Genomic DNA, 124,950 nt, shown 5'->3' with positions numbered 1-124,950 from the left:
ATCCTGTCTTGCTGGAAATGAAAGTTACCTTTTATGGGCTGATGGTGTTACTGCTCGGTGGCCTAGTTTAATTAAAAAATATATACTATTGTGAGAAGCCATAAGTGTATACTTGATCACATGAACCTAACAAATAATGCTGGCCTAAATCGAATGTAGGCCTAATGACGAATCCCTATGGTACGCCATTGGCACAGGTTCATGAGGTGTCCACATATATATGCCTAACTGGCTTTCCCAACATAGGTCTTTAGTTGGGTGATGTTACTACTTATTGCAGATAGAAGACAATTAAAGTGCAACTTTGCATAATAAATAGGCCTACCGTAGGCTACAACATGAAGATAGTGCTCTACACAAGCATTTTCCTGTGAGAAGTGTATGCTCTCTCCTCTCACCTGTGTGTTCAGAACGGTGTGCAACATTGAGTTCAACATAAATGGTACTGTAGTGAACGACCAGTTGAAAAACATTGTAATTTCGGTGGCTAAGGTTGCAAACTTTTGAAGTTAACCAGTAAACTACCAGAATTGTGGTATCTTTCAAGGATTTTATGTAATCTATCACAAGACAACTAGTGCCCTTTTTGGGTTCTTACATTTTACATTTACATTTTAGTCATTTAGCAGACGCTCTTATCCAGAGCGACTTACAGTAGTGAATGCATACATTTCATTTCATGCATTTTTTGTTGTTGTACTTTTGTACCTTTTTCAAATGATCACAGGTGTCTATAATCATGTCTAGCCTACTGTGTGGCCTTATCACATGTAAAATCATTAAATAATACCCGCAAATCACCAGTCTCAACGTCAACAGTGAAGAGGCGACTCCGGGATGCTGGCCTTATAGGGAGAGTTCCTCTGTCCAGTGTCAGTATTCTATTGCCCATCTTAATCTTTTATTTATATGGGCCAGTCTGAGATATGGCTTTTTCTTTGCCCCTCTGCGTAGAAGGCCACCATCCCAGTGTCACCTCTTCACTGTTGACATTGAGACTGGTGTTTTGCGGGTACTATTTAATGAAGCTGCCAGTTGAGGACTTGTGAGGCGTCTATTTCTCAAACTAGACACTCTAATGTACTTGACCTCTTGCTCAGTTGTGCACCGGGGCCTCCCACTCCTCTTTCTATTCTGGTTAGAGCCAGTTTGCGCTGTTCTGTGAAGGGAGTAGTACACAGCGTTGTACGAGATCTTCAGTTTCTTGGCAATTTCTCACAAGGAATAGCCTTCATTTCTCAGAACAAGAATAAACTGACAAGTTTCAGAAGAAAGTTCTTTATTTCTAGCCATTTTGAGCCTGTAATCGAAACCACAAACGCTGATGCTCTAGATACTCAACTAGTCTAAAGAAGGCCAGTTTTATTGCTTCTTTAATCATCACACAGTTTTCAGCTGTGCTAACATAATTGCAAAAGGGTTTTCTAATCATCAAATAGCCTTTTAAAATGATAAACTTGGATTAGCTAACAGAACGTTCCATTGGAACACAGGAGTGTTGGTTGCTGATAATGGGCCTCTGTATGCCTATGTAGATAACCCATTAAAAAAAGCAGCTGTCTCCAGCTACAATAGTCATTTACAACATGAACAATGTCTACACTGTATTTCTGATCAATTTGATGTTATTTTAATGGACCAAAAAAATTGCTTTTCTTTCAGAAACAAGGAAATTTCTAAGTGACCCCAAACTTTTGAACGGTAGTGTGTGTGTATATATATATATATATTATTATTTTTTTTTTTTTTTTTGTCACAAAGCCCTATATACTACCCACCACTGCGACCTGTATGCTCTTGTTGGCTGGTCCTCGCTTCATATTCGTCGCCAAACCCACTGGCTCCAGGTCATCTATAAGTCTCTGCTAGGTAAAGCCCCACCTTATCTCAGCTCACTGGTCACCATAACAACACCCACCTGTAGCACTCGCTCCAGCAGGTATATTTCACTGGTCATCCCCAAAGCCAATTCCTTCTTTGGCTGCCTTTCCTTCCAGTTCTCTGCTGCCAATGACTGGAACAAACTGTAAAAATCATTGAAGCTGGAGACTCATATCTCCCTCACTAACTCTAAGCACCAGCTGTCAGAGCAGCTCACAGATCACTGCACCTGTGCATAGCCCATCTGTAAATAGCCCATCCCACTACATCATCCCCTTACTGTTATTTATTTTGCTCCTTTGCACCCCAGTATCTCTACTTGCGCACTCATCTTCTGCACATCTATCACTCCAGTGTTTAATTGCTAAATTGTAATTATTTCACCACTATGGCCTATTTATTGCCTTACCTCCCTTATCCTACCTCATTTGCACACACTGTATATAGACTTTTTCTATTGTATTATTGACTGTATGTTTGTTTATTCCATGTTTAACTGTGTTGTTTGTGTCGCACTGCTTTGCTTTATCTTGGCCAGGTCACAGTTGTAAATGAGAACTTGTTCTCAACTGGCCTACCTGGTTAAATAAAGGTGAAATAAAATAAAAAATATATAATTGTTATTTATTTTATTATGTCAACAAATGTATTTGTTGTCAATGTTTTGGAGTCAAACTGGTGGTAGTTGTAAAGAAAGTAAATAGTTGGAAAAGTTGCAGAGTTAATTGAATGTTAAAGCCATTGTTGATTAGACAGTTTTTAAAATTAATTATGCTATTTTCTCTTGAACCATATGGTATCTGCTAGAAACTCAGGGACAATATTGACACATAAATTAATACTATATATGAATACATACAGCTTGGGTGAAGGCCTTGTCAGCGTTAGCAATGGACCCAACACAGAACCTTCCACATTGGAAACAAAATGTCTTCTACAGCAACCGAGTATTGCAGCCACTCTCTTCCTATGACCAGTTGTTGTTAAATTAATGTTTTTGGACAGAAGATCTACAGCTAGAGTAGGATTCTAAGCTAACCTGGGCTGGATTCTCTGTTCCAAGATCATCAGGAACAGTCGGAGGTGGAGGGGGCTGTGGAACTATTATCGTGGCGGCGCTTGTGGAAGGCTGGGTAGGCTCTGCACGCGGAGCTAACTGGAGCTCGGCAGCCTCATTATTTTACTGTTAATGTAACTAGCCTGAATATAGAATGTGTTGTTTACTAGGCCTACTTGGTATCACTGTTTTGTTCTGTTTGCATTCATTTGTTCGTATTCACGGTTGTGTCAGTTTCCTAAGCCAAACTGCTATTCAGTATTTTTGTTTGCATGCATGTATAACTAGGCTGCTACTTTCAGCATTTAGTATGCATTATTTTGGTATGTCTTACCAAAATTACGACTGCATTCACATAGGGTAATTCAACTATTACAAACAGTGTATCTATCTTGTTGTCACATCTGTCGGGAGGATTGGACCAAGGCGCAGCGTGTAGAGTGCTCATCTTAATTTATTATAGGAGAACACTTAAACAGAAAAATACAACGACTAACAGTTCCATAAGGTACAAAGACTATAACGGAAAACAACCACCCACAAACCCAAAGGAAAAAACAGGCTGCCTAAGTATGGCTTCCAATCAGAGACAATGAAAGACACCTGCCTCTGATTGGAAACCATACTCGGCCACACATAGAAAATTAACATAGAAAATGAAAACTAGAACAAATCCCCATGAAACAAACCAACCTCAAAACAACACCCCCTGACCATACTACAATGACAAATGACCCCTTTTACTGGTCAGGAGGTGACACTTGTAGCCTATATGCATTACCAAAACCGCCTTGCTTTAGTGTGTAGGGCACGGTCCATTGTGCTGATACAGCAGAGATAGGCAACAGAAATACTGAATAGCAACTGACACAACTGCGAATGAGAACAAATGAATGCAAACAGAACAAAACAGTGGTACCAAGTAGGCCTTGTAAACAACACAATCTATATTTAAGCTAGTTCATTAACAGTAAGAGAACTATACTGCCGAGCTCCAGTTCGCTCCGTGTGCACAGCCTACCCACCCTTCCCCAAGCGCCAACAGGATAATGGCTCCACAGCCCCCTCCGATTGTTCCTGACGACCTTGGAACAGAGAAGCCAGCCCAGGTTAGCTTAGGAGCCTACCCTAGCCACAGGTTTTCTGTCCAAAAATTTTCAAGTAATAACAACTGGTCATAGGAAGAGAGTGGTTGGAATACTTGGTTGCTGCAGATGCAAAAAAACAAAAACATTTCCCATGTCGAAAGTTCTGTGTTGGGTCCAATGTTAACGCAGACAAGGCCTTCACCCAAACTGGGTATTCTAACTGGAAGCATGCGATTGATAGTACCAAAGGATTCGCTCGGCACGCATCAAGCAAGGAGCATTTGAAAGACAAGGAACTAGCCAAGGTGTTTAGAGCCATACCCTATAATGCCACATACAAGTCACACGATATTCAACATGAAATCATAGGGTTCATGAGTAGGGCGTCCACAGCTACATGCAATAACACATTTTCCACCTTGACAAACGTGTTCAGTCAGCGCAGAAGAAGCATGCTACACCCGAGGACAGCTCAACTAATCCAACGAGCATTTGACAGGGATCTTACTAGAAGATTTCGGGGAGATTGAAATGATCAATTACTCAGGAAATTCCACAGTGCGTCAAGGAGGCGCAACACTTCTGAAAAGGTAAGAAACATTAAAATCTTGGCGGTATAGCCAGTGGAGTCATTTCAGCAAAAATCTAGTCTATGGAATGACAAAATTACTTTCTTAGAAAGGCCTAGGTTTTCAACAGTTTTGTGTGTAGGGCGCTGTTCATTGTGCTGATACAGCACAGCGGAGATTGGCACGTAATCTGTAGCCTACCTGTCTCTGCATTTTAACTTTGTTGTGATATAAGCAGAATCCAATAATTCCAATGCAAGAACCCTCCCAGAATTGTGGCCCCTTACCGATTACAACTGCCTCCTTAGTCACTTTATCCTCGAGCCGGGTCTACCTTTCTCTACTTCTCCAGTCAGATGAACTTGTGTGCAGTTTGAAGGAAGTTGCTTACTGGCATTGGCGCAATTGCTAGCATGCTAGTAGATGCTAGCCACCAGGGGTATTTTCACAGTCCCCAAATTCAGAACAAATTCAAGACAGAGTACAGTATTAAATAGAGCCCTTATTGCATGGAACTCCGTTCCATCTCATATTGCTCAAGTGAACAGCAACACCTCACGGCACAACGGCTCTCCCCTATTTGACCTAGATAGTTTGTGTGTATTTATTGATATGTAGGCTACGTGTGCCTTCTGTATTTATTTATGTCCTTGAGCTGTTCTTGTCTATTAATGTTCTGTATTACATCATGTTTTGTGTGGACCCCAGGAAGAGTAGCTGCTGCTTTTGCAACAGCTAATGCAAATCCTAATAAAACACCAAAAGCCTGTTATTATTTAATGAAGTGCACTTTAATATAGAAAATTCAATGCATCTGATTTTTTAAAATATGAATAAAGACTTGCTGAAGTGCCAAAATTCAGCATTTTGACATGTCTCTCTGTGCTCCCTCTCTGACTTCGAGGAAGATTTTAACCCACTTATAATCCCAACATTTCACCATTATTGTAAAGCCCTAGTTATTTTGTTGTTTTGACAAAGTCATTTCTGAAGATTATTTATTTCATGTGATTAATCTAATCACATGAAATGTCTGTCCCTCATTGTAAGGTCAACCCTGTTAAGTGAAAGGAAAGGGGGATACCTAATCAGTTGTACAACTGAATGCCTTCAACTGAACAGTGAACTGAACTCTCGTTTTAATATGGTTCAACTATTCATTTCAAAAGAAACATTGAACATATACTGTAACAGTGAAATCATAGTGTAAAAGCAGGTGAGCTGTTTCTACTCTATTTGGACATTTTCTGGTGTTTTATGGTGGAAAACTGAGCGGGTCGAGCATAACACGCCAACCCTGTTACCCATAGATAGACAGGTTAAAAATGTTTTAACAATTACATTTTTTGGTGAAGCTTGCATTCAATTGTCCCTTCCTGTTGCACAAAGCAAACTTCCCTCCCCCTCATCACAACAGGATTTATGGCTGATTTAAAATGAAATTGTCAACCCAGTTACTTTATCTGGCATTTAATAGGCACTTCCTATAATGTATTTTTCCATTTAATAAGCTAAACTTAGGTGAATATATACAGTACCAGTCAAGTTTGGACACACCTACTCATCCAGGGTTTCTTCTTTATTTTTATATTTTCTACATTAGCAGTGAAGACATCAAAACTATGAAATAACACATATGGAATCACGTAGTAACCAAAAAAAGTGTTAAATAAATCAAAATATATTTGAGATTCTAAATAGCCATCCTTTGCCTTGACAGCTTTGCACACTCTTGGCATTCTCTCAACCAGCTTCACCTGGAATGATTTTCCAACAGTCTTGAAGGAGTTGCCACATATGCTGAGCACTTGTTGGCTCCTTTTCCTTCATTCTGCAGTCCAACTCATCCCAAACCATCTCAATTGGGTTGAGGTCGGGTGACTGTAGAGGCCAGGTCATCTGATGCAGCACTCCATCACTCTCCTTCTTGGTCAAATAGCTTTTATACAGCCTGGAGGTGTGTTGGTCATTGTCCTGTTGAAAAACAAATGATAGTGGGACTAAGTGTAACGACGGTCGTCAGGAATGGACCAAGGCGCAGCGGGTTGAGTGCTCATAATTAACTTTTTAATGAAAACACTTATACAAACAAAACAAAACGATGGACGACGAATACAGACTTGAAGGCAACCGACAGCAATTCAAGTGACAACCTCCCACACCTACAAATACAAACACACCCTAATATATAGGACTCTCAATCAAAGGCAACTAGACAACACCTGCCTTCAATTGAGAGTCCACACCCCAATTAACTAATCATAGAAACAGACTAACTAGAAAGAACATAGAAATAGACTAACAGAGCAGTGACCAAAAAACCCCGGAATACATAAATCAACTACCCTCTACATAATACACACACCCCGAACCACATAAACCAAATACCCTCTGCCACGTCCTGACCAGCCTACACTAACAAAATAACCCTCATACTGGTCAGAACGTGACATTAAACCCCCCAAAGGTGCAGACCCCGGATGCACCTTACACACAAAAACAAAACAACAACAAATAACCCCCAAAACACTAACAAATCCCCAAAAGTACATGGAAGGGAGGGTGGCCACCGTGCTCCTGCAACCCCCCCCCCCCCCCCCCCCCCCAACCCCAATACTCCCCCCTCAGGAGGTGGCTCAGGAGCCGGACGCAGACCCCACTCCACCCCTGGCTCACTCCCCTCAAACTGTCTCTACAGTGATGTCCCTCTCTGTCGACCCCGGACTGTAGGACGACTCTAGGAGCTCTGGACTGTAGGACGACTCTAGGAGCTCTGGACTGTAGGACGACTCTAGGAGCTCTGGACTGTAGGACGACTCTAGGAGCTCTGGACTGTAGGATGACTCTAGGAGCTCTGGACAGACTCACTTGGTTCTGGACTGTAGCTAGACTCACTCGGCTCTGAACAGTGGGCCGTCTCACCTGGTTCCGAACAGTGGGCCGTCTCTCTCCGGGACAATGTCGCCGGAAGTTCTGGATGAGGCACTGTCGCCGGAAGGCCTGGACGAGGCACTGTCGCCGGAAGGCCTGGTGCGTGGGGCTGGCTTAGGACGTGCCAGACTAAGGACACGCACCACATGGCTAGTACGAGGAACATGGACAGGACGTGCTGGACTGGGCTGACGCACTGGAAGCCTAGTGCGTGGTGCTGGTACTGGATATGCCAGACTGGAAACACACACCTTAGGGCTAGTGCGTGGAGCAGGAACAGGCCGAGTCGGACTGGGTTGACGCACTGGAAGCCTGATGCTGGTACTGGAAGTATCAGCCTGGGAACACGCACCACAGGGCTAGTGCGGGGAGCGGGAACAGGACGAGTCGGACTGGGCTAACGCACTGGAAGCCTGGTGCGTGGTACTGGATGTGCCAGACTGGAAACACACACCTTAGGGCTAGTGCGTGGAGCGGGAACAGGACGGGTTGGACTGGGCTGACGCACTGGAAACCTGGTGCGTGGTGCTGGTACTGGATATGCCAGCCTGGAAACACACACCTCACGGCTAGTGCAAGGAGCGGGAACAGGATATATTGGACCGTGAAGGCGCACTGGCGGTCTCAAGCGCAGTACTGGCTCCACCCTTCCTGGCTGGATGCCCGCTTTCCCCTGACAAATGCGGGGCGCAGGTACTGCGCACACCGGCCTGTGAATACTAGGCCTCAACGCCGTGCACCTCACTCCAACGCACGGGACCTGACTAATAATAGGCTGCCCCCAATAAACATGGGGATTTGGCTTGCGGCTCAATCCTGGCCCTGCCAAACTACCCGTGTGCCCCCCCCAAAAAAATTATTGGGGCTGCCTCTCCGGCTTAATAGCCAGTCGTGTTCCCCTGTAGCGTTCCCGGTCTTCGCTCCATTTTCTCCATGGGCCCTCTCCGGCCATAATCTGTTCCCATGTCCATTTCTCCCGTTGGTCCAACTCAAATTCCCTTTGCTCCACTAAGTCCACCTGTTGCTCCTTCCTCCGCTGCTTGGTCCGGATTTGGTGGGAGGTTCTGTAACGACGGTCGTCAGGAATGGACCAAGGCGCAGCGGGTTGAGTGCTCATAATTCACTTTTTAATGAAAACACTTATACAAACAAAACGATGGACGACGAATACAGACTTGAAGGCAACCAACAGCAATTCAAGTGACAACCTCCCACACCTACAAATACAAACACACCCTAATATATAGGACTCTCAATCAAAGGCAACTAGACAACACCTGCCTTCAATTGAGAGTCCACACCCCAATTAACTAAACATAGAAACAGACTAACTAGAAAGAACATAGAAATAGACTAACATAGAGCAGTGACCAACAAAAAAAAACGGAATACATAAATCAACTACCCTCTACATAATACACACACCCCGAACCACATAAACCAAATACCCTCTGCCACGTCCTGACCAGCCTACACTAACAAAATAACCCTCATACTGGTCAGAACGTGACACTAAGCGCAAACCAGATGGAATGGTGTATAGCTGCAGAATGCTGTGGTAGCCATGCTGCTTCATGGTGCCTTGAATTCTAAATAAATCACAGACAATGTCACCAGCAAAGCACCCCCACACCATTACACCTCCTCCTCCATGATTCACGGTGGGAACCACACATGCGGAGATCATCCATTCACCTACTATGCGTCTCACAAAGACGCATTGTAGGTGAATTAGACCAAAGGACAGATTTCCACCGGTTTAATGTCCATTACTCGTGTTTCTTGGCCCAAGCAAGTCTCTTCTTATTATTAGTGTCCTGTAGTAGTAGTTTCTTTGCAGCAAGACATGAAAGTCCATATTGACGGACTTTCATGTCTAAAAGTAATGATGGACTGTCGTTTCTCTTTGCTTATTTGAGCTGTTCTTGCCCTAATATGGACTTGGCTTTTTAACAAATAGGGCTATCTCCTGTATACCACCCCTACCTTGTCACAACACAACAGATTGGCTTAAATGCATTATGGAAAGAAATTCCACAAATTAACTTTTAATGAGGCACACCTGTTAATTGAAATGCATTCCAGGTGACTAGCTCATGAAGCTGGTTGAGAGAATGCCAAGAGTGTGCAAAGCTGTCATCAAGACAAAGGGTGGCTACTTTGAAGAATCTCAAATATAAAAATCTATTTTTATTTGTTTAACACTTTTTTAGTTACTTAATGATTCCATATTTGTTATTTCATAGTTTTGATGTCTTCAGTATTATTTTACAATGTAGAAAATAGTAAAAATAAAGAAAAATCCTTGAATGTGTAGGTGCGTCCCAACTTTTGACTGGTACTGTATATTTATTTTACTAAGTTTCACTACCCAAAAAGCTGTTGAAGAACAGTGCACACCATTTTGGGGAAATGTGTCATTCAGTACAAACCGTCAAGCAATGTAGTGTAGTGACCTTAATCAAACACCTAGCAACCTCATCAAGAGGTTCTGTCTTCTTGGGGGTTGGCTTCAGTCGCTGGACGCGGAAATGTGTTCAGTATAAATAAATATACACAATATGTAGAAACCAGCTCCTCCTTCACCAGGGACCGACTAGCCAGCAGATCTGACCCATTGCTTAAAGCTTTACTCGGGTCGGACAGGCTTCCTGTGTAGATTATGAGACAATTTATGCTTAATCCAGAAATGTGGTCGTAGACTCCGTATGGATGGTGTGACGCAATTCCTGAGCCTCCGGAGGCACGCAGAGGCCAAATTGAGCCCCGTACCGCATCGCTGTGGACCTCCGAAATGTTGTAACAATGCGGAGGGCTCAGTATAGGTTGGTTGACAGTAGATGGGGGCGGGAGGTCCTGTATACACACAAACTCACTTCCTTGGAAACTTCCTTCACAACAGTTCTGCTAACAGCTCTGTGCTGCTCCTCGAAGCGCAATAAGTATGAATGTTCTGACTTCTGCAGAGGCCGTATCACTGTAAATGCTGCACGTCTAATGCAGACATTGGATAGACCATGCAGCGCCTTTAAGACGTGGAGCCGGCGCAAGATATGTCTCGGAAAACGTACCTCAATCCAGGGACGCATTGTACTCCGAATTGTCTCATTATCCAAACTGTTGCACCGAGAAGATTGTCATTCAATCTTCTTGGTGTAACAATTGGAATAATGGGACAATTCAAAAGTACGATGCATTTCTCATCGCTGGATTGAGGTACTTTTTCCAAGACATATTCCGCGCCATGTCCGTGGTGTCTTAATCTACACAGGAAGCTTGTCCAACCCTAATGCAGCTGTAAGCAAGCGGGTTGGATCTGTTGACTAGGGACTGATCTAGAGCAGATAAGATGCTTCGGCCCACCACCGGTAACATCAGAACTCTGGGTGACATTATAAGGTCTTACCGAGATTTGAACTCAGATCACTGGATTCAAAGTCCAAAGTTCTATCCATTACACACTAGGAATGGATGTAAACATGGCAGCTGAATTTAAGTTTATCAAAGATGGTCACAGCAACATTCTATTTCCTGTATTCAGAACAAAACTACTCTACTGTTTGACATTTTGATTCACCTGAGTATTAATCTCTTGAAGTTCAAAGCAATGATGTGCAGTAGCTCAACGACGGTTAGCCATCAGAACCCGCTTGGTTACAGATGCACTCGGGTCGGACAGTCATTTAATCTTCTTGGTGTAACAGTTGGGATAATGGGACAATCCCTGGATTGAGGTACGTTTTCCAAGACTTATCTCTCGCCGGCTCCGAGGTGTCTTAATCTACACAGGAATGCTGTCTGACCCTAGTGCAGCTGTAAGCAAGGGGGTCGGATCTGCTGGCTAAATAGTAGTAAACCATATCAAAGATTATGCATGCAAACAACCTAGATAGCTAGTTTAGCTCTTCCATGCTAAATGTGCACTGCAAATGTGAATAGATGCACAATAGAGTTGCTATACAAATTAAAATTAGTCTGAACTAAAATACTGTTAGCCTGTTTCTATACAAAATATTAATATCATGACGCCAGTGCAGATATGGGTACATGCCAATCATCATGTCTATAATAAATTAATAATGGTTTCTGCAGGCCAGGCATAACCAGTGCATTGACATAAATGCTGTAAACCCAGAGCTCCATGTTTGAAGTGAGGTGTGAAAGTGATTGAATCCATTATTCATCATCCTAGTCCCTCTCTATGGCACTGTAGCAGGCTAGACCTTTAGGCCATTGCAAAACATACACACCAAGAACTTTTCAGAATAGGCCTGCCAGTGATGGTAAGTGCTGTCCCTTTACAACACACCTAAGTGCCATTGCTGCTATATCTGGCGAGTGTTGCCATTGATAATATAAATATTATATCAGCTTTGAAGTGAATGTTAGCAATGGAAGACTAGTCAAACAAATTCAGAGAACACGCCATTTCACAGTTAGATGAGCTCCAAGATGTTTATGAGTGCACACACTCTCTGGCCGTCGGAGAGACAATGGAAATCAAGTCACCTCACTCAATGTTTTTGTCATGACCATAATAGGTAACACAACCTGCAAACCTGCCCTTACACCACCATCACCATGGGATCACTCTCTGCAGGGTTGGATAAACCGGATGTTTCGGTTTTTTAGGGATACAGTACTTTCAAACTAACTTCCGTTTCCCCTAAAAAACAGATATGGGGACTCCGCTCAGGTGTCTTTTTATGCATGCTACGCTAGGTTACCATGGGATTGACCAGTACTCAAAGACAACATTTGATGAGTCCCATTTGGGTAGCTTTAGATTAGCTGGTTTGACCAGACAGATAGGCTCTTGCTGCAATTGGATCACTATCTGTCTGGTCAACCAGGCCAGGGCAGCTTATCATAGGGCCCATGCTTCAGCCCAACTGAAAATATTGTCTGGATGCTCATCAGTCAGCATTAAGAAATTAGGTACACAGAACCCTTTCAAAATCTATGTTGCCCTAGATCAGCGTTTCCCAAACTCTGTCCTCAGGACCTCAAGGGGTGCACATTTTGTTTTTTTGTCCTAACACTACCCAGCTGAATCAAATGATTAAAGCTTGATGATAAGTTGATTAATTGAATCAGCTGTGTGGTGCTAGGGTAAAAACTAAAACGTGCACCCCTTGGGTTTGCGAGGACCGAGTTTGGGAAACCCTGCCCTAGATAATCAGGTTGGTGTTGTCTTGTTTAGAAATATCTCAATCATATCAGCTGGTTTCGCTATGACTATAAACATAAGTCTGAGTCTAGGTTACTACCACCAGAGAGCGCTAGAGCCTACAGATTTACTCAGCGTCCATCCGGCATGTTCTTGTTTTGACATGATGATCTTCATCTCTGTCTTGTGTCATACTAGAAAACACTAACAGTTTTGTCAGTTTAGAGGGTTATAATAGCGTAATCTTATGTCACTCCAGCCACATAAATTAGAAGAGGAACATTTTGTCTTATGGAAAAATTAGACCGAGACTAGAAGATGAGCATGGATCTATTAATAAGGCTACATTACCTTGATCGCCGAAGGTTTACCATGTACACCGTCATGACAATCCTCCTATACTAGTGTGCGTTTGGTGTGCGTGTCCATACCACCCAAATGTATTTGACCTCTTCACAATTCACCATTAAGGTCAACCACATGGGCTGTGTTTACACAGGCAGCCCAATTCTGATCTTTTTTTTTCACTAATTATTCTTTTGACCAGTCAGATCAGCTAATCTAATGTGAAAAGATCTGATGTGATTGGTCAAAAGTCAAATAAGTGGAAAAATATCAGAATTGGGCTGCCTATGTAAATGCAGCCATGGAAGTAGCAACATGTGGCCAGAAATCAATTACTGCATGTCCCTGTCAATTTGAATCTTTACAGGGGACATCTACAGTCTTCAAAATGTGTAGTTCTTTACTATCTCCTGTGCATCAGAGGCAGGGGCGCAACTTTGGTTTTAGAAGTGGGGAGGACATAACTATTTCTTATTAAAAAAGAAAATGTATCCTATACGATAAACACTCCAAACAGCCTACCCGACCGCTCGGCGGCACCTGCATGGTCCTAAAGCACACCGTTGCCTCGTTTTATATCACATTCCAATATATTTATTTTATTTTATAAAAAGGTTTTTCCCCTTTTCCTCCACAATTTCATGATATCCAATTGGTAGTTACAGTCTTGTCCCATCGCTGCAACTCCTGTACGTGTCCTCCGAAACACAACCCTGCCAAGCCGCACTGCTTCTTGACACACTGCTTGCTTAACACCATCCAACTGGCGACCATGTCAGCTTGCATGTGCCCGGCCCGCCACAGGAGTTACAACAGCACGATGGGACAAGAACATCCCGGCAGGCCAAACCCTCCCCTAACCCAGACGACGCTTGGCCAATTGTGCGCCGCCTCATGTGTCTCCCAGTAGCGGCCGACTGCGACACAGCCCAGGATCAAACCCAGATTTGTAGTGAAGCCTCTAGCACTGCGATGCAGTGCCTTAGACCACTGCGCCACTTAGGAGGTCCTCACATTCCAATTATAAAATTGGGGGGGACAAAAATGCAATTTCAAAATGTGGGGGGGACAGAATGTATCTGAGACAATCCTTAATCCGATTTCAGCTAAGACCCTGATGAGTGTTAATCAACATTTTTGCCTAATAGGCACCTCCTACTAGACCCTTTGCTAATCTGCATTTCCAACCCGTCACTGGGATGCTGGACATGTTAAGTATGTATTGGTACTGTCTCCTCGCATCCATTTAATTAACCAGAACAGAGCTGTCTTGACCTGCCTCCACAGCCGACACCTTGGAATCCCAGGGCTCTTACAAAGCCCTCAGACTCACAATAAGACATTCAGACAAGGGCAGACCAATTCCACAATGGACCATAAGCAGACGACATAGGCTGCGTTTAGACAGGAAGACCAATTCTGATATTTTCTCCACTAATTGGTATTTTGACCAATCACATCAGGTATTTTCATATCAGCTCTTTTCCAGAGATGATCTGGTTGATCAAAAGACCAATTATTGAAAAAAGATCAGAATTAGGCTGCCTGTCTAAACGCAGCTACAGAAACACAATGTATACATTTGTAGGATGAATGGCTTTGTGAGAAACCTTCAGGTCTATTCCCAATGTATACATGCATTTGTAGTGAAGACTTCTATATCTATTGAATGTACTTAGACATACACTTACTATAGATTAATCACACGTCAGTGAACTAACTGCCAGCGACTAAAAATATCCTTAGAAAAAGCCATGGAACTGTATTTGCTGTCCAGAGAATCTCAAATTGGGATGGAGCTACATAAAGAGTTCATATTCAAATTGTGGATGGTAAAGAATGATGGACTTTCTCATTCCCCCTCTCTCCATCTCGCTCTCTATCTCTCTCTCTCTCTCTCTGGACACACCTCAATAGAGCAAACAAAAACAATCCTTTTTGTGGGATTTTGGTACAGGGAACAGTTTGTGGACTTAGAATGTTAGCTGTGTCAAGTCAGGTCGAGAGCAAACACAACAGCTTTAGAGATTTATTGCAAGCCGGGCTTCAGGAATGAATGAGGAGTATTTGTGTTGCATAGTCTCAATAGTGCTCTTGTCAAATGTACCATGCCTATGTGGCCAGCGGGGTGTGAGGACGCATATCTATTTTCATCATGGGTGAATCGGTCATGCTGATGTATACTGTAGCTGGAGGACTTCATAGGCCTATGAGCCCATTCTTGCTTCTTGGGATCAGAGGTGGAGATAATATGGTATCAGTTTCAGCTGGATTTATTGTTTGTTGTTGACATTGTAATCTCATCCTTTGAGTAAGTGGCCATTGTGAATTTGGCTCTTGTTTCATCTAGTCTGTAAATAGTGAATTGTAACAAGAGACAGACAAGTCTCTATTGAGAATCAAACTTGTAGTACAAGAAAGAAAGAGACAACCATTTCACACTCATTTGAACGAATTAAGAGAATTTGCAAACACGATCATGTTTGACAGATATGTCTACCAAGGAACTCAACTATTTAAAAAAAAAAAAATGTATTTCACCTTTATTTAACCAGGTAGGCCAGTTGAGAACAAGTTCTCATTTACAACTGCGACCTGGCCAAGATAAAGCAGAGCAGTTCAACAAAAACAACAACACAGAGTTCACATGGGATAACCAAACGTACAGTCAATAACACAATAGAAAAATCTATATACAGCGTGTGCAAATGTAGTAATAACTATCACAAAACATTGCTACAGTAGCAATAAGTGTAAAGGGGAGGTTGTCAGAAGATGAGATAGACACGGGGAAAAAAAGGCCAGTGGCCTCCTGGGGGAGGAAGGGGGAGGGAAAAGGGACAGCTAATCTGTGACGTCTGTTACATAAGACCTACTACTTGGGCACTGCAAATTATACCAGAACTCTGGTAGGTCGCAGTCATAAGGAGGCCACCTCCAAAGGGCCCCTGTGACATAAATAGCAACGATGGACACACAGTTAGTCAAACATTTACTCATCTCGGGCAAGAAGCTAATAGCGTTGCCTGGAGAGTTTCACAAGGCCTGTTTACTTATTTTACGAACCACCATTTAAAGATTGGACAAGTCCACATTGCATCACTGGTTTGGCAAAGAGGCCATCGCTCTACTGCGCTGTAAACAACCGGGGTAAATAAGACAGCAGAGTGCTGTTTTATTTACTTGTGTTCCTTTTACCTTTTAGTCATTTAGTAGACGCTCTTATCCAGAGCGACTTACAGTAGTGAATGCATACATTTCATACATTTTTTTTTTCTTTTTCTGTGCTGGCCCCCCGTGGGAATCGAACCCACAACCCTGGCGTTGCAAACACCATGCTCTACCAACTGAGCTACAGGGAAGGCTAAGTTGTGTTCGGTCAAGTTGTGATGGGAACCCTCTTATTTTACCTCTCTGTCTCATCTTCCCTTGTACTTTTCAAGGGCAGTGTCAGCAGGGTTTGGCAGGGAAGTGTGTAATTTTCTAAGTATAACCCTGGTTAAGGGGGTAGTTGGACAGGGGTTGCCAGTTTATGTTTGCTTTTTTAAATTGGATCCAAACAAAGGCTCAGACGGACAACCCAAAGTCCTCCTGTAGCAACTCAACTCTTCCTTCCCACCTCTGTCTATTCTCTCTTTCTCTGCAGGAAGGAAGTCTCAGGAGAAAACAAGACGTGAAGCTGACTACAGTGTTGGGAGGAGTAGGTGACGTGTGAAGGTCCAGCAGGCTGACATTCTGTGATGCCTCATCATAAGTCAATCCTAAGGAGAACATGGATGACTATACCATATAATCTCATCTGCATAAATCAGGGCCTGTCAAAGAGCCGACCATCTACAATAACAAACATAATGGTCTGCATCTAGCTTGGATACCAACTTTGTGTTATTCCACCTGAAGCCTTGATAACTACTGTTCAAACGTTGTTCTGTTCAACTGAGCTACATCAAACCACCTATTCAGGACATATTCAGATGTTCCATGATCACAGTTATGAGAGGCTATGGTGCCATGGTAACTAGAGACCATTCTTCTCAGCTGTTGCAATGTTTCTGAAAGTGCATCTGACAGGGTGATGATATCCCACTTTATTGTCACAAATCTCACTCTGTACTATAAGGGATAAAGGTATTTGGTTTACTAAACATTTGAACATGTACAGAGTATGCACCTGTTGTTTTTAGAAGAAAATAAGACATAACTGCGGTTTGAGTTACAAGGGTGCCCTGGCAGGCAGGGCAATCCCATCAAATCAGGGCACCCCCATGAGATAATGTATGCCCATTTCTTTCCACACGCCCGTTGTCTGTGTGGCAGAGGTCAAATGATTGGGAAATATTAAAAGTTGGTCCAACGTTTTACGCACACTGTCTAGACTCAATGTGCAACAAGTATCCTGCATAAAATAAATGTAAGTCTGTAGCGTTTGCGTAACTGGCTGCAGGAAAGTCAGGCGCAGGAGAGCAGAATTGGGTAGCAAACGGAGCAGTTTATTTCGGTGAACAAAACACACGGCACTAAGAACACTAAACAACTAAGGGTAGACGTACCCCGGCACAAACCAGTCAGACGTGCACATACACAAAACAACAAACAATTCCACACGCAGACATGGGGGGGAACAGAGGGTTATATACATGTCAAATAATGAGGGAATTGAAACCAGGTGTGTAGGAAAACAAGACAAAACAAATGGAAAATGGATCGGCGATGGCTAGAAGACCAGTGACGCCGAACGCCGCCCGAACAAGGAGAGGAACCGACTTCGGCGGAAGTCGTGACAAAGTCTTTATTTATTAACATTTAAACATATCCTGATTACTCTTCATTTCATCTTTCACTCAACAATGTATTTATTTCCTATGGAAAAAAGCTAGTACAAAATTACAGTATATCAACATGTGCTGCATGTGCTGCCAATGCATGTTAATATGAACATGTGCAAACATAAAGTAAATTAACATTTTCAAACATATATCAATATGAACATGTGCAAAAATAGAGTATATATCAACCTCCACACCCAAGTGACAACCCACTGGGCACAAACTGGTTGAATCAATGTTGTTTCCACGTCATTTCAACAAACAAATTCAATTTGATGGATGTTATATCAATGTGGAAATTTGATTGGATTTGCAAAAAATCATCACTGTAAAGACCTTTTTGGGAATGTTTGTCTATTTTTCAATCACTTTTTTTACCTTCATCCAGTGACATTGTTAAATGTTTTGTTGATTTCACATTGAATTCACGTTAGTTGACATCTCGATTAAATGTAAATCAAAACTAGATGTTGAACGGATGTCTGTGTACAGTGGGAAGCGATAATCAATTCAAAACAGAAAACAATTACACACTAGGGTCTATGATTGACATGTCTCTTTCATTTCCGCTCTCTCTTTTGTTCTCTTCGCTATACGTTTTTCCAGGGACGGTCACATGTTCTGTGTGCTCCTTAACCTCTGATCTGGGGTAGTTCTCACATGCATGGTGCTGTGCTGTGTGTCAACCCCTCCCTTATCTCCACACAGAGCCAAGTGGGGCAGAGGTGGAGGAACAGCCAGGGCAATGGGGGTCGGGGACGTTTTTTTTCCCAGGGCCGGTTGTTGTGCAACACTTGACATTGATCTGGGGCTGATGAGCAATGACACTGCAATTTACTGGTGTTAAACAGCCATACAACATGCCTCCTTCCTTTTCACTCTGCTGTGCCTCGATTCTCTAGTAATACACACATTGTTGTTTTCCTCTTTCTCTGGTGCATTGACTCGTCCCACCTCCTCTCTCTCCTCTTTTCCTTTCCTCCTGCTGCTCCTTTTTTCGTCTCTCTCACTTCTCTGTATGTCTTTCACCCAACCAATAATTTTACTGCAGTTAATAAGGAACCTGCATATAGTATGTTGCGTCATTGTACATTCCGGTGTTCTACAAAACAATTACAGAATATTAAAGTTTCTCTGATATGGCCCAATGTGTAGTGGGTTAACAGTTGGAACAAAATATGAATCAACACTCATGAAATGGGCTTTATGTAGCGGCTGGCTGGATATACAGTTGAAGTCGGAAGTTTACATACACTTAGGTTAAAGTCATTAAAACTAGTTTTTCAACCACTCCACAAATTTCTTGTTAACAAACTATAGTTTTGGCAAGTTGGTTAGGACATCTACTTTGCATGACACAAGTAATTTCTCCAACAATTGATTACAGACATTATTTAATTTATAATTCACTGTATCACAATTCCAGTGGGTCAGAGGTTTACATACACTAAGTTGACTGTGCCTTTAAACAGCTTGGAAAATTCCAGAAAATGATGTCATGGCTTTAGAAGCTTCTGATAGACTAATTGACATCATTTGAGTCCATTGGAGGTGTACCTGTGGATGTACTTCAAAGCCTACCTTCAAACTCAGTGCCTCTTTGCTTGACATCATGGGGAAATCAAAAGAAATCAGAAAAAAATATTGTAGACCACCACAGCTCTGGTTCATGCTTGGGAGCAATTTCCAAACGCCTAAAGGTACCACGTTCATCTGTACAAACAATAGTACACAAGTATAAACACCATGGGACCACGCAGCCATCATACCGCTCAGGAAGGAGACGCCTTCTGTCTCCTAGAGATGAACGTACTTTGGTGCGAAAAGTGCAAATCAATCCTAGAACAACAGCAAAGGACCTTGTGAATATGCTGGAGGAAACAGGTACAAAAGTATTTATATCAGCAAGGAAGAAGCCACTGCTCCAAAACGGCCATAACAAAGCCAGACTACGGTGTGCAACTGCACATGGGGACAAAGATCTAACTTTTTGGAGAAATGTCCTCTGGTCTGATGAAACAAAAATAGAACTGTTTGGCCATAATGACCATTGTTATATTTGGAGGAAAAAGGGGGAGACTTGCAAGCCAAAGAACACCATCCCAACTGTGAAGCATGGGGGTGGCAGCATCATGTTGTGGGGGTGCTTTATTAGAGGAGGGACTGGTGCACTTCAGAAAATAGATGGCATCATGAGGAAGAAATTATGTGGATATATTGAAGCAACATCTCAAGCCATATCAGTCAGGAAGTTAAAGCTTGGTCACAAATGGGTCTTCCAAATGGACAATGACCTCAAGCATATTTCCAAAGTTGTGGCAAAATGGCTTAAGGACAACAAAGTCAAGGTATTGGAGTGGCCATCACATAGCCCAGACCTCAATCCTATAGAAGATTTGTGGGCAGAACTGAAAAAGTGTGTGCGAGCAAGGAGGCCTACAAACCTGACTCAGTTACACCAGCTCTTGTCAGGAGGAATGGGCCAAAATTCACCCAACTTATTGTGGGAAGCTTGTGGAAGGCTACCAGAAACGTTTAACCCAAGTTAAACAATTTAAAGGCAATGCTACCAAATACTAATTGAGTGTATGTAAACTTCTGACCCACTGGGAATGTGATGAAAGAAATAAAAGCTGAAATAAATCCTTCTCTCTACTATTATTCTGACATTTCACATTCTTAAAATAAAGTGGTGATCCTAACTGACCTAAGACAGGGACTTTTGGCCCTTCTTTGGAAGGGTGAATATTATATATATAATATGTGGATATTCTAAGTCAGAACCGTCCAGAGTAGTGATGCTGGATGGGCCGGCAGGTGCGGGCAGTGTTCGGTTGAAGAGCATGCATTTAGTTTTACTTGCATTTAAGAGCAGTTGGAGGCCATGGAAGGAGAGTTGTATGGCATTGAAGTTCGTCTGGAGGTTAGTTAACATAGTGTCCAAAGAAGGGCCAGAAGTATACAGAATGGTGTCGTCTGCGTAGAGGTGGATCAGAGAATCCCCAGCAGCAAGAGTGACATCATTGATGTATACAGAGAAGAGTGTCAGCCCGAGAATTGAACCCTGTGGCACCCCCATAGAGACTGCCAGAGGTCCGGACAACAGGCCCTCCGATTTGACACACTGAACTCTGTCTGAGAAGTAGTTGGTGAACTAGGCGAAGCAGTCATTTGAGAAACCAAGGCTGTTGAGTCTGCCGATAAGAATGTGGTGATTGACAGAGTCGAAAACCTTGGCCAGGTTGATGAATACAGCTGCACAGTATTGTCTCTTATCGATGGCGGTTATGATATTGTTTAGGACCTTGAGCGTGGCTGAGGTGCACCCATGACCAGCTCGGAAACCAAATTGCTCAGCGGAGAAGGTACAGTGGGATTCGAAATGGTCCATGATCTGTTTGTGAACTTGGTGTTCGAAGACCTTAGAAAGGCAGGGTAGGATAGATATAGATCTGTAGCAGTTTGGGTCTAGAGTGTCTCCCTCTTTGAAGAGGGGGATGACCGCGGCAGCTTTCCAATCTTTGGGAATCTCAGACGACACGAAAGAGAGGTTGAACAGGCTAGTAATAGGGGTTGCAACAATTTCGGCGGATAATTTTAGAAAGAGAGGGTCCAGATTGTCTAGCCCAGCTGATTTGTAGGGGTCCAGATTTTGCAGCTCTTTCAGAACATCAGCTGTCTGGATTTGTGTGAAGGAGAAATGGGGGAGGCTTGGGCAAGTTGCTGTGGGGGGTGCAGGGCTGTTGACCGAGGTAGGGGTAGCCAGGTGGAAAGCATGGCCAGCCGTAGAAAAATGCTTATTGAAAATCTCAATTATCGTGGATTTATCGGTGGTGACAGTATTTCCTAGCGTCAGTGCAGTGGACAGCTGGGAGGAGGTGCTCTTATTCTACATTGACTTTACAGTGTCCCAGAACTTTTTGGAGTTTGTGCTACAGGATGCAAATTTCTGTTTGAAAAAGCTAGCCTTTGCTTTCCTAACTGCCTGTGTATATTGGTTCCTGACTTCCCTGAAAAGTTGCATATTGCGGGGGCTATTCGATACTAATGTAGTACGCCACAGGATGTTTTTGTGCTGGTCAAGGGCAGTCAGGTCTGGAGTTAACCAAGAGCTATATCTGTTCCTGGTTCTACATTTTTGGAATGGGGCATGCTTATTTAAGATGGTGAGGAAAGCACTTTTAAAGAATAACCAGGCATTCTCTACTGACGGAATGAGGTCAATATCCTTCCAGGATACCCAGGACAGGTTGGTTAGAAAGGCCTGCTCACTGAAGTGTTTTAGGGAGCGTTTGACAGTGATGAGGGGTGGTCGTATGACCGCAGACCCATTACGAACACAGGCAATGAGGCAGTGATCGCTGAGATCCTGGTTGAAGACAGCAGAGGTGTATTTGGAGGGCAGGTTGGTCAGGATGATATCTGAGGGTGCCCGTGTTTACCGATTTGTGGTTGTACCTGGTAGGTTCATTGATAATTTGTGTGAGATTGAGGGCATCAAGCTTAGATTGTAGGATGGCCGGGGTGTTAAGCATGTCCCAGTTAGGTCACCTAACAGCACGAGTTCTGAAGATAGATGGGGGGTAATCAATTCACATAGGGTCCAGGGCCAGCTGGGGGCAGAAGGTGGTCTATAGCAAGCGGCAACAGTGAGAGACTTGTTTCTGGAAAAGTGGATTTTTAAAAGTAGAAGCTCAAATTGTTTGGGTACAGACCTGGATAGTAAGACAGAACTCTGTAGGCTATCTCTGCAATAGATTTCAACTCCGCACCCTTTGGCAGTTCTATCTTGTCGGAAAATGTTATAATTAGGGGTGGAAATTTCAGGGTTTTTGGTGGTCTTCCTTAGCCAGGATTCAGACACGGCTAGGACATCCGGGTTGGCAGAGTGTGCTAAAGCAGTGAATATAACAAACTTACGGAGGAGGCTTCTAATGTTAACATGCATGAAACCAAGGCTTTTACGGTTACAGAAGTCAGCAAATGAGAGCGCCTGGGGAATGGGAGTGGAGCTAGGCACTGCAGGGCCTGGATTAACCTCTACATCACCAGAGGGACAGAGGAGGAGTAGAATAAGGGTACGGCTAAAGGCTATAAGAACTGGTCGTCTAGTACATTCGGAACAGAGTAAAAGGAGCAGGTTTCTGGGCGTGATAGAATAGATTCAAGGCATAATGTACAGACAAGGGTATGTTAGAATGTGAATACAGTGGAGGTAAACATATGCATTGAGTGACGATGAGAGATATTGTCTCTAGAAACATCATTTAAACCAGGTGAGGTCACAGCATGTGTGGGAGGTGGAACTAAAGGGTTAGCTAAGGTGTATTGAGCAGGGCTAGAGGCTCTACAGTGAAATAAGGCGATAATCACTAACCAAAACAGCAATGGACAAGGCATATTGACATAAGGGAGAGGCATGCGTAGCCGAGTGATAATAGGGGTCCAGTGAGTCGCTAGGCGGGCTGGAGACACGGTGATCAGTCGTGATGGATCAGCATCACTTGAGTGACTGAGGGATACAAAGTACATTGAAAGCAGGTGCTTCACATAGGTGTGGTTCCTGAGCAATTCCTTAGTAATTAGTATCCCATCATGCTTAGGGTCATGAATAAAAATGGCTATGCCCCCATATGATGACAATGCCCCCATCCACAGTGCACAAGGGGTCACTGAATGGTTTGATGAGCATGATGGGAGATTCTGGAGAGGCGCCTGAGCAATTTCCACCACCATCAACAAAACACCAAATTATTGAATTTCTCATGGAAGAATGGTGTCGCATCCCTCCAATAGAGTTACAGATACTTGTAAAATGTATGCAAAAGTGCATTGAAGCTGTCCTGGCTTGTGGTGGCCCAACGCCCTATTAAGAAACTTGCAGGCGGTTTCTTGGACAGAAATTAATTGAAATCAGGACCAGGCTAATTCTACTTAAATGAATCCAGATTTTAAAAAATGGCTTTCTGAGACTTTGCTTAACTTCAGACTAATTAGTTCTAGACTAGGGAGTCCCAGACTAAGGTAAATAAGGACAACTCAGTTCATTTTTGTGAAGCCTAATTAGATAAAAAAATGTGGACCTTGTGCTAACCTAAGGATGCTTCTAAACCAGGGATGGGACATTAATACATAATCTTACTGACACTTGTGGCTGCTTTGCGTGATGTATTTGTGGTCTCTACCTTTTGCCCTTTGTGCTGTTGTCTGTGCCTAACAATGTTTGTACCATGTTTGTGCTGCTACCATGTTGCGTTGCTGCTTTGTTGTTGTCATGCTGTGTTGCTACTGTGCTGTGTTATCATGTTTTGCCACCATGTTGTGTTGTCTTAGGTCTCTGTTTTATGTAGTATTGTGGTGTCTTGTCGTGATGTGTGTTTTGCCCAACATTTTTATTTTTTTATCCCAGCCCCCCTCCCCCAGGAGGCCTTTTTCTCCGTGGTAGGCCATCATTGTAAATAACAATTTGATTATTGACTGGAATTGGAGCAAGTCATCTAAACCAAACAATGGACAGAGGTAAAATAAAACTTTGAAATTGAATTGTGTCAAATCACCCAATTATCGAGAACAAACAGAGTGATTCGTCAACAGAAAATAAGAAAAAGAATGCCTGGACTACCATTTGTAATGAATTGAACTCTAATAAAGTAAAAGAAATTAACAAAAGGACGCTACAATAACTTCAGACAAAATGCTATATTTATTGTTGCCTCACTTTTACAAATCACTTTGAAATGTCCGTTTTCTTGTGTAATAACACAGTGGGGCCTAAATGTATTTGTGACAGTAACAAACTCCTGAGTGGCGCAGCGGTGTAAGGCACTGCATTGCAGTGCCAGAGGCGTCACTACAGACCTGGGTTCGATCCCAGGCTGTGTCGCAGCCAACCGGGAGACCCATGAAGTGTCGCACAATTGGCCCAGTGTTGTCCGGGTTAGGGGAGGGTTTGACTGGCTGGGATGTCCTTGTCCCATCGCGCTCTAGCGACCCCTTGTGACGGGCCGGGCGACTTCGGTCGCCAGCTGTACTGTGTTTCTTCTGAAATATTGGTGCGCTGGCTTCCGGGTTAAGCAAGCAGTGTGTCAAAAAGCAGTGCGGCTTGGAGGGGTCATGTTTTGGAGGACGCATGGCCCTCGACCTTTGCCTCTCCCGAGTCCGTACGGGAGTTTCAGCAATGGGACAAGACTAACTACCAATTACATATCGCTAAAAATGTATACAAAAAATATACACTGCTCAAAAAAATAAAGGGAACACTTAAACAACACATCCTAGATCTAAATGAAAGAAATAATCTTATTAAATACTTTTTTCTTTCCATAGTTGAATGTGCTGACAACAAAATCACACAAAAATAATCAATGGAAATCCAATTTATCAACCCATGGAGGTCTGGAATTGGAGTCACACTCAAAATTAAAGTGGAAAACCACACTACAGGCTGATCTAACTTTGATGTAATGTCCTTAAAACAAGTCAAAATGAGGCTCAGTAGTGTGTGTGGCCTCCACGTGCCTGTATGACCTCCCTACAACGCCTGGGCATGCTCCTGATGAGGTGGCGAATGGTCTCCTGAGGGATCTCCTCCCAGACCTGGACTAAAGCATCCGCCAACTCCTGGACAGTCTGTGGTGCAACGTGGCGTTGGTGGATGGAGCGAGACATGATGTCCCAGATGTGCTCAGTTGGATTCAGGTCTGGGGAACGGGCGGGCCAGTCCATAGCATCAATGCCTTCCAATGCCTTCCACACTGGTGGCTGACCCCCTAGTAAGACCACAGACAGTTCAGATTGGGGACCGTTCCAATCCTCATTTGGTAGGACACATTCATTCAACATGTGCCATCCACGGACTGCAGGGAATATGTAATGTTGTAAGTCATCTCTTGCACTCCCATAATAAAACATAATGTAAGGAACTCAACTCTTGATGAAATGTGCTCAATTGGATTCAGGTCTGGGGAACGGGCGGGCCAGTCCATAGCATCAATGCCTTCCTCTTGCAGGAACTGCTGACACACTCCAGCCACATGAGGTCTAGCATTGTCTTGCATTAGGAGGAACCCAGGGCCAACCGCACCAGCATATGGTCTCACAAGGGGTCTGAGGATCTCATCTCGGTACCTAATGGCAGTCAGGCTACCTCTGGCGAGCACATGGAGGGCTGTGCGGCCCCCCAAAGAAATGCCACCCCACACCATGACTGACCCACCGCCAAACCGGTCATGCTGGAGGATGTTGCAGGCAGCAGAACGTTCTCCACGGCGTCTCCAGACTCTGTCACGTCTGTCACATGTGCTCAGTGTGAACCTGCTTTCATCTGTGAAGAGCACAGGGCGCCAGTGGCGAATTTGCCAATCTTGGTGTTCTCTGGCAAATGCCAAACGTCCTGCACGGTGTTGGGCTGTAAGCACAACCCCCACATGTGGACGTCGGGCCCTCATACCACCCTCATGGAGTCTGTTTCTGACCGTTTGAGCAGACACATGCACATTTGTGGCCTGCTGGAGGTCATTTTGCAGGGCTCTGGCAGTGCTCCTCCTGCTCCTCCTTGCACAAAGGCGGAGGTAGCGGTCCTGCTGCTGGGTTGTTGCCCTCCTATGGCCTCCTCCACGTCTCCTGATGTACTGGCCTGTCTCCTGGTAGCGCCTCCATGCTCTGGACACTATGCTGACAGACACAGCAAACCTTCTTGCCACAGCTCGCATTGATATGCCATCCTGGATGAGCTGCACTACCTGAGCCACTTGTGTGGGTTGTAGACTCCGTCTCATGCTACCACTAGAGTGAAAGCACCGCCAGCATTCAAAAGTGACCAAAACATCAGCCAGGAAGCATAGGAACTGAGAAGTGGTCTGTGGTCACCACCTGCAGAACCACTCCTTTATTGGGGGTGTATTGCTAATTGCCTATAATTTCCACCTGTTGTCTATTCCATTTGCACAACAGCATGTGAAATGTATTGTCAATCAGTGTTGCTTCCTAAGTGGACAGTTTGATTTCACAGAAATGTGATTGACTTGGAGTTACATTGTGTTGTTTAAGTGTTCCCTTTATTTTTTTGAGCAGTGTATTTAAAAGAAGAGCATGACGTGAAGATGCACATCCTTCATGTTGAGTTGGCTATGAAGGAGTAGGAGAGAAACATGAAGCAGCAGTAGTACCAATCTTCTTCTCAAATCAGCACCAGTTCAGGGTCCAGATATTTCCATTTGTGAAAGAAAATGTTTTGGATATTACTTGTTTCAATCACCTGAGCTATCTTTGTTGGAAGAAGTGCTGCATAGCAAAAGCATCTCTGCAGGCGAGTCCATTTCTGTCATTCTCTGCCTCAACCATGGGAACATGGGGGTCATCCTCATCTTCAATGCGAGGATCTGGACAGCCATGCTGTTAGAGGTAATTGTGAAGCACTGCTGTTGGAATTATGACAATGCAGCATCTTCTTGGTAGAAAGCGCAATGTGTTTCTGAGACACTGGAAAGGACTCTTCCATACACCAAACGTGCGCTCCACTACACCTCAGGTGCCGATATGAGCTTGGTTGTAACGTTGTTGCTCAGGTCCTATTATATGAAGATGAGCCTTCCCCTAAGAGAGTCAGATGAAAGCCTTGGCTCAAGCATACAAATTATGTCAGCAGCATTTTCTTTGTACATACGGAAATTGTCACAGAAATTGATTTCATCAAAATCATTCAGTGGGTTGCTCCTGTCTATAACTGCCTTTCTGCCTGGCCTTGGAGGTGCTCTGTGATCATCATTGAAAGTCCAGGTAATCCATTTTCCTCCATTGCCAAGGTCAACCTGGATACCAACATCCATTCATCTGAAGTTTAACCTGCCTCTGGCCAGGTTTCATTTAAGGCTTCACTTAGATCTAGATTAAGGCCATTTCAGTTAGTCCAGTTTAAAAGCAATTTAGTCTATGATTAGGCTTAATCTGTGTCTGCAAAACTGCCCCTTCATGTTGGTCTTTCCTTTATTTTGGCAGTTACCAGTATTTTTTCACATTGTTGATTATGTGTTTATTACCAGGATGATTTGTGTTGTATTGTTTTTCTCTATACTTTATCTCAGAGGAAGGGTTATACGTAGATGGGTGAGAATCCTTTTCAGACAAAGCTGCTGCTTGTTAATGTTCCTCAAATAAGTGGAAATTGTCTATCAAACATTTCTCTTGGGTTAAGTGGGCTGGGAACTCACCCAAGCCGCCTACAGGGCTGTATAAAATGAAGTCAGTTTTTGTAAATAAGGCATAATGCAGCAAGAGGTCACAATAAGTGTTAGGATTTATGAATATGTCATATCATTGATAATTAAATGGTAAATTATTACTTTTATAGCGGATAGAGCCTCTATTTCAATTCATTTGAAACTTACTACATTCACCATGAGTTCAAGTTCAAGACTGCATTCATAGAGTCATGGGCCTGGTCCGTGAGCTTTTATTTGCTTTTCCAGCTGGACTCACTGTGGCTCTGGGGCTTTTTAAATAGGACAGTCTGGGATATGTGCCCTTGTGGTGAACACAGTAAAAGCAGAACAGTAAACATGATGGACTGAAAATTGCAAACGTCCTTTGTGCATCATCCTTTAATACACATTTCACTCACCATCAAGAGCACTGGGCAAATGGGAATTTCCACCAATGGAGGTGAATCCAGAGAATTTGTGGCTTGTTTATTTTCCAGTGGAGTCTGCATTCGGGAGAGAGGATGCCTAGTGTATGGAGGGGGTGTGAGCATGGGGTGGAATTTGAGAGGGAGAGAGTGTCTCCTGTTCCTCAGTTGCACTGTGTTTACACAGTGGACACACCCCTGACCCAGGCACCACCACACACCCCCATGCCTCACTTCCCCCACATACACTGATCCGCCCCTCAGACACAAAGCCACAGGGATGGCCTAGATTCCTGCACGTGCAGACGCAGGCACATAAAGGCACAGGGAAAATATTACACATGCCTGTTCTGTTGCACATGCAACCCACATACCTTGCCAGATGTTCATTTACATGTACACATAGCACAATGGCGCTCACGCCAGATTCACACACTCCATCATATGCTGTGTGTATGAGCACGTTGAAAGACTAGACCACTAACCATTGCCTACACATTCACACACATGTATACGCCCACACAAGGTACGCAGACAAAGCTTCATGCGGTCACTGTTACACACTGAGCCTCCTCCTCCACACTACACACATCTAGCCATCTGCAAAGTGCTTTGTGAGGAGAGTTCTGGTAGGTTAGATTTGAGAGACACACCCAGGTCGCAGGAAACCGTCTGAGTGGGGCCCATGTGACTCTACAACAACACCACTTTCCAATGAGTGATGAGTGAGCATGTGTCCTGCTGTTCACAATATGGCTTTGGGGAACCACTTGGTGCTATAAAAATTCTAATAGCCTACTGGTCAAAGATGTGGCTCTGGTTTAAAGGTCTGAAATCCTCCATTATTTGTAAGTGAAACCAACCTAGCCAAGCTCAGCTCGCAGCCTTCACACATGATCACTGACAGACAAAGAGGCCTGACAGTTATTCCTTCAGACTACCTCCAGAAAGGCATGTGCCCCAAGTTAAGCTCTAACTCAACAACACTGGGCTGCATACAAAATCAGTTCCCCTAACCTCTTGATTCCCCTCCTCTTCGGGATGTGGCATTCGTTTTCAATGCAGAGAGGAAGAGAGGCTTTGATGCAGCCTTTGACAATGTATAATTCATAACCAGAAACACTTTACATTTTTGTATCCACATTGTTAATGTCTCTTTCTTGCGATAGAATCATAGCTCACTGTAGAAAAACAACAACATTCACCAATTCTCCTTTCAGTCATTATGAGAAATCCCCAAATACACATAATTCCAAACTTCACAACAGCCGAATTGTTGAGCTCTTCGCTGGTTTTCTATGACGTCAGGACACACCCCTATATGGCAGGGGGGGCATCGTCTTCAATAAATTCAGAGGAGTTCTATTCGACCAAAAACATGAGACTGTCATGCTCCTCCTGTCCAATAAAAAGAGAGATTATTCTTACATGTTTGTTATGATTGGTTGCTTGTGGTGATATACTTACAGATATGCCTTTCTGCTGAGCTGTGGGGCGGGACAACGCAGAAGTGGTGGTTGTAGCTATTTATGGATAGATTAAAGATTTGCCTCCGTACGGATTAATGTAAGTATTTTTACTAATAAGCTTACAATTTGGTCTTTATAACATGCACACGTTAAATACATTTGATAATGATGCACTGACTTTCAGTAATATGTGTTTTGATGCGTTTGACACAGAAAAAATTGTTCGCTCGCGCAGCGCTGCACGCTTTTCTGGCGCTTCGCAACTGCGCGGCTAGCTCGCGGCATTTGTAGGCAGCTAGTTTGTTAATATTTGAAGTTGCTGACAATGTAGTTAGCTAATGTAATTTTACTGCGTTTAATTTGGTAATGTTGGTGAATATTATTGTTATATACTTTACGAGCTACTTAATATGGCTACCTAGCTATCTTGCTACAATATTACTTGTTTGCGAGTTATACTCCTAACGTTAGCTATTTTGTTCTGCATAATAAATGTTTTGATTTATCGTCTTTATTTATAGCTAGCCCGTTACGGTTACGTAAGGTTTGTGTGATCCATTGCCATTTCTTTCAGTTTAACACCAGAAAAGTTTCCATTGAACGAAGAATACGTTCACCAGCTACCAAACATTTGGAAAATTCTCGACCTGGCTACAAGTTTAACAGTTCCCGAGACCCTACCCAGCAAAGTAAAGAAACGTGACATGCCACATCAGGTATGAACATAGCTTTTTAGCAAGTTTGCATAATGCTAGTTAACTAACGTTAGTCACAAACTCGATTCATCCACCACAGCAGGGACTGTGATGCAGCTAGCTGAGGAACGCTCAACTCATTTTTCTTATCGAGGCTGAATTGAGTTTTGATATCTGGTCGCGGGATTTGCTAGCAACAACATTCAGTGCGGTTACATGCACACAAAAGCGATTATTTTGTATAGTCGGATTATTATAACAGTTAGATTAAAACGTTTACTTACTTTGCAAGAAGAACCTAATAATACTTTTTACATGAACACATCTGAAATCAGGTTACCTGATGGCAATCTGATAAATGCAGAAAATAGTGCTGAGTGATTAGTGCTTTTTGGTTTGGGTTCGATAATTATTTTTAAACATCGAATGCATTATGCGGGTTGAATGCTGTAACAAGACATAATAAAACGGCCAATAAAAGTCCCATGATGGTAGTGACCGCCCATTACTGCTTATCACTTATTAACCATTTATTCACATTATTTTACTTAATTCAAATATTTCAGTTGCGTATATGATTTGTTTTATTCACTGACTATTTCATTCCAAGTCATCTCATCTCTATAGAAATGCTGCCTATGCTATCTGACAAAATCACTATTTTGTAGTTCTTCAAAGTAAATGAGGCATACTTTTATGACTGCTGAATACCAACTATCAATCCCTTAGATCATGTATTTTCAAGTAGATGCTTCCCAAAGCAACTGTTATTAGTTGTTTGAAAACCAAAAAGTAACTTGCTCGGCACTAGCAGAAAACTGGCAATCAAAATAAACGTTCCACCACAGCGAACATGTTATTTTTGCTAAGCATATTCGATTCTGAGTTCGTACATATAGAGTTTGTATGTGCAAACTCCTTCCAAGATGCATGCATTCAGTTCCGAAAACACTTCACTCACGCTGAAGAGGGAGGCTCGCTCGGCTGGTGCTAGCACATGCGCAGATCAAATGCACCGCTTGTACGCCGATTTAAGGTCATTACGTGTCGTAATCATTTCGAAAGATTGCTCAGAAAACCAGGTGTTTTAATCCGCGAATGCTCTCTTGATTTTGACTTTACGCAGATTAAAGCTGCAATATGTAACTTTTTGGGGACCTGAGCAAATTCATGTAGAAATGTGACTTATCGATCTGTCATTCTCATCGAAAGCAAGTCTAAGAAAGGTATCTGTTCTACCTTCCCATTCTTAAGTTTTGTTTTTGCATCTTTTAGTTTCTGTTTTGTACACCAGCTTCAAAAATCTGAAAAATACATTATTTGGGGTTATTGAAAATATATTTAACAGCGATTTAAATGGTACAATGATTCTTTACACTTGTTTTCTCACAAACTGAAATTAGGCAAACTACTTGAATTTTAGCAACCAGGACAGTGATTTTCTACCTAGTGTACCTTTTTTAAGATGAGCAGAGTATGGTGTTTACATGATTATTGCATAATCGGTTTAATATCATTTTTATTGGGTAAACTTACTAATTGTAAACCTACTTATTGAGTTACTATCAGTCGGTCCTTGTGAAAATGTCAATTCTGAAAATGATTCTGTTTTTCCTTTACAACTGCAGTCCTGCTGAAATTCATATTTTTAATAACTTTTTGCTAATACAACCACCCACTTAAAAAATATCTAACATTTCTAAAATGTACTTTGGCCTTTGCTGCTATAGCCCATAGAAACACATTGAATTACTCATTTGTACATGGCAAAACAGACAGTCAAAAGATAAATCATAAGGTTCTGACAGGTCTGTCCTAAATGGAATCGAATAGGCTTTGTAAAAATGTGGTAGTGTGATTTTCTTTTACGTCCCATCAGGTAGCCTGCTTTTAAATGTGTCCTTGTAAACAAGATTATTAGGGAAATAGTTATTCTTGAAAGCATGTGAATGTTTTTTTAAACTATTATATTAAAGGGAAACTCTGCCACTTCATATTCATTATCTCAGCACCAAGCCAATTGTCTACATATGTGAAAAAGGCACTTTCTATCATTTGTGGTCAAAAAAGATCAGAAAGGTCCTAAAACAATGCAGGGTAGGATTTAAATGTAAGAAAAACAATGATTTTCAAAACCTGCAATTTGTTTCTAGCCATAGGGATGGTATTTCTTTCTCCCCAAATCACTGAATCTGTTTGAAAATCACTACTTTTAAAATGTTTAAACTTTTGATATCATCAGTTATAACTTCTTTACATTCAATTTTTTTCTTTTTTTTCCTGCAACTTAGAAATGTGCCATTTTTTTTCTTATGTAGACACTGGTTTGATGATGGAGATAATGAATATGAGGTTGAAAAGTTTCTGAGTTGCCCTTTTTACTCACTAAAATAGCTATATGGGTCCCAAAAAAAGATACGGGAACTAAAATGTAAAATTCTTTATTTCTACCCTTATTTCAGACACTAAACTATCTCCATATACTTCCATTCATTTTTTAAAAACTGGTTCCAGGTACCTTCATACAAGGCTTGTGGGCATCCTAGATCAAAGTGGAGAACACCATCGTGTTCACGAGAGTCTCTGGTTTCAATAGTGGTCATAATCGGCCAAACTGTTTGGATGCTACAGACGTTTTTGTGAGAAGATCGATTTTTGGGAAGTCTATGATCTGACAAACACCACTGTAGCTCTGCCACCTTTCACCGCAGATGCGGAAGGGCGATATTGGCGGATGTGGTGGATTGAGACGCAGGCCCTGCAACAAAAAAAAAACACATCTCTATCTAGGTTTGCAAACTGTCTGAAACCTTCCACTAAATTACCTGGAATTTCTCTGTAAATTTCTCTGTAAATTTAAGCCCAGGAATTTTGCTTAAATTCATCAAAAAAGTTAACTTGTAACAGTGAACTTTATTGTGGGATATGATACACATAAGGAACTTCTAGGTATTGTGGCCTATTTTGGTTAAACTATCCCCAATTCAATGGAATTGCAACCCTCTGCATGCACAGTGCATTCTTCCATCACATGTGCAGCTGATTCTCAAGATCTTGCACACTAATGAGATGCTATTGAGCCCACACTACTACACTGTCTGAGCCAAGGACTACATGCTTTCTGGTAAGTTTTGATTACAATACTGGGTCAGGTGAATATATATTTTATGACACATGATTTGTTAACTAGTAAATAGTAGCCTACAGCAAAGTGTGTTTAGCAGAAATTGTTAACAAGTTAGAAATGATTTAGTCAGTTTTTGCTACCATGTGGGTTTTAGCTTGGTTGAGCCTGCTAACTGAGTGTTTCATTTTAAAACATTTATCTTATAAAGGAGTTGATTAACTGCTTAACTATTTATCTGTACATGGAATTGTATTTTATTTATTTTTTACTCATTTTTTTTCATCAAATCTTTACAGGGAAAAGCCACGGGCTCTATCTGATTTGTGGAGAAATTTCACTGCAGCTAATGTAGAAGGAAAAGCTGTGTACATTTGCTAATACTGTGAAAAATCATATGTGAAGAATCATCTGGCCAAGTGCATAAAGTTCCCTCCACTCACAAACAAACAAGCTCTGACAAAAGTCCCTCTACTTCTATTCGAGGTGAAAATGATGAATCAGACACCTTATCGATAGCAACAGCTCAGGGTCCTCCTGGAATCCATTTTTTTTTTACTCAATGGAGGAACGTAGTCAGAGATGCTGATGAATGTTTTGCTCGAGCTGTGTATGCAACTGGTTCACCTCAAGCTCACAGGCAATGTGTATTGGAAGAGATTTCTGAATGTTCTTCGCCCAGCATACACCCCTCCAACCAGACATGCTTTATCTACTCATTTGCTGGATGCAGAGTTCAAGTGAAGGTCAAGCAAATCATAGAGAAAGCACACTGTATTGCAATCATCTCTGATGGGTGGTCGAATATTCGTGGGCAAGGAATAAGTAACTACATCTCCACCCCTGAACCAGTATTCTACAAGAGTACAGACATAAGGGACAACAGACACACCAGTCCCTACATTGCAGATGAGCTGAAGGAAGTCATCAATGACCTTGGAACACAGAAGGTATTTGCACTGGTGACAGACAATGCTGCGAACATGAAGGCCGCTTGGTCGAAAGTGGAGGAGACCTACCCTCACATCACACCCATTGGCTGTGCTGCTCATGCATTGATTCTGATTCTCAAGGACATCATGGCACTGAAAACAATGGATACACTCTACAAGAGATCCAAGGAAATGGTTAGGTATGTGAAGGGTCATCAAGTTATAGCAGCAATCTACCTCACCAAGCAAAGTGAGAAGAATAAGAGCACCACATTGAAGCTGCCCAGCAACACCCGTTGGGTTGTGTTGTCATCATGTTTGACAGTCTCCTTGAGGGGAAGGAGTCTCCATGGAATGGCCATATTACAGTCTGCCCATATGGACAGCCCCATCAAGAGGATCCTCCTGGATAATGTATTTTGGGAGAGAGTGGTAAGCAGCCTGAAACTCCTGAAACCTATAGCAGTAGCCATTGCACGGATTGAGGGAGACAATGCCATCCTGTGATGTTCAGACTGCTTGCAGATGTAAGAGAATAAATCTGTACTGCCCTGCCCAGTTCAGTGTTGCTCCAAGCAGAGGATACGGCAGTTCTGAAATGCATCAAAAAGCGTCTGGCGAACTACACTTCCAAGCAAGGGCTTTGGGATGGAGATGCAATATGGGAGTCGTGCCAACATATCTCATCAGCCACCTGGTGGCAGGGACTTTGTTGATCTGAGGCTCTTTTCTCTTTTGCCTCCATCATCCTCCAAATCCCACCAACATCACCCGCCTCAGAGCGCAACTGGTCCTTTTTTGGGAACACACACACCAAAGCACACAACAGTCTGACCAATACTAGTGTTGAAAAATTGGTGGCCATCCGGGCAATTTTGAGGCTTTTTGAGCCTGACAACGAGCCATCCTCAACAAGGTTGGAAGATGAGGCCTCACAGTCTGATGTTCAAGAGGTGGACATTGAGGAGGTCCAGGGAGAAGAGAGGAACACAACCAAAGCTTTAGTTTCTGGACTATAATTTTACAGATGTATGTTAAATGTTTTTGGGAGATGCGATGGATCATTATTCCCTTATCAGTATTCCCTTTTTGTTGTTCAGTGAAATCTTCCCATGTGAAGTGTCAACTCATTTAAAGTTCAGTTTGTAACTAAATGTTTTTTTTTTTTTCTATTGGAATGATTTAATCATTTGCAATTATGTCTACTTATAGTAAGGTAAAAGGTTTCTGTCTCCATATGATATAAAAACCTCTACATTTTAAATGGTATCTTAATATGAATTGCATATATTCTCTGTAAAGTTTCCACTTCTGAATATTCCCCAAAATGTGCAACCTATCTTAAACAGATGGATTTTTAAAATTATGTTAATTATATTTCAAGTCTTTAAAAGTAAGAGAAACAATGATTTTCAAAACCTGCAATTAGGGAGGGTATTTTTTTCCCCCATATCACTGCAAATCTGTTTGAAAATGACTTGACGCACTTGATTTATTTTTTTCTTCCTACAACTTACAAATGTGCCGTTTTCACACACAGACACTGGTTTGATTCTGGAGATACTGAATATTAGATTAAAAAAGGCGACTCAGCAACCTTTCAATCTGACTATCCACAATACTCATTATTGTGTGCATGTAACCCTACTCACTAAAAAACTGTGGGTAACGTTATATCCTCCTGTATGTGACTCGATAGACATTCTCTGTTGCGGACACATTTCTAGTAACATGGCAGTGTTCATAACCTTGCCAGACTATTAGCTTTTTTTGCCTGAGTGGTTCATTTAATTTATTTCCCCCCAAAATTCTGTTCTCTCTGTTTTGTTGCTTCAGGTTTTTTACTGTCAATCACTTGTTTAATAAAAAAAACAACACTTGCTTAAACCAAAGACTACTTTTGAGGTCTGGGAAAAATATAAAATGTTTATTTTGAGTAGTTACTCTTTTAATGGAAGTGTATACCAGCAAGAGACTATTGTTTCAGTAACCCTCATGTGATTGCAGAGTTTGCAAAACAAATGGCCACTGGATTCATAGGCTTGTTTGTAGTTCACATTTAATTGAGAAGGTTTTGGGAAAGCCTTTCCATCTGAATCAGAAGATGGTTATCGTTAGCATTGTCGCTAACAGCTACACATGTTGACATGCGCACGCACCACACACAGACAGGCATTCCTGTGCTTTTGCATTTTGTCTTATGTTTAACTTTGGCAAATGTAATGCATTTTCTAATACGTTAATACATTTAGTTGATTTCAATGAAAGTTAAACACATTAATTTTAATGTCTGGATTCTGTCAGTGTTCTCTGCAGCTCAGACTGTTCCTAAATGTTGTAGTCTGGCCTTATTTGTGGTCTGATGTATGGGTAAATTTGACGTTTTGTTTTTAGCACCATTAACCCATAGGCTAAATCTCGTACCTTTGTGAAAAGAGACTTTGTCTACGGTACTTTTTGTGGCTGATGGCCATATTACGTTGGGAGTCACTGTATTGTTTCAGAAGCCATTACCATGCAGAGATCTTGGCTGGCATGGTTGGGCTATTTGATGTGGTCAGATTGTGAGGTACTCCATGCTTTTCTGAGGCGGTGCTGATAAAACCCTTTACCCCTCACCTCCCCAGAGCAAAACAAGAGGTTCACTTCGATAGGGAAAGAGCCAGAAGATTTAGCACTGCCAATGATCTTTGTTTACCCACAAACTGTAGGCAAGAGTTGTTATCAAAGAGATTTTATGTGATGGTGGAGTTGGCAAATAATCATATCATTCTGCCAAGTAAGCATAGGCTACTTTGTAGTTAACATATAATTGAGAAGGTTTTTGGGAAAGAGTTTCCATCTACCAGAAGACTTTCATTAGCATCATTGCTAATGGCTACACAAAGTGGTAGACTCGCGCACCACACATACCCAAACGGGGAATTCTCAATGTCTCTTTAGAAAGTTGCAGGAGATACAAATCACTGATGCATTCTGTTCATGTCTTATGATAAACTTGGGCAAATTAATACATTTTCAATACATTTTGTTGATTCCTTCAGTGTCAATACATTTTTGAATATTGTTGAATACGATTTTGTCTGTATTCCTTCCGCGTTCTCCGCATTTTATATGGCCTTACATAATAGGCCCCATTCAGGCAAGTGTTCCCAGCTCATCTTGAGTTCTGCCCTAGTAGCTGGTTAGTTCAAAGTGCAGTACAAACTGTCAAGCAGAAATGTTTCCAACACCATAAACAAACACGTCCAAGTATCTTGGCTATTGCTGGTCTACAGCAATTCCCTGGCTTGTGGTGTGAGTGCACGTGTTGCTGTACAGACGGTGGGCTTTCTCTTGACGGCTCCCATATGGGCAAGGCTTGTGAAATTTTGTGTACATGCTTTGAAAACAGAACTAAATGGGTATCATTCGTTGTTCCCCCAACCACACATTGCAAACAAATAACTTGCTGTGCTGAAAGGCCCCTTGCGCATTGCGTAGGACCACCCAGCTATGAGTGACACGAGGGAGATCATTCAACAAGATAAAAATTGTCTTTTTTTTTTTTTATGAGTAGAGACCCATGCAATTATTAATTATTACCCTTTGCCTCACTGTCTTCCACTATTTTCCTTGAAGATGCAGTTTACGCCTAAGTATTTAACTGTTAAATCACTACACTCCAGTAGCCTTGCAGCCTGAGTAGTGGATTACTTTGAAAAAGGGGCTAATGGTTTCCACATGAGTGTAATTGCAATGGAACAAAATAAGTGTAGGTATAATTCAGGCCTTTAGAAAAATCGCTGATGTTATAGTTTTGTGATTAGGCCTTGGCCTTAGGGGCTTTGAGATCCCCAGGGGCGGCCAATGTTTGTAACAGGCAAGCCAGGCGGCTTTCTGTGACTGATCTGTACACCTTGACACTGTTAGTCTCCAAGCACGTTGACAGAAGCCACATGGCTGGTTAATCCTGTGCTAGCATTCAATGCCGACAGAGAAAACGACAAGTTGAAGTACTCCATTGAGAAGAATTTATGTTTTCACAAAACAGCTCTTGGAGAGGACTTTGACTTTTTCAAAAGGTTTTCATAGTGTTCATTTTTTTCTAAGTAGGTGGCTCGATCAATTGTAAAGGCCTTGCACAGTGCATACAACATGGAATTAGAGTTACCAGAGACCAAGGATTACTTCAGATTTTTTACTTTTGGCTACTCGATTACACTAGTTTAACTACCATTACCTTAATGTTTTTACTGCTACAATAACATTTGCTCGTAGTGCTCATTAAGCCTTAATGGGCAGTGTTGATGTGCTGCTGTGTAAAGTGTATCCCTGGGGCTTGCAGTGCAGGAATTCACATGCTTTTGTCCTGTGCAGTGTATGATCCCTGGACTTGGAGAGAGCATAGCAGCAGGGAGGGGCTGTGTTTTGTAAAGGACTCTGGTCTGAGCTCTCGCTCTCTGACCGGTTGTCCTCACAAAGAGGCCCAGCGCAAGGGGGATATCCACTCCTCTCTCTCGCTCCCCTCCTTCCTCTCTCTGCAGCTCATGGGTCGAGTGGATCAGGGAGGGATGGGGTGTAAACTGAGTCCACTGGATAGGATTGGTTGAGAGACAACAAGCCCCCCACTGCAGCCCCCTCCCCTTCCTGTTTGTGTCCTAGTCATGCGCACCCCAGACCCCCCCCCCCCCCCCCCCCCCTCCTCTCATCCTCACCACCGCCACTACTGCACAGAAGAGCTGCTGACTCCTGTGGATCTTCTGTGAATACAGAACACAGGGGTAAGCCCATGGAACAGGACTGAGCATGTTTGGCTTGAAGTGTTCTTCTCCACACTCTTTCCCCTTTCCTTCCACTCCTGTCTCCTCTTCTCTCCTGTTTTTGAATGGTTCTGATTTTCATTTTGGTGTCTGTCTCAGAGGTGTGTAATATGAGGTAGCTTGTTGAAATGTTTTTCTCGCTCTGGGTTTCCATCTTTGTTTTCCTGTTGTTCTTGTCCTTAGTAGCCTCTGTGGTTCTGTGCTATTTTTTTGGGCCACTCTGAGGTCTTCTCGGGTCAGATTTGTTTTGTCTGTGCTTGTAGTTTGCCAGTCATAGTATGCTTTAAACCAACACCCGCTTACCTCTCTCTTAGGAACTCTGTCAGATCAGATGACAGATATTACCCAGTGACGCAGCATGCATTAGAGTGACTTAATGGGGTAGTTAGATATAATTTTTAGTTTGGTTTCCTCTGGCATGATGTATTTGTCTGATTGCTGTATGTGGGGTTCCCTGTATGGAGGTGAAAGCGGACACCACTATGCTTCAGTGACCTTTCTGCCTACACCACAGGCTACAGTTGCGCTCATGCTGCGTTCCTGTGTTCACCTTTCATCACAGGGATGTTATTGACTTAACAAAATGCTGTTGACTATTGAAATTGAGTACCTCTGGAATGCATATGGAAAACCTAAAGAGAACGGATACAATGTGTGATTGCAAATATTGTGAGAACTAAGGACATCTGACATTTATGCTTATTCTTTGATGCTGCTCGTTAACACAGGAAACCATGAAACCTTAGTTCTGTGGGTGGCTATTGTCTCTATTGCATAATGTGTCTGTAATCTCATCTTTATTGCACTGCTGTAGTGCGGGGTGTTAACGTTTAAACGAAATTGGTATCCTTAACGTTATGAAAATCCTAAACTGAAATGTCCCCTCCACAAAATTAAAATCACAGTGCAGTTATCGCAAACATTATTATCCGCGTTATAGCCCAACTAGACAATAGGCTATAAAGGCCTGGGAAAAGTTGTGTAATTTAAATAAAACCAGAGCGGAAAAGGTTAACTTTAGGCAACTTTGGTGAAATTTGCAAAGCATGCAAGACAGATTACCAAGACACATGCACACCCGGCCTGCCCCTCTCTCTCTGTCGCGCTGGCTCGCCTGGGGTGTATTCATTACGCTGATTTATGTTACAAAACGTTTCTTAAATGGGTGCAAATGGGACCTTCCTGAATTTGGCCAATAGAAACTCATTTTAGTTGAACGATTACACCCCTGCTCTTTCTCTTCTGATGCAAGTGTATGTTGTGTGTAGAATATCCTTGCCTATTCATTAATGCTAGGCCCTACTCTACTGAAGTTGCGATACATTGCAAGCTAAGAAATTGTGAGATAAAGCATTACATTGCAAGATACAGCTTTTGATTGCCTATCAATAGGCCTAGTGCACAGCTCTGACTGTCTAGCTGGGGGCCTATACTGTGCCTCTTTCTCTCTCTTATGAAAGATACAAGTGTTTGATTAGCTGCCGTACTTCAGAGAACAGTCTCCTCTGTTCCAAAAATACTGAATCTTAGGTGTCGATTCCTAGCGGAAACTAATCTTTACACTCAGAAATGTGAGTCGACATGCAAGGAGTTGAGGAATCAATTATTTTAGTCAACTCACCACCACTACGTCGTTATCCGTTGGGGAAAAATAGCAGAGGAAAGGCAAGCGACAGCAACAAAGTCCTGTATGGCAGTTTAATGAGAAGGAAATGTAAACTTTGCTTTGTGGAATTGAGAGAGGCCAACAATAATGTTAGTACAGTTGCAATGCTTAACCATCTGAAAGGGACACATCATGAGACCCAAGCCCAGAAAGTCCGTGGCACCTTAATTGGGGAGGATGGGCTTGTGGTAATGGCTGGAGCGGAATAAGTGAAATGGTATCAAACATGTGTTTGATGCAGGGGCGGAGCCAGAATTCTTTGGGGGGGGGGGTAGGCCTAGAAAAATGTGGATAGGCATTTTTTTCCCTACTTGTTTATTACATTTATTTTGCGATGTGCACCGTATATTATTTCATAATACAATCATTTTATACTAGTGCATAGTACTTGGCGCAACCTCGTTGCATATACAAATAATTACATATCCCAGCATATTAAAATAAGACAGTTGCCAATAACATAAAACTGATCTTCAGGCGCACTTTAATCTCGATGGGCAAACGTGCCTATGTTTGATGTTACCATGTATACCACGGCGGGCAGTAGTACTATAAAAAGGTACCTTACCTTTTTAGTAGACGTATCATAAGGCGTGACCTACATCACAAGGTGCAGACAGCGAGGCTTTGAGTTGACTATAGTGATGATTTCATCATAATCCAATGTATGTCAGTTCACGCTCAAAAGACAGCAAACTGAAGTGGTTCAGCCGGGCACTTGTCATTGATGTGCGAAGACTATTTTTTTTAATCCTAGTTGTTGATGAGAAAAGTCTCTCCGCACTGCATGCTGTCATTGGAAGTATGACAGTGATCCTTAACAAAGTTTATATTAGGGAAAATATCTTCAGGGCAGCTGTCAAGTACACTCATTATGGAGGAAATGTCACTCTTGCCCATGTTAGTTTTGCGACTCAACTGCTGAATAAAAACAGTGAATTCAGCATCCTCAATTGATATTGCATAATGATCGCATATGGTCTTCAGCTGCTCTTTAAGGCCGCAGGTTTGGGATTCTTTGGAAAAGGAGACTGCGCTTGCATGATCCCATATGTGTCTTCTTGAAATCTTGAGTTTAACTCAGTAATCTGTCTGTCTAGAATATTGTTCCAAAGTTGCCTCAGGTTACTGTCACTCTTGATGCTGGATGTTTTCCCTAATGAAGTTGTGACTACACTGTCTGCCAATTTTACAGGCAGTTTTCGCTGCTGTGACGCGCTCACATCCCAATTACTAATATCATGCTTAATCATCATCTCTTCAGTTAACTCGGGGGAGACTTAGCTTGAACTTTATCAATCTCTGAACGTTGAAAAGCTGCTTTTGAGGATTTCAATTAAACCAATACAGTCCGTCACAGATAATGTAGAGCTTTGTAATCCCTTCGTTGCAAAATCACTAGTGTGAAACATTTTGCGAAAGGTGACTAACGGGAATAAAAACGTATTGTTCTGGATTTGTTGTAAGAGGGCATCGGCTTCTAATTTGGTTTTTCCACAAGCCTCTGAAAAATCTGCAAGAACCTCTAAAAGCACTTTACTCACAGACCCTGATTTTGAACGCCAACGTACATCTGTGGATCTTTCTAGCTTGATACATGGTCTATCGGGATGCAACTCTTTTTGTACTTCTATGAATAGAGCATGTCAGTGGGATCCACTCATAAATGTGTGTAGCTGGTTTATTGTGTCAAAAAAACTACTGACATGTCCCAACACTTGCCGCGGTGCACAGAACCAAATTCAAACGGTGGGAGTTGCAATGCACATATTCCGCTTGCTTAAATGTTTGCTTTAGTAGGACATGTTCCCTGACATGACTGAAGCACCATCGAAACAAAAACCCACACACAGAGTGGGATCCAACTCCAGGGGTTGAAACACTTCAAGTATTTTCCGAGAAATTCCTTGTGCAGACAAATCAGCGGTTTCCATAAACCCAACAGCTCTTTCTTTAATCATTCCAGCATGAATGTATCAGATGCACACAGCAATAAGTTATCGTTTAGATTGTTCTTTTATATTCATCTGCTTGTATGGCAAAATACGTGGAAGGGGCAGAATGAACTTAATCTTTTATCCTGCACAGTGACAATGATGCTTCACACTCCAGCAACTCATTCTGAATTTCATGGCTCATAACCGTGGCATTGTGAGATGGCTCATTAAGCCTGTTTTTGTATTTCTGAGTCATACTTTGAGATGAAATTGAAGATTTCTAAAAAGTTACCTTTGTTGATTGCCTCTGGTTTCTCTATGCCCTCTGAGTGGAATATCCTTCTTTGCACACATTAGAACAATATCTGTGACCACTTTAACATGTGCACAGTTTTGTTCTATAAAATCCATGTTTGCATCACCATGTATTTGGTTTAACACAGTCCCACGACTTCTAGGCTCATGGGTCGCCTTGTAGGATTCAAATTTTGCAAGGGCACTAGCATGTAATTTGCTATTCTTGTGCTTGCAGCAAGCATTTCTTGGGAGTTTCCAGTTTTTAAATACATCTCGTACAAATCTGAATTTGACATTTGCCCCAGGAAAGTGACTACAAAACTTACAATAAATTGCATCTTTTGCTTTACTATACTCAATCCACACAAACTGGTCATACCACCTTGAAGAGAAGCAGCGTGATTTATCATACTTGAAGGGAACTTTGCTAGCTTTGGTTGACAGGCTGGTTCATCAACGGCAGACAAATTTGTTGGTGGACCTACTGCAGGTTCACCCCCACCTGCAGCATCAAGAACGAGTGGAGACAGTGGGGTAGGCAAGCATGCCTGGCTCAACATGGCATTGGCGGTTGTGATGGCGTTTGCGGTTGTTTCTATCCTGGCGCCACCTGTTAATGTCTCGTTCTGGAAGATATCGGTAGATTGATCCAAATTATTTTCTGGCACACTCTTTTTCCTCCAGGTGTCTTTTTTTGAAAAACCTAGCGATCAACATTTGGTTTGCCATTGCTAGAACCACTAAATGACCTCAGCTGGTGAGTCAATTCGAGTAAGCTAGCGTGGTAGAGCTTGCTAGCTTATGCGCTACAAAGTTTATCCACGTTGTTCAGGTAAACCACTATATGATTTTATTTTAAATGTAACCAATAGTTGGAAGCCAACTTGATTGTCGCGGACTATTACATTTATATTAAAATTACCCATAGAAAATAAATCTCACATGCATTTCTTTTAAAAATGTAATAAAATACCAATATAAATGTATATTGAAGAATAATAACTTTTTTGGAGTAGGCCTGAGATCAAACACCCAGGCCTACCCGTGGCTACGCCGCTGGTTTGATGCCATGCCATTTGCTCCGTTCCTGCCGTTTTATTATGAGCCGTCCTCCCCTCAGCCTCCGCTGGACCCAAGCCATTGCAGGCAGCAGCGCAGCTGCATTGTGAATTTCTGGATTTCTAGGATTTATTTTATTTGCATTTTAATGGACAATCAGGGAAGGTGTCTTAAAGATTGTCCAATTGTCACATCCTTAGTTGTAGTCAAGTCATACTGACTAACAAAAGTGAATTGACTGACTGGTCTAAGATCTGAGGGACTTGCTTCTTTGAGTGGTAGGCATGCACAGTAGTGGAACGGTTCCGTATTTCACTGAAAGAATAAAAGTATTGTTTTCAAGATGATAGTTTCTGGATTCGACCATATTAATGACCAAAGGCTCGTATTTCTGTGTGTTATTATGTTATAATTAAGTCTATGATTTGATAGAGCAGTCTGACTGAGCGATGGTAGGCAGCAGCAGGCTCGTAAGCATTCATTCAAACAGCACTTTTGTGCGTTTGCCAGCAGCTCTTCGCTGTGCTTCATGCATTGAGCTGTTTATGACTTCAAGCCTATCAACTCCCAAGATTAGGCTGGTGTAACCGATGTGAAATGGCTAGCTAGTTATCGGGGTGAGCGCTAATAGCGTTTCAAACGTCACTCGCTCTGAGACTTGGAGTAGTTGTTCCTCTTGCTCTGCAAGGGCCACGGCTTTTGTGGAGCGATGGGTAACGAAGCTTCGAGGGTGGCTGTTGTCGATGTGTTCCTGGTTCGAGCCCAGGTAGGGGCGAGGAGAGTGACAGAAGCTATACTGTTACACTGGCAATACTAAAGTGCGTATATGAAATACAAATTGTATAGAGAGAAACAGTCCTATAATGACTACAACCTAAAACTTCTTACCTGGGGATATTGAAGACTCATGTTAAAAGGAACCACCAGCTTTCTCATGTTCTGAGCAAGGAACTTAAACGTTAGCTTTCTTACATGGCACATATTGCACTTTTACTTTCTTCTCCAACACTTTGTTTTTGCATTATTTAAACCAAATTGAACATGTTTCATTATTTATTTGAGGCTAAATTGATTTTATTGATGTATTATATTAAGTTAAAATAAGTGTTCATTCAGTATTGTTCTAATTGTCATTATTACAAATGCAGAAAAGAATCGGCCGATTTAATCAGTATCGGCTTTTTTTGGGGGGTTCTCCAATAAATCAGTATCGGTGTTGAAAAATCATAATCAGTCGACCTCTAATCTAAACCGCTGTGAAGTATGTTTTCCATAACAAAAAATATTTAGTTTTTTTCAGTGGTTTGAAGCTGGTGTAAAAGATGCAAAAACTAAACTTAAGAACGGGAAGCATAGAAATAGTGCACGTAACAGATCTATAACACTAATTTCTATGTGAATTTGGTCAGGTTGACATATTGAAGCTTTAAAATGGCCAAATCACAATTTTAAGTAACATCAAACCAAATATGAAGTTGATTTCCAGCGATTGTGGTCACAGGTGATATCAGGCCCCCATCACTGCGATTTAGATTTTTAGCTGAATATTGTAGTGGCGGTTTAAAGAACTAAACTATGGAGTAGAATTTCTTCTGGCTCATAGCCTACTTTTAGGGCGAGGAACCATCTAACATTTTGTAAAATAGTAAACTACTCCTTTAATTCCCCTTTGCCAGGAATTTAAATCCTTCAATGGATCTGCACTCATAACTCTGTCCTGTGTGCCAGCTGGGCCTGGTCACCTTTAGGAGATGTAGGCTACAGCAGTAGTGTAATGGTGGTGCAGTAGTAGTGGATGATGTGATGGCAGGCAGCAGCACACTTCCCCCCCCCCCCCCCCCCCCCATTGCAGTACCAGCAAAGAGCCAACAAAACTGTGCCTTTTTCTCCTGTGCACTGCTGCTGCATTAACACAGGCAATCAGTCGTTTCCCTGAGTGAGGGCGGGAGGGAGAAACAAACTAAGCCAACACCAAATAAGAGTGAGGTAATGATTTTCGGAACTGCCTCTCCTGCTCTCTCTCATTATTTTCCCCATATGGACTTGGTTGTTTTTTTTCCTCCCTCACGTAGGTTTCATGTGGGAGCGACTCATGCCTGGCTGAGGAATATAGGAGCTGGATGTTTCTCTATCTGGACTGGAGGGACAATGTAGCTGTGTGCTGCTGTGCCCATTTTGTCAAAAGGCCTTGTTTACACTTCTGTTGGATAGAGGTGGTGTACCAGATTTTGCAATCAGATATTCACTGTTCAAACAAATGTTTTACTGTGACCTGATTTATGATTTTTTTTTAAAATTATGATTGATCAATCTGATTTTAATTCCTTTGTGATGGAGAACTATTTGTCTCCATGGCAGGCAGCAGTGGTCGGATCCACCACTGTGTATGTGTAGTCTGGGGCTTGTCTGGGGGGAGCAGAGTAGCTTTTCCTGCAGGTACCTCCCACACTGTACAGTAATGAACTCTGACTCTTGCTGTGTGTGAGGTCTTTTTCTGCTGTCCTAGTCAAGTGTGGTAAGTGCAGCAAGTGGGTCTTGAATTAGTGGCATCTATGTGCTTTCCCCACTTGCCCTCTTCTATGTTTTGCTATAAATATCCTCCCCTGACTTCAGCTGTGGGCTGCATTTGAGCTGGCATGATTGTCTACTCACCCGCTCACTCACGCTCTTCCTCGCTGTCAGTTTCTTGAACAGCCTGTATTTTTTTTTTTTTTTTTCTTAAACGGATGAGTCATTTTCTTTGTTGCATGTAAACCTTTTTTCCAATTCTATTTTTTTTTTTATCATTAATTGATGCCAGGGTTGCGTGAATCCCTGAGCAGATGGAGTGGTGGTGTCTGTCTGCTGAAGATGTGGGTTTGGACACGTGACTCCAGGAAGGGTTAATATTAGGTGAACTCTACAAAGTGAGACATACTGCAAATCATCTATTTTCTAAGAATTAAAAAAAGATTTAAATAGGGTTTATTAGAAATATTTTCATAGTTTCTTATACTCATGATGGTTAATTTGTGTAGTCCTTTAACACTAGAACCGCTAAAGCAGTCATTCTGACTGCTCATGATTATAAACATTTTCTCTGCAATTTTTAAAGTCATGACCCCCTCTGTCCTTGACTTTTCCTAAATATTTCAACATGCTGTTTAAATGTTAATATCACAAACAGAACTGGAGTTATAACAAGTTTTAGGAGGGTATGTTTTTTTTTTTTTATGGTTTCCCCTCGTTGCCCCGCTTCCCGACAGTAGGGCCGATCTGCGCCTTCTCCCAAATTGCCTCAACTGAACCTAAACTATACCGTCACTAATTTAATTTATGTATCTCAACAGATGAAATGAATGAAGTAAAGTATGATGGGTGAGTTGATGAGCGAGGGGATGTGAAAAATGCATAGTTATGTAATCACCAATTGTGAATAAAGAACATGGCGGGCCATTGTTGTATTTTCATTTTCTAATTATAATCTCAAAATGGTATGTACCCTATATCAGTCCACCAAATCCAAGCAGTCTTATCAGTCTACTCTGGCCTACTTGGAGTACACAGTGAGAGCGTGCGCAATTTACCATGTCAAGAAGACCAAGACGAATGGATGCACATGCTAGGTTAGCGCTGCTACAAGATCTGAATGAAACGACTCGGTTATTTGGAAAGAAATGAATCATGACATCGCTGATTTATTCTTCTGATTCTGGGCTTCAGCTTGAAGCACAAAAAAGCCAGAATGGTGCACACTGAGCAGGGGCCCGCTCCACCACCCAAATGAAACGGTGAGAGGGGAAGGGACGGCACCATTTGGATAGAACAAGCCGGTGACAATGCTACGGGACAATTATCAGCACAAAATGTCAGGCCCTACACTTCTTAAGCAAAAAACCATCAGCAATGCATTCACCAGCTTTCATTGTTTATGTGAGATGGACAATGCTACAGCACATCAGGAACTACTGTGGCTGAGACACTGCCTGGGATCTGTCTATTGATGAGCTGGAAGCATTCATTTCAATCCTGTGTGTATGTGGAGCATTCGGTGGAAAGAGCGTGTATATGGAGAGCTGATCAGATGTATGGGATACCTTTCTTTGGAGAAACCATGTCATGGTAATGCTTCATCGATCATGTGTTACACCATCATTTTGATGACTAAGAAACGTGACCATGACGCCGCCTGGAAACAGACATTCGTCGTGGTATCCAACAAATAAATAATTGACAATTGGTGGCTGCTGTCATATCCCCACTATTCTTTATTATGCCATTATTTCTTTTGTGCTGAAAATGTAGCTCCAGTAAAATGGGTATTTTTTTTTTGTTTTGAATGGCTTGAGCTACAGACGAGTGGTTTTCTGTATTGTGAAGGTGCAACCACAGGCAGAGGCTGTGGTATACCTAATCAGACTTGCCTGTGCTAATGATTTTCAGACAAAGTAAAATTTCGCAGATATAAACGTGTGCCGTTTTTTTTATTTTTATAATGTATTATCTGTGCGGCGCTAGTGCTCCCAAGTAGGGATGATAACCGATAATCGGTTAGCCGCCGAAATTACATTTGACTGGTTATGCTTATCGTCTATAGGTTAATTTGCGTAATTTAGTTTAAATTGGTGCGTATATTTTCATTACCTGTCAGCTGGTACTGGAGTGAAACATGCTTTTATAAGCACAATCTTTGTGCAACATAGCAATTCTAAATGCAACCGTGTGTTAAACTGTAATGGCTTACTTTTTATTTCTCAACTCGTAATTAAAGCTCACCTCCCATTCTCCATTAGAGTGCATAGGCTATCAGTGCGTCACCCAATGTCAGTTCCTTGTATGCATGCATAGTATTTTCTGTTGGTCTCGTCATTTTACTGTTTGGGAAAAATGTAACCATTTGTTGACTGGTTAATGAGGGTCGGTTAGTTGGCTGAACATTTTACTGACGTACGTCCCAAGTCAAAATTCCACAGGCATTCCTGTGGAGTAAAAAAATATATAGCAAGATTAGGAAGGGATTGGTGGCACACCCGAGTTCCTCAAGGTTTAGAGCCACTTAGATCACAGGACTTTATAGATCCTTGGTTTGTAGGCTGTCTTGTTTTTCCCCTCTCCTCGGAGACCGGCGCTTAGCTTTTTGTCTCTGAAGTTCCCTGTCCCACTTCAACCCTTTACATTTTTCCCTCAAGGCTACAGTAGGGCTGTGAATCTGTGTTTTAAATAAAGTTGAATCTTTTCTCCCGCAATTAAAATCAGTGTAATTAGTACTGGTTTGTGATAACGGGTACCAATCATCATAAATGAAAAAAATAAAATAAAAACATTGTCCTGCCAATTCCCCCAAGCATACAGCCAAAGCAACGCTGGAATCGCTTCAGAACTAGAATGTGAAAGTCCTTGAGTGGCCCAGCCAAAGCCCGGACTTGAATCCCATTTGATAATCTGTGGAAAGACTTGAAGATTGCGGTTCACTGCCACTCCTCATCTAACTTACCAGAGCTTGAGAAAATCTGCAAGAAAGAATGGGAGAAAATTCCCAAATCCAGATGTGCAAAGCTGATACAGACCTACCCAATACGACTCAACGCTGTAATCACCGCCAAACGTGCTTCTATAAAGTATTGACTCGGGTGTGAATACTTGTAAATTAGATTTCTTTCATTTTCAATACATTTGCAAACATTTCTAAAAATATGTTTTCACTTTGTGTGGAGATGGGTGACAATACCCATAATGACAATCTATTTTTTCCATTTTGAATTCAAGCTGTAACATGTGGAATAAGAATAATTTCTAAAGGCTCTCTGTGTGTGCACGTTACATCCTTGTTACGTTACAGCTTTATTCTAAAATTGATTAAATAACAATTCAATCTACACACAATACCCCATAATGACAGGGAGACTAGTCAGGATCGAGGGGAAAGATGGAGAAAAGTCCTTGATGAAAACCTGCTCCAGAGAACTCTGACTGGGGGGGGGCGATGGTTTACTTTCCAACAGGACAAGGACCCTAAGCACACAGCCAAAACAACGCAGGAGTGGCTTTGGGACAAGTCTGTGAATGTCCTAGTGGCCCAGCCAGAGCCCGGACTTGAACCTGATCGAACATCTGTGGACAAGCCAGAAAATAGCTGTGAAGCGAAGCTCCCGATCCAACCTGACAGACCTTGAGAAGATCTGCAGAGAAGCATGGGAGAAACTCTCCAAATACAGGTGTGCCAAGCTTGTAGCGTCATACCCAAGAAGACTCAGGGTTGTAATTGCTGCCTAAGGTGCTTCAAAAAAGTACTTAGTTCAGGGTATGAATATTTATGTAAATGTGATATTAGTAAATTTTTATACATTACATTTTACATTTACGTCATTTAGCAGACGCTCTTATCCAGAGCGACTTACAAATTGGGCTACATTTATACATTTTCAAACATTTGTAAACACCTGTTTTTGCTTTGTGATGATGTGGTATTGTGTGTAAATGTGTTCAATTTTAGAGTAAGGCTGTAACATAGCAATGTAGAAAAAGTCAAGAGGTCTGAATACTTTCTGAATGCACTGTAACTGCTGAGTATACCAAACATTAGGAACACCTTCCTAATATTCAGTTCCACCCCCCTTTGCCTGCAGAATATCTTCAATTCGTTGTGGCTTGGATTCTACAAGGTGTTTAAAGCATTCCACAGGCAGGCTGGCCCATGTTGACTCCATTTGCCTGGATGTCCTTTGGGTTGTGGACTGTTCTTGATACACATGGGAAACTGGGGAGTGTCAAACCCAGCAGCGTTGCAGTTCTTGACACAAATCGGTGCCCGTGGCACCTACTACCATACTATGTTCAAAGGCACTTAAATCTTTTGTCTTGCCCATTCACCTGCTGAATGGCACACGTTACACAATCCATGTCACAATTGTCACAAGGCTTATAAAGATTTTAGCAGCTCGCTGTTGCTAAATGAAATATGGGAAACACTGAAGATGCCTTGTCCTGTTCATAAAAAGATTGCGTTCAGCTCAAATGTCTGTTGTGACAAAAGATCTTCAGGTGCTGGGTTCTAAAGGAATATACATGAAAAAGGGAAAAACCTGGGCTCACAAATATTATTTAGATTTTAATTAATTTTTTTTAGCAGCAGAGGTAAGACAAAATTGAGAGGTTTTGGCAGTATCCTTCACCAGCGTTTACGAAGGCTGCCGCCTAAATGCGCCAGTTTCTTCTCACCTCTGCTGCTAAAAAAATACATTTAAAACAAATATTTCAGCGAGTGCAGGTTTTTCCTTTAAAGTTGTCCTGCCGTTCATCTCAGTGCGTTCAGATCGAAGGTCAAGGGGTGTCAAATTGGCGATGGTGGGGACTGAGGCTCGGCGGGGAGCCTGTATACATTTTGTCTCCCTGGGCCTCGAGGAGCTCTCTGCCTCTAGGGTGCTACTTTTCACCATTTTTAAACTGCCCGGAACAGCTTTTTATCTGGACTACCAATCACAACCATTTCCTTCCAAAAAGTACATGAAGAAAGAGTGTGGCCTTTTTGCCCCTTTACCAAACCTACTGTACACTGCCAGTACGACATGGCTAGACACTCTGATATGCATAGCCTAAACATTGATCGCAATTTGGATTAACAAAAGTTTCTGATTAGTTAGCTGATTGGCTATAAATCATACTACTCTCACGCTTGAAGTTTTCTGGTGTGTGATACCATAGGGCAATTCCACCGTTATAGAGTGACACTGAGACTCAGATTGTTCACTTTAAAATCTGTCAAACAAAAACCAATGATTGCAAAGTCAAAGAACCTGTAACTCTATGCACAATGCTTAATTTTTACAATTTCCATTGAGTTGTATGGCTTAACTTGGCAATCATTGGATTTTGTTAGACAAACATTTTAAAGTGAAAGATCTGAGTCTGTCAATCTTACTGTGGAATTGCCCCATAATTACCCAGCATACCACTCACTGACCTGAATCGCTCCCTGTCGTAACGTTTTCCAAGCTGTTTGATATATAGGCTAATGCCTGCTGGCTTTATCTGATAGAAACGCTATGAAGTAAGTAAAGCGATCGGTGCTCTGATATGTACAGTGCGTTCGGAAAGTATTCAGACCCTTTGACTTTTTCCAAATTGTGTTACCTTACAGCCTTATTCTAAAATGGATGAAATCGTTTTTTCACCTCAATCTACACATTACCCCATAATACATTTTCTAAAAAACAGTTTTTTGCTTTGTCATTAAAATAAAACTGAACTCACGTTTACATAAGTATTCTGACCCTTTACTCAGTACTTTGTTGACGTACCATTGGCAGTGAATACAGACGCGAGTCTTTGGTAAGACGCTACAAGCGTGGCACACCTGTATTTGGGGAGTTTCTCCCATGCTTCTCTGCAGATCCTCTCAAGCTGTCAGGTTGGATGAGGAGCATCACTGCACAGCAATTGCAGGTTTCTCCAGAGATGTTAGATTGGGTTTAAGTCAGGGCTGTGGCTGGGCCACTCAAGGACATTCAGAGACTTGTCCTGAAGCCACTCCTGTGTTGTTTTGGCTGTATGCTTAGGGTCGTTGTCCTGTTAGGAAGGTGAACCTTCACCCCGGTCTAAGAACCTGCTCCAGAGCTCTCAGGACTTCATCAATGATCTCTCTGTACTTTGCTCTGTTCATCTTTCCCTCGATCCTGACTAGTCTCCTTGTCCCTGCTGCTGAAAAACATCCCTAGAGCATGATGCCGCCACCACCATGCTTCACCCTAGGGATGGTGCCAGGTTTCCTCCAGACTAGAGGTCGACCAAATTTTATTTTTTTTGTTGTATTTTTTTTTTTTTTTGTATTATTATTTTTATTTTTTTTCCCCAACGCCGATACCGATTTCATTGGAGGACCAAAAAAAGGCGTTTCATTTTTTTATATATATATATATAAGAAAGTAAGTGCAATACGTGTCATGTAAAAAAGCTAACGTTTATGTTCCTTGCTCAGAACATGAGAGCATTTGAAAGCTGGTTGTTCCTTTGAACATGAGTCTAAAATATTCCCAGTTAATAAGGTTTTAGGTTGTAGTTATTAAAGGATTTTCTCTCTATACCATTTTGTATTTCATATAGCTTTTGACTATTGGATGTTTATTTATTTATTTTATTTTTCTCCCTATTTCGTGGTATCCAATTGGTAGTGTCTACTGTCTTGTCTCATCGCTGCAACTTCTGTACGGACTTGGGAGAGGCAAAGGTCGAGAGCGTCCTCCAAATCACAACCCAACCTAGCCGCACTGCTTCTTGACACAACGCACATCAAACCCGGAAGCCAGCCGCACCAATGTGTCGGAGGAAACAACACCGTGCACTGCGCCCGGCCCGCCCCAGGAGTCGCTAGTGTGCGATGAGACAAGGATATCCCTGCCGGCCAAACCATCCCTCACCCGGAAGACGCTGGGCCAATTGTGCGCCGCCCCATGGGCCTCCCGGTCGCGGCCGGCTGCGGCAGAGCTTCAGTCCCAACCAGAATCTCTGGTGGCACAGCTAGCACTGCGATACAGTGCCTTAGGCCACTGAGCCACCCGGGAGGCCCCGACTATTTGGATATTCTTATAGGCACTGTAGTATTGCCAGCCTAATCTCGGGAGTTGATGGGCTTGAAGTCATAAACAGCGCTGTGCTTCAAGCATTGCGAAGAGCTGCTGGCAAACGCAGGGAAGTGCTGTTTGAATGAATGCTTATGAGCCTGCTGCTGCCTACCACCGCTCAGACTGCTATATCAAATCAGACTTAATTATAATATAATAAACACAGCAATACGAGCCTTAGGTCATTAATGTGGTCAAATCCGGAAACGATCATTTTGAAAACAAAACGTTTATTCTTTCAGTGAAATATGGAACCGTTCCGTATTTTATCGAACTGGTGGCAACCCTAAGTCTAAATATTGCTGTTACATTGCACAACCTTCAATGTTATGTCAGAATTATGTAAAATTCTGGCAAATGATTTACTGTCTTTGTTAGGAAGAAATGTTCTTCACACAGTGTAGTTAACTAGTGATTATGTTAAGATTTTTGTAATTTTTTTTATAAGGTAAGTTTAATGCTAGCTAGCAACTTACCATGGCTCCTTGCTGCCTGCATTTGCCTACCAGGTGGTCAACCTGCCACGCAGTCTCCTTGTGGATTGCAATATAATCGGCATCCAAAAATGCAGATTACCGACTTATGAAAACTTGAAATCGGCCATTCCGATTAATCGGTCAACCTCTACTCCAGACGTGAGGCTTGGCATTCAGGCCAAATCTTGGTTTCATCAGACCAGAGAATGTTGTTTCATGGTCAGTCCTTTAGGTGCCTTTTGGCAAACTCCAAGTGGTCTGTCATGCGCCTTTTACTGAGGAGTGGCTTCCGTCTGGCCACTTTACTATAATGGTCTGATTGGAACCACCAAACTTCTTCCATTTAAGAATGATGGAGGCCACTGTGTTCTTGGGGACCTTCAATGCTGCAGACATTTTTTGGTACCCTTCCCCTGATCTGTGCCTCTACAAAATCCTGTCTCGGAGCTCTGTGGACAATTCCTTCGACCTTGTGGCTTAGTTTTTGCTCTGACATGCACTGTCAACTGTGGGACCTTATCTAGACGTGTTTGTGTGTGTGTGCCTTTCCAAATCATGTCCAGTCAATTGAATTTACCACAGGTGGACTCCAATCAAGTTGTAGAAACTCTATGTAAACCAGATGCACCTGAGCACAATTTCGAGTATTATAATAAAGGGTCTGAATACTTGTAAATAAGGTGTTTGTTTTTATTTTTAATACATTTGCAAAAATGTCTAAACCTGTTTTCGCTTTGTCATTATGGGGTATTGTGTGTAGGTTGTAGACTATTTAGTCCATTTTTTTGAATAAGGCTGTAATGTAACAAAATGTGAAAAAAGTCAAGGGTCTGAATGTTTTCTGAAGGCATTGTAAATGTCATGTGATCTGTGGATATGGTGCATAAGGAGTAGAGGATGGAGAGTAGGAAGGAGGGGCTTTGGATGACTAAGGTGACCCGCTCTGCCCTGATACCTATTCCTATGCTAGCCTGTATGCTAGTGAGGTATGGTACACTTAGTACTACCATTTGCATGACCACTTAACTTTTTTCTACACTTTCTTCCAAGATCTTTTTTTTCTTCCACATTTTCCTATCCCTACTCTTGTTTCTATTTCATCCTTTTAGGAAAATTAATGAGTTGCTAATGAAATTCCTTCAAGTGAGCTGCACTGGCAAATCTGAGATCATTTCGATGAGAGCTTCATATCGATCTTTGTTTTGATTGTTATCAGACTGATTTCATCATTTAGCTAGGCAATCTCCTAGCACACCACTCCTTCAGTCAATGGCACAAGGCAGAGAGAAACAGTTTTCTTGGTTGATCGTCACCCTTGCCTGGGGGGAGGGTCTACATGCTTGGCTGCGTAGACCGGAGCACTCATCACAGTGCTCCCATGATCATTAGTGGTGATACTTAAGGTAATGTTGCCATCATTACTTTCAACAACAGCATTTGCAGCAATTACGATGGAATTAATTAGCCGTCCTTCACACTTTGTCTACGAGACAACGAGTCAGGTGAATGAGTCGGGAGGCAAGAATCTGCATGACTCAATGAAGGTATAGGCTGGCCTAGCTTATGCATTTGTGTGGGCGTTATTTGGATGTGCTGATTTGTTGTTTTGTAGTCTAGCATGCCTACTTTGTGGGTGCACTCTGCTGATACGTTTCTTGTGTTTAGGTACCCACATATGACTGTCTAAGCCTGAAACTGCTTTCCTCAATTTCATTGCCAGTATCTGTTCATTCAGATGTGGACAAAATGGAGGATAAACATGTTGCCTTCTGACTGTTCCTGGTCGGAACAGAAGATGGGATAGAGTTGCATAGGCCTACCTGTTGAGGTTATCCTGTGCTTTTGGCCTCCCCACCACACAAAAATACCAGCTCACCTTAGCTCACAAAATGCTATCTAAATAGGTCACATTTTCTGCCTAACAGTAGTCTGATGTGGATGGTTTAAGTTTAAAGCTTAATCTTTTGGGATGGATTGTGTTAAGTATGTTTTGGAGGCCAGTGTTCATGAGATCAGTATGGTTGCAATCAATGACAACATGGAGATATTGAGGGTGATTTGACAGTTGGAACTAAGGGGTTCGGGGGGCCTGATGGTGGTAAAGCATTAGAGGCATGACCGTTTGGTTTGCTCCATGGGGGCAGCATCTGTTGTAGACTGCTGAGTGCAGCCACAACTTTGTTTGGTTAAACCCACATTTATTTGATTAACTTTCCCTTGTTTGTTTTTGTAACCACCTCTGATGTCTTGGCCCAGACGGTTACTAAAGTGCAACAAACTCTACCCCTGTCTGCCTAGGGCTGTGACAGTCATGGAATTTTGGATGACGGTGATTTGTCAGTCAAATGACCACGGTCACTGGCGGCTGGTTAGTGTTGGGCCAGTAACCGAAAGGTTGCAAGATTGAATCCCTGAGCTGACGAGGTAAAAATCTGTCGTTCTGCCCCTGAACAAGGCAGTTAACCCACTGTTCCTAGGCTGTCATAGTAAATGAGAATTTGTTCTTAACTCACTTGCCTAGTTAAATAAAAATAATGAAAATAGCCCCCCCCCCCCCAAAAACACACATTTTCACTCTTGCTCCTGACTGTCAGTGTGCCCTGTTTTTGGTGCATGAATTTCATGATACTCGTTTGCTACAAAACGTTGCTGAACAAGGAGCAACACTACATATTCGTCGCCAAACCCACTGGCTCCAGGTCACCTAAGTCTTTGCTAGGTAAAGCCCCGCCTTATCTCAGCTCACTGGTCACCATAGCAACACCCATCCGTAGCACACGCTCCAGCAGGTATATTTCACTGGTCATCCCCAAAGCCAACACTTCCTTTGGCTGCCTTTCCTTCCAGTTCTCTGCTGCCAATGACTGGAATGAATTGTAAAAATCTCCCTCTCTAAGTTTAAGCATCAGCTGTCAGAGCAGCTTACAGATCACTACCTGTACACAGCCAATCTCCATATTGTTACTTCTCCTCTTGCCCTTTTGCACCCCAGTATCTCTACCTGCACATCATCAACTGCACATCTATCACTCCAGTGTTAATGCTAAATTGTAATTATTTCGCCTCTTTAGTTCACTTGCTTTCTCCCCAATACAGTCTTGTCCCATTACTGAAACTCCCCTACGGGCTCGGGCAAGGCAAAGTTCAAGAGCCATGAATCCTACAAAACACAATGCTGCCAAGCCGCTCTGCTTCTTGACACACTGCTCGCTTAATCCGAAAGCCAGACGCATCAATGTGTTGGAGGAAACTCAGTCCAACTGGCGACCGAAGTTAGCTTGCAGGCACCTGGACCACCATGAGTCGCTAGAGTGTGAATGGGCAAGGAATTCCCAGCCGGCCTAACCCAGACAACCCTGGGCCATTTGTGACACAGCCTGGGATCGAACCCGGGTCTGTAGTGATTCCTTAACCTCTCTAGGGTAGGTGGCACCAAATTGTCCCACCTACGTAACAGCCAGTGTAATCCCGTGGCGCGTTATTCAAAAACCTCAAATGCAAAAAATGTTCAAACATATGACTATTTTACACCATTTTAAAGACAAGACTCTCGTTAATCTAACCACACTGTCCGATTTCAAAAAGGCTTTACAATGAAAGCAAAACATTAGATTATGTCAGCAGAGTACCCAGCCAGAAATAATCAGACACCCATTTTTCAAGCTAGCATATAATGTCACATAAACCCAAACCACAGCTAAATGCAGCACTAACCTTTGATCTTCATCAGATGACAACCCTAGGACATTATGTTATACAATACATGCATGTTTTGTTCAATCAAGTTCATATTTAAATCAAAAACCAGCTTTTTACATTAGCATGTGACTAGCATTCCCACCGAACACTGCCGGTGAATTTACTAAATTACTCACGATAAACGTTCACAAAAAGCATAACAATTATTTGAAGAATTATAGATACAGAACTCCTCTATGCACTCGATATGTCCGATTTTAAAATAGCTTTTCGGTGAAAGCACATTTTGCAATATTCTCAGTAGATAGCCCGGCATCACAGGGCTAGCTATTTAGACACCCAGCAGGTTTAGCACTCAAAGTCAGATTTACTATAAGAAAAATGTTATTACCTTTGCTGTCTTTGTCAGAATGCACTCCCAGGACTTCTACTTCAATAACAAATGTTGGTTTGGTTCAAAATAATCCATAGTTATATCCAAACAGCGGCGTTTTGTTCGTGCGTTCAAGACACTATCCGAAAGGGTAAATAAGGGTGACGAGCATGGCGCAATTCGTGACAAAAATTTCTAAATATTCCATTACCGTACTTCGAAGCATGTCAACCGCTGTTTAAAATCAATTTTATGCCATTTTTCTCATAAAAAAGCGATAATATTCCAACCGGGAATCTGCGTTTAGGTAAACGGACGAATGAAAATAAAGCATTCGGTCGACTCGGGCACGCGCCTAAGCCCATAGTACTCTGAGCGGCCACTTGCCAAAAGCGATAATGTCTTTCAGCCAGAGGCTGCCTCGATATCGTTCAGCTTTTTCCCGGGCTCTGAGAGCCTATGGGAGCCGTAGGAAGTGTCACGTTAGAGCAAAGATCCTCAGTCTTCAATAAAAAGAGCCCAGATGAAACACAACTTCTCAGACAGGCCACTTCCTGCATGGAATCTTCTCAGGTTTTGGCCTGCCATAGGAGTTCTGTTATACTCACAGACACCATTCAAACAGTTTTAGAAACTTTAGGGTGTTTTCTATCCAAAGCCAATAATTATATGCACATTCTAGTTACTGGGCAGGAGTAGTAACCAGATTAAATCGGGTACGTTTTTTATCCGGCTGTGTCAATACTGCCCCCTAGCCCTAACAGGTTAAGCACTGCAATGCGGTGCCTGAGACAGCTGCGCCACTCTGGAGGCCCCTACCTTTGCTTTCTTGGGTACAGGAATAATGGTGGGCATCTTGAAGCAAGTGGGGACAGCAGACTGGGATAGGGAGACATTGAATATGTCTAAACACTCCAGCCAACTGGTCTGCACCTGCTCTGAGGATGCGGCTTGGGATGCTGTCTGGGCTGGCAGCCATGCAAGGGTTATTGCACTTTTAATGTCTTACTCGCATTGGCCACGGAGAACGAGAGCTCACAGTTTTCGTGAGCAGTGGCCTTTTTATTCTTTTGAAGCGGGCAAAGATGTTAAGCTTGTCTGGTAACGAGGCGTCGGCGTCCGCAACTTGGCTTGCTTTTCCATTTTAATCCGTGATTGTATGGAGTCTGTCACATACTTTTCGTATCTGAGCCGATGAATTACAACTCCACTACTGTTTTGCCTTTTTGATTGCCTTATGGGGGTCACAGCTGGTCTGGTCTGTACACGCCCACGTTCCCAGTCACTTTGTCGTGGTTGAATACGGTGGTTCGCGCTTTCAGTTTTGTGCAAATGCTACCATATATCCATGGTTTGGCTAACTTGGTCACCGAGTCATTGTATGTGTGTACTGTTCTGCAGCAACCCGGAACATTTTTCAGTTGATGTGATCAAAACAGTTTTTTTGAAGCATATGTTCCAATTTTTATTTTTGTTCCAAAGGAATGCTTTTTGTCTCACCACCTCTCCGCTCAATCACTGAATTTCTTGGTCTCTTATGCATTTGTAGTCAGTCTGATGCATATTCAAACCTCTGCACTTCAACTTCTGATTCCATGACTCTCTAGTCTCCAAATCTAAAATGCATTCTGCAGACCATCCCATAGGTGTGGTGTTTGGGTCTGTGGGACCTATATCCAGTTATTACTAAAAGAAAAATGATACAATTAATTATTTTTTCAATCTGAGACACATTGGCCTTGGCTCATTTTCTGTGACGAACATGCAAAATAACACATTTTCATTGAGAGCACACTGTTTACCTCCCTACACATTTATATTACATATGTGGTGTTCAGGTCCAATGCATCTGAGGGTAATAAAAATGTGTGTTTTGTGTAGGTGAAAACAAGTAAAAATTAAACAAAGGTTTGCCTTCACGGTCTTCCTCCTTCCTGTGCCTGCTGTTTCAACATAGGCAGGTTTTTGGTGCTGTCTCCCGCTTTTCTCAAACTCTTTACCCTTTCTAGTGTGTGAAACTACACAATGTCTTGCGGGAACCTGCACAATGTTATTACAATACATTATTTTGATACATTGTAAAAAATGCAGTACATTCCTGCTCTACCCCAGCCAGGTGCACATTGAGGGAGGGACAACAAATAAATAGCTTAGCATGTGTGGCTCCTTACCACAATCAGTATGGCAAAAATAATCTCTGCCTTAGAAAACATTTTTTTGCAGAGAGAAGCTAGTGTGGAAGGAGCATCTTCCACTTTGGAAGATTAAGAATTTTCTAAATATGAGGATCATGTCTCTGTCACTTTGGAGTCTGACAGTGAGTTGGAAGAGGATGAGATTGACTCTGAGCCAGCCCCAGGACCAGCCCGTCAGCAGCCAGCCCCAGGACCAGCTCGACAGTAACCAGCTCATCAACAGCCTGCAGGAGGAGAAATATGGATGTCAAAAAATTGTTAAATTGAATGGTCTTCTTGCTGAAGGAATGAGCCACCCCGCATGGCTACCAATGTGATAAGGATACAACCAGGGCCAACACGGATGGCGGTTACACATGTGCAGGACATAAAGTCTTCTTTTGAACTGTTCATCCCAGACACCATCCCAAAAATGATTCTGGACTGCACTAATTTGGAGGGAAGGTGTGTTTTTGGAGAGCGATGGATGGACGGAGATGGGCCCAACTCATTTACATGCATACTTTGGGGTTCTTATCCTTGCTGGTGTCTTCAAATCCAGTGGGGAATCCACGTAATTCTTGTGGGATGCAGAAACTGGCAGAGAACGTTTCTGTTTAATAATGTCTCTGGAAAACTTCCACATTTATTTCCAGGATTATCCGCTTCGATAACCGACACACCAGCTCGGCGGCAGAGAGACCAGCTAGCTGCAATCAGGTCAGTGTGGGACAAGTGGGTGGACCGCCTTCCCCTTTTTAATAACCCTGGGCCCAACGTTACAGTTGATGAGCAGCTTATGCCATTTAGGAGCCGCTGCCCCTTCAGGCAGTACATTCTGTCTAAACCCGCAAAATATGGAATCAAGATCTGGGCTGCCTGTGATGCTGCTTCATCATATGCGTGGAACTTGCAACTGTATACGGGGAAGCCAGATGGAGGAGCCCCTGAGAAGAACCAAAGAATGCAAGTTGTCCTGGATGTGACACAGGGACTCCGTGGCCACAACATCACATGCAATAACTTTTTTACTTAGCACAAGTTGGGACAGGAGCTCCTCAAGAAGAAGCTGATGATGGTAGGAAGAGTACGAAAAAACAAGCTAGAGCTCCCACCTCAGCTGTTAAATACACGGAACAGGCTTATCAATTCCTCTAAGTTTGTGTTCACGGTCGACACGTCCCTAGTGTCCTACGTGCCAAAGAAAGGCAGAATGTGGTACTCGTGAGTACTCTGCATAGTGATGGGAATCTGTGGCCAGGAACATCAAAAAACAGAAATCATAATGGTTTACAATGCCACAAAAGGAGCGGTGGACAATTTAGACAAGCTGGTGACTGGCTACAGCTGCAAAAGAAGGAACACCCTGCACTGGCCACCTGTGATATTCTTCAACATCTCGGCATACAACACGTTTGTCATCTGGAAGGCGTTGAACCCAGATTGGAACAGAGGGAAGCTCCGAAGGAAACGTCTCTTTCTCGAGAAGCTGGGCAAGGCATTGGTAAGACCTCAAATCCAGAGGAGGCAACATATCCCAAGGACCACAGCTTCTGCAGCCATCGTGAGGAGGGTGCTGGTGACCCATCTGCCCGACCCACAAAACCAACATCTCCAATACTGGAAGGAAGTGTGAGTGATGTTGCGTGTGTGTGTGTCTGACTCTCCTACCCTGGTGTGTGTGTGTGTGTGTGTGTGTGTGTGTGTGTGTGTGTGTGTGTGTGTGTGTGAGAGAGAGTAAAATTCCTGAACTAAGTGTTCATTATTCTAGATTGCTGCCGGTAGTAACAAGAAGAAGCGCTGTGACGTGTGTTTGGACCCAAGAAGGACAGGAAGACACAGTAAAATTCTGTCCCTCGTGGTGTGTAGCCCGGCCTTAATTTGTGATCAATGGGACTTTTTAAAATCATTTCCATAAATACTGTATGTACAGTTTGAACTTCCAATTTGTTCATTTCAAAGCAGTAAACATCAATAGTGATAAACCTTGTTTAATTTATATTTGTTCATGATAACATGATTTATTCCACCAATGTTTTTTCAAATAGCGCTTTTATTGATAAATGTTATCTAGCAGAGGTAAATGGCAAATATTAACCATTGTATGCTGTCTGTCTTGCTTGTAATTGAAGTCATCTAAAGTTAAGTATTTTTACGTAAATTGTTATGGCTGTATTTTTTTTTAAACCCAATGTTGTGGGTCTGTCAGGCCTGTGAACATTGGGTGAATAACAAAAACATGAACACCACACAAGGGTTAATAGGTACGCTTACCCTAACTCTCAACCAATTTAGTAATTGTTCAACAATCTACAGATCTAAAATGAAGGGATTTTCTTAAATGAGTTTATTTTGAGTGGCTGAAGTGAAGATGAATGTGTTCCTAATCATAAATCTCCTCATGTTGCCTGTAGGGCTATTACTGCCATATTAGGCACCTTTTTGTTCAACAGGCTAATATGTTACGCTTGGCACCTTTTTTTGCCTAACATGAAGATTTGGCAGTGGACAAAGCTCAGATCTTAATCTGTTCCCCTTCTGAACCAAGTTGATGAAATCTCAATGTTCTTGAGTCCGCCCCTATTAGCTGAGGAGAACTTAATGTATAGTTTCCTCAACCCCCTCACAAACTTGAGGTCTCAGTGCTGTACAGACAATGTGGCGTTTCCGAAGGTCATATGTCGCTACCAGTATGTTTAATAGAGATGCGTAGCCGGATGATTCTCTTCTCAAGGGCTCATCTGCCATGTCTTGTCTTGAGGTTAAGTGCACTCCCCTACACTTTCCATCACCTGTTTGTTTTTGTAATGCAGTACTGTAATAAAATCCAAACTTTTTTTATGTAGGCCTTACTCCCATTGGTCAGGTGATGTAAAAACATACTGGTCGGTGGCTCAGTGCACACGACAAGCAGAGCTAAACTCTTCAGACATTTCAGAACATGGTTCTGCTAACCTACAACATTCCAATGTCATGTGGGCTGTTCCAGCTTATAGCCAATACCATAGAAAAAATCTAAATCAAAGGGGCTTATTCAGCTAGAATGTAAGTTTTACTTTGCCAAATATTGGTTTAAAAGCAACCTCACTGTAACTATCGGAGCACCATAATACCGTTACGCTGCATTATGTTAATATAATGCTAACTTTGATCTGTCCACACATCCTACTTACTGTGTTTATGTAATTATGTCCCCACTTAAGTGAATGTCAAGTACATACTCTTGTTTTAAAGGCTGGTCTGTTAACTGTTGCGGTTTCACTACCTAGCCTTTCCTTGCTCATGGTCCTTTTTATTTTGATTAATGGAATTGCATGTCAGGATGTTATGAGAACATTTGTACTGCGTCTCCCTATGTTATGAGCACATTTGTGGGCCACATCTCATATGTTGGTGGACCTCTCTCCTTTGCCCACGCCAGTCCTGGAGTTTGCACTGCTGACCCCATGACTATGTTAAACATTAGCTAGCACCACTCGCCTCTTTTGCATCACTACCGAACCGGTACAAAGAGAGACATTACTGCACCTGAGGGGTTGAAAGAATAAGAGAGCCACCTAAAGGAGTGTTAGGCAGAGGAGAGAGGAGAATACTCGTTTTCTCGCAGACCTTGGGGATTTTGTCTGGAACTGTATTTTCTAATTCAGAGGAAATGGATCCACAGACCCCTCTCTGAGTCACTCAGGTCAGTGCTCCTGTGTTTTACCTAGTTTGACGAAGTCTGACTTATCAATTCTATGTTTATAGTCATTTAAGAATTGCTTGTAGCTTCTGCCTAATGGTGCCCACTGTATGTAAGGTATTCTAGCTTTTATTTTAGGAGGTGAACACTTTTCGAGCAGTTTCTTTGGGAGCTTATCTTTGTGCATTGGACTATTAAATTAGCCTGTGTTCAATGCCCGGGCCAATGAATGTGTGAACACAAGCTGTCGACAGAAAAAGACCACACGGTGAGCACTGAGCACTCATTGACAGCTCCACTCGGTGAATGCTTAGTGAGCCCATCTAATACTTGAATGTGAGTACCTAGCCTCTTGGGTTTTAATGGGCAAGTTTTAATGTGATTCTTCAGGGAAAAGAGATGGTGGCCATAGTAAAATCTAGCCTAGTCGGACTTTGCTGCCCCACATTAGCTATAAGTGTGTCAGTTCAGTTAATTTTTCATGCACTGCAGCTGTCTGCTGGGCGTTTCATTGACGCTTTGGTTCTATACTGCAATTCTGTAATTGACAGAATTCCATTGCTGAGTTGTCACACTGGTGTTGAAATCTGACTTGAAGAGACCCCACGTGGCTTTCCAGCAGAGGGGCATTGTTCCCCATAGGAGGATCACTTTATTACAACAGGCCTATATTGATCATGCGCAGCTATTTTGTTTATTAACAGTCTTAACATATGTTAACAAAAACAAAAGTCAAAGAGATTTGCAAAAACAGCAAAATATGAATATACTAGTCCCTTGTATTTTGCTGTTTTGGTAAATCTCTTTCAGGTGTTTTTGAAATTCCTTTCTTAACAAAATTGGCTACTTTCTTAGTTCTGCTCTAAATGAGGAGTTCAGAAATGCTGTCATTTGTAGAGCCCAACAGATAAATCGATTGGCTGATATTATCGGCTGATTATTAGCCTTTCACCGAAATATTTGTACAAGTCTTTTTTCCGCCGATAAAGCACAAATTGTATATACATAGAATGAACAAATGTGCTCGTTTGCTGCTCATTGAACATCATCATTCAGCCCGTAAGTCCCAACGTGACTAAGTGGGCATGGTGGTTTGACGGTGGTGCATGGTGGTTATAATCAAAAGTACACTTTACCAAACAAGTAGCCCTGTCATCACATGCTCACTTGGTTAACATTAGCTGACTAGCTAACCAGCAAGTTAGTTAGGCACTATCTAGCCAGCAAGGTAGTTAGCCAGGCTAGCTTGCAATCTGTGCTACTTATGTGCAAACACTAGACTGGTGCCCAAGTCAATCAACGCTGACTCATCCTTCATACAATAATAACACTGTTACCATCTGGGCCTGTTATGTTAATGGCATTATTTAGATGGTGCAGATAAATCATTCAGCCCATTTGCATCATTAGTGATGAGAATGTTAGCTAGCTAGCTAAATTAAGACTAAATTAAAACCAGTGCGGCAGGCAAGCGTTTTACTGCATTAACGTTTTCAGTCATCAGTGCATGCCATTTGCAGTTGAAATAGATAGCCAGTACATTTTGTATTGAATAACAGTGTAATTTATGGTTTCAGTAAGAATAATTTTTTGTAATGAACAGCTTGTCATAACACAGTACATTGTGATAACAAGCCAGAGAGAGAGAAAAGAGGAGATAGGAATTCCATTGGGCAATGAATGGAGGAACGTATAACGCCTCACAGCACTTTCGATCAGTCGCGTTCACGTTGTCATGCTGTGTTGCGTGGTTGCAGAGCTATTCACCAGGCAATTGCTTCTCAGTCAGGGTGAGTCAAGAAACCTGTATTTTCCTCAAGTACGTAATATCACAATTCCAAAACTCTGCGATATTAGAGAACAAGTTAATTAACTCACATCTCTGAAAAATATTTGTAATGTTGTACTTCTTGTTAACAATTTATGCTAATGTTTTTTTGTTTGTTTTTCAGCTAGTTCCCAATTGACTCCCATACAGTCATGGCAAGCTCTCCTTGTCCCAGAATGCACTGCGCGTTTCATTGACGATGCATGGGAAACATACACAATGGCTGTTAATACAATGGAGTTTCCCATCTCTCGAAAGTATCTCTGAACAAGCTCTCATTGCGAGGTTGCCGTAAAGTGTTTATTTACATGACCTTTGACTGTTTTAAAGCACTAGTAAATGTACTCAATGCAAAGTGGTGGCATTATGAACTGCATGTTACAGGATTTTACTGCATAGTTTGATCTTATGAAAAGTGCAGTTTCAGGTTTATTTTGAGACCAAGTTCAATTAATTCAGCCCTTGTTTATTAGTGTGCCTGTGGTTCTTCAGCACAAACACTTCTACATTCTTATCTACTCCCATAGATAGGTACAACTTAAAGATGTCTAAGAAGGTAAACTGAAGAAGTGTTTTGTATTTACTTTCATATTTATAGAGGATAAAGTAGCTTTTTGGTGGTTATCATGTAAACCACAAAATGTTCTTTAAGCAATGTACTTGTAATGTTAAGAAAACATAATTTAAAATATCTGCGACTCCTTTGGAGCACAATTTTTTTTAAATATTTTAAAGTATTTTTTTCTTTCCACACTATCGGCAGATGTAATTGGGGATTTTTGCCTCCCTAAAATCAGTATCTGACCCAAAAATCACATTTCGGTCGGGCTCTAGTCATTTGCCTTATTTGGTTTTTGCTTGTTATTTTACACATTAACAATATCCTGTTTCCCAGCTGTTTAAAAGTACACTACTTTTCTTTGCATTACACAGGGCTGTAGTACATGCTTGTGCTCTCGTGCAGTTATTTGACTAGTTGTTTCCGCAAGGTAGGAGGATTTGCCACATCTAAACCTTTGACCATGTATGTTATTACTGCCCTGTGGGGAACATACAAGTCATCTCTCCTTTTACCTTATCGGTCTGCCCTCCATTCTCTCTAATTGTCAGTCAAAGCTGCCTGAGTAAGATGGCTGACATATCAGTCTTACTAGGAGTAACAAATGGCTTGCTGCTCTATAAGGAAGTTCATCTCCCTCCAGCTCATCACGTACTGTGATAACCTCTCAGCCCGATAGGCTACACCGTTGGACGTGTCTCACACTAGTTTACATCCCAAAGGTTACAAGCCAGTCTGTTTTTGTTAACTGCTTTATGCACTTATCAGGGATATCAGAGTTCAGGCAATCATTCCCACAGAGAGGGATTTCTTTGCTGTGGTAATCTGATTTGTGTTTCTGTCTGTGTGCATCCTCTGACAGTTGCGCCTCTGAACTTTGAACTACAGCCCTCTCTTGATTAAGTCAAGGCAAATGGAGGATGGGCTGAAAGCATATTTTTGAGAAGGGACGGGGTGAGAGGTTTAGATTTTGTGTGGTCACAAGATGACACACCTTGACCCCAGTCAGAGATACCATACTTCATCCTGTCCAGTTTCGGAGACCATAAGCACTACAGTTCTCTTTTTAGTTTGCTCTTAAATGTATCTATTAATGTAATGACAGTCTCTTACTGTTGAAGTAAATAAAAGATTGATCAAAGAGAAAGTTGGCTTAGTTACTAATAATACATAGCTAGTAGAATTCAGATATACATTCCACCATGGTTGCGAGAGAGGTGTGTGGACAGTCGGCATCGTAAAGCTCAGCACTGCTCAGCTCAGTTATGCTGCAATGCAAGTTTATGTTCCTGTTATTCATCCCTACGAGGCCTTGCCGAAGGGATTTGGGGCCCCCCATACCACTCCAAACCACAAGTTGTTTTTTTTTCTCTCTCCCTTCACTTTTGTCAGCCTGCCAACAACACGGCGGCCTATTCATTTCCAGCCAATGCCGAAAACAAGGTCCAAAGTTCAGAGTCGCTGCAGCAGTGTGGACCTGGGGACAGGGATAATGTTATTTGTTTATTTTATTCTATTGCTTTGATGAGCAAGAGAATAATATTAGTTATCCAGTTTCGGATGCCCATATCCAGGGATGCTTAGGGAAGCCTGGTGATTTCATTAGCATATTATCCGTTTGTACAGTCATGGACAAAAGTTTTGAGAATGACACAAATATTAATTTCCACAAAGTTTGCTGCTTCAGTGTCTTTAGATATTTTTGTCAGATGTTACTATGGCATACTGAAGTATAATTACAAGCATTTCATAAGTGTTAATGGCCTTTATTGACAATTACATGAAGTTGATGCAAAGAGTCAATATTTGCAGTGTTGACCCTTTTTTCAAGACCTCTGCAATCAGCCCTGGCATGCTATCAATTAACTTCTGGGCCACATCCTGACTGATGGCAGCCCATTCTTGCATAATCAATGCTTGGAGTTTGTCAGAATTTGTGGGTTTTTGTTTGTCCACCCGCCTCTTGAGGATTGACCCCAAGTTCTCAATGGGATTAAGGTCTGGGGAGTTTCCTGGCCATGGACCCAAAATATCGATGTTTTGTTCCCCGAGCCACTTAGTTATCACTTTTGCCTCATGGCAAGGTGCTCCATCATGCTGCAAAAGGCATTGTTCGTCACCCAACTGTTCCTGGATGGTTGGGAGAAGTTGCTCTCAGAGGATGTTTTGGTACCATTTGTTATTCATGGCTGTGTTCTTACGCAAAATTGTGAGTGAGCCCACTCCCTTGGATGAGAAGCAACCCCACACATGAATGGTCTCAGGATGCTTTACTGTTGGCATAACACAGGACTGACGGTAACGCTCACCTTGTCTTCTCCGGACAAGCTTTTTTTCCGGATGCCCCAAACAATCGGAAAGGGAATTCATCAGAGAAAATGACTTTACCCCAGTCCTCAGCAGTCCAATCCCTGTACCTTTTGCAGAATATCAGTCTGTCCCTGATGTTTTTCCTGGAGAGAAGTGGCTCTTTGCTGCCCTTCTTGACACCAGGCCAACGTCCAAAAGTCTTGGCCTCACTGTGTGTGCAGATGCACTTACACCTTCCAGTCTGTTATTCGAACTCAATCAGCATGACAGAGTGATCTCCAGCCTTGTCCTCGTCAACACTCACACCTGTGTTAATGAGAGAATCACTGACATGATGTCAGCTGGTCCTTTTGTGGCAGGGCTGAAATGCAGTGGAAATGCTTTTTTGGGATTCAGTTCATTTGCATGGCAAAGAGGGACTTTGAAATTAATTGCAATACATCTGATCACTCCATAACATTCTGGAGTATATGCAAATTGCCGTCATACAAACTGAGGCAGCAGACTTTGTGAAAATTAATATTTGTGCCATTCTCAAAACTTTTGGCCACGACTCTACAGCTGGGCATGTGTTGAACCCTGCTTACTGTGCCCATCGTTAAACAGCCATGTCTCTGCTGCAGAAGTGCACAGGATTGATGACTTGGCCCGTATGCCACCATGTGTTTTTTTTGGCGTGTCACGTTTGTGCATCTCACCCTGGTCTTACCCTCGCCTGCTCCTTGTCTGCCCTCAACTCACTAAGAATAGGAGGCCGCCCACCTGCTTTTTTTGGCCCTTTAGCTCAATTCTGCCCCTATGATTGTTGCTGTAATAACATGCACAACAAGTGAGGCAGCACGCAATGGTGCTGTGACCTGGTCTTTGTTTTTTTTTTGCGTGTAACTTAGGGTGTGGTTTCACTGGCCAATCAGAGCAATGTGTCCATGGGGGGGCGCGGTAGCCGCGTTAGCCAATCTGAACATTGTGTGAATTTTTTTGGGAAGGCCTGGGGTAGGCTTCGTCCCGTCGTTGGGTTTTATGTCTGTGACTAAATGCGACTCTCACATGGCCCCTTTCCTATGGCCCCCAACTTAATGGTTTCTGGGTCGTTTGCTCTATGAGCGAGTGTCCAGTTAGATAACATCAGCGCTTTCTTCCCTCTTGTGTGATGTCCTGTAGCTGCACTGAGGTTGGTTGTTTCTCAGGTCAGGTCTGGAGCGACAATAGGAACAACGTGTAGTGACTGGTTAATCATCCTGATTTAATAGTTACGTCCCTGAGTAGCAAACTATTGCACAGCAACGTAACATTCAACCTAGCCCAGGGCTCTAGGCTGCGACCATTTAGTCGCATTTTGCGCCCCTATGACATGGCTGCGCAAGTAAAGTGTTTAATTGGTCGCATCAGTGCAGGTGTCAAATTCAATGGTCACCTCACTCAAAACCAAGGCTTGAAGTGAACTTTTTTTTGCCACTTGTTCTTTTGGACAAGTAGGAAAGATATATTTATTTATTTCACTTGTCCGAAAGCTGAAGTCTTAAAACCATTCTTGCTGCATTGTATTATGCAAGGAACCACTTTACAAATACAATGCTTTGCTATCCTTTTTCCATAGAACCAGTCAAATGTAGGCTATACTCTGCCTATTAGGCTTGAATATGCTAAATGAGCCTCTCAAAATACAACATTTCCCATTTAAGGCTCTCCTGGAGGATGGTTGGCCACCCTTGGAAACCTTTAAAATTAGAGGTCGGCCGATTAATCGGAATGGCCGATTTAATTAGGGCCAATTTCAAGCTTTCATAACAATCGGTAATCGGTTTTGTTGGCCACCGATTTGCCGAATTAATTTTTATATGTGTGTAATTATTATTTATTTTTTTACACCTTTATTTAACTAGGCAAGTCAGATTAAGAACACATTCTTATTTTCAATGACGGCCTAGGAATAGGGGTTAACTGCCTTGTTCAGGGGGGATTCGTTTTTGCAACCTTCCAGTTACTAGTCCAACGCTCTAACCACCTGCCTTACATTGCACTCCATTGCACTTTATTGATGTATTATATTAAGTTAAAATAAGTGTTCATTCAGTATTGTTGTAATTAGAGGTCGACCGATTATGATTTTTCAACGCTGATACCGATTATTGGACGACCAAAAACGCTGATACGATTTTAATCAGCCGAGAAGAAAAGAAAAGAAAAAAGAAATAAAAAATGTGGTTGTTTTTACAAAAATATATAATTTATTTTTTAATTTGACTTGTAATAATGACAATTACAACAATACTGAATGAACACTTATTTTAACTTAATATAATACATCAATAAAATCAATTTAGCCTCAAATAAATAATGAAACGTGTTCAAACTGGATTAAATAATGCAAAAACAAAGTGTTGGAGAAGAAAGTAAAAGTGCAATATGTGCCATGTAAAAAAAGCTAACGTTTAAGTTCCTTGCTGAGAACATATGAAAGCTGGTGGTTCCTTTTAACATGAGTCTTCAATATTCCCAGGTAAGACGTTTTAGGTTGTAGTTATTATATGAATTATAGGACTATTTCTCTCTCTACGATTTGTATTTCATATACCTTTGACTATTGGATGTTCTTATAGGCACTTTAGTATTGCCAGTGTAACAGTATAGCTTCCGTCCCTCTCTTCGCTCCTACCTGGGCTCGAACCAGGAACACATCGACAACAGCCACCCTCGAAGCAGCATTACCCATGCAGAGCAAGGGGAACAACTACTCCAAGTCTCAGAGCGAGTGACGTTTGAAACTCTATTAGCGCGTACCCGGCTTGGGAGTTGATAGGCTTGAAGTGCGGAAAGTGCTGTTTTGAATGAATGCTTACGAGCCTGCTGGTGCCTACCACCGCTCAGTCAGACTGCTCTATCAAATCATAGACTTAACCTCTATGGGCTAGGTGGGACGCTAGCGTGCCACCCGTGGTGCACTCCATCAACAGCAGGTGCATTTCAAGAGCGGCAAATTTGAATCCAAATAAATGTCAAAATTCAAATTTTTCAAAAATACAACTATTTTACACCATTTAAAAGATAAACATCTCCTTAATCTAACCACGTTTTACGATTTCAAAAAGGTTTTACGGCTAAAGCATAAATTTAGAGTATGTTAGGACAGTACATTTACAAGAGTTGTGTGTAATGTTTTGTCAATTCAAAGACAGGGTCACCAAAACCATAAAACCAGCTAAAATGATGCACTAACCTTTTACAATCTCCATCAGATGACACTCCTAGGACATTGTGTTAGACAATGCATGCATTTTTAGTTCTATCAAGTTCATATTTATATCCAAAAACAGCGTTTTACTATGGCATTGATGTTGAGGAAATCGTTTCCCTCCAATAACCGGCAGTCAAGTCAGCGTCACAAATTAAATAATTAAAATTAGAAAACATTGGTAAAATATTATATTGTCATTTAAAGAATTATAGATTTACATCTCTTGAACGCAATCAACTTGCCAGATTTAAAAATAACCTTACTGGGAAATCACACTTTGCAATAATCTGAGCACTGCGCCCAGAAAAATACGCGTTGCGATACAGACTAGACGTCATGTTGGGGAGATCTAAAATCGAAAATACTATGTAAATAATCCATTACCTTTGATTCTCTTCATCAGATGTCACTTCCAGGTATCACAGGTCCATAATGAATGTAGTTTTGTTCAAAAAAGCTCATCATTTATGTCCAAAAATCTCCGTCTTGTTAGCACATGATCTAAGCCAGCCGGACTTCTCGTCATGAACGAGGGGAAAAAATATATTTACGTTCGTTCAAACATGTCAAACGTTGTATAGCATAAATCATTAGGGCCTTTTTTAACCAGAACATGAATAATATTCAAGGTGGACGAATGCATACTCTTTTATAACGTATTGGAACGAGGGTACCCAACATGAACTCGCGCGCCAGGTGTCTAATGGGCCATCATCGTTCCGTGGCTCTTGTTCGGTCAGATCTCCCTCCAGAAGACTCAAAACACTTTGTAAAGGCTGGTGACATCTAGTGGAAGCAATAGGAAGTGCCAAAATATTCCTCAGCCCCTGTGTTTTTCAATGGGATAGGTTTAAAGGTAATACAACACATCAGGTATCCACTTCCTGTCAGAAAATGTCTCAGGGTTTTGCCTGCCAAATGAGTTCTGTTATACTCACAGACACCATTCAAACAGTTTTAGAAAATTTAGGGTGTTTTCTATCCATATGTAATAAGTATATGCATATTCTAGTTACTGGGTAGGAGTGGTAACCAGATTAAATCGGGTATGTTTTTTTATCCAGCCGTGTCAATACTGCCCCCTAGCCCTAACAGGTTAATTATAATATAATAAACACACAGAAATACGAGCCTTAGGTCATTAATATGGTCGAATCCGGAAACTGTTATCTCGAAAACAAAAAGTTTTTCCTGTCAGTGAAATACGGAACCGTTCCGTATTTTATCTAACGGGTGGCATCCCCAAGTCTAAATATTCCTGTTACATTGCACAACCTTCAATGTTATGTCATAATTGCGTAAAATTCTGGCTAATTAGTTCGCAACGAGCCAGGCGGCCCAAACTGCTGCATATACCCTGACTCTGTTTGCAAGAGAAGTGACACATTCTCCCTAGTTAAAAGAAATGCATGTTAGCAGGCAATATTAACTAAATATGCAGGTTTAAAAATATATACTTGTGTATTGATTTTAAGAAAGGCATTGATGTTTATGGTTGGAGCAACGTGTACCTAAGCGATTATATGCAACGCAGGACAGGCTAGATAAACTAGTAATATCATCAACCATGTGCAGTTAACTAGTGATTTATGATTGCTTGATTTGTTTTTTATAAGATAAGTTTAATGCTAGCTAGCGACTTACCTTGGCTTCTTACTGCATTCACGTAACAGACAGGCTCCTCGTGTAGTGCAATGTAAAGCAGGTGGTTAGAGCGTTGGACTAGTTAACTGTAAGGTTGCAAGATTGAATCCCTGAGCTGACAAGGTAAAAATCTGTCGTTCTGTCCCTGAACAAGGCAGTTAACCCACCGTTCCTAGGCCGTCATTGAAAATAAGAATGTGTTCTTAACTGACTTGCCTAGTTAAATAAAGGTCTTTAAAAAAAAGAAAAAAAATCGTTGTCCAAAAATACCGATTTCCGATTGTTATGAAAACCTGAAATCGGCCCTAATTAATCGGCCTTTCCGATTAATCGGTCGACCTCTAGTTGTAATTGTCATTATTACAAATAAATAAAAGTATCGGCCTTTTTTGGTCCTCCAAGTATCGGTATCGGCATGGAAAAAGCATAATCGGTCGACCTCCAATTTAAAATATTGCAACATTACAATTTACAACCAAATACTATTTGTCTTGATAAAATAATTCCTTCCAGGGCTTGAAATTAAGGGCGTACCTGGGACGATTACAAAAAAATGGCTAAGACCAAAACACACTGGGACAGTTCTGGGATGACAGATCCAAAAATCATACAACCACTCCACATCAAAATATTGTAAAGCAATGAGGCTGATGCAACAGGTCAGACCATTTAGCGTAAAATATTGACAGTTCGTAAAAGCTCACCACACGTGTGGGCGGTTTCATGTGATGAAGATAAATATCTGTTAGAGGGGAGATCTAAAGATGCATCAACTGGCATGGGTTACTAATATGACTACGATTGTGCCTTTGGCTGCTGGACAGTTAAGTAACATTGATTTGAAAACCTATAGAACATGAGAGAAATGCTGGTTTCAATGACATATGAAGTGTTTATAATTTTTTTTTTTTTTAAATGTCCTCAACATGTCTATAGTTATATTTTGGCTAGGCTTCTTTGAAACAGGGTAAGACATGCATCATAAAATGACATAAAACGTTGATTTTAAACAATTACGTTTATGGTTAAAGTTTCAAAATGCTGATTTGCCTCTGCTCAGATTCCATGTGGGTGACGTGTGGTGCACAAGAGGTGCTGTCCTTCACTCTCCGGTCTTGTGACCATTTGATCTGAACGAACCGTGCCTCAAGTATGTCGACAGAATTAAGTCTTTTAGACGTTTAATGTAAATTATCCTTCATTATATTTGTCAAACATGACTGGCGTCTAGCCTATATTTATATCATTAAAAAGTCTCATTAAAGTTTGGCTACATTTTCTGGCGCTTCGTGTCTGTTTTGGACATGAAGGTGTAGCCATTCGGACAACTTAAATCTATGTTCTTGTCTTTTTTTACTTGTCCCGGACAACCATTAATGTCAAGCATTTGTCGTCTAAAACCATAATTTGGTCAAACCGTACACCTAAATTAAAGTGCATTGATTTTTGCCATGAAAGTGCCTGCCCTGCCTCTGACTGTTCCTACTGTGATGAGAGAGCTACTCACATTCCCTCTCCCTCCCCTGCGCAATGCATTTTGAGGAAAGAAATGCATTCTTCAAAATGCAATTGTGGGAAAAACTGTTTAAAAAAAATAAGTAATAAAATATGCTGTTAGTTGGAGAGAGGAGTGTCTTTTCTCAACTCAATATTGTGCGATTGACAGTTTTAAAAACCAATGTTTCTGGCATGTCTTTGAGCTGTAGAGCGTGCAAATGTTTTTAGGATACTACTGCTAGATGAATCAACTACACAGCTAACTATCAACACTATTTAAAGTTGCCAATCTAGCTAATGTGTTTCCACTTCCTCAGGTCTTCAGTTATCCCCAAATGAATTAGCCTGTTAGCGAGTGCAAATGGATCTCTATTGAGCAAAAATAAAATCTCAATTCTGGAGTGCTATTTTGACAGGAGAATATATCAAGAATAACCTAATTGTCAACCAAAAATGTATTAAAATCACTCGTTTTAGGTTGGACATATTTGGTTTGAAAAATCTATCATACCATCTCAGTAGTCGAATTTTCAACAACAAAAAATCGCGCTGAATGCATTTTTAAGGTGATTACTAATTTAATGGGCTGGTGCCACCAACTGAGTAAGTTAGTCTGGAGCCCTGACCTTTCTTTTCATTATCTTCTCAGTGTGAGACTCCAGGCAGGCGGTCGTTCACTGTCAGAGGTCTGTTGTGGAACATCAGATTTGTGATGGCAAGAACTCACAAAGAGAAGACTGGCACTGTACTACTTGTTAGTGGATGGTGTGTGTCAAGAGACCAGAAGACATGCAGTCAAAGCAGGGTGGAGGATCCATGTTTTGTCTCCTGGCCTGCATAAATTAGATGAAATTAGCCTAATATTGTTGCTTTATTGCACTTGTTCCATTTGTTTACATAAGAGCCCCCATCCAGTGAAATAGCATACATTGCTGCACCACATGTGTTTATAGTTGGATGTTTACTGGGTCTTGTTGAGCATCTGCTCAAGGACTAAATGGCATTGACCTGACTGAGATTTGTCTTCTTGCTCTATTCATTAAACAGCACTGTTGGCTGGTGGATCATGTTTCGAAAGAAAGGGATTATCCCCATGTTGTGGAGAGCGCAGAGAATTGTTTTATGGGACAACCGCCACTATCCATGTCAAAATGACAATTAAACCAAGCTACCAGCCAAGCTAACAAAAATACAGCAGATGTTGAAAGTGCACATACATTGACCCAGCACTATTAGGAAAGTTAGTCCTAGTTTTCATTCAGCTCTGTGTTTGGGGAGTGATGGGGCTTTAAAAGCCTGTGTTTCAATGATTGGCACAATGATGGGGAAGCCCTGGCCCAATCCTAAATCGACCCCTAAGCCCTACTCCCTATGCACTTGTGGAGATCTGAGTGGATTTGGCAGGTGTAAGAAATATGGTAATCGTTCCATCTTGCCCTCTGATAGGCTAGGGTGTAGGGGCTTGGGTTGATAATTAACATTAACTCTAATAGACTTTAGGCCTACTTCCCTGGACTGATAATACACTGAACAAAAATATAAATGCAACATGTAATGTTTCATGAGCTGAAATAAAGATCCCAATTTTTCATATGCACAGAAAGCTTATTCATATGCACAGAAAGCCTAATCGAAGGATTAGGCCTGACTGACATCTTTATAACCATGAGGATTAAAAAGATAGAGGACCTCTTGCCAGTCTCATATGAGATAGTGGCAACGCTGGAATAGTTTACCATTGGGGCAGCCTGGCTTTATATTAGGCACCTCTGTCTCTATGCAATTCTTTGCCAGTCAGACCAACAACCTAATGATTGCTTCCAGGAATAGAGAGGGACTCGCTTCGCCAGTCTGCATTATGTTTTCAGCTTCCAGCTAAAGAAAAACAACTTGTTTTTCTGTTCTGGCCCTGTGGTGAGCCGTGGACGAAAGAACAAAATGCTCAAACCAACCAGTGCCTTTGTCAGCAGAGAAACAGATGACAGCTGTTCAGTTATTCACATCTTGGCTAAACCTTGATTTCTCTAGTACAACGATGAATTATGTTATGGTCTGTGGTTGGGCTGATTTGATAGTGTGTTGCCCATGTTTATCAATCAACATCCTGTGTCTGCATTGAATGCCCATGCATATGTACACACACCCCTGTTACACATGGGTCATTACTTGCTAAATAAGAATTTTATTATTGCTGTTTTTCCGTCTTATGGTTCAGAATGTGCTAGTACTGCGTATTGAGAAATGTCATGTCCTTGTTTTCTATGTATAAGGGGGTTATTGGTGTTTGGCATTTTGATGGAACTGCCTAATCAGTATGGTTGGGCGACCTATATCAAATTAATTCTATTTTTGTGTGATATTCCTAATGCCTGTAATATTTTTTTTAAATGTTTTTATGAGCTTTTGTGCACTTGTTCTCGTGTTGTCTTTTTGGTCTCGTCTCCTATGCTCTTTCTGTGCTCTGTATACCTTCCCATTTACACCAGAGATTAGTATATCATGACGAGATGCTTATGTCTCTGCCTTAACAATGGGAGTCGTTGTCCCAAAGGCGGGAAGGCAGGCAACAAGCTTAGGCCCAAAATAAGCCCATAGAAACGCATTGACTTTATTTTGGACAGATTATAGCGAGAGTGAAACCTCTCACTTTGCTTCTTCCCCTCTATGGTTTACACACAAACCAAGCCCCTGCCACTCAAAACAACAAAGATGAGCGATCACTTCTTCCTCTCTGACGAGCTGTTTCAACTTTTTGCATTTGAGGTTTGGTCCAACAGAATCGGTCATATGGACACAAACGTTTTGAGACATTATTTTACTGTAATAGAGAAGTTAACCTTTTCTATCGATAACCTTTTTATGTCTCAACTCTTCAAATTGTGAGCAGAGCAGACACTACTAAAATGAGACTATCAATGAGCACTGATTCTGGAAAATAAACGCTCAGTTTGTCGGGTGCATCATTGTGGTACCTCTTGCTGTTAGCAGCTTTATAGCTGAAGACTGTTGTACTAGCTGTCTAGTCTGTGTTTTATAAATGTGCAACAATAATCACAATTATAAGGAATTGGCAACTCATTGTCATTCTGAGGAATAAGGTAGGCCACTTGATTTTAACATCTGAACAAAGTTGACAAGCTAACATGCTGCTCAAACAGTTAGGGATGGACCGAAGGGTGTGTTCATAACAATTCTAAGTTGGCTAAACTTGAAATATAAAGATTAGCTGGCTACTCACTAGCAGGTGGTCTTGTGCTTGAGAGGTTGTTTATATACTTAGCTGAAATAAAAGATCCCAGACATTTTCCACAAAAAAAAGCGTATTTCTCAAAAATATTGTGCACAGATTTGTTTACATCCCTGTTAGTGAGCATTTCTACGTTGCCAAGATAATCCATCCACCTGACAGGTGTGGCATACCAAGCAGCTGATCATTACACAGGTGCAACTTGTGCTGGGGACAATAGAAGGCCACTAAAATGTTCAGTTTAGTCACATAACACAATGCCACAAATGTCTCAAGTTGAGGGAGCGTGCAATTGCCATGCTGACTGCAGTAATCTACTAGAGCGGTTGCCACATAATTTAATGTTAATTTGGCTACCATAAGCCGCCTCCAATGTTGTTTTAGAGAATTTGGCAGTACGTTCAACCGGCCTCACAACCGCACTGTAACCACGCCAGCCCAGGACCTCCACATCCGGCTTCTTCACCTGCGGGATCGTCTGAGGCCAGCCACCCGGACAGCTAATGAAACGGTGGGTTTGCACAACCTGAAGAGTTACTGTACAAACTGTTAAAAAAAACGTCTGCGTGCTCGTCATCCTCACCAGGGTCTTGACCTGACAGCAGTTCGGCGTCGTATTCTACGTCAGTAGGCAAATGCTCACCTTTGATGGCCACTGGCCTGCTGTAGAGGTGTGTTCTTCACGGATGATTCCCGTTTCAACTGTACTGGGCATACGGTGGTGTATGGGTGAGGGTTTTGCTGATGTCAATGTTGTGAACAGAGTGCCCCATGGTGGGGATATGGTATGGGCAGGCATAAGCTACGGACAACAAACACGAGATCCTGAGGCCCATTGTTGTGCCATTAATCTGCCGCCATCATCTCATGTTTGAGCATGGCCCCATGTCACAAGGATCTGTACACAATTCCTGGAAGCTGAACATGTCCCAGTTCATCCATGGCCTGCATACTCACCAGACAAGTCACTCTTTGAGCATGTTTGGGATGCTCTGGATCGACGTGTACAACAGCGTGTTCTAGTTCCGGCCAATATCCACCAACTTCGCACAGCCGTTGAAGAAGAGTGGGACAACATTCCACAGGCCACAATCAACAACTTGATTAACTCTATACGAAGGTGTTTTAAGGTATCTGTGACTGACATGCATATCTGTATTCCCAGTCATGTGACATCCATTGATTAGGGCCTAATGACTTCATTTAAATTGACTGATTTCCTTATCTGAACTGTAACTCAGTAAAGTCTTTGAAATTGTTAAATGTTGCGTTTTATATTTTTGTTCAGTGTAATACCCGTGTTCATTTTATATAGCCTCATGCTTATTCTAAGAAGTTACGCATGGTTCTGGTTAAATTTGTAACAAAAATAGCATTTTTATAGACTCTTAAAAACCAGATCAGTGAATATTGAAAAAAAATGACATGTTAAAATAATATAATTATTACTGGGTCTCATGGTTGTGGAAGGCTTGGGCCTATATTTAGCCTAGGTATAACGTCACAAGCCCAGAATTAATTTGATTATTGGTGACTTGTTTGAAATGCTGTGTATTTTACCTTTTAATAGTACATTAACATTTATTTAGACAACAGTTAATAAACAAGATGTATGTTGTGAATCACTCTTAATTTAGAAAAGAATTGAGGTGATTTTTAGGTCGTATCACCCTGCCCTGCTAATCCGGGTGACTGGATTTATTCCATGGTTTTTTTGTCCCTGGTTTTACTTTTTCCTTTTGAGTTATTTATCAGATGCTCTTATCCAGAGCGATTTACAGTAGCAATTAGGGTTACGTGCCTTGCTCTAGTGCATATCGACAGTGTTTTTTTTTCACCTAGTCGGCTTGGGATTCGAACCAGCGACCTTTTTGTTACTGGCCCAACGCTCTTAACCGCTACGCTACCTTCCTGGACCTGTTCCCAGTTTCTTGCTCCATCCTCTACTGCAGGGATCATCAACTACATTCAGCCACATTTTTTTTATTTCTTGAGCGGATGGTCAGCGGTCAGAACATGATTACAAATAATAAATGCTATAAAATTTTACTAAAACATTATTTCAAATCTTTCTTACATTTATATACAATCACATCTCTAATTATGCGTGGGAATACATTGGAACAAATTATGAAAATGTAAAACCACTTGGAGCTCATTTGCTGGTGTTTTTGTCTAAAATCACCCACAGGCCAAATTGAGCCTGGGCAGCCAGTTGGGGAACCCTGCCCTACAGGCAGGCTAAACCCTGTCTGGCCATGTGACTGACTGTTGACACTTTCTCACACCCCGTCAATCATAACCTCTTCCCGGTTCTCTTTTCTTTGGTCCAGCTTCCTGTTCCGTGTTAGATCTGCTTCATCTTCCTGGGAGGTCCCTAATTCCTATATGTAACACCGCTACTAGAATATAATGTCTCTCTGCTCTTCTCTCTCCATACAATGCCAGAGGATCTTTTGGCTGTCAAAGGAAATTAGGCAGAGTGAGATTGAAAAGGGGTTTGGGTGTGTTACCTCTGGTGTGCATTACTTCAGTTATTTTCATTGACAGGGACAAATGGCGTTAACTCACTACAGAGCCAATAACAGGAACAATCATTGGGCTGTTTCTTGTCTTGTGGCTTATGATGATTTCCCCAACACCTGTCTCTATAATTTGAGTTGCAACACATGCAACCTGTCTGATACAGCCTTGCTCACACACATGGGAAGGATGGACTGCACCAGACCACTGCTTACCAAACACACTCTCTCCTCTCTCATTGCAGTGATGGAGACCATGGCTGTGAGCACGTCTGTGGTGGGGCCTGATGAGTTTGACCGCAACGCGCCGCGCATCTGTGGCGTCTGTGGCGACAAGGCCACAGGCTTCCACTTCAACGCCATGACCTGTGAGGGCTGCAAAGGCTTCTTCAGGTGGGTACTGACCAGGACAGGACCGGTACACTATGCATGGGATGGGTTTGCTGGAGGGTCCAGTTTGACTTGGAACAGAAAGGGTTATCCAGGGTTGTCTTTTATTTCCGCTTGCTTGCCCTAATGAACACAATGTAGTGGAGTAGCCTGTGGGGCTCCAGGGCTTATTATGGCTCAATACTTCCCACACAGCGGAGGACATACCACACTGTCCGGGAATAAAAGCAATGTAGGCAATATTGAAATTATCTGACAGCCTCTGATCCAAGCCAAACTAAAGTGCTGTCCATATGGAAGCTTATTATCTGGAATCTTTTTAAAGCTAGAACAAGCTGGTCTTTTGAGCAGGAACGGGAGAATGTATTTTTGTTTAATGACAAGGAATAGGCCGAGAGGTTGTAACTTTATTAATGTGGCCAAGATCGGTCGTTTGTGGCTGTTAGTTTACAGCACACGATGTCAGAAACCACAGCCTTGTTATAAACTTGTTCACAGTAAACTAGTTTAGTCGATCATAGAAACAAGTGCACGTAATCAGCGAGTCCAACGCCACTGTATATCTTTAGAAGTAAAATCAAGTATGTCATAGACGACCAGTTCGCTGCTGAGTTCAAAGCTGAGCGGTTTCCGTTCGATTCTTTAACTTTGATTTCTTGAAACCATGAAGAAAATCAAGAAACATCTAAAAAAAAAAACTGTAGGGTTGTAGGTTTTATATTTATTTTTATTTAACCTTTTATTTAACTAGGCAAGTCAGTTAAGAACATATTCTTATTTACAATGACGGCCTAGTGGGTTAACTGCCTTGTTCAGGGGGAGAACGACAGATTTTTACCTTGTCAGCTCGGGGATTCGATCTTGCAACCTTTCGGTTACTGGCCCAGCGCTCTAAACACTAGGCTACCTGCCGCCCCTATAGGGTATACCTGCTGCCCCTATTAGAGGTCGACCGATGATGGTTTCTCGACGCCGATACCGATTTATTGGAGGACCAAAAAAAAGCCGCTACCGATTAATCGGTCAATATTTTCATTTATTTTGTATTTATTTTTTACAATATATTTGTAATAATGACAACAATACTGAATGAACACTTTTATTTTAATATAATACAGAAATAAAATAAATTAAGTCTCAAATAAATAATGAAACATGTTCAATTTGGTTTAAAAATGCAAAAACACAGTGTTGGAGAAGAAAGTAGAAGTGCAATGTGTCATGTAAAAAAAAAAGCTAACTTTTAAATTCCTTGCTTCGAACATGAGAACATATGAAAGCTGATGTTTTTTTTTAACATGAGTCTTCAATATTCCCAATTTGTAGTTATTATAGGAATATTTCTCTCTATACCATTTTGTATTTCATATACCTTTTGGCTATTGAATGTTTTTATAGGCACTGTAGTATTGCCAGCCTAATCTCGGGAGTTGATGGGCTTGAAGTCATAAACAGCGCTGTGCTTCAAGCATTGCGAAGAGCTGCTGGCAAACGCAGGAAAGTGCTGTTTTGAGTGAATGCTTACGAGCCTGCTGCTGCCTACCACCGCTCAGTCAGACTTCTATATCAAATCATAGACTTAATTATAATATAATAAACACAGCAATACGAGCCTTAGTTTCCGGATTTGACCATATTAATGACCTATCATTTTGAGAACAAAACGTTTATTCTTTCAGTGAAATACGGAACCGTTGCATATTTTATCGAACGGGTGGCAAGCCTAAGTCTAAATATTGCTGTTACATTGGTTGTGCAATGTTATGTCAGAATTATGTAAAATTCTGGCAAATGATTTACTGTCTTTGTTAGGAAGAAATGTTCTTCACACAGTTGCAATGAGCCAGGCGGCCCAAACTGCTGCATATACCCTGACGCGAATGCGCTATTGTTAAATCATCACCCGTTTGGCAAAGTAGGCTGTGATTCAATGATAAATTCACAAGCACTGCATTGATTATATGCACGCAGGACAAGCTAGTTAATTTAACCTCTTACATCTAGGCGTTCCACTAGCGGAACAACCCCTAGCCAACAGCCAATGGGATCGCATGGCGCGAAATACAAAAACCTCAAAAATCCAAAATTTAAAATTTTTCAAACATACGACTATTTTACACCATTTGAAAGATAAACCTCTCCTGAATCCAACCACGTTGTTCGATTTCAAAAAGGCTTTACAGCGAAAGCAAAACATTAGATTATGTTAGGAGAGTACATAGACCAAAATAACCACACAGCCATTTTCTAAGCAAGCATATATGTCAATAAAACCCAAAACACAGCTAAATGAAGCACTAACCTTTTATCTTCATCAAATGACACTTCTAGGACATTAAGTTAATCAATACATGTATGTTTTGTTCGATAAAGTTCATATTTATATCCAAAAACAGCATTATACTTTAGACAGCCAATGGAAGCCTTCGAAAGTCCAACGTAACAGCACAAATACTGTAGTTTTGAAAGGGACTAGAAAGAACTACATTTCTCAGATCCTACACCTCCTGGTTGACTTTTTCTCAGGTTTTTGCCTGCCATATGAGTTCTGTTATACTCACAGACACCATTCAAACAGTTTTAGAAACGTAAGTGTTTTCTATCCAAATCTACTAATAATATGCATATTCTCGTTTCTGGGCAAGAGTAGTAACCAGTTTAAATCGGGTAAGTTTTTTTCATCCGGCCATGAAAATACTGCCCCCTATCCATATCAGGTTAAACGAGTAATATCATCAGCCATGTGTAGTTAACTAGTGATTATGTTAAGATTTAATTGTTTTTTTATAAGATAAGTTTAATGCTAGCTAGCAACTTACCTTGGCTCCTTGCTGCACTCGTGTAACAGGTGGTCAACCTGCCACGCAGTCTCCTCGTGGATTGCAATGTAATTGGCCATAATCGACGTTAAAAAATACCGATTGTTATGAAAACTTGAAATCGTCCATGCCGATTAATCGGTCGACTTCTAGCCCCTATAGGGTATACCTATAGGGTTCATAGTGATAGAAGTACTATTGCAGTGCAGAAAGCACCACATCAAAGGGTCGGCCATATCATAACTCAGTCTAGGCTACTTGATGCAGCTTCATATAATGTAACCGATGTAAACTCAGCAAAAAAAGAAACGTCCCTTTTTCAGGACCCTGTCTTTCAAAGATAATTCGTAAAAATCCAAATAACTTCACAGATCTTCATTGTAAAGGGTTTAAACACGGTTTCCCATGCTTGTTCAATTAACTATAAACAATTAATGAACATGCACCTGTGGAACGGTCGTTAAGACATTAACAGCTTACAGACGGTAGGCAATTAAGGTCACAGTTATGAAAACGTAGGACACTAAAGAGGCCTTTCTACTGACTCTGAAAAACACCAAAAGAAAGATGCCCAGGTTCCTTGCTCATCTGCATGAACGTGCCTTAGGCATGCTGCAAGGAGGCATGAGGACTGCAGATGTGGCCAGGGCAATAAATTGCAATGTCCATACTGTGAGACACCTAAGACAGCGCTACAGGGAGACAGAACGGACAGCTGATCGTCCTCACAGTGGCAGACCACATTTAACAACACCTGCACAGGATCGGTACATCAGAACATCACACCTGCGGGACAGTTACAGGATGGCAACAACAACTGCCCGAATTACACCAGGAACGAACAATCCCTCCATCAGTGCTCAGACTGTCCTCAATAGGCTGAGAGAGGCTGGACTGAGGGCTTGTAGGCCTGTTGTAAGGCAGGTCCTCACCAGACATCACCGGCAACAACGTCGCCTATGGGCACAAACCCACCGCCGCTGGACCAGACAAGACTGGCAAAAAGTGCTCTTCACTGACGAGTCGCGGTTTTGTCTCACCAGGGGTGATAGTCAGATTCGCGTTTATCATCGAAGGAATGAGCGTTACACCAAGGCCTGTACTCTGGAGCGGGATCGATTTGGAGTTGGAGGGTCCGTCATGGTCTGGGGCGGTGTGTCACAGCATCATCGGACTGGGCTTGTTGTCATTGCAGGCAATCTCAACGCTGTGCGTTACAGGAAAGACATCCTCCTCCCTCATGTGGTATCCTTCCTGCAGGCTCATCCTGACATGACCCTCCAGCATGACAATGCCACCAGCCATACTACTCGTTCTGTGCATGATTTCCTGCAAGACAGGAATGTCAGTGTTCTGTCATGGCCAGCGAAGAGCTCGGATCTCAATCCCATTGAGCACGTCTGGGACCTGTTGGATCGGAGGGCTAGGGCTATTACCCCCAGATATATCAGGGAACTTGCAGGTGCCTTGGTGGAAGAGTGGGGTAGCATCTCACAGCAAGAACTGGCAAATCTGGTGCAGTCCATGAGGGGGAGATGCACTGCAGTACTTAACTTCTTGGGGCTATGTGGGACGCTAGCGTGCCACCCGTGGTGCACCCTATCAACAGCAGGTGCATTTCAAGAGCGGCAAATTTGAAACCAAATAAATGTCAAAATTCAAATTTTTCAAACATACAACTATCTTACACCCTTTGAAAGATAAACATCTCCTTAATCTAACCACGTTGTCCGATTTCAAAAAGGTTTTACGGCGAAAGCATAAAGTTAGATTATGTTAGGAGAGTACATTGACAATAGCTGTGTGTAATGTTTTGTCAATTCAAAGCCAGGCGTCACCAAAACCATAAAACCAGCTAAAATGATGCACTAACCTTTTACAATCTCCATCAGATGACACTCCTAGGACATTATGTTAGACAATGCATGCATTTTTAGTTCTATCAAGTTCATATTTATATCCAAAAACAACGTTTTACTATGGCATTGATGTTGAGGAAATCGTTTCCCTCCAATAACCGGCAGTCAAGTCAGCACCACAAATTAAATAATTAAAATTAGAAAACATTGGTAAAATATTATATTGTCATTTAAAGAATTATAGATTTACATCTCTTGAACGCAATCAACTTGCCAGATTTAAAAATAACCTTACTGGGAAATCACACTTTGCAATAATCTGAGCACTGCGCCCAGAAAAATATGCTTTGCTATACAGACAAACGGCCATGTTGGAGAGATCTAAAATCGAAAATACTATGTAAATAATCCATTACCTTTGATTCTCTTCATCAGATGTCACTTCCAGGAATCCCAGGTCCATAACGAATGTAGTTTTGTTCAAAAAAGCTCATCATTTATATCCAAAAAGCTCCGTGTTGTTAGCACATGATCTAAGCCAGCCGGACTTCTCGTCATGAACGAGGGGGAAAAATATATTTACGTTCGTTCAAACATGTCAAACGTTGTATAGCATAAATCATTAGTGCCTTTTTTAACCAGAACATGAATAATATTCAAGGTGGACGAATGCATTCTCTTTTATAACGTATTGGAACGAGGGTACCCAACATGAACTCGCGCGCCAGAGTCTAATCGGCCATCACCGTTCCATGGCTCTTGTTCGGTCAGATCTCACAGTAAAAGACTCAAAACACTTTGTAAAGGCTGGTGACATCTAGTGGAAGCAATAGGAAGTGCCAAAACATTAATCAACCCCTGTGTGTTTCAATGGCATAGGCTTAAAGGTAATTCAACACATCAGGTATCCACTTCCTGTCAGAAAATGTCTCAGGGTTTTGCCTGCCAAATGAGTTCTGTTATACTCACAGACACCATTCAAACAGTTTTAGAAACTTTAGGGTGTTTTCTATCCATATATAATAAGTATATGCATATTCTAGTTACTGGGTAGGATTAGTAACCAGATTAAATCGGGTACGTTTTTTTATCCAGCCGTGAAAATACTGCCCCCTAGCCCCAACAGGTTAATACAGCTGGTGGCCACACCAGATTCTGACTGTTACTTTTTGAACCCGCCTTTGTTCAGGGACACATTATTCCATACATGTCTATGGAACTTGTTCAGTTTGTCTGTTGTAGAATCTTATGTTCATACAAATATTTACACATGTTAAGTTTGCTGAAAATAAACGCAGTTGACAGTGAGAGGACCTTTATTTTTTTGCTGAGTTTATATGGATGAGAGGCAGTTTCTAAAAGAAAGAAGGGAAAAAATGCCAGACGTTCTTTCTCAGGCATCATGCTGTTCTCATTAAACTCAACCATTAACTCTTAAGTCAGCTGTCCTCTCATGTCTGTCGTTCCCAATTTGTTATTTTGGAGAAAGGTCAGCTGACACCTGTAGGTACCCCAGTGTGTGAATATGTGGGAACAATAGGGACTCAAGTACTTATCTATGGGTTTGTTTTATTTATGCTTTTGGTGTGTTGATCAATTTCTGAACTTTGTGTGTGTGTGTGTGTGTGTGTGTGTGTGTGTGTGTGTGTGTGTGTGTGTGTGTGTGTGTGTGTGTGTGTGTGTGTGTGTGTCTACCTGTGTGTGTGTGTGTGCGCGTGCGCGCTTGCTGTAAATGGGAGGCTGTATGAAAAAAACGAATTCCTTCAAAGTGCACGCTGCGTAACTGCTCATGATATGTTTTGTTTTTTTCTGTGAGGAGGTAGTGTGTCTTATTCCGTTTGTGTGTCTGCAAATGTAATCCAGTTGCGTAATAATCCCATCTGCCTCCATTTTGCAAATAAATTCTGTGTTTTTAATGTCTCTGTGTATATTTGAAAGTGTCAGTGAGCCAGGTTTCGATATCTCCTTCTCGCTGCCTCCACCAGACGCAGCATGAAGCGTAAGGCCAGTTTCACCTGCCCCTTCAACGGCAGCTGTACCATCACCAAGGACAACCGGCGGCACTGCCAGGCCTGCCGGCTCAAACGCTGCGTGGACATCGGCATGATGAAGGAGTGTGAGTGCTCAGAGACTGATTGCTAAATGGTCATAAATACAGTAACTTCAGCACTTTAAGTGCTAGGCTCATGCTGGCTTAAGACTACATCATATAGGCCTAATGTGAAAAAGCAGTACGGTGTACTGTATAGAATTTTAGTAGAATCTGTTTTACTGTACATTCATGCATAGTCATTGTTGCCTGGACATGTTCTTTATGTTTAAGATATCTGTATTTTTGACCTGTTTCAGGAAACTAGGCGTATGTCGCGGTCACTACTTCACACGAGAGCCATTTGAACATAATCTTAATTTTTTTAATCAAAATGCCTTTTTTGGCAGAAATGCCTTCTGGAACATGTGACCTTTCATGTGCCTTAACCCCTGTGCGGCCATACGGGACGGACATCCAGCGAAAAATCATATCGCCATTAGCATAACAAAATGTAATTAAAAAAAATAATTCAATTTTTTTCTTCAAATTATATCGTTTTATAGATACACCTCTCCTGAATCGAACCACGTTGTCAGATTTCAAAAAGGCTTTACAGCAAAAGCAAAACATTAGATTATGTTAGAGGAGTATATCGTAAAAGTAGCCACATAGCCATTTTCCGACCAACCACATGCATCACAAATAACCAAAAAACAGCTAAATGCAGCACTAACCTTTGACAATCTTCATCAGATGACACACCTAGGACATCATGTTACACAATACATGCATTCTTTTGTTCGATAAAGTTCATATTTATATATAAAAACAGCATTTTACATCGGTGCGTAACGTTGACTAACTATTTTCCCTCAAATGCATCCGATGAAACAGAGCTACAATTTACTAAATTACTATTAGAATTTTTTTTTAAATGTAATATTGTCATTCTAAGATTTATAGATGAATATCTCTTAAAAGCACCTGTAATGCCAGATTTAAAAATAACTTTACTGGGTAATCACACTTTGCGATAAAAGGGGATGCGATACTCAGAACAATAGGCTAGCAATAGCAATAGGCTAGCCATCTTGGAACAATCACATATCACATCTAGTCTTGTATACTATTGTCAATAATCCCTTACCTTTGGTTGTCTTCATCAGAAAGCACCTCCAGGAATCCCAGGTCCACAACAAATGTATTTTCGTTCGAAAAAATGACTCCTTTATGTTCCAAGAGCTTGTTCTTGTTAGCGCGTCTGAAGGCTGCTCAAAAACTTCCGTCGGCCACGGGACAGCCATTTCGAGAAAATGCATTTTTTTCCCCATTTAGGTTCGTTCAAACATGTCAAACGTTGTATAACATAAATCTTCAGGGCGTTTTTCAACAAGAGAGCCAATAAGATTCGAGAGGGACGATTGCATTGTGTTTCAAAACGTTTCGAAAGGGGAGGGTAACCAGGGGCGCCGGCGTCATAATGGTGATGGCCCTCTCCGTGTGACTACGTTCCACAGCGTCTCATTCATTCAGTTTTAACAGTATAAGGCTCAAACCAATTTCTGAAGACTGGGGACATCTAGTGGAAGCAATAGGAAGTGCTCAATGAACCATAGCTCACGGTGTGATTAATAGGCAACGTGATGAAGTTGAGTTCAATTCAGAATTCCACTTCCTGTTTCCATCTGTCTCGGGGTTTTGACTGCCATATGAGTTCTGTTATACTCACAGACACCATTCAAACAGTTTTAGAAACTTTAGGGTGTTTTCTATCCACAAGTATTAATTATATGCATATCCTAGCTTCTGAGTTTGAGTAGGAGGCCGTTTAAAATGGGCACACATTTTTTTCAAAAATCGCTTTAGCGCCCCCTATCCTAGGGGAACGCCAAGAGGTTAATAACAAACTTGTATGCCATCAGTAAATATGAATAAAATGACTAAATTACAAGCCTAGTTGGTTTAGCCACAGAAAAGGAGAGCAACCTTCCCGCTAGCCATGATTGGCTGAGATAATAAGTGGGCTGGACATGCCGAGAGATGAGTTCGGATTGGTCTGCCATATAGCACGCTTCTGTCTATTTGAGCTGGTCAGTATGTGTAGGTAATCCTGTCTAATGCTGGTTTTAATTTAACTTTTTTTTTTACATAGTAGAACTGCATAAGTGTTGCTCTCCATTTTCTGGAGGACCGAGTTTTGAAATCAGTGGAATTAGAGTATGATAGCTAAGGAGATGGAGAACACCTGTCTCCGGATTACATCTTCAAACTAAGGGCACCCATGGCATCTGTGACAGGGAGAGGCGTTCATCCATGATGTATACGGGTAAGATAGTCTAGCTAGCTACATTTTCAGATTTTACACATTTCCAATTTTGACATAGTACACTTTAACTTGAAAGAAAATACTATTAGCTAACTAGCTGGCTCGCTAGCTAACGTTACATGTATGATCTTATTATTCGTATCTGAGCCATTTTTCTTGGCTAGTTATAGTATAATGTTGGCTAGCTAACACTGAACCTGGTTGGTTATCTACCTGCAGATTCATGCAGGGTAGTAACGTCATGAGTTGGGATTATGGTTAATTGTTTAGCTAGCTAGCTACATGTCTTAACAAAAGACTCTGCTATGCAAGTAACCATTTCGGGTTCGTTCGTAAATTCAGTCTTGCCGTCTACTTCGATTTCAGAGCACTCTCGTCTGACTGTGCCAGAACGCAGAATAACTGATGAATTTACGAACGCTCAACACCTGTTGAATATGACTGGTGTCGGTAAACATCCAGCAAAAAAGCATAATTAAATTGTTGCCAGCAGCACAGTTAGTCACCAATGCTCTGGATAACATGAAAACAGCCTAACCAGCTCTACTAGGGCAAGTAAAGTGGTCAGAGTGGGGTGATCTCTCATTAGTGTCTGGAAGTAACTAGCAAACTAGCCAATGTTAGCCAGTTAGCTTGGGTGCTTGACTGCTGTTGTGAGGTCAGAAGGCTGGGATCACCTCATCAAATAGTGTCCAGTGTGCGCTCTGAAAGCTCCGAGAGCGAAATGCTCTGATTTTACGAATGGACAATCTGACAGCACAGTTGCAGCCACCAACGCTCTGGATAACATAAAAACAGCCTAACCAGCTCTGCTAGGGTGAGTAATGTTCAGTGAGCTGTTCTCTCATTTGTGCCTGGAAGTAGTTAGCCAGTTAGCTTGGGTGCTTGACTGCTGCTGTTAGTACAGAACGCTTGTGTCGACCCTTAGAGATGGGTCGGGCTAAAGCTTAATAGGGGGGGAACGATGGTGAATGGGTGTAGACAAAGAAGAGCTCTCCAGTTGGTACCAAAACGTTCAAAGGTCATTTTCTCAAAAGTGAAGATACAAGTTTAGCCACTTTCAAAGCAAATATTTGTTCCTCAAATATCATGTATGATTTACCATTTTGTAGCTCTGTGTGTCTGCTTTTATCCAATGTGTAAACACTCTAATTTTGCTACACAAGATTGAATCAAGGCGGTCGGTCACATTTGGGTTGCATTCAGCCAGAAAATAGACCAGGGTTGTACTGTTTTACCTTCTGTACCGTATTAGGAAATATGTGGTGGTTTCTGAATATTTAGACAAATTTACTGGCTAAGTCATATTAATCCTGCTTTATGAAATACCCTCCACTTTACTGTGCCGGAACACCAACAAATCCGCATGGTTATGAAAATAGGCAAGTTGTGCATTTTGAGGTGACAGAGAGAAGGGGAACGAGTGGGAGGGGATGGGAGAGAAATAAAGACCAGTCCAACAATGATAGTCTTTCTCCTGCCCGTTACACAATGGTCTGATACAGAGTGGTGCTGCTGCCCTGTAGCGTAGCCTAGCCTGCAAACAGTCACAAGCCTAAATGAGCCCCCTGGAAAATAAAAAGGATCCAAACCGCTAAAATGGCCTCTTTGTCTGCACAAGTGCTATAGCTCCAGGCCATGGGGTCATGGATGAGGAGGGAGCTGCCTGGTGCTGCATGCCCCAGTCATGTGGACCTCACTCATGTAAAAAAACAACAACTATGTGGTACGAAACATTTCAGGCAGAGGTGTGGCACAGAATGAGACTTGCGATTGGATGAGCATGGTGACTGAGCAATTGTCGAGCTGTGCTAAGCTTGATGTGGATACAAGCGGAGGCGGTTATTTAAAGTGTTAAAATGTTGATGTTCTTTAAATGTTGCCTGTTGGTCCTCATTTTTGGACTGCTACAGTTACGGTATGCGTCTCATTTAGCACTGTATGTACACATTAATAATCATGTTTTTGTGTGTGTTAATGACAGTTGACGTTGATGACCTGTGGGTGTAGTCTTAACACTGTAATTGGTCAATCCAAGCCTCGCCCCTAAAGTTTTTTTGTTGCTTCTTCAAAGCACCGCTGCCATGCTGAGGATCCAGCCACATTGTCCGCAGTTGTTAGTGTTAGTGCCAAGACAACAGAGCAGGCATGCCCACTCGGCGCAGCCTGACAAATCAGTGAGCAGTACACAATTACTCATGCTCCCTTAAGCTGCAGGGTTGCCAGGAATAGCGCCTCTCTGCTCATTCTGCATGGAGGTGCCTCCTTCCTTACTTTCTCTGAGAAATAGAGGGATTGTAGTAGTTGTGGAGATATTAACAATATCCTGACCCAGAGTATTAACACCCTAGAGTTGATGTCCGCGCCCCAAGAAAATCGTTTAAATCTTCTGTTTGGGAACATTTTGGCTTCACAGATTACAATGGCGATGGACAGAGTTGTGGATAAAACGTTAACTTTATGTCGCCACTGCTCAACAAGAATATCCTATGCAGTGGCTTGTTGTCGGCCACTCACACGTCAAAGCGAAACTACAGTCAAAGAGCCTCCCTGTGTGGCAAAGCAAGTTACAAGATTATCTAATCAATGGAAAATGGAATTAAAATGAAAGATATGCTACAACAACCAAGAGCCAACAGGTATGCTGCTACTTAATAATCTGAATGGAGGTGTTGTTATTTGGATCTGTAGGACAGGGAGAAAGCGCATGAAGCCTTAGTTAGCCTAGCTAGCTAGCTTCGCTTGGTTTGCTGCAGTCAAAACAGTTACCTCATAATCATATTGAATGATAAAAAATCTAGCTGTGACAAACTAGAAGTTGGTACACTAGTGCGAGTATGCTTGGTATGGTCTGTTGCTGTCTCTCTCCCTCATCCTTGCTCCTGTATCACTCGCTCACATTACTCACACCACAAGGCCCCTCCTACACCTGCTAGAGCGTCTCTCCCTCGCACTTTATCAGCTCTGTTAATAAAGTAGCTTACAAATTCACGTCGCTGCTGCTTCCCTTACTCTGCTCTGACCAGGTCTCTCTCGCCTTCTCTCCTCTTTCTCTCTGCTCTCTCCTTCCCTTTCACTCTTATGTCCTGCTCTCTTACTCCTTTGCTCTCCTTTCCTCTCCTTTTATTTCTCCTATTTATACTTCTTTCTCTCTCCTCATTCGCTCGTTCTTTCTCCTGCTCCTTCCTCTCTCTCGCTCCTTCCTTTTTCTCGCTCTACTTCTCCCCTTTCTCTCGCCTTCTTGCCTCTCCTTTCTCTCTGCTCTTTTCTCTCATCTTTCTCTGCTCTCTTCTCTCTCATCTTTCTCTCTTGCCTTCTCCTTTCTCTCCTTCCTCTCCTTTCTTTTTTTCTCTTTCTCTCCTCTCTTTTGTGCTCCTCTCCTCCTTTCGCCTTCTCTCTCCTTCTTTCGTTCTTTCTTAATCCTCTCTCTCTCACCCTGCAGCTCAGTCCTCTGCCATGTCGATCCAGGCATGAGGCTAATGAATAATTGTGGACAATTTTGTGGTAAACAGCTCGATTTTCTGGCCTCCGCTGTCTCACACTTCACCGCTGTGCCATCCAAACAAAAAGGCACTGTGAAATACTATCCAGACAGCACAGCAGACGATTGCTGGTGTACTCTGGGAAATTACCACATGCTTGCCTGGCTGTGGCGGCGGTCCTTCTGACTATGCCATGCTAGATGGGCTACTCGGTGTCCCATTCTGGCCTGATGTCAGCCAGGCAGCAGTAGTAAAATAAGATTCTCTCATAGAGTAAAGCTGGTCCAACTCTAGTTCTGAGCAGTATGTTGTCTCCGTTGTTGATAATCCCTAAATATTGCAATAGATTAAATAAAATGTTTAGCCGCAGTGGAATAGTCCAATAGGTAGCTACAAGCTAGCATATAACACAAACCAGCTGCCTGGTTGTGGTTAGTCAGCTCCTAAAGTCTTTTGGTTTTATCACCTACATCATGTACATTTCCTTCAATCTGCTGTTCAGTGAAGACTATTGGCAAGTGATAGACATAAACATAAAATGTATTTTACCACAGCTGCTGTTAATGGCAGGCAAACTTGGTTTAGCAGGAATTCGATCTGTCCGTGTGTGAAATAGGCAACATTTGTTTTACTGTTGCGTAATACAGGGTGGTAAAAGCCATTTTTTGCTAATGAAGTGTGCAGGAGTTTGTAGAAAACATCAGACATGACAAGATTGCCCTGCCATGAAGATGATTCACATTTTGTGATGGGGGGGATCAATACAGTTGCATATTGGGGTATTATTTTTGACGATATATTGTATCGTTTTGACAATCACAATATAATTTTTGCGCTAGTTGGCTGTACCTGCAACAAAACTCCCATATTTTTCCTTCATAGAGAATTTGTTTTCAGCACTTTTATTTCCATGACTGAGAAACTCGTTTTCTCATGTTGTATCTTGTCCATGTGCAGCACACATATGGTGTTTGAGGAGGCAATCAAATTTTATTAGTCACATGCGCTGAATACAACCTTACAGTGAAATGCTTACTTACGAGTCCCTAAACAATGCAGCTTAAAATACGGATAAGAAATTAAAGTAACAAGTAATTCAAGAGCAACAAACGCAATAAAATAACAGTATTGAATCGCAATACACACAGAATCGTGAGAATCGCAATACATATATCGGCACCTAAGTATTGTGATATCGTGAGGTCCCTGACAATTCTCAGCCCTATTCACATTCAGGAAAGGCTTTTAGCTTTTAATTGCTAGTTATTTACAAGGCTAACTTGTAGCAGTTAGTCTGTCTGGTACATTTTGGATGATTATTTGTTTCATCATTGAAACTAAAATTTGCTTTTAGTTTAGTTTCTATTTATTTACTAGTGTGTAGTAAAGCTGTCCCTGACTAAATATATATACTGTCTATATCCTGGTCAACCTAGAGTAGTTTGTTCTTTCGACCAATCGATTTGATCTACATTTTTAAACGTGAATTTTTCCCTATATAGACACACCCTATGTGTTTTAATAAAAATAACTTATATTGTCATTGCCAACTATGTTAAAATAGCCTACATAAAGCCAACAATAAAAACCTTGCAGCCTGAAGGTAGAAAATATCCTGGTAAAAACATTGGCTACACATGGCCTGAAACGTGGAACTTGGGTCTGGCCTGAAGCTGGCACTAGCAAACTTGCAACATTGTATAAAATATTCGGGGCCCTCAGAGTTTCCTGCCCAGTGAGCTCCTGACATAGCTGTAGGCTATTTGCGCCAGGGATAAGAAGTAATCAGGTAGGCCTATTTTATAACGTTTCCACCAGATAAGAGCAATACTTTCCCCCCTATAACGCCCAGTGGTTACCAAGAGAGCTGGAAAGATATTTCAGATATCAGATCCCCAAATGGGCACACATTTGTGCGCAAGCCAGGTAGCCTGGGCCTACTTCTATGCATAATCAGCTGCGCGTCCTTACTCAACATTGACAGGAGCACCACAAACAAAAGTCAGTGAATATATGGACAACTCCAAAATGGAATGAAATAAACCAACTTGCTCCTCACAAGTGTAGCCTAGGTTGTGCGGTCCTCCACAACGTGTTCACTCCGACAATGACAACGGTAAAAGACTAATAATATATTGAATGCATTAACAGAAATTACCGTAACCAAACAGTGTAGATTAGAAAATTATAGGAACGGTAAATGTTGGTGTGCCATCCCCGCGGCCTCCACAATGGGTTAGTCCACTGAGACAGGCGTGGATCAGACAGGTGTCGTGTGTCCCATTTAATTTTTATATCAAAAGTTTAGACACACCTACTCATTCAAGTGTTTTTCTTCATTTTTACTATTTTCTGCATTGTTGAATAATAGTTTAGACATCAAAACTATGAAATAAGACATATGGAATCATGTTGTAACCAAAAGGTGTTAAATCGAAATATATTTGTGATTCTTCAAAGCTAGCTGTGATTCAATCAAGCTAGCTGTGTTCTTCCTTCTCTCTCTGTCCCCCACCGCTCCTCTTCTCACCCGTCTCCCCCTCGCCTCTCTCTCTGCCCCAGTCATCCTGACAGATGAGGAGGTGCAGAGGAAGAAGGACCTGATCCAGAAGAGGAAGGAGGAAGAGGCGGCGCGGGAGGCCTTGAGACCTAGGCTGAACGACGAGCAGAGCCAGGTCATCGCCTCATTGGTGGAGGCCCACCACAAGACCTATGATGACTCCTACTCTGACTTCTCACGCTTCAGGGTCAGTACTGGTCAAACTAGCCGAGCCGCTCACGTTCTCACTTTTTTTGCAATATTGTTTTTATATATTAATCACAGATATTGCATGATGTTAATGTAATGTTTTACCATTCTCTTTTCAAGTGATCATGGGTCTGTTTTATCAATCACTTCTATCTGCACTTTCCAAGACAAATCAAAATATGTTGCATTATGACAATTGTATGTGTTGTGTGTTTGCAGCCCCCAGTGCGAGAGGGCCCAGTAACACGCAGTGCCAGTCGTGCAGCCTCCCTTCACTCTCTGTCAGATGCCTCCTCAGACTCCTTCAACCACTCACCAGGTGAGGGACACATGCTCACGCATGCACACGCGCATATAGCACTTGTACACACAGTATACATGCACCACAATCACATTTTCCATTAGCAAGATGTGTTGGCGTTAAACGTCTCAAAGGTCTCCTTACAGTGATAGGGTAAAACCAAAGGCCATAACGTGGCTGTGGAAAAATTCACAATCACACACCACGCCGAGGTTTGTTACACAGCTGCTGTGTACCATACATTTGCTTTTATAAAATGCCTGCCTGGGTGTCTTTTTGAAAATCCCTGCCTTACTCCTACACTACATAATGGCATAATGGGCTGCAGCCTTTTGTACCTTTCATTGTAAACCTGTTGCTTCTTTTAGCAACCATTTGTTCATATTCCCCATGAACTATTATATTTCTGATCGCTCGCTCACTCGCTCTGTCTTTCTCTCGTACTCTCTCTCTCGTTCTCTCTCTCTTTCGCTCTTTCTCCCTCCCTCTTTCTCACTCTGTCTTTCTCCCTCTCTCTTTTTCGCTCTGTCTCGCTCTTTCTTACTGTCTCTGTCTCGCTCTTTCTTACTGTCTCTGTCTCGCTCTTTCTTACTGTCTCTGTCTCGCTCTTTCTTACTGTCTCTGTCTCGCTCTTTCTTACTGTCTCTGTCTCGCTCTTTCTTACTGTCTCTGTCTCGCTCTTTCTTACTGTCTCTGTCTCGCTCTTTCTTACTGTCTCTGTCTCGCTCTTTCTTACTGTCTCGCTCTTTCTTACTGTCTCGCTCTTTCTTTCTGTCTCGCTCTTTCTTACTGTCTCTGTCTCGCTCTTTCTTACTGTCTCTGTCTCGCTCTTTCTTACTGTCTCTGTCTCGCTCTTTCTTACTGTCTCTGTCTCGCTCTTTCTTACTGTCTCGCTCTTTCTTACTGTCTCGCTCTTTCTTTCTGTCTCGCTCTTTCTTTCTGTCTCGCTCTTTCTTTCTGTCTCGCTCTTTCTTTCTGTCTCGCTCTTTCTTTCTGTCTCGCTCTTTCTTTCTGTCTCGCTCTTTCTTTCTGTCTCGCTCTTTCTTACTGTCTCTGTCTCGCTCTTTCTTACTGTCTCGCTCTTTCTTACTGTCTCTGTCTTTCTTTCCCTCTGTCTCTCGCTCTGTGTCTCTCGCTCTGTGTCTCTCGCTCTGTGTCTCTCGCTCTGTGTCTCTCGCTCTGTGTCTCTCGCTCTCTCTCTGTGTATGTAGAGTCTGTGGACACCAAGCTGATGAACTTCAGCAGTCTGTTGATGATGTACCAGGACAGTGCTGGCAGCCCAGACTCCAGTGAGGACGATGGCTCCAAACTCTCTATGCTGCCCCACCTGGCTGACCTGGTCAGCTACAGCATCCAGAAGGTCATCGGCTTCGCTAAGATGATTCCTGGCTTCAGGTGGGACTCTAGCATATTGTGTGCCTACTAAAGGTGTAGGGTGGAGTTACCCTTAGATTCTGGTCTTGGGTCAGTTTTGTGTTTCCCCCCACTAATGTTAAAGGTTAGGATTGGGGAAGGGGACGCTGATCCTATATCTGTACGTAGTGGAAACTTCGCCCAGGAGCCTTAATATGGTACATTAAAAGGATTGTGTAGGACACATGATTGATCCACCATATATCTTTAATTAGGCCATTACATAACCTTTCAATCTGAAATTGGATCTTAGTCAGGCTTCTACTGTCCATTAAGCTTGTAATAGTTATTTGTGGGTGGATGACTTCGGTAATTGCATAGCTACATGCTTTGGTACAGTGTGTTATTATGTATGTAAGGCATTTAATAAAGACCTATGGCTCAGTGGTATTCCTGGAATACACTGGAACAGAGTGGGTGCAACACCAGTTCAGTTAAGGTTCCCTATCCATCTGCTCCCCAGATGCACAGTGTATTCAGAAAGTATTCATACTTCACTTGTTATATATTTTGTTGTTACAGCCTGAATTCAAAATGGATTAAACTTTTTTTTCACCCATCTAAACACAATACCCCATAATGACAAAGTGAAAACGTGGTTTTAGAAATCTTTGCAAATGTATTGATATCTACTTTCCAGAAGCACCTTTTTCAGAGATTACATCTGTGAGTCTTTCTGGGTAAATTTCTAAGAGCTTTCCACCCCTGGATTGTTCAACATTTTCCCATTTACTATTTTCCAATTTATTCAAGCTTGTCAAGTTGGTTGTGGATCATTGTGAGACAAACATTTTCAGGTCTTGCTATAGATTTATGTCAAAACTGTAACTTGGCTACTAAAGAACATTCACTGTCTCATTGGTAAGAAACTTCAGTGTAGATTTGGCTTTGTGTTTTAGGTTATTGTCCTGCTGAAAGGTGAATTCATCTCCCAGTGTCTGTTGGAAGGCAGACTGAACCAGGTTTTCCTCTAGGATTTTGCCTGTGCTTAGGTCCGTTCCATTTGTTTTTTTTTTCTTAAAAAAAGACTCCCCAGTCCTTAATGATTACAAGCATGCCCATAACATGATGCAGCCACCACTATGCTTGGAAATATGTAATGTGTTGTATTGGATTTGCCCCAAACATAACACTTTGTAATCAGGACAAAAAGTGAATTGCTTTGCCACATTTTTTGCAGCATTACGTTAGTGCCTTGTTGCAAACAGGATGCATGTTTTGGAATATATGTATTTTGAACAGGCTCCCTTTTCACTCTGTTAATTAGGTTAGTATTATTTGGTAACTACAATGTTGTTGAACCATCCTCAGTTTTCTCCAATCCCAGCCATTAAACTTTGTAACTGTTTTAAAGTCACCATTGGCCTCATGCTGAAATCCCTGAGCAGTTTCCCTCGTCTCCAGCAACTGAGTTATTTTTGTAGTGACTTGGTATATTTCTATACCATCTAAAGTGGAAATCTAATTAGCATTATAATAAATATCCCCAACAAAGTCTGTCTAAACTAGAGTTATGTCTTTTTACATGAGCTACGTCTCAATCCACCGCATCCGCAAATGGCGGCCTTTCGCATCTGCGGTGGAAGGTGGCCAAGCTACAGTGGTGTTTGTCCCGAAAATCGGTCTTTTCATGAAAACATCCGAACGGTTTGGCCTACGTGTTACGAACACAATGGTGTTCTCCATTTTGCTCTACAACCCCCACAAGCGTCACGGGACTCTGCCAACTTCTGTCTGTAGCGTCTGAACAGTTTGGGCTACACACTAATATGACCCCTCTATGGAAAGGTGAGACTTCCACCAACACGTACGTTGGTTGTTTTGCTCTAGGATGCCCACAAGCCTCACAAGACTCGTCTGAAGGTAGCCTGGTAACAGTTTTTTTTTAAATGTTAGTACTTTGTTAAATATGGTTCAATGTTTAAAAAAAATACATTCCTGATCGTACTTATATAAGAAAGCTATAGGACACTTTAAAACAACATTTTGATTACATTTTGTGCTCTGTTTTTTTTCATGTATGAATCTGTTAAATTATTATATCAAAATATATTTTATATTTGAGATTCTTTAAAGTAGCCACACTTTGCCTTGATAGCTTTGCACACTCTTGGCATTCTCTCAACCATCTTCATAAGTTAGTCACCTGGAATGCATTTCAATTAACAGGTGTGCCTTGTTAAAAGTGAATTTGTGGAATTTCTTTCCTTAATGCATTTGAGCCAATCAGTTGTGTTGTGACAAGGTAGGGGGGTATACAGAAGACATCCCTATTTGGTAAAAGAGCTAGTCCATATTATGGCAAGAATAGCTCAAATAAGTAAAGAGAAACGACAGTCCACAAGGCTGTAATGTTAAAAAAAAGTCAAGGTGTCTGAATACTTTCCCATGGGTTTTTTACGCACATTCAAAACTTGATTAGTTTAATAAAGTTTTGGTGATTAAGACTTATTTCAAAGAGGTGTCACAAGCCAAATCCTTATTGATAGTCTTGACTACTTGAGTCCGACGCAACGGATATACTGCTTTCTCAGGAACGGGCCAAAATCCCTTCATTTGCGTGAAGAAAAGGAGAAAAGGGGGGGGATTTCGGGCTGCCTTCTGAGAATTCATAGGCGAGTGAGTAAACTCCCACTGTCTTCTGTTCTATTGGCCAACGTGCAATCATTGGAAAATGTAATGGATGACCTATGATCAAGATTATACTACCAACGGGACATTAAAAACTGTAATATCTTATGTTTCACTGAGTCTTGACTGAACGACGACATGGATAATATAGAGCTGGCGGGATTTTCCATGCATGGGCAGGACAGAGAAGCTAGGTCTGGTAAGACGAGGGGCAGGGGTGTGTCTTTTTGTCAATAACAGCTGGTGCGCGATGTCTAATATGAAAGGAGTCTCGAGGTATTGCTCGCCTGAGGTAGAGTACCTTATGATAAGCTGTAGACCACACTATCTATCAAGAGCATTCTCATCTATATTATTTGTAGCCATCTTTTTACCTCCACAAACCGATGCTGGCACTAACACCGCACTCAACCAGCTGTATAAGGCCATAAGCAAACAAGAAAATGCTCATCCAGAAGCGGCGCTCCTAGTGGCCGGGGACTTTAGCAGGGAAACTTAAATCCGTTTTACCTAATTTCTACCAGCATGTGCAACCAGAGGGGGAAAAACTCTAGACCACATTTACTCCACACATAGAGATGCATACAAAGCTCTCTCCTGCCCTCCATTTGGCAAATCTGACCATATTTATATCCTCCTGATTCCTGCCTACAAGCAAAAACTAAAGCAGGAAGTACCAGTGACTCGCTCAATACGGAAGTGGTCAGATGATGCGGATGCTACGCTACAGGACTGTTTTGCTAGCACAGACTGGAATATGTTCCGGGATTCATCAAAGGGCATTGAGGAGTATACCACCTCAGTCATCGGCTTCATCAATAAGTGCATCGACAACGTTGTCCCCACAGTGACTGTATGTACATATCCCAACCAGAAGCCATGGATTACAGGCAACATCCGCATCGAGCTAAAGGCTAGAGCTGCCACGTTCAAGGAGTGGGACACTAATCCGGATGCTTAAAAGAAATCCTGCTAGGCCCGCCGAGGAACCATCAAACAAGCAAAGCGTCAATACAGGATTAAGATTGAATCCTATTACATCGGCTCTGACGCTCGTTGGATGTGGCAGGGCTTGAAAACTGTTACGGACTACAAAGGGAAACCCAGCCACGAGCTGCCCAGTGATGCAAGTCTACCAGACAAGCTAAATGCCTTTTATGCTCGCTTTGAGGCAAGCAACACTGAACCATGCATGAGAGCACCAGTTGTTCTGAACGACTGTGTGATAACGCTCTCGGTAGCCGAGCTGAGCAAGACCTTCACCGTCAACATTCACAAAGCCTCGGGGCCAGACGGATTACCAGGACGTGTACTCCAAGCATGAGCGGACAAACTGGCAAGTGTCTTCACTGACATTTTCAACCTCTCCCTGACTGAGTCTGTAATACCTACATGTTTCAAACAGACCACCATAGTCCCTGTGCCCATGAACACTAAGGTAACCTGCCTAAATGATTACCGCCCCGTAGCACTCGCATAAATAGTCATGAAGTGCTTTGAAAGGCTGGTCATGGCTCACATCAACAGCATCCTCCCGGATACCCTAGACCCACACCAATTCGTATCGGCACCCCCTGTATATAGCCCCGTTATTTTTGTTACTTTTTATAATTTTTTAACTCTTATTTGGTAAATATTTTCTTAACTCTTTCTTGAACTGCACTGTTGGTTAAGGCTTTGTAAGTAAGCATTTCACGGTAAGGTCTACACATGTTGTATTCGACACAGGTGACAGTTTGATTTGCATTGGGCAGGACAAAAACAACTGCCTTTATTGAGAGGAGGCTATATGCTTGTTTTTGAATCAAATGAAACGAAATGGGTAAGAAATGTTATTTAAACTTCGGTCTCAGAAAGCATTCAAGTAAATGGCTGAATCCTGTAATTTTGACGAAGGGTTCGATCACAGGTGTAAACAGATCTCCATTTCCATCCATGTCAGTCAGTGTTGCATGTATTCAGGATTCCCATTGTGTCGGAGGATGGCTGGCTGTATGTTAGCCTGACAGCCTTTGTTAGTGTGGCTCATGATGACTCATCATAAGAAGGGAATAGGCACCGAGGCAGAGCGGATAGAGTTTCTCGTTAGTTTGGTGTTAACCTTCGTACAAGTGTGTGAATATGGAAGGTTGGATGAGGTAAAGTGCTCATGCCTCCAATAGCAACATTTAAGTGAAGCACACGCTGCAGTGCACTATGGAACGCTGTTGTCCCGGTAACCATAAAATGCATTGTACTACCTGTCCTTTCCGGTCTCCCCCTCCCTTAGAAAATTCTAGAAAACCGTGCTCATTCATTCATTCATTCATTCGTGTGTACAAAAAAATTGAAACGAGCATAAGATGGCAATTAAATATTTGTTTGTCAGACAATGAGGCTATTCCAGTTTCAAGGATAAGAACTACTTTATTTAGTTTGGAAATAGAAGAATGACATCGCCCAATGTGCTGTAATATTCCAGCCTTTGATTGTTGTTATGCCGATTCCCCCATATTTTGGTACCAACGAAACACTGTCTTTACGTCTCTGCCATCAAATCTGGAATGAATTTCACATTGGGAGAAATAGGTTGCTATTGCCACAGTTTCTCATCAGGTAAAATAAAAGCAGATAAGGCCCTCTGTGTGTGATGCGATGAGGGGTAAGGGCACCCTGTCAATCTGCATGTTTGGCTCAATACATGTATTGTGTGTTTCCAGAGGGCTGACTGCTGAGGACCAGATCGCCCTGCTGAAATCCAGTGCCATCGAGATCATCATGCTGCGTTCCAACCAGTCCTTCAACCTAGAGGACATGTCCTGGAGCTGTGGTGGTGGTCCTGACTTCAAGTACTGCGTCAACGACGTCACCAAGGGTGAAATACATGTACACACACAATACATGTATTAAACTCCCCTCCGCATGTTTAAATTTGGCTCTATACTCCAGCTTTTTGGTTTTGAGATCAAATGTTTCATATAAAGCAAAAGGTGACATTCTGCACAGTTATTTTAGGGTATTTTCATATCTGTTTTACCGTTTAGAAATGGAAGCACTATGTACAGTGCATTTAAAAAGTATTCAGACTCCGTGACTTTTTCCACATTTTGTTACGTTATACTTATTCTAAAATTGATTAAATAGTTTCCTCATCAATCAACACACACTACCCCCATAATGACAAAGCAAAAACTGTTTTTTAGAAATGTTTGCAAATGTATAATAATAAAAAAAAATATATATATATGAAATATAACATTTACATAAGTATTCAGACCCTTTACTCAGTACTTTGTTGAAGCACCTTTGGCAGCAATTACAGCCTCCAGTCTTCCTGGGTATGACGCTACAAGCATGGCACACCTGTATTTGGGGAGTTTCTCCCATGCTTCTCTGCCAATCCTCTCAAGCTCTGTCAGGTTGGATGGGGAGCGTCGCTGCACAGCTATTTTCAGTTCTCTCCAGAGATGTTCGATCGGGTTCAAGTCCGGGCTCTGGCTGGGCCACTCTTGGACATTCAGAGACTTGTCCCGAAGCCACTCCTGCGTTGTCTTGGCTGTGTGCTTTGGGTCATTGTCCTCTTGGAAGGTAAACCTTTGCCCTAGTCTGTTTCTGAGCGCTCTGGAGCAGGCATTCATCAAGGATCTTTCTCTACTTTACTCCATTCATCTTTACCTCGATCCCAACTAGTCTCCCAGTCCCTGCCGCTGAAAAACATCCCCACAGCATGATGCTGCTGCCACCACCATGCTTCACTGTAGGGCTGGTGCCAGGTTTCCTCCAGATGTGACGCTTGGCATTCAGGCCAAAGAGTTTAATCTTGGTTTCATCAGACCAGAGAATCTTGTTTCTCATGGTCAGAGTCCTTTAGGTTCCTTTTGGCAAACTCCAAGCAGGCTGTCATGTGCCTTTTACTGGGGAGTGGCTTCTGTCTGGCCGCTCAACCATAAAGGCCTGGTTTTGGTGGAGTACTGCAGAGATGGTTGTCCTTCTGGAAGGTTCTCCCATGTCCACAGAGGAACTCTGGAGCTCTGTCAGAGTAACCATCGGGTTCTTGGTCACCTCCCTGACCAAGGCCCTTCTCCCCCGATTGCTCAGTATGGCTGGGCAGCCATCTCTATGAAGAGTCTTGGTTCCAAACTTCTTCCATTTTAAGAATGATGGAGGCCACTGTGTTCTTGGACCTTCAATGCTGCAGAAATGTTTTGGTACCCTTACCCAGATCTGTGCTTCTACACAATCCTGTCTCGGAGCTCTACGGACAATTCCTTCAACCTCATGGCTTGGTTTTTGCTCTGACGTGCACTGTCAACTGCGGGATCTTATATCAACAGGTGTGTGTCTTTCCAAATCATGAACAATCAATTGAATTTAGCACAGGTGGACTCCAATCAAGTTGTAGAGACATGTCAGATTTAGATGCACTATTGTAAAGTGGTTGTTCCACTGGATATCATAAGGTGAATGCACCAATTTGTAAGTCGCTCTGGATAAGAGCGTCTGCTAAATGACTTAAATGTAAATGTCAAGGATGATCATGGAAACAGGATCCACCGGAGCTCAATTTGGAGTCTCATACCAAAGGGTCTGAATACTTATGTAAATAAAGGTATTTCTGTTTTTTATTTTAAATACATTTGCAAACATTTCCACAAACCTCTTCACTTTTTCATTATGGGGTATTGTGTGTAGATTGACGAGGAGGATTTAATTTTTTTTACATTTTAGGATACGGCTTTAACATAAAACAAATTCATAAGTATGTTAACAAATTCACTTATAGTGTATTAAATGAGTCAAGAGTTTAGTATTTGGTCCCATATTCCTAGCACACAATGATTACATCAAGCGTATGACTCGTGTTGAATGCATTTGCTGTTCGTTTTGGTTGTGCCCAATATACATATTAATGGCAAATAAGGAATTCACATTTTGGAGTCACTTTTATTGCAAATAAGAATAGAAGATGTTTATGAATGCTTCTACATTAAAGATGCACTATACAGAAATTGCTCTCCAATTTCTTTGTTGCTAAAATTCTAGTTTTTCCAAATGTTTGTTTGTACCATGTAAACCGCTGTGAATTATATTTTCCATAAAAAATATTGTATTTTCTGCTGTTTAACCTCCCTGGGCAAGGTGGGACGTTTGCGTCCCACCTAGTCAACAGCCAGTGGAATCGTGTGGCGCGAAATACAAATACCTCATAAATGCTATAACTTCAATTTCTCAAACATATGACTATTTTACACCATTTTAAAGACAAGACTCGTTAATTTAACCACACTGTCCGATTTCAAAAAGGCTTTACAGCGAAAGCAAAACATTAGATTATGTCAGGAGAGTACCCTGCCAAAAATAATCACACAGCCATTTTCAAAGCATGCATATATGTCACCAAAACCACAGCTAAATGCAGCACTAACCTTTGATGATCTTCATCAGATGACACTCCTAGGACATTATGTTATACAATACATGCATGTTTTGTTCAATCAAGTTCATATTTATATCAAAAACCAGCTTTTTACATTAGCATGTGATGTTCAGAACTAGCATACCCACCGCAAACTTCCGGTGAATTTACTTAATTACTCACGATTAACGTTCACAAAATACATAATTATTTTAAGAATTATAGATACAGAACTGCTTTATGCCATCGCGGTGTCAGATTTTAAAATAGCTTTTCGGCGAAAGCATATTTTGCAATATTCTGAGTAGATAGCCCGGCCATCACGGCTAGCTAATTTGACACCCACAAAGTTTGGCCCTCACCAAACTCAGATTTACTATAAGAAAAATTGGATTACCTTTGCTGTTCTTTGTCAGAATGCACTCCCAGGACTTCTACTTCAACAACAAATGTTGTTTTGGTTCGAAATAATCCATAGTTATATTGAAATAGCTCCGTTTTGTTCGTGCGTTCAGGTCACAAGCCGAAGGGTGACACGCGGGCGCATTTCGTGACAAAAAATGTCAAAATATTCCATTACCGTACTTCGAAGCATGTCAAACGCTGTTTAAAATCAATTTTTATGCCATTTTTCTCCTAAAATAGCGATCATATTCCAACCGGGCGACGTTGTATTCGTTCAAAGAGAGAAAGAAAAAAATTCCTCTCGTCCATGCGCGCTCCAGTGTCAGTGTTCCCTGCCTGACCACTCACAAACACTCCTGCTGTTTTTCGCCCAGAGACTGCAGAGCTCTGATTCCACTTTCTGGCGCCTTCTTAGAGCCAATGGAAGCCTTAGAAAATGTTACGTTACAGCAGAGATGCTGTATTTTTGATAGAGATGCCCTAGAAGGACAACAAATTGTCAGACAGGGCACTTCCTGCATGGAATCTTCTCAGGTTTTGGCCTGCCATATGAGTTCTGTTATACTCACAGACACCATTCAAACAGTTTTAGAAACTTTAGAGTGTTTTCTATCCAAATCTACTAATTATATGCATATTCTAGTTTCTGGGCAGGAGTAGTAACCAGATTAAATCGGGTACGTTTTTTTATCCGGCCATGAAAATACTGCCCCCTAGCCCCAACAGGTTAAAGCTGGTGTACAAACCCGAAAGTAAAAGACGGAAAAACGAAACTTAAGAACGGGAAATAGAAATAGCGCACATAAAACAGATCTACCGCTTCTTAGATGTGCTTTCAATGAGAATGACAGACAGATCTGTAACACACTTTTCTAAGTTCAATTTGGTCGGGTCGCCCAAAAACGGACATATTGCAGCTTTAATGTGGATGCTACCTTAATTAGGAATAGTTAAGCAATAAGGCCCGAGGGGGTGTGGTATATGGCCAATATACCACGGCTAAGAGCTTTTAGGTACAACGCAACGCAGATGACTGAGAATGTTAGAGGCACAAAGACCATACCCCCTCCAAAAATGCTAACCTCCCCTGTTATTGTTAATGGTGAGAGGTTAGCATTTTGGGGGGAAAATATCTTCATTATTTTGGGGTATAATCATCATTATTCAAGATTCATTCATGATTATCCCTAATCATGGCAGCATCCACATTAATGTAAAAATGTTCAGAAACATCTTATTTAATTTTTCAATAAAAGTGACTACAAAATGACACTCATTCACCATTCAGTTCCTATTGGGCAAAGCATAATACAAAGCACAACCAACACAAACTGCAAATGCATTCAACAAGTATGTAGAGTCACAAGCTTGATGTAGTCATTGTGTGCTTGGAATATGGCACCAAACACTAGTCTTTTGACTAATTTAATACACTAAGTGAATTTGTCCAAGTACTTAGTGTACCTGGAGTATCGAGACAAATGTAAACATTTTAGCTTCACTGTCCAAACAAATATGGAGGACCGTGTCAAACCACATGAGCACACACTTACCCACTGTCGGCCCCTCCCTGTAGCGGGTCACACTCTGGACCTGTTGGAGCCACTGGTGAAGTTCCAGGTGGGCCTGAAGAAACTCAAGCTCCATGAGGAGGAACACGTGCTGCTCATGGCCATCTGCCTGCTGTCTCCAGGTATCTACCCACTTGCTGTCATGTGTGCTTTGCATGCTTTTGTACATGTTTGTGCGCACATGTGCAGCATCTGTTTGCATGGTGTTTTTGTGTGCATTCCCCTCTCTCCACCCCTCCTTTTAAAGGCCTCTCTCTCCTCCCTTCTCTCATCCCTGTAGATCGACCTGGGGTGCAGGATCACGCTAAGATCGAGGTTCTCCAGGACCGTCTGTCGGAGGTGCTCCAGGCCTACATCAGAGTGAACCACCCAGGAGGACGGCTGCTCTATGCCAGGATGATCCAGAAGCTGGCCGACCTGCGCAGCCTCAACGAGGAGCACTCCAAGCAGTACCGCTCGCTGTCCTTCCAGCCAGAGCACAGCATGCAGCTCACCCCGCTGGTGCTGGAGGTGTTTGGGAGCGAGGTGTCATAGCAGCCCCTCTGACCCCTCCCCATGAGGGACCCCCTAGATGGCGTTGAGATGCTGGATGGAGGATTCAGCGATGGAAGGGTATCTGAGGGGGATAGCCGAATGGACCTGATAGTCACACTGTCAAAGAAGGTTTTGGGGGGTTAATTAGGGGATTGTGAGTAAAGAGAGGAGTGAGGGGCTTTGATAAGGTTGGAATTTCCCATTGATAAGAAAAAGGGAATTTCAAACAGAATGTATTTATAAATATATATACATACATAAGCAAATATCTATATTTAAAAAAAGGTTGTTTCAATTAAAACAAATGGATGAGTAATCTATTGTATATTATAGGATATGTAGGCCCTATTTGTGTGCATATGAATGTGTGTATGTGTTGACATGGTGTTTCAAATGTAAAAAAACTATAATGCATGCATACAAGCATACACGCACAGACACACCCCGAGTAGAGTGTGAGGGGCCTTCTATTTTTGATGTTTGTATATTGAATGACCACAAGAGGGTGTTGTGTACAGGCTCTGACTGAGTGTTTAGTAGTGGGACTAACATCTGTGTTTAAGTAGCAATTAATGGATCGGTTAAAGTGTAGGCCACACGGGATATGTGTGGAAAATCTGGAAACTATTTGGATCTGTTGCCCCCTTCAAAATATACACATTTGCCACTCAAAAAGCTCTTGCCTTCATAAGAGGAAAGAGCAACATGTTTTTAGTTCATTTTCATTATGGATTATTGGCTAGCTAAAATAACCTAGTAAGGTGGCTAACGGCCATGCCTCAGGGAGAAGTTAGCCTTTGCTAAATACATATGTACAGTTGAAGTTGGAAGTTTACATACACCTTAGCCAAATACATTTAACTCCAGTAAAAAGTCCCGGTTTTAGGTCAGTTAGGATCACCACTTTATTTTAAGAATGTGAAATGTAAGAGAATGATTTCTTTCAGCTTTTATTTCTTTCATCACATTCCCAGTGGGTCAGAAGTTATACACTCAATTAGTATTTGGGAGCTTTGCTTTTAAATTGTTTAACTTAGGTCAAATGTTTCGGGTAGCCTTCCACAAGCTTCCCACAATAAGTTGGGTGAATTTTGGCCTATTCCTCCTGACAGAGCTGGTGTAACTGAGTCAGGTTTGTAGGCCTCCTTGCTCGCACACACTTTTTCAGTTCTGCCCACACATTTCCTATAGGATTGAGGTCAGGGCTTTGTGATGGCCACTCCAATACCTTGACTTTTTGTCCTTAAGCCATTTTGCCACAACTTTGGAAGTATGCTTGGGGTCATTGTCCATTTGGAAGACCCATTTGCGACCAAGCTTTAACTTCCTGACTGATGTCTTGAGATGTTGCTTCAATATATCCACATTTTCCATCTTCATGATGCTATCTATTTTGTGAAGTGCACCAGTCCCTCCTGCAGCAAAGCACCCCCACAACATAATGCTGCCACCCCCGTGCCTCACGGTTGGGATGGTGTTCTTCGGCTTGCAAGCGTCCCCCTTTTTCCTCCAAACATAACAATGGTCATTATGGCCAAACAGTTCTATTTTCATTTCATCAGACCAGAGCACCTTTCTCCAAAACGTACGATCTTTGTCCCCATGTGCCGTTGCAAACCGTAGTCTGGCTTTTTTTATGTCCGTTTTGGAGCAGTGGCTTCTTCCTTGCTGAGCGGCCTTTCAGGTTATGTCGATATAGGACTCATTTTACTGTGGATATAGATACTTTTGTACCTGTTTCCTCCAGCATCTTCACAAGGTCCTTTGCTGTTGTTCTGGGATTGATTTGCACTTTTCGCACCAAAGTACGTTCATCTCTAGGAGACAGAAGGCGTCTCCTTCCTGAGCGGTATGATGGCTGCGTGGTCCCATGGTGTTTATACTTGCGTAGTATTGTTTGTACAGATGAACATGGTACCTTCAGGCGTTTGGAAATTGCTCCCAAGGATGAACCAGACTTGTGGAGGTCTACAATTTTTTTTCTGAGGTCTTGGCTAATTTCTTTTGATTTTCCCATGATATCAAGCAAAGAGGCACTGAGTTTGAAGGTAGGCCTTGAAATACATCCACAGGTACACCTCCAATTGACTCAAATGATGTCAATAAGCCTATCAGAAGCTTCTAAACCCATGACATTTTCTGGAATGTTCCAAGCTGTTTAAAGGCACAGTCAACTTAGTGCATGTAAACTTCTGACCCACTGGAATTGTGATACAGTTAATTATATATAAGTGAAATAGTAAGTGAAATAATAAGTCAACTAATCTTCCTGTAAACAATTGTTAAAAAAAATACTTATCATGCCCAAAGTAGATGTCCTAACACACTTGCCAGAACTATAGTTTAACAAGACATTTGTGGAGTGGTTGAAAAACTAGTTTTAATGACTCCAACCTAAGTGTATGTAAACTTCTGACTTCAACTGTATGCAAGCCTACAATCGGAGTGAAAAACAGTTTGAGTAATTACTGTAGTAATTACTCAAACTTTTTAATCAAATCTGAAGATGTTTTTAAGGCTAGATCAAATTCTAATCACAATAAAATACAATCACAAATTCACTCCCACCAGTTTTGTTTGAGAGCCGTTTGGTTTTGCTTAGTAGGTTGAAGGGTCAGCATATCACAGTAGTGTTCTGCAGGTCTGGCTCTCCCTCTTGTGGTCATTGCCTGTAAATACCACTTGTTATTTCTGTACATAAGGAAAAAGATGGCAAATACTAAGATAATTCAGTTGAGAAGAATGCTCTGGAGATATATGCAAAAATGAGATGGACTATTTTCTTATGTTGTACCTATCTTCGAGGTCTCAATAAGCTTTGACAACTATATATCTATAATTGTTTTACTTTGGACTGGTTTGATTTTAATCAAGATTGTTTCCTAAAATCAGCGTTCATTCAGCTGCGTCAAGACCTTCTCACATACCAAGGAGACGTTCTGACTCAACCTGCTGCTCTATAAAGCTGCTCTGTAAAGCTGCTCTGTAAAGCTACCATACCGTTGGAACCAGGAAAAAGACAACAAACACAATCATGCGCTTTACTACTAACACTGCCTCAACTCAAACTGACAAGGATACAGGCCAATCAATCAGTTATCGTAGCGACGGGCATGCCTCTCTTCAACAAGCCAACCAACGCCTCTTTTTCTGCAGTAGAACAGCAGCCAGCCTCGCAGGACTCTTCATAGCTTTAACGCGACCGCAGCCATTCAGGCCCAACTCGATGGTTGTAGTGCACCAAGGGCTGACGGGACTGAATTCGTGTGTAGTGGCTTTGAATTTGTCACTCAGATAGGTGACATCCCTTACCTAGGAAGTGACTGAACTGATCTAGCGAGGAGCACTTGGGGAGTTGGACTCGGGAGTGAACCCTGAGACTGTATAGCAAATTTAGAGATGAATTTTAGAATAAGAATCATAGAATACCGGTGTGCAGAGCGTATATTGATGTGTCCTCCTCCCGGCCCAAAGTGGTTTTCTCACACTGCAGCCCTTGTCCAGACCCCACTGTGTGTAAGCCAGGTCATGTGGAGACAGCTGGCTTTTTTTTAAACCTCCTATCACGTATGCATAAACCAATGTAAAGGAATGTAGGGAAGATGGGGTCAGGGGCTCTAATGGGAGGAACTCCTCCAAGAGCCATCTGCCTGCTGCCAAGCTGGCTCAGAAAGACACACCCCAAAAACTGCACCCCTCTCTCCCGACGCAGGTCAGCAACTTCACCTCGGTAGCCTTACAAAACTCTCAGTTCAACATTTAACAGATACCTCATTGAAACTGAAAACGTTCATAATAGCATAGAAGGGAACCAAACGTAACACAGTGACACAAACACACATGCATACATTCACACACACGCCATGACTTTCTCTTCGGCAACCTCTGCAGTGTTCTGTTTTTCGTCAAGTTTTTTGTTTGAAGTGAAACTGCCTAGAGAGATGCGTTGCAGACCCAGTATAGAGGGATCCCATTATTTTCACACACAAAGTGTCGGTCTGTTTTTCTTTATCACAGCAAGACAATCATGTGTACAAGAGGCAGGCCGCAACATTTCACAAAAAAAAACTATGAGTCATAGTGCGTCTGACTCAATGGTTCCCGCTGCCACTGTGTCCAGTCCTGATCAGTATTTTTATTGAGAGGAATAAGTGATGCTGAGGAATGACTAATAATATGTATATCATGCAGTCACCATGGCTGATTTGAGGCAGTGTCTCTGTGATCAGTGCCTTGTCAGGTTTACCAACATGAAATAACCTGACTTGGCAAAAAGAATACATAGAAGTAATAAATGTCTTGTTTCAGTGTAATATTAAGCTCTGTAAAAGGTTGCAGACAGATTCCTGATAAGGCACTGCTCACAGCGGCCCAGCCAGGTTTTTGGTGGCTCTGTTATATTCCTCTATTGACATGTGAAGCCAGCTGAATTCTGAATAGAGTTGCAAAAAACTTTTATTGAAAAGTTCCTGGAATTTTGCAACCCTAATCCTGAATCCCAGTTAGAGTTGATTGTATACAGAGTTGTGCCGCCAGGCGCTGTGTTAACCAAAACAAACTACCTCTCCCATCCGCACATGTATTTTTGGCATGATTGTTTCGTCTATTTTAACACTAATTCATTTTATTTATTCCTTTTACTTCTCAAATGCTGGATGATTTACCTCAACACATCTCAAAATAAGCCTACAGATCAAGAGGGGGCTGTCGCCACTCCACGTCTCTTAGTGTTGGGGGGGTTGAAATGGCTCCTCTTTTTATTAAGTGTCGCCTTCAATGCATTTATGCTAACAACTTGGTTTGGACAGCTTGTAGCTGGGATATTATGACATTGCTTCCTCATGCTAGAGGCCTCAGTTAGCAATCATACAGAGTTAGTAGGTGTATGATGTAGTGTCAAGATTTCTGAAAGGTTTTATGAAACGGTTATGTTGGGATCCTGTCTTGATGTTTTAGTTGTCTTATGTCTTTGACATTGCTTGCTCAGGCTGCTCTCAGCAAAGTGTTCTACTGCCCCTCTTACTCATAGCTCATTGCTCTGGAATCCAGGTCTTTATTGTAAAACGCTGACGTACAGGACACAGCCCTATGGTGGCACAGTGCTTTACCAACAAAGCATGCTCTTTAAATGTTTCTGTGAAGGACTCAAGGAAGATGTGTGTGTAATCATAGGAAGGGGGAGTGAAACTGTCTTTATTTTCTTCTTGAGGCAAAGCTTTTCTTTTGCTAGAGAGCGATGAGAAAAGAGATGATGGAATGTGTATATCTCTGAGGAGGAAAGACTCTTTTTTAGTCTGTAGTCATATTGGTCACTTTTGGAATCTTTTCGTTTTGCTGTGATCGTTATCTGCTACCTCTTAATATGCGCTTGCTCACACACATGTCACAAACAAACACAGAACTACAATATGTGCACACACTCGGTGTCCACACTTTCACCAGCAGTTTTTGCCAATGATATACTCATGTTTCTGTCTCTGTGCTCTGACTTACGTCTGAATTCTTTTACTGATGATCACTATAGCAAATCTGCAATGATGTAGGCATCGCAGGGTCATTTAACAGTTTGTCTTTTAACATGGAATGCACATTTAAGCGCCGTTACCTTGGTGTGCCTAGAACCCAGAGCCTTATTTTAGGACAATATCAGGGGTTTAATGAAACAAATTACTTTTTCTTTTTTTTTTTTTTTTGGACCTTGTTCAAGTGGCTTTTCACAACTACATTCCTTTTATTGTCAAATCAATCTTTAGTGGTTTAGAGAATAACCATCAGCTCACCCCTTCTGGGAAACACATGTCAAATGATGATCCACCGGACACAAATATGCTTCACATCTTTAAAGCTGTGGGGCTCTCTTTAGGCAGATTCCTTAAAACATAGGTGATGCTTTAGGGACATACGTAAGGCCAACACAACATGTATATAGACACCATGTCACACCTAACAGTTTTTATTTAATACTATAGACCATCATAGTGCATTGCTCTGCAGAGAGGATGTGGTTCAGTATATTTGTGTGAAATACAACAAATGGCCATTCTTCCTCATATTTATGTTAAGTGCCATGCTATGCTAACGTAGTTGTTATTAGAGCCTATGTATACTTCTGCCAAATACAGTTGGTACTCTGTATGTAGCGAAAGTGTCACTGGAATGGAAGGCGGCGTGAACTGTTCTGAATCTTTACTCCTATTGGATGCCAGTAAATAGTTGTTAGCAAGCACTAGTGGTCGAGTTCTCCTTATGTATGTTTGTTTATAATCCTAACCGCTTTCCTTGATGTGTTCTCAAAGGACAATATGTTACTATTGAGTTTATGAAGTAGCATCTAAATTGATCTTGTGAAAAGTTGGTCCAGAAATGCAACATAACTGGTAAACTCTTGGACTAGTTGAACGTGGAATTGGTTGACTGTGACTTCTGCTAGTCATACTATTACTCATTAGTAATCAATCATTGTAATTGATTTCAAAGTCCGAAGATAAGTACTTTTATACATGCACACCATGTAATTCTCAAGACTAGATGCTTCAAAATGTCTTTCAACATAGCCATGTCATTGATCTAATTGATAGTATTATCATCGTCTTTGTTCAATCACCGCCCGTTCTGTATGTTTTACGTTTCTTTTATTCTTAAGTTGATCCATTGTACAATAATTTATGTGCATTGTATGTAGTATATAATGTTTTGGAAAATCACAAATAAACCGCTGTACATAATAATGCAAAGATCATGTGCATTTTCCTATTTTCTCAAGAAGAAACATACTAGATCTGTTACCCTCAAGGAGGGCCTGTATAAGTCTTGAAAATTGAATTCATTTGTATACACGGCACAAAAGCTCATGCTGTTTATTGATGCCTTCCTCACCAAAATATTGCTCTTGTTTTGTCCCATTTGGCCAGTAGAGAGAGCTAGTCTCCTGCTTAGTCAACTTCTTTCTCAGTCAACTGGCCCTCCTCCCCAGTCATGTTGGGACTAATGTGAATCATGCATATGGGGTTCTAGGGATCAGCGAGAGGCCGAGTGGGGAAAACTAATGAGGGTTTTGTTTGTCAGTGCGCATACGTAGTTGGCTGGTGGTTGTGATCATATGGCTTGCCTTCTGAAAGTTGAATGTTTGAGATTTGTAAGTGCAATTCAATGTGTGTGGGTGTGTTTTTTTTTTTGTTTTTTTTTTTATCGTCCTTACTTTACACATTCAAATTGGGCCCCATTATGGCTGAGCAGATGCACTCACGAGGAGGAGGCCGGCTGTTTGGCTTCTTTTATGAAAGTCATCCAAACATCATTAGGCCAATCTCCACTCTCTGCCATGTGACTATCGAGAATGCCTTCGATGTACAGAAGTCTGTACTTCCTGGGAGAGGCAGAGAGATGGTTGAAGAAAAGGAGAGACAATTCTGGGATATTTCTTCTGAGATGCAAAAGAGAAAATAATTCCTTAGCCTCGACTTGTCGGCATCGCAGGCTTGTGGGGTTAGGTCTCATCACAGCGTCTGATGTGGCTGTGAGGTCCAATCCATGAGAGGCAAACTTGGCCACAGATGTCACATTTGTAGGCCGGCCTGAATGTTGTTGTTACCTCTTTGCTTCTCTATGTTGAGCTAAGGCTAATTTCGCTTGTCTGCAGCCCTCTGCGAAGTCCCTGCTGCCAGCGGAGACGGTCCTGAGCGGCAGCTTCCCAGGTGTTGACGTTGATGGCAAAGGACTTGAGGTCTTGCTTGCAGACATCTTTATAGCGTAGCTGTGGGTGGTCAGTTGGTCTCTTTCCAGCGGACAATTCTGTATAGAGAATATTAATTCCAACGAACGTGGCCCAGCCTGCGAAGTCGTCGCTGCCCCAGGAGAGAGAACATACTGGGTAGCTGTGCTCTCTCCAGGTTATGTCCAATATTCGCCACAGGTGGTGCAGGTGGAAGTTGTTTTGCCTTCGCTCTTGTTGTGAGTATGATGTCCAGGTTTTGCTGCCATACAGGAGCGAGCTGGTGAGACAAGCTTTGTACTGTACCTTTGTGTGTACTGTGGTTGTTCCATACCCTGTATGCCAGTCTACCAAAGGTGGAGACTGCTTTTCCGATGCGGCCGTTGATGATGGTGGACCCAAGGTAAGTGAAGTTGCTGGCGAGGTGGGTGCCAGCACATCCTTGTTTAACTCCACCTCAGATTTTGAAGGGGTCTGAAGTGGACACGTCGAACTGGATGGTGCCTTGTTGCATGTTGGTGTGGAAGGACTGAAGTTTTTGGGTTGGCAATAACCTCATTTTTATGAGTGTCTTAAACACTAGCCAGATGCTATGAAACAAAGTGTTGATTGCTAATTATCTGTGTGCGTCATGATTGCCTCATGAAGGACTCACTCGGAAGTGTTTATAAAATGTCATTCCTGCGTATTGCTTAACAAACCGCTAACAGTCAAGTTATTGATTCAGCCCCCTTCTGAGATGATTAGTCATATCCTGCTCTGCTCAGAGATTCAGTTGTTCCTTCCTGGAATATCGCTGAGTATAACAGAATAAATACAGTGCATTTGGAAAGTATTCAGATCCCTTGACTTTTTCCACATTTTGTTACGTTAGTCTTATTCTAAAATTGATTAAATTGTTTTTTCCCCTCATCAATTTACACACAATACCCCATAATGTCAAAGTAAAAACAGGCTTTTAGAAATTTTTGCAAAAAAATTTAATCTAATCGCATTTCCATAAGTATTCAGACCCTTTACTCAGTACTTTGTTGAAGCACCTTTGGCAGCGATTACAGCCTCCAGTCTTCTTGGGTATGACGCTACAAGCTTGTATCCTGAGCTGTCTGGGGCAGGTTTTCATCAAGGATCTCTGTACTTTGCTCCATACATCTTTCCCTTGATCCTGACTAGTCTCCCAGTCCCTGCCGCTGAAAAATATCCCCACAGCATGATGCTGCTGCCACCACCATACTTCACTGTAGGGCTGGTGCCAGGTTTCCTCCAGATGTGATGCTTGGCATTCAGGCCAAAGAGTTCAATCTTGGTTTCATCAGACCAGAGAATCTTGTTTCTCATGGTCAGAGTCCTTTTTAGGTGCCTTTTGGCAAACTCTAAGCGGGCTGTCATGTGCCTTTTACTGAGGAGTGACTTCTGTCTGGTCACTCTGCCATAAAGGCCTGTTTGGTGGAGTGCTGTAGAGTTGGTTCTCCTTCTGGAATGTTCTCCCATGTCCACAGAGGAATTCTGTGGGGTTCTTGGTCACCTCCCTGACCAAGGCCCTTCCCCCCCCGATTGCTCAGTTTGGCCCGACAGCCAGCTCTAGGAAGAGTCTTGGTGGTTCCAAACTTATTCCATTTAAGTATGATGGAGGCCACTGTGTTCTTGAGGAGCTTCAATGCTGCGGACATTTTTTGGTACCCTTCCCCAGATCTGTGCCTCGACACAATCCTGTCTCTGAGCTCTACGGACAATTTTTTTCGACCTCATGACTTGGTTTTTGATCTGACATGACTGTCAACTGTGGGACCTTTTATATAGACAGTTGTGTGCCTTTGCAAATCATGTTCAATTAATTTAATTTACAGGTGGACTCCAATCAAGTTGTACAAACATCTCATCTTTTTCATTATGGGGTATTGTGTGTAGATTGATTAGGGGGGGAAAAAACAATTGCATCCCGTTTTAGAATAAGGCTCAAACGTAACAATGTGGAAAAGGGGAAGGCATCTGAATACTTTCCGACTGCACTGTATGTTCAACATACCTCCGCTGGACTACACATGAAGTAGTTTTACAGGGGAGTATGCCTCGCAGTGTGCCAAAATACCCCTGAGGATAATGTGGCCTAAAGGGGTTAAAGCCTATGGCTCCCCCTCCTGATCGCTCCTCTTGCAGTGGCCCAGATGGGCTAGTTTGAGTTTCACAGGGCTAGTTTGGTAGCTCTGAGGAGGGAGATTGTCCTTGACCTTGAGCTGTGGAGTGCTAGCGGGGCGCTGGGCGGTTCAGCTAAGGAGTAGAGGGGGGCTGGAGGCAGTGGCGTGGCGGTTTGGGCTAGACTGCTTTGGGAGAAGGAGGAGGTTAGGGGAGAAAAAATACCTACTGTAACAGTACTGACGCACGATTTGAAACATGAAGGGAGGGCAAATGGAATCCCTGGCAGGAATCTCTAATCCCAGTGACTGGGTCATGGAGCCACTGGCGACAGCGTGAATGTACTTTGCAACCCACATGAGGGGGGGGAGAATCTAGCACTCTGATAGCCGATAACTAACAATTACCTATTCACTATTTGCCTTGATCTAAGTGCTCCAGGGAAAGGGGATAGAATCTAGCACTTGTTAAAGGTTTGATAACTATCAATTACTTATTTTCTTCTGTCTACAGTATATGCAAGGGACCCTCGACCCAGAATGTTGTGTTCCATGGAGGGTTTATTAAACTGTAGCATCGGGAAGTATGATAGGTGAACAGAGCACGCAGCACGAGCTGGGGAGACCGACTCGAGAAAAACGACAAGCCTGCCTCTCCTGAGACGCATTGTTTGAGCAGCGGAAAGTAATGGACCTTTTGGTTTCCTACCCAACAGCACAGAAGCCACCGTCCGGCCTTCCTATCTGTAGCTAGGGAGGACAGGACGTGGCCTGGTGGAAGTGTCTGCTTGAGAAAACAGTGCCAAAAAGCCTTCCCTTAAAGGGAAGATATTGCTAACCAGTACTATCTACCATTATCAACACTTCTTCGCTTTACTATTGTGTGTGTGATCCATCTTGACACAACATACAGTTGAAGTCGGAGGTTTACATACACCTTAGCCAAATACAGTTAAACTCAGTTTTTCACAATTCCTGACATTTAATCCTAGTAAAAAGTCCCTGTCTTAGGTCAGTTAGGATCACCACTTTATTTAAAGAATGTGAAATGTCAGAATAATAGTAGAGAATTATTTATTTAAGCTTTTATTTCTTTCATCACATTCCCAGTGGGTCAGAAGTTTACATACTAATTGAGTGTATTTGGTAGCATTGACTTTAAATTGTTTAACTTGGGTCAAATGTTGTTTTGGGTAGCCTTCCACAAGCTTCCCACAATAAGTTGGGTGAATTTTGGCCCATTCCTCCTGACAGAGCTGGTGTAAATGAGTCAGGTTTGTAGGCCTCCTTGCTCCCACACGCTTTTTCAGTTCTGCCCACACATTTTCTACAGGATTGAGGTCAGGGCTTTGTGATGGCCACTTCAATACCTTGACTTTGTTGTCCTTAAGCCATTTTGCCACAACTTTGGAAGTATGCTTGGGGTCATTGTCCATTTGGAAGACCCATTTGCAACCAAGCTTTAACTTCCTGACTGATGTCGCTTCAATATATCCACATAATTGTCCTTCCTCATGATGCCATCTATTTTGGGAAGTGCACCAGTCCCTCCTGCAGCAAAGCACCCGCACAACATGATGCTGCCACCTCCGTGCTTTTTTCCTCCAAACATAACGATGGTCATTATGGCCAAACAGTTCTATTTTTGTTTCATCAGACCAGAGGACATTTCTCCAAAAAGTACGATCTTTGTCCCCATGTGCAGTTGCAAACCGTAGTCTGGCTTTTTTATGTCAATTTTGGAGCAGTGGCTTCTTCCTTGCTGAGCGGCCTTTCAGGTTATGTCGATATAGGACTCGTTTTACTGTGGATATAGATACTTTTGTACCTGTTTCCTCCAGCATCTTCACAAGATCCTTTGCTGTTGTTCTAGGATTGATTTGCACTTTTCGCACCAAAGTACGTTCATCTCTAGGAGACAGAAGGCGTCTCCTTCCTGAGCGGTATGTCGGCTGCGTGGTCCCATGGTGTTTATACTTGCGTACTATTGTTTGTACAGATGAACGTGGTACATTTAGGCATTTGGAAAATGCTCCCAAGGATGAACCAGACTTGTGGAAGTCTACAATTTTTTTTCTGAGGTCTTGGCTGATTTCTTTTGATTTTCACATGATGTCAAGCAAAGAGGCGCTGAGTTTGAAGGTAGGCCTTGAAATACATCCACAGGTACACCTCCAGTGGACTCAAATTATGTCAATTAGCCAATCAGAAGCTTCTAAAGCCATGACATCATTTTCTGGAATTTTCCAAGCTGTTTAAAGGCACAGTCAACTTAGTGTATGTAAACATCTGACCCACTGGAATTGTGATATAGTGAATTATGAGTGAAATAATCTGTAAACAATTGTTGGAAAAATGTATTGTGTCATGCACAAAGTAGATGTCCTAACCGACTTGCCAGAACTCTAGTTTGTTAACAAAACAATTGTGGAGTGGTTGAAAAACGAGTTTTAATGACTCCAACTTAAGTGTATGTAAACTTCCGACTTCAACTGTATGCTGTGTTGTGAGCATGTTCTTGCTTGCTCTTTAGTGATTATGTATTCGTGTGTTTCTATTGACAAACTGATCAGTCTGTATACACTTGAGTATAGAAAACATTTGGGAAACATGCTATTTCCATGACAGACCTATCAGGTAAATCCAGGTGAAAGCTATGATCACTTATTGATGTCACTTGTTAAATCCACTTCAATCAGTGTAGATGAAGGGGAGGAGACAGGTTAAATAATGATTTTTTTAGCCTTGAGACAATTGAGACATGAATTGTGTGTGTGCCATTCAGTGGGTGAATGGGCAAGACAAAAGATTCGGAGAGTATTCAAACCCCTTCACTTTTTTCACATTTTGTTACATTACTGCCTTATTTCTAAAATGGATGAAATATTTTTTTCCCCCACATCAATCCACACATAATTCCCCATAACACCCCTTTTTTTGTGCAAATGTATTCAGATCCTTTACTCAGTACTTTGTTGAAGCAGCGATTACAGCCTCAAGTGTTCTTGGGTATGACGCTACAGGCTTGGCACACCTGTATTTGAGGAGTTTCTCCCGTTCTTCTTTGCAGATCCTCAAGCGATGTCAGATTGGATGTGGAGCGTCACTGCACAGCTATTTTCAGGTCTCTCCAGAGATGTTTGATCTGGTTCAAGTCCGGGCTCTGGCTGGGCCACTCAAGGACATTCAGAGACTTGTCCCACAGCTTGAGACTAGGCGGATTGTGGCCTACCCTGTTCATAACTAAACTGCTAATGTATGGGAAATTCTAGGTCTCGATTACACCCCCACCCTTAACCGTACTCACAGAAACTTACAGTCCGCATCGAAGAATGGGGAGCCGCCTAGACCCATCGTAGTCAAATTCCACTACCTTCTTGGGAAGGAGGATGTCCTTTGTAAGGCATCACAATATAGTTGGAATAGTATATTATTTACAGTACATGGCACAATTAGCTTTTACCAACTAGCTGCGGCTGGATAGCCTCGGTGCTAGGAGGCGCAGTACTAATTAGCCTAGTCGTGGGAAGGCTTGACTGTAATTCCATGGTGGCCCAAGTTGGACCATCCTTGTTTTCAAATGTAGAAACCTAATGAACACATTTCGATAAATTTGCTGACCAGTAGTGGTGTAAAAAATTGGGGGCTTAAGGATATACCCTTCTCATTCATGGATTTGACTTATTCCAAATTAAGTTGGAAATGTAGCTGTCCAGTTGTTTTGAACATTGACTTGGGAAATGGGAATAATTTGGAATAAGTGCAATAACCTAGGTAGGACAGTCATCTTAACAGAATGAATGTGACCTGCTAGTGAAAATGGGAAGAGACGAACACCTTATGAAATCCTTCTTAGTGCGCGCCAGGACTGTTTTAAAGTTCAGTTTAAACAGAGCCTTAAATGAGCTTGTGACCTTTATCCCCAAATAAAGACCTGATGCTCCACCTTAAATGGGAAATTGGCAAACCCAATTCCTTCTGCTAACTGATTAAGGGGGAGGAGCACACTTTTTGTTAGGTTTAACTTATAACCAGAGAATGTCCAAGAGTTAGGGTATGGACTCCACAGGGTTAGAGATGTATAAAAGAAGATTGTCTGCATATAAGGACACCTTGTGAGTTAAGTCGCCCCTTAATCCTCTAGTCCACGTGCAGGCTGATAGCAAGAGGCTCAATAGCCATATCAAATAGGAAAGGGGATAAACAGCAACCCCCCCTATGGAGAGGGAAGTAGCTGGAGGTAACATTGTTGATGCGAACAGAAGCTACTGGGGACGAGTACAAAATCTTAATCCAGGAAAGGAATTTCTTTAGTACTGTAAATAGATATTCCCACTCAACCCGGTTGTAAGCCTTCTCAGCATCAAGAGAGCTGACCCAACCCTCTGAACACAGTTTTGCATGTGTAATTTAATTTAACATCACTTCTGTTTCTATCTTTTGCATTACGCTATGTCTTATGATACTCATATGATCCAACATTTTTACTTGGCATTTGTTAGTTTTGAATTACATGTATACCATACATATTCTGGGTGATCTATGCTTTGCGGAGTATTCATCCCTCCTTGCACGTTTATAAGCAAAATATCAATGATTCCCTCTTTATTGTCTCTCTACAACCTCTGGCTGTAGAGTTGAGAGGGCAGAATAAAGAAGAGTAAATAGCCAGCTCATATTATAGAAAGATGCCCTACCTGAGACAAATCAGGTTTGGTCAGAGTTAATTATATTAGCCATCACTGTCTCTAAATGGCGCAAAAGGACCTTGTGAGAATTGTATAGTCGCAGCACAAAAGACTTATAGGGCGGTATGAGCCACAGTCTAGGGGATTCTTGTCCTTTTAAGCAAAACCTAAATAGTCGCCTGGGGCAGTGTCTGACTAGAAAGGCTTTCATTGTACATTGAGCTGAGGATAGGGAATAGTTTAGAGGAGAAATTCTTTTTAAAATGCAATAGGGAAGCCATCAGGCCCAGGAGCTTCACCACTCTGCATGGACTGGATTGCCAGAGTAGCTTCATAATTTATTGACGCATCCATGTTAGTTTGTTCATCTGAATTGAGACCGGGGATGTCCAGATTGTAAAGAGCAGAGTAGAATTACTTAAATTGATTTGATTGATTTCTTTGGGATTGGTAGAAGTTAAATCAGCTGCAAAATAGATTTCAGGTATGGTGATGCAAGCAGCAGATTGTCGAAGCTGGTGAGAACTTGCCAGCTTTCTCTCCGTGTTCATAAAATGGCTGCCTCGACTTAAACAGAAGCTGCTCCATTTGTTTAGTGGAAAGATTGTCAAATTCCAATTGGTGTAGCAGTCTCTCTTTGTAGAGTTCAAGAGTCAGAGAAGAGGCATACCTGTTGTCCACATCTAGAATGAGTTGAGATAGCTCTGATATGCTTTTTGTCATGCGCTGTGTATGAAATAATTTGGCCCCTTGGATATGCTTTTAATGATTCCCAGTCAGTAGAGTGAGACACATCAGGGGTGCAGTTGATCTGTAAAAAGACATCAATGTGAGTTGATATGTATTTTTTAAAGGCACTACAGGATAGTAGTAGGGAGTCAAGTCGTCACTCGCGTTGTGACACAGTACTGTCCGGAAAGTGGATATCTAGCAGGACAGGGCTATGGTCTGAGATAGGACAGGGCTATGGTCTGAGACAGGACAGGGCTATGGTCTGAGACAGGACAGGGCTATGGTCTGAGACAGGACAGGGCTATGGTCTGAGACAGGACAGGGCTATGGTCTGAGACAGGACAGGGCTATGGTCTGAGACAGGACAGGGCTATGGTCTGAGACAGGACAGGGCTATGGTCTGAGACGGGACAGGGCTATGGTCTGAGACGGGACAGGGCTATGGTCTGAGACAGGACAGGGCTAT

General features: G+C 42.0%; 1 protein-coding gene across 4 annotated transcripts; it reads left to right on the top strand.

Moving 5' to 3' along the window:
* The first annotated feature begins 29,951 nt into the window (after nt 1-29,951).
* Nucleotides 29,952-115,955, top strand: vdr0 (vitamin D receptor). Of its 4 annotated transcripts, XM_014146371.3 has the most exons (10): nt 29,952-30,057; nt 30,535-30,676; nt 81,560-81,707; nt 88,368-88,498; nt 96,785-96,969; nt 97,191-97,290; nt 98,484-98,667; nt 104,016-104,170; nt 108,693-108,809; nt 108,968-115,955. In XM_014146371.3, exons 3-10 carry the CDS (start codon nt 81,562-81,564, stop codon nt 109,219-109,221), a joined length of 1,272 nt encoding a protein of 423 aa, XP_014001846.1. In that variant the 5' UTR covers nt 29,952-30,057; nt 30,535-30,676; nt 81,560-81,561; the 3' UTR covers nt 109,222-115,955.
* The last annotated feature ends 8,995 nt before the right edge of the window (nt 115,956-124,950 follow it).

This window comes from Salmo salar, chromosome 15 (assembly GCF_965601325.2).
Source record: "Salmo salar chromosome 15, fSalSal1, whole genome shotgun sequence".
In the NCBI taxonomy this organism is placed as follows: domain Eukaryota; kingdom Metazoa; phylum Chordata; class Actinopteri; order Salmoniformes; family Salmonidae; genus Salmo; species Salmo salar.
The sequence above is the reverse complement of the archived record's forward strand: the minus strand, read 5'-3'. Positions and strand labels throughout refer to the sequence as shown.

What these genes read in the sequence shown, in the direction of transcription:
- vdr0 (XM_014146371.3), top strand. Translation starts at nt 81,562, where the DNA reads ATGGAGACCATGGCTGTGAGCACGTCTGTGGTGGGGCCTGATGAGTTT. An exon ending in CTGACTTCTCACGCTTCAGG is followed by an intron (nt 96,970 to 97,190) that starts GTCAGTACTGGT and finishes GTGTGTTTGCAG; the next exon opens with CCCCCAGTGCGAGAGGGCCC. An exon ending in CGTCAACGACGTCACCAAGG is followed by an intron (nt 104,171 to 108,692) that starts GTGAAATACATG and finishes CCCTCCCTGTAG; the next exon opens with CGGGTCACACTCTGGACCTG.